General features: G+C 35.2%; 1 protein-coding gene and 1 long non-coding RNA gene across 2 annotated transcripts; one reads left to right on the forward strand and one right to left on the reverse strand.

Annotated features, from left to right (window-relative positions):
* Positions 1–8,434: 8,434 nt before the first annotated feature.
* LOC105750377 (cytochrome c oxidase assembly protein COX16 homolog, mitochondrial) lies at positions 8,435–119,262 on the reverse strand. Its single transcript, XM_012548265.3, has 4 exons — positions 118,920–119,262; positions 85,453–85,524; positions 55,161–55,223; positions 8,435–8,802 (listed from the first exon to the last, which is right to left on the reverse strand). The coding sequence occupies exons 1-4, from the start codon at positions 118,986–118,988 to the stop codon at positions 8,686–8,688; spliced, it is 321 nt and encodes a 106-aa protein (XP_012403719.1). The 5' UTR covers positions 118,989–119,262; the 3' UTR covers positions 8,435–8,685.
* LOC116421582 lies at positions 18,730–22,951 on the forward strand. The gene is made up of 3 exons (XR_004232011.1): positions 18,730–18,945; positions 22,022–22,235; positions 22,826–22,951. It is a non-coding gene; the product is annotated as an uncharacterized LOC116421582 (long non-coding RNA).
* Positions 119,263–139,286: the final 20,024 nt, after the last annotated feature.

Below are 139,286 nucleotides of genomic sequence, written 5' to 3' on the forward strand. Positions count from 1 at the left end.
TAAACATAAGTCTCATGATTTTAAATCTACCATTGTCTAGTCATACCAGGCTGCCTTTCCCAGATAGAAGGGAAGCAAAAAGCATTTGGAGTTGGGAAGAAAAGAAAGTTATAGATGAAATAATGGGAGAACTATATGAAAATGTAAACACTCAAGTGTCATATGGTATATGACTCAGATTATGAGAAAGTCTGATATAGAAAAGGGTGAGATTATTATGGGTTAGAATGTTTCAGGAACAGGCTTTAAATCAAGCCTTGAAGGACAAATAGAATTTTACAAATAGAGTAAAAAGATACTCAAACCAGAATCATTAGTTCCAAGCTTCAGCTCCACTAGTGACTATAATGCACAACATTGAGCAAGATATATAATCTCTCTAAGTCTCAGTTTCCTCATCTGTCAAATAAGAAATATTGGCACTACCTGGGCTCTAATGTCTCTTCTGATTATGTAATGCCATGCTACCTTCATCAATGTGAATAATTATTATTTGATTTGATCATCCCACTCAAATAGATAAAGTGGCTTTTCAAATTGTTAATAGAATTGGGGTTGCACTTAGTGCCACCGAATTGTCAGTTCTCTAAGCAACACTCCCTTCTATGAGTCATGTACAGGAAGAGAATACTTCAGTCTTATAGACAGGTGCAAAAAATCAATGGGCTGTTGACATTTCCTAACAGTCTGGTCATCACTCCTTTTCACACAGTTTATTATAGTACGGTGACATGTGAGTCCTTAATCTGACAGTTATGAAGTAAGCAATGTTACAGTATCAATGCTCCTATCAAGGACTTTTTTAATCTTATTTTTATTGATATCTTTTGTTTTACATAACCTTCATTTCTAACTATATCTTTATGTGACTTACCCAGGATTACCCAGCTAGGAAATGTTAAATGTCTGAGACTGACTTTGAACTCAGGTCCTCTTAAATTCAGGGCAGGTGCTCTGTCCATTGCACCATCTAGCTGCCTCAGATCATCAGTGTTTGATAGCATTTATGATATTCCACACCAATCAAACCCCATCCCGGGCAAAGAAGGGAGAGAAGCGCATTTTCTCAATTCTTTTCTAGGGTGACTTTAGGCTATAATTACCACAGTTTTGTTTTTATGTTCTTCACTACTGTAGTTATGTTGCCTCCTTTATTCTTCTTATTTCATTGTATATCAGTTCATAATCTTTCCACACTTCTTTGAATTCTTCATGTTTGCAGTTTCCCATGGCACCTCTTACTTCTGTCAACTTCTCTCCATACTTATAAACACCTAGATGCTAATTCAAGTGCTCATCAGCTCTTAATTTAAATTCTGAGTGCCTCTCTCTTAGTAACCAGCAGGGCATGCCTTTATTTGAGAAGGTTCTGTGTTTTATGAACAAAGCAGAACTGAATTAGCTCAGAGGAAACATGAGATGCACAAAGTTAAAGAATCCACCCCAAATATCCATAGGGACTATTTGTGTCCGACTTGTGGCAGAGAATTCTGAGCTCTTATTGGTCTGATTAGCCACATTTGGTCAATCTGTAACTCAACTCTAACGTAGGGATAGCATCTTGGTCCTTTTCCAGAACAAAGGACAACAATAACTCTCTAAGTCAGAGATTCTTAATTTTTTGTGCTTTGGTGACCCATTGGGCAGTCTGGTAAAGTCTATGGATTCCTTCTCAGAATGTCTCAAATGAATAAAATAAAATTCAGAAGATTACAAAGGAAAGAGAAATCTGTAAGATTGAAATACATTAAACACATTGAAATAACTGTAGTTAACCAAATTAAAACACAAAAAAAAAGTTTACAGACACAAGGTTTAAAAACTCCTGCATCTAAGATGAACTAGAGCAGAGTCATTGGTCTGTATTGATGACATAAGTCTCCAAATGAGCATTCCTACTGGTCCAGATCACAGGAAAAAAAAAATTAAACAGTATCCAACAATGGATTTGGAGTGAGAGGATATGGGTTTCAATACTGTTTCTACTACTTGCAACCAGTGTGATTTGGGTGCTCACTTTACTTCTCCCTTTAATTTCTTCTCATCTCATCAATTTTGTTGGGTTTAACTACCATTTCTATGCAGAAGGCATATGTGTATGTGTGCAATATCTACTAGTTAACTAGCTTTCTCAAGCTCAAATCTCTCCTGTGAGCTTTAGTCAGCCATCACCAATTGCCTTTTGAACATTTCAAATTGGATATTCTCAAACTCAATTCTATATTTTCCCATCCCAAACATTCTCCTCTTTCAAGCTTCTCTATTTCTGTGAAAGTCCATCAAAATCATCCTTTCAGTCTCCCAAGTCATACCCTAAGCATTATTCTTGACTCCTTACTCTCCTTCATCCCACATATTCAATCAGCTGCCAAATCTTGCTGTTTTTATCTTTATAAAATCTCTTGCATTTGACCCATTCTTTGAAGCCCACACTTAAATCCAGGCTCATTACCTATTACCTAGATTATTCCAGAAGCTTCCTTAATAGTCTCTAAAACTCTTACCACTGCAGTCCATCCTTCACATTGCTGCCAATATCTTTCTGTCTGTCTCTGTCTCTGCCTGTGTGTGTCTGTGTGTGTGTCTCTGTCTTTCTGTCTCTCTTTCTCTTTCTCTCCTCTCTCTCTCTTCTCTCTGTTTCTGTCTCTGTATGTCTCTGTGTGTGTGTGTGTCTTTCTGTCTCTGTCTCTCAGTGAATAAATTCATTTATTCAAGCAAAACAGTAAACAGAAATTGAAGAAATTCTACAGATTAGATATGTCAAAAATAATCGAGAGCAAACCAGGTCTTCAGTTGGGAGCAAGATAAAATCTAAGTTCAAATCAAGAGAAAACCATTTTACCAGTTCATTTTTAGCAGTTTTTAGAGTACAATGAACGAGGTCAGTTTCCTAAAAAATGTCTCATGCTATGAGAGATACAATCAACTAGTCAAGCTCTTATTTAGATTTTTTTAGACTAGGGGAAAGAGGAGATTCTTTGCCTCAATTACTACCTAGCTTTATTCACTGAATGGGGGCTGCCTCAGTCAAACTGAGACCTGTTGAAGGCCTTAGCTTAAAAAGACCGAGGTCTCCCACTGCATCCAGGGCCATCCTCAGTCATCCTGATCTACACCTGGCTACTGGTCCCAGATGGCTCTGGAGGGGAAAGTGAGGCAGGTGACCTTGCACAGCCCTCCCTCACTTCCACCAAATTCATTTGTATGTCACTCCCTAATGTCATGTTCCTCTTTGAGAAGGAAGAACAAACAACAATCTCTCTCTGACTCTGTTCTCTTAAATTCTTCTCTTGAAATATCTCTGCAGCTGGGAAGGACTCTCCCTCCCTATCTCCTCTAGGTAGGTGGGAGTGGGTGTTACACAGGCATTCTCTGCTTCTATATCTAGCTGATCTTAGACACATTATGCTTCACCATTCCCATTTTCTACCTTGTTAGGGTATCACTGATACTACTACTTCTCTTCCCTTTGTTTTGACAGATGACAGCTCATTTTACTTTGCTAATTCCAAACCTATCCAACCATACTTCTTCACCCTAGTCTTTTTCTGCTCTGTTACCACCTATGTACTGCCGTTTCCCATCAGCTTTCTAACTCTTGCTTTGAGAAACATAATCAAATCACCAAGTAATTTTCTCTTAAGCTCAGATCTGATCGTGACACCTAGTCAACTCTTTCTAATGGCTTCCTCATGCTCCTATGATCCATTATAAATTCTTCTGTTTAATGTTTAAAGCCCTATACAATCTGGCTCCAACCTATCTTTCCAGTTTCATAGAACATTACTTCCCCTCTGGTATTCTGCAATCCAGTCAAACTGACCTTTCTTAGTTTCTCACAAGGACATACCATTTCCCATCTGCCATCTTTGTAACTTTGCATTGACAAGTCACAGATGTGATTTCCAAGTGCCTGGAATATATTCCTTTCTCTCCCTCTTTCTTAGAGAGTCCCTCTCTTCCTTTTAAGAGGCAACTTAAATATTTCTTTTAGTGATCTTTCTCCATCTCCTCCCCCAACTGCTAGTGGCTTTCCTTCCAAATTCCCTTGTATTTAATTATTTTGTATGATTTGAATTTATTCATTTTAAATTTATGCAATATATATTTATATATATACTTGTCTCATTAGAATATAAGCTTCTTTGGAGTAGGGATTGTTTCATTCTTTGGACTTGTATTCCTAGCGCTTGTCACAGTGCCTAGCATAAAGTAGGCCTTTAATATACATGCACTGATTGATTGAAGTCATTTGGCCCCAAGATCAGATTCTTCATCTGTAATGTGAGAAGGCTGAATTTGTTGAGTCGTGTCAGACTCTTCATGACCCAATTTGGGGTTTTCTTAGCAAAGATACTGAAGTGGTTTGTCATTTCCTTCTCCAGCTCATTTCTATAGATGAGGAAACTGAGGCAGAGTAAAATGACTTGCCCAGGGTCACAAAAGCTAATATGTAATTGTAACTGAGGTAACTGATATGTAACTGAGGCAGTATTTTAACTCAGGTCCTCCTGAGTTTCAGGCCACTATGTCACCCCCTAGATGATCTCTAATGTTCTTTCCATTTTTAAATCTATGTCTCCTTTAAATCCTCAGTTATCTTTTCATTCTTTAGCCTTAAATGGCACTACCTAGATTCAGTCTATTTATAATTTTTAAAAAAGTGTCCGTGAATTGAGGGGGAGCAAATGGTGGGAGAAACATTATTTTATTATTTTGCTGTCAAAGCCTTGATTATTTCTTAGCTTTGGAAAGGAACTAAACGGGGCTTTAAAGGGGGCAGTGGGAACCAGGACTGTTTTGAAGGAAATTTCCTTGGAAGTTGTCTAAAATAAACATCTGCTCTAGGTCGGTGCTCAGCCAGCCAGCTGCCTAGAAGCTGGGAAGGAAGCTGTTTCTTTACTTTATAGACCTAGATTTGTCAGTCTTGGAACCAGTAGTTAAAAGGCTCCAAGATCTAGACATATCCTAGGGGTATAAACTTGGTTGCCTTGGCAGAGAATAACTCCCTTTCTAAAAGACAGAGCCTGGAGGCAGAAACAATCTCCTCCCTCAGGAGGAGGAGAAGAATCTAAAGAAGAGACCACCTTTCAGCAAAGTTGAAAGATGGAATGGATTTATGAATAATTCACAATAATTGGGGCTCTGTGCTATAACCCAATGATTAAATCTGTCTGCTGACACACCATCAGAGGGTAAACAGTACTAGTAGGTAACCCAGTCTCTTTTAATTAGGCAACTAGTAAGAAATTAGAAATCTAGTGAAATTTTGCCAGTTCCCAGGAAAGTGGAAAAAACTGTCTTGGAGGTCATTTTTTGCTGCAGGTCAGACTATAGTGGGGTACAGTTGTATCTTACAATGTGGATTTATGGCTATGATACATAGAATATGCCTAATCATGTAATAATATTTAAATGTAATCTCAGTGCTTGAAGCAGGAAAAAAAAAAAAAGATTGGTTTAGGTAACAAATGTCATGCCCCTTTTTAGTCAAATAAGTTCCTTGATAGTAATGATTAATTTTTCTTCTGTCTCTGAATTTACAATACCTAAACAGTGACTTCCACACAGTACTTTAACATATGTATGCCTTTAAGAGAGTATGTTGAATTTCATGTGATTTTAATATGCACATGTTGCACTAACCCACCATTGGCCCCTGTGAGGACACTATTCTCTTCAATCCCTCCCAGGGATCCTGATCACCACTACTAGCAATTCAAAGCTTATCAGGGTAGGCAGTCTTTAAGAAATCAATAGTGTTGTAATGATCTCAGTTCTTGGAAAGAACAGAGAGGGTGGTAGGAATGATCAGGAATACGGTGACAATTTTCTAACCCTTTTAAGTATGAAAATAACTAAGATTCTCCAATAATTGAGATACATCTGTATGGGCAAGTGCTTTTTAAAATGCAAAAAGCTTTGTGGAAGGTATAGCCCATTTCCTATTCATACAGAAGTATAAAAGACTTTAATATCCTAAAACATGAACTGGACTGCAAATAGAGTGATGTGTCATAAACCTGGAGGTTGGTTGTGAAGTCCCTCTCACTTATCTTCAGTAGGTCCCATTCTATTGGCTACTTTCCTACAACCTACAAAAAATGTCCATGTCTCCCTCATCCTCAAAACAAAAAAACACAAAACACACAACTCATATGAACCAACCACTCCTGCTATGTCTTGTCCAACATCTCTCTCTTTTTGTGACTGAATTCCTTCAGAAAGCCACTTAAAGTGAGTGTCCTACTTGCCTTCCTGTCATTTTCTCCTTCATTCTCTGCAGTCTGGCTTCTGATCTCATCATTTCCCCCAATTTTCTTCCTTCATGATCTTTCTATAGCTTTGGCAATGTTGATCAATCTTTCTTTGATGTTCTCTTCTCTGGGTTTTCAGGACACTGCTTTCTCTATCTAACTCTTTGTGTCTCTCTATCTCTATTTGTGTGTGTGTATCTCTCTCCCTCTTCCTTCCTCTTCTTTTCCCTTCCTCCCTCCCTCTCCTCTCCCTCCCTTCCTGTTTCTCCCTCTCTTCCTTCTCCTTCTCTCTCTATCCCTTTCCTCCTCCTTCAATCTTTCTCCCTCTCCCCCGTCTCTCCCCTCTTCTATCTCCCTTCCCTCTCTTCCTTCCTCTTCCACCTTCCCTCCCTCTCTCCCCTCTCTTTCCCTTTTCTCCTCTTCCACTCTCCCCCTCCTTCCTCTTCTCTCTTCTTCTCCCTTCTAGCCCCCTTTCCCCTCCCCATGTCTCTCTTCTTCTTTCTTCTTCTCTTCTCCTTCCTCTCCCTCTCCCTCTCCCTCCCCCACCCCCAGTTGTCCTGTTGTCTGACCAATCCTCATTTCCTTTGCCCTAAACTTTATATAATTTCCACTTTTAAGTGATTAGCTCTGAAAAGCCCTTCTCTCTCACACTATTGAAAGAACTGTGGGCTATGTCTGGGTTCTCTTCTCCCTCTATTATTTCACTTGGTGATTTCATCTGCTCTTCACAGATTCAATTATCTCTATGCAGATAATTCTTAGCTTTGTCTTAGTTTCTGTTTGTCTAATCTCTATTCTGACCTCCATTCTCTCATCTCCAACTGCCTGCTAAACATCTTGAACTGGATATATTATAGACAACTCAACTTGTCTAAAACTGAACTAATTGTCTTAAAAAAAAAAAAAAAAAAAAAAAAAAAAAAAAAAGACTTCCCTCCTTCAAACTTCCCCACAACTGTTGAAGACACTAACAATCCTCACAGTCACACAGGATATAAATCTTATTCACTCCTCACATTAGTGGCAACTCAGTTGCCAAATCTTGCATTATGCCCCCTTCTCTTCTCTGACACTGCCACTACCCAGGGGCAGGCCCTCATCACCTCATGTCAAAACTACCTCAATAGCCTGCTGGCTGTTTCCCTGCCTCAAGTCTCTTCCTTTCAATTGATCACCTGCTCAGCTGGCAAATTGAACTTTCCAAAGCCCAAGTCATCCAAAATACTCCTATGGCTCCCTATTACTTGTTTGGTTTTTAAAAGCCCTTCACAACCTGGCTCTTTTCTACCTTTCTGGCCTGCATCTGACTCCACGTATCCTATGATCCAGTGACATCAGCCTTCTTGTTGTTGCTCATACAAGACATCTCATGGCATGTTCACTGGCTGTTCCCCATGCCTTCCCCATCACCACTTTTTGCCTTCTTCCAAGTGTCAGCTAAAGCTTATCTTCTACAAGAAGCCTTTTCTGATTCTCCCTCTGAGATTATGGTCAATTTAACCCACATATATCTTGTTGGTACATAGTTGTTAGCATGTTGTCTTCTTCATTAGACTGTGTGAGATCCTTAAGAGGAGAGACTTTTTTGCCTTTCTTTGTAATCCCAAGTTTATTATAGAGTCTGGCACATAGCGGGTACTTAATAAATGCTTGTTGACTTGGTAATGAATACCAAAAAGAAGACTTTGTATTTGATTCTAGAGAACCACTACATCTTAATACCAAATATCCATTTTTAAATTTCTGCAGATGCTCATTTCAGCCCAATGAGCAAAAGGCTTAGAGGTTTGCTAATGAATGTTAAGCTTTCCCAAAGTTACTTCTTAGTTCCAAATATTAAACTATGATGCTCTACAGAGAAATGCATAGCCTGAAATAATCTGTAGATCAAGTACTCACAGAGACTGAAGGCATTTAAATGACTGCCTTTAAACAATCACTTACTGACATTGCTGCAAATGATAAATAAGCCAGATTCTAAAAATAAAGCAAAAACTTTAAAAAAAAAAAAAAAAAAAAAGGCTCTGTGATGCTTCACAGAATAGGCCTAGTCATGACTTCTTGGTTTCTGTTACTACCCAAAATATTCTCATTATGAAGTAGTCTGAAGTGTCAAAATATTATCCCAGCAAATCATAAGAGGAAAAATGGAAAAAGAGCCAAAAATATTCACATCATTCTCAATGAAGTAGACTTATTTTTATTGAAAAGTGTCCATTCGGTACAATTACTTCCATTTGCAAATAGGTCAGATGGAAAATACAAAGAGCTCTGCTATTTGATTTTTTTTTTAAAGACATGTTTGCCATTCAATTACTCATGTGTTGGCTTATTCCTGTACGTAATATTTGCCTTCTTAGACACAGGAGCAAACAGGGATAGCCAGATAATGACATTTTGATTTAAAAATCAACTTGAGTCAGCACATTCAGGTTCGCTTAATCTTAACAATTTGTGGGTCTCTTCCCTGGAGAAGATCAGGATCTTCCCATGGTCGAGGTCCTCGAATATTCTTCCAGTCATCAAAGGCCAAATCTTTTATTTTCTGTAAGAAAAAAAAAACCCATTAGACTTAAAACATATATCTTTGTTTTAGTTTACTATATGATGCTTGTTTTAAAATTTCTACAAATTTAAGTGAAAACTACTTGAGTCATGAAGAATTTCAATTACCTTGGGTCCTTTGGATCAGGAATGATTATTTAGCTAACACATAGCATATAGAGTTTTTCTTAACAATAGTTTTTGAAAGTAAGTCTCATATAAGTTAAAGGTCAATGTCATCTTGAGAAACAAGCAGTCACCACATAGCTTTCCATAAACTAGCAGTAAGTCAGCAAGTAGGTCAAATTGGGGAAGCTTGTTCTCCATGGAAAGATGTTCTAGCAGAATAACAAAAGTTTTTAGTAATTTTGACATCTGGACCTAATCCATACTAGTTTGAATTATCCTATCTTTTACTTTATTCTAAGTGGCTCATCAGCACAGGGCTTGAGGTGATAGGAAAAAAGAATAATAATGTTTCTTTTCTTCTCCTTTCTTTCTCCTTTATGAAGCATGATTGATCATGTACCTGTCCATATTTTGCCTCTTTAGTCTTTATGGCAGGATGAAGTAAGAGAAAGAAAAAATGGAGCAGAAAGAGGATAAAGTTTTAACAATATACCCTCTGAGAAACAGAAGAAAATTAATGCTACTTAGACATCTGGATTTTAGCTCCAGCTCTGCAACTCTAAGTTAGAAATTCCATAGTGAACACTATTGTCTTGGCTGTATGACTAGGCAAATCACTTAATCTCTGTCTTGATTTCCTCTTCTGTAGAATAGGGAATAATAAAAGCACCTACCTCTCAGATTGTTTTAAGGAGAAAAATGAGATATTTGTAATGTACTTTTCAAACCTTAAAGTTATTATGTTAACATATTACAGATATATTAAGCAAAATATGAACACTAACTATTATGAAATCAAACTCTTCAGTAATAAAAAAAAAGTCTTTGGAGGCCATCTTGTCCATTTCCTCACCCCTCTACAACATCCTTGAAAGTTAGTACCCAGCTTGAGTTAGAACATTTCTGATACTAGGGAACTCAATATCTATTCTATTCTGGGGCAATAAAAGATCTTCTTTACCTTGAAGGAAACCCTACTTCCCTATAACTTGTAAAGCTTTATTCCACCAAGCTATGTAGAATACACTACAAGATGACAGAATTTCAAATTTTAAGATAAGCATCATTTCTCCCTAAGTATTCTCCTCTCTACAGTAAATATCTTCAGTTCTTTCTGCATTCCTCTTAATTTCTTTGGGTTTCAATTTCACCACCTGGGTTGAAATTGGCCTCATTTTTTTTTATTATTTTTGTTCTTATAACACTTTCCAAATATATCTTTTCCCTTTCCCTACTCAAAGAACAAATGATGGGCAAATACTTTCTAAGGCCCTTCCCAGCCTGAAAATCTTGCATTTTCTTTCTCCAGTGCCTGACTCCTTGCCAGACAGTTGTCTTAGAACTGGTGTTGTAGCTGCCCATCGGCATGTAATAAAGTTCCCTACAAGAAGAGATGAAACAGCAAGTACCACTGTTCTCCAGGATTACAGAGCTTGTACAGGGTCATCCGTGAAGATCAAATGCGACAAGGTGTGCAAAGAGAAAGCCATAAAGCATTATTTCACTAATGATAATAATTCCATCACTGCTTTGTCTTGCCTGACTGGAAACCGGATCTGTTGTTACACATGGTGGATAACTACAATGCCAGTGATTCACACTGACAGTTCAAGGGGAAATTATTTCAGGCATAGTTATTGAATCCCCACATAGAGAAGAATTTCTTGTTCTTGTATCAGAGAAGAACAAGAGAAGATGGTTGCCTGGTGATCTGAGAAAATAGGAACCACCATGATTCTTTGGTGAGATGAACTCTAAGAATGACAGAGAGAAATCAGTAAGGGCTCCCCACCTCAACACACACACACACACAGAGCAAACAACTACCACATAGCAACATAATTACTATTATATACAAAACATCATAAATAAAAAGCCAGAAAATATTAAAAGATATTTATTCATGTACTATTCTGAATAGGTTATTTAACTGGGCAAAGAGGATGGACTGTTATCCAAATAAATTACTTAAGTAAGATCTTTCCCACATACATGACATTTTCTGATGGGTGTCTTTGTCCTGCTGCTCTGTTTAGGTCTGCCTCCTTCCCATTCCAAGCTGTCATTAGTATAGAAGTAAGTAAATCTTTGCTTCCACTAAATAGAACTCCATGTAGGTACTACATCTGAAAATTTTCAGTTTTTTCAATTATTTCAAAATTACTACTTCAGATATATGAGATGTGGGAAAAATGCAAATGACAACAGCAAAAGCTCAGAATTGTTGTACTGCCTTTATAAGACTTCCTGACATCATCAATAAAATTGGCCTCTAGAAACTAAGTAAATCTAGCTACCCTGGGAGGCATGGTAAGAAAAAAGCGCAGCATTAAGCATCAGGCTCTACTATTAATTAACTTAATGCTTTGGGCACAACTTCCCTGGGTTTCAGTTTCCTCAGGTGTAAAAGTAAGCAGTTTGGACTAGAAGAGCTCTAAGGTCCCTTTCAAAATGATGATTCTAAAGGTTACAATCCCTTAAGTTATCTTACTGAACAAAAAGGATGAAATGTAATTCATTCCAGTCTTTTGAAAAAAGAGTGGAAGTATTTTGAGAATCGCTGAGAAACAATCCATTAAAACAAGTAAGTTACCACATATTTGTGCAGTTATCATTTAGGAAAGGAAGGTTGCTGGAAATTAATAGTATGTAAAGCTTCCATGCTACTTACACACCTGGAAAACAGTTGTGTGATTACATAATTCTTTTTAAAATAAATTTTTGTTTATTTTCTGTCTTTAACCTCACCTAGATTTACTACTGAAGTGTTCCTTCCTCATGCTTTTCTAGAAAGCCACTACTAATAAGGAATTTTTTGAAAGGGCAGAAAGTTCAGCAACACAAATCATCAATGTTTCACAAAAGGAGAGAGAAATATTTTTTTCTTTCTTCTTTTCTTTGAGAACAAGCTTGGTCATTATGATTTGTTGCGCTCAGTTTCAACTGCTTTGCTGTTCTTTACATTTCCGTGCTGGTTCTGCTTCCTATACTTCTCATCGGTTCATATAGATCTTTTGATGTCTCAGCATTCATCACATCCATAATTTCTTAAATCACAATAATATTATGCTACATTCATGTATCATAACTTATTTATCCATTCCCTAACTAATGAGCATGTACTTTGTTTCTAGTTATTTGCTACCGCAAGAAGAGTTGCCAAATTATTTTAGTATATATAGGAACTTTCCTTTTTGTCAGTGATTTCCTTAAGGTTGTGAAAAATATTAAACGCCATAAAACTTTGGATTTTATCCTCAGAGTTGGGTGTTTGCCAGCAGTAGAATCTCTGGGTTCTTTCTTCACATAATTCCAAATTGCTTTCCAGACTGGTCAGACCAATTCATGGCTCCACCCATAATGCACCAGTGTGCCCGTCTTTCTACAACTCCTCTAATACTATTACCATCTTTTATCATCTTTGCCAATTTGAAAAGCATAATAGAAAAATATGGATTAGATGATAACGCAATTAGGTGGATTCAGAACTGGCTGGATGGCTAGACTCAAAGAATATAATTATTAATGGTCCAGTATGAATATGGCAAAGGGTGTCTAGTAGACATCCCAAGTTGCTGGACCCATACTAACATTTTTATCAATGATTTGTATAAAAACACTGCTAGGAGAGACAGCTAGTACAATTAAAGACAGTCATAATCCAAAAAGATTCTCAAAGCTTTTTAGAGCACTGAGCTGAATTCAATGAGATTACATTCTTAACATTTGGTTACCAAAAAACAAACAAACAAACAAACAAACAAACAAACAAAAAAACCCTAAACTCCACAAAGTACAATAGTGAAGGGATGGCTAGGTAAGGAGTTATTCTGAAAAGGACATGGACTGCAGGTGCAATAGGAGTCAGCAACATGATGTGACAGCAAAAAGAAAGAAAAAAAAGTGAAAGCAATCTTACTTTGAAATGCATTAGGAAAAGGTAGCTTCCAATAAGGAAGTGATAATTCCTCTGTACTCAGTCTTTGTCTGACCTCATACAGAATATTATGTTGGATTCTGGGCACCATGATTAAGAAGGACATTGATTAGCCAGAGACTGTCCAAAGAGAGACAACCAGAATGACAAATAGCTTTGAGTTCATGGCATATGAAGATTGGTTAATAGAACTGAGCATCTTTAACTTAAGAGAAAAAAAAGACTTCTGAGAAAATGAGAGCTGTATTCAAAGATTTTTAAAAATGTCATTTGGAGGAGAGATTAGGCTTGTTCTGTTTGTCCTTGTGGCAGAACCAGGAACAAGGAGTGGAAATAACAAAATGGCTAATTTAGGTTGGATGTCAAGGGAAAAAAAAGTCCTCACAATCAGATCTGTCCAAAAGTAGAATGTCTTGTCTTGAGAAATGGTAGAGCTCTCTTCTTTGAAGGTCTTTAAGTAAAGGTGGGATAAGCACTTAGTAGGTATGTTATGATGGGCTTGTATGACTTGGCTTAAACAGCTGCTGAAATCCCTCCCATCTCCCAAATTTTCTGATTCTGTGATTCTGATTAAGCTGAACTTTTCTTCCACCAGAAGGTAGATGAAATAACAAGAAAAGGAAAATAACAAAGAAAGTTTAGCCATCATCAATAGCCAGAGTCAGAATGGTACACCTAACTCAAAATGGGAGATAACCATGAAAAAAGCTTAGCACTTTACAGAATTAAACTATTAGATCTGTCCCCAATAAATATATCTTGTGCTGCTGCATGTTTTGTTCCTCTATCCTTAAAGAAGAAAGAAATGCACCTCTTTATAGTAATTGGTCAAAAAAATCATTAGCAACAGAGGACCATCACTAACCATTTGAATTATTTGAGTTTCTTTAGACTTTTTCAGTGTATCTTTCTCCCATGTTGGAGAAAAAAAAAAGTGTGGAGTCTGAAATAAGTTTTAGTTGAAAAGGCACTGAACAGTAAGCTGATACTGGTGTGGAAAGAACCATACAAAAGTCACCTTTGTGCTGAGAGGTTTAGAATCATTTTCCAAATTTCACCGCAAGAAATGAAAAACTCTCTTACAACTCATACAAATAAATGGACAGTGCAAATACAGTATTTATATTTCTGTCTTTTCCTTAACTAAATTAGTTAGAATAACAATGAACAGTTCTTGGTTGGAATCTTTGTTGAAAGCAAATACAGATGAACAACAGCTAGAACAAGCTGCTGATGTGCTTTCTGCTTTATCTTTTGCTAGAGCACCATTACTGATGGGCAGAGGTAGGAGAGAAGAAAATCAATAGTTGTCTTAAAAGAGGAGTTCTTTATCTAGATCCATAAATTGTTTTTAAATATATATATATATATATATATATATATAAGTGCCTTTATTATAATACCATTGGTTTCTTTTGTAATCCTATTTGTTTTTATCTTAATTATTTAAAAGCATTACTTTGAAAAGGGATCCATGGGCTTCACACACTGTTGCCAAAGGATTATATAATAACCAATGATTAAGAACTCAAGAGACTCTTCTTTTCTATACCTCACTGACAAAAGGGATCAGGAAATGGTACTGACAATAGCCAGGAAACAGGGAAATGACCAGAATGGATAAGTCCCTCACGAAAGAAATTGGGAGATGAGAAACGGAAGTGCCTAGATGAAACCCAAGGCCCTAAGCATCTCTTTGTTGCTATAGAAGAATCTTTGCTCTGCTTTTGTCTGCAAGTTGTCATAATTAGTTTAATGCTAAGCACAAATACTTAATTAGCTTTACTAAGTATTTCCTTTAAAGTCTTATTCTAAGATCATGGCATGGAGGAACCTTTGGTTCCTGAAGGCTATGTCAGTGCCTAAATAGACTCTATCAAGCTTGGAAGGCTTTCAGTTTAGGCCCAGTGACTAACTGTCCATCAATCTGTAGACTAACCAAGCTAACCAGGCAAGACTCCCCAGGTTGGCTTGGACCAGAACAACTCTTGAATTAATCAACAAGCATTCACTAAGGCACAATGCCAGGTGCTGGAGATATAAATTATAAGAATAAAACAATCCCCATTCTCCAATAAGGGTAGTACATTTCTAAGTTCATGATGATTAAATCACCCCATCTTTGTTGTCACCAGTAGTGCTCTCCTAGTGATGCTATATGGTTGTAAATCTTAGAATACCCCAACTTATGAAAAATCAAAGTTGTAGGTATTCCATAGAGAAAATCGAGATAGTTTGGTGAGTATAAGACTACAACAATCTCCAAAGAGAGCCCCCATGTAAGAAATGAATAAGGAATGGTATTAAGGAAATGTATGATTGGAAGAGAGAAGGACCACTAGTAGTCAGAGGAAAGAATAAAAAATGAACAATTGCTTGTTATTTAAAAAGATCTAGAAGTCCTCTGGCATGATGTACAGCTGTGGAAGCTGTACAGGAGAATTTGCACAAGAATCATATGGGATAAAATATAGGGTGGCTGTGATCTATATCTGGAAGGTATATCAACATTAATAAAATAACAAAACTACTGAAATAAATCAAAGACCTGAGTTCAAATTCTGGCTTTCCAATTTTACTTCCTATGTAACTTTAGACAAATGACTTATCATTTCTGGACCTCAGTTTTCTTCTACTATAAAATAAAAGGGTTTGACTCTTTTTTGTTTTTTTACCAGTATCTCACAGTTTTTATTAAGTATGGTACATATTGAAACACTCTAGAAAACTCTTAAGCCAAATGAAAAACAAAAAGTACAACATGTACTATAATGTTCAAAATTTAAAGCCAATATTTCAAATAATATTTATGATTTATGATTTTCTTGTCGGAGAAAAATCATTTTTCATTAAATTCTCTTTTTCACTTGTATCTATATTATCTTCATCCTCCCATGGCCTCCCACTTGTGTTGAAAATGATCTTTTCATGGGCCCCAGTAATTTCTTAATTGGTAAAACTAAAGATCTAGTCTTAGCCCTTGTATTGATTGGTCTTTCTGCAATATCTAATATTGCTAACTACCCCTTCATCAATGGCTTGCTTTCCCTTAGCTTACCTGATTTTGCCCTTTTATTTTTTTTTTTTGAAGGTTTGACTCTTAGATGACTTTCCAGTTCTAAATCCACAAGCCTAAGAATGGCCAGAGCGGCAAAAAGGATAATGAAGTGAGTTATTTTCCAACCAAAAGCATTTCTTTTTTTTGTCCTTTTGTGTTCTTCTTGTATATCTGAGTTGACAAGGACTTGAAATATTGATGGGAAGGAAAATTCAAAATATAGGACAGAAGATTTTCATTTCAAGATAGGAGCACATATCTGGAAATGCTCTGTCAGAGAGAATATGCTTCACACAGCTTTGCAGAGCCAGACTGAAGAGCAGCTTTCTCTTTTCTGGAGCTCAATTTACAGAAATAACTTTAAAAGCATATCATTCATTCATTCATTTAACAAATATTTATGAAGTAGTTACTATGTGTGAAGTACAAAAAGATGCCTTGAGCATCTCCACCTGAAGTACTTTTGCTGGTTGGTTTAGAGAAGGTCTATGAGTGCTAAGGTCTATACTACACGAGGACATTAGAACAACAAGTGGTAGTGGGAATTGGGCAAACCATACTAACTCCATCTTGTGACTCAACGCTGGAGCTAAGTCACTTTTTTTTTTTTATTCAGTTATGGGTCTGCTTTAATTTCTGTCTTATGAGAAAACTGTATTTAACTGTGGGAATTAGGAGAAAATTTTACTTCACTGTTTAAATTTAGCCCTATGTGGCTGGGAAGCTGGACCACCTCTACCTGATGCTTACAGGCCCTTAACGAAGGACCTAGGTTATGCTTACCAGAAACCCAATTAGATCCAAAGACTGATGCAAGGAGTTTTTTTTTTTTTCTTCTCACAATTACACATCTCAATCAACTCATGTGTTTTATGTAAAAACTGGTCCTGTACTGATTAATCAGTTATTGTTTCTATGTTCCTTTGATTGTTTACAGACACTTGGGGGAGTGGGACACCTCTTATCTGATTTCAGGGAACTGTACCTGTTTGCTTCCCTCCTCCCAACTTGGAAAGTCCCCAAACTTTCCTCCAATTAGAAATCATATTACCTAATTATACCTAATATATATATATATATATATACATACACACACACACGATATATATGTATATATATATATAATAATTAGGTATATAATAAATATATCTAATAATAATGATCTTCATTATTCTCTTTTAATTAATTGGTCTTATTTGATCAATTGCTTTTAATAAATGGAAATCTGTTTCTGCTTGTATTTAGGGTCTAGCACTGAATTTGAGGAGGCCTGATTCTTGTTTGTGAGCAACTGTCATAAACTGCTTAATAAATCAATATGTACTTTAGTTCAAATCTTTGTTTCTTCAGTTATTTCGTCTTTCACCTACAACATTTAATTCTTGTAGAACAAATGAATTAATGAGGAATAATATAAGCTCTATCTGGTAAAAAAAAAAAAAATAATGTGGTAGATCAAACCAAAAATTAGGATCCCCAAAGGTTAGGAATGCAAAGTCTATTTATATCTATGTCTAGAAACATGATAATTACTTAAAGAAGTGGAGCAATGATGTAAGAGTCAATAAAAGGAAATTAGTTAGTCTAGAATGGCCTCTCTACTTTCATTAGTCTCAGAGTTCTGTGTGCCTCAATTTCTTCCTCAAGGTCTATCTGGTCATTAGGATTTTGTATTTTGTAGTCTAAATGAATCAGCAACTGACTACTCAGCTTGAAGACTAGACTTCTTACTTCTTGAAAGGAAAAAACACTAGACACAGAATCCATCAATCCCTATGTATTATTAAGCACCTACTATTAGTAGGCACTGTGCTAAGTGCTGAGTGTATAAAGAAAGGCAAGAATGGACATGCTCTCAAGGAATTCACAGTCAGATGGGGGAGACAACAGGAAAACAATAGATAAACAAGGTTTATAAAGGATAAATAAGAAATAATCAACAAAGGGATACAAGTAAGCAGAATTAGTTAGGACTTGAAGGATTTTAGTTAGGACTTGAAGGAAGTCAGGGAAGCCAGAAGACAGAGATGAGGAAGGAGAGCATTTCAGCTATGAGGGACAGCTGTAAAAATGCTCAGAGTTGAGAGATGGAGAGTTTTATCCTAAGAAGAGAAAGAGACTGGAGTCACTATATCGATGAGTGTGGGGGTGGGGAGGTAGATTTCAGTGAAATAAAAAACCTACAAAAATGGGAAGGAGACTAGTGAGAGAAATTATATCTCATTCTTGTATTTAATAACTAATTACAATATTGGGACCAAGATTTTTTTTCCCTTTTCTACTTCCTCTTCTAGAGATCAGTGTGAGAATTCATCTTTTCAAAAGATTTACTCAGGCCTAGTGACCAAAAATTGAGTGATTCAAGTCTTCTGTCCCAGGCCCAATATTGTTTTACAGCCCAGCCCCTCACTGTAATATTCATTTTTGTCATTAATTGTTAAATAATCAGAGTTGATCATCACCCTCAGGAACATCTATTTACTCTTTAAAGAGCGCATAAACTGTAAGTATATTACCATGAGGGGTCTTTGAAATTCAAAAGAGCTATTGATTAACTTCGATTAATAAACATATTAACTTTACTAATAAAATAATAAAATTATGCAGAAACTATGCTTCAAACTTTTAAAATGCCACAATAGGTCATGAAGAGCTCTGAACACCAAAGAGGATTTTACATTTGATTCTGAAGGGAGAGCTACTGAGTTTATTGACTAGGAACGTGACAGCAGTCCTGTATTCTAGGTAGTATCCTACTACCCAGCTTAATTATATGTCTTTGAGAAAATCGTTTTATTACTTCATTCATTCAGTTTCTGGATCTTTAAAATAAGGAGGTTAGTTGATATGACCTCCAAGATTCTTTTTCCCCATTAAAATGATTTCTCCCATAATCCCACTCCCATAATGAATCATCTGACTCCTTTGAGATTCTTCAGTAGAGAAGGAGCAGGGTCAAGAAAAAAAAAGGTCAACCAGCCAAAACAGATCAAATCTGCTGCAACTCTTGAGCAACATTTGTGAGTATAGAAGACAGAAGGTGGGGGAGAAAGGAAAATGGGAGAAGATGGCTGAAGTTAATAGCTAAAATGAGGTTTAAGAACATTTTATTTATTCTCACTATTCTCCCCTCCTCCAATTAACAATTCCACAAACAAATGAGAATTGACATTATGTTTAAACTATATGTAATATCAATTCTTTATTTTATGTATCACGAAATAGGAAAAAATCATGATCTCTAGGCTTTAATTGTAAGTAACATGGAAGACAAGTTTGGGACCATGACAACCTAAAGCCCTTTATATTTATAAAAATATATTTTATATTTATATTTATATAATATAAAATATATTATAAAATATATATTTATAAAAATCAGATTCTATCTGATTATCAATTACCTGAGTTTAAAGATAAAAATCACTTCACTTCAGTTTTCCCAATACAAGAGTTTTGCTATTACAATTTTTACAAAAACTTTTCAAAAGCACAGGACTTCAACACTAGAAGAGGACATGGAGAATATCAGGGAGTGAATAAGAGTCTTCTGATCCACTTGGGTTCAAATCTCACCTCAGACACTTTACAATGTGTGACCCAGGGCAAACTATCTCTCTCAGTTATTTTATATGTAAAATGATTCATTAGTCTCAAAGATCTCCTCTAGGTATAAAGGTAGGATCTTATGATCCAGTTCAATACCTTCTGCATTTTAGAAATGGGGAAAGTGAAGATTAGAGAGATGTCATGGTGTTCTAGTTTTTTTAATATGAAATATCATTTTTCCCCATTAGAACTATGATTTATTTGGTACAGGGCACTCCCAGGGAGAAAGTAATATTACACATGCAGATTGGCACATTCTCTCCAATACCTGGGATATTAAGAAGTTAAGGGTTACAAAGGCAGGACCTGAACCCAGGTTTTTCTGTCACTAAGGCCAGTTATTTATGCACTATATCAACTTGCCTGTCATAAAATGTCTATTTTATGTATTTTATATTAAACCACCAAGAGCATTATGAAATTTTAACCAAATCCTTTACCTATTCATCCTGATTTCTATGTCCATAAAACAAGATGTATGTAGACAGTGTGGTAGAGATGGTCTGGAAAAGACCAAAGAAAAATAAAACTAAAAATAAATAACACTGGAAGCCAAGGGGACGAAGGAGGAAGAAAGATTTGATTTGAATGAAATTCTTACATTTTCTCACACAGCAAATATTCAAATATTTCCCCAATGAATTAATATATATGCAAAAATCATTTCTTTGAATCCAATGTCAATAGAAAGTTGGAGTCATAAAAATCATACGATTTAAATTTTCCAGTTTATCCTCCAGGTTTACTTTTCAGTTTCTCTGTATTTTTGATTCAAAGGTTTCCAACAATGAAGCTTCCTCGCCTTCTTTGTAGAGTTGAAAAATAAGGTTTCTTATTGCTAGGAAAATATTTACAGAATTTGGGCCCAAGATTTCCACTCTCTGAAGTATCATCAACACCATAAACCCAAAATAATCTTGGCTTGAAAGAGATGTCATAATTAACCAGCCCACAAAAGACAACTTTTCTTTTACCTCTAGCATCATTGTGTTTTTGGATATATAGCTTCTGTTTATATGTGTGCAATTTATGAGCCAGCCTTCCAAGTCTACTTAGGAGATGGCATTCCTTCACATATCTTTCCATTGGGAAATAGCTTAAACACACACACACACACACACACACACACACACACACACACACACACCCTCCAAAAGAGAGAATTTTAGTCCTTTTGGGGTCTTTTGGCTTTGAGAGGTATATAGCTCATTCTTAGATTCCAGCTTGATAAAATAAGGGGAAAATGCCTCCTAATAGCCATAATGTCATCTTTTTTGCTGCTAAAAACAGATGCCATTCTTAGTTTGTATGTGTCTTTGGGTATTTTCCTTTATTCCTCTGACTGTGGCTTTTCAGTCTGTCAACTAAAAATAAGATGTACAAGTGGCACCTATTGCCCAGGACTGTCCTATACTACTAACCTATATTAAGGACATAAATTAATCAGTGATTTCTAAAACCTCTAGAAGGCAAAAAACATTGATTTAATTCATTCCTGATGGCCCTCTTAAGTGCCCAATATTAGTTTGCTTAAAGTGATATAAGCCGATCCTTGATGGTAGCTCTCTTCCAGACAGCTTTCCTTATCCTTGCTTTAATAACATATTTTTCCACATCCAACTGGACATACAATTCAATCTTAAGTCCAAACCATACAGTTTTTACCCATCATAGTAACTGAGCTTGGCAGTACTCAACTCCACAGTGACTCCAATTCTTTCAGCAATGAAATGTATCAAGAACTAAGTTAATTTTCACTTTTTTGCTTGTGCTATGGAGAAAACTTAGAGCAAAGTAAAATACAGCATGCAGCATCTTTATAACAGAATGTTACCTTGCATTCTCCATGCTGGGTTGTTAGTAAAAAATGTTCTACTGAGATGGGAGAAGAGCAGCTAGAAGCAATGCTCTTGCTATTATTGTTACTTTTACCAACAAATGGGATTCTTCTAAGCATCAAGAAATAGAAACACCTAGGGTTATCGTCTAAGCCAAAAACCCAGGGTTATCTTCTTTATTTAGCCTTTAATTCTGCTTGATGTTCTGAAAGTAAAGCTTACATATGCTGATAAGTTAACCCATCTGCAGTGAGAATGATGCTTGCCAGAAAATTTGGATAAGCCTTTAGCTAAACAGGAAAATATCTTTGGCTATCTGTGATGTGCTAAACCACTGTGATTCATTTAGGGCTAAAAGCAAATCAAAGAGCTATAGAATCTTAGTATGGCAAAGAATCTGAGAGTTTTATCTACCTCATAGGGTCTCCTATGCTAGGATGAGGTTAATGTATATGGTTTTTTAAAATGTGAAGCACTATACAAATTTATACAAATATTATTACTATTCCCAGCTGATATCTGTATATAGCACTTACTATATATATATATATATATATATATATATATATATATATATATGTAACTAATTTAATCCTTATAACAACTCCAAGAATGATGTGCTATTATTATTATTATTCCCATTTTACAGATGAAGAAACTGAGGGTCAGCAGAGAACGACTTGGCTAGAAAATCCAGGAGTAGGAAACGGAACTATGATCATCCATTTTCCAAGTCTAGGATTCTCTCTGCTATAAAATCTTGCAAATGAAAATGCCCACTCCAAACCCCAATGCATGAAGATATAGCAACCTACTTCCTTTCCCAACTCAATATTGCTGGGACATCCTGGTGTGATAAAAAGGTAAAGAAGAAAAGCATTTATTTCATTAATAGTTAATGCCCTGGCCAATAGATTAAAAGGCAAAACAGCCCACTTGTATTTTGGTCCCGAGTTGAAGTTGTACTTAAAAGAGCTCTAGATCAATGAATCTTGTTTATGGCTGAAGTTCAAATAGTCTAAAACTCCCAAAAGGTTTTGCCCTGATTAGTTTTTAAAAGACAAACGCCAGGGGATCATTCCTCCCCTCCATACTGGCTCACCTTCCACTTCCTCTTTTGGTCCTGGACAGCAGTAGTAAGAATAGGTACTTTCACTTTTTTACTTTTGAGAGAGAAATTAAAAACCTAACACCATGTCTTACTTTTACAAAACAGTAGAGGAAAACATGAGATCCTTGTAATAAAACTAAAAAAGTGGGCAGCAAAAAAAAAAAAAAAAAAAAAAAAAAAAAAGTCTGGGAGAAAGTCTGTTAATATAGCATTGGAAGGAAGAGTTAAAAAAAAAAAAAGAGCATGGTATAATAAAAAGGGCAGTTAGGAGATCTATGTTCTAGTTTTAATTCTGGTTCTGTCACTAATTATTGTATGACTTCTGTCATTTCATCTCCATAGGCCTAGTTTCCACATCTGAAGAATGAAGGGATATCAAACTCAAGTAGAAAAGAGACCATTAAACTCTACAAAAGGTTGCCTCTGAGTCACAAAATGATTTAGAAAACTGCATATTAAGCCCTTTTTGTAGTAGGAAGGAACTGGAAACTGAGTGGATGCCCCTCAGTTGGGGAATGGCTGAATAAATTAGGTATAAGATTGTAATGGAATATTTTTGTTTTATACAAAATGATGAACAAGCTGATTTTAGAAAAAGCCTGAAGAGACTAATATAACTGAATGTTAAGTGAAGTGAGCAAAACCAAGAGAACATTATATATAGTAACAAGAAGATTATGTGATAATCAACAGTGATGGATGAACTTGGCTCTTTTCAACAAAGAGGTATTCAAGGAAATTCCAATAGACTTGTGATGGAAAGAGCCATCCACATTCAGAGAGATAACTATAGAGACTGATCAAAGCATAATATTTTCACCTTTTGTTGTTGTTGCTGTTGTTTGTTCATTTGTTTGCTTGTTTTTATTCTTTCTCATTTTTTCCCTTTTTGATCTGATTTTTCTTGAGCAGTATGATAAATGTAGAAATGTGTTTAGAATTGCCCACTATCACCATTATTATTCAATACTATATTAAAAACACTACCCTAGGCAATAACAGTTAAGAAAGAGATTAAAGAAATTAGAATAGGTAATGAGAAAAGAAAATTATCATTCTTTACAGATGATATGATGGTATACTTTGAGAACCCCAGAGATTCTACTAAAAAGCTATTAGAAATAATTCACAACTTTAGCAAAGTTGCAAGATACAAAATAAATCCACATAAATCCTCAGCATTTTTTATACATCACCAACAAAATCCAACAGCAAAAGATACAAAGAGAAATTCCATTTAAAATAACTGTCAATAGCATAAAATATTTGGGAATCTACCAAAGGAAAGTCAGGAATTATATGAGCAAAATTATAAAAAACTTTCCACACAAATAAAGTCAGACTTAAATAATTGGAAAAATATTAAGTGCTCTTGGATAGGCCGAAAGAATATAATAAAGATGATAATACTCCCTAAACTAATCTATTTATTTAATGCTATACTCCCAAGACTCCTAAGAAACTATTTTAATATCTATAAAAAATAATAACAACATTCATATGGAAGAACAAAAGGTCGAGAATCTCAAGGGAATTAATGAAAAAAAAATCAAATGAAGGTGGCCTAGCTGTACCTGATCTAAAATTATATTATAAAGCAGCCATCACCAAAACCATTTGGTATTGGCTAAGAAATAGATTAGTTGATCAGTGGAATACATTAGGTTCACAGGACAAAATAATCAATAACTATAGCAATCTAGTGTTTGACAAACCCAAAGATCTCAACTTTTGGGATAAGAATTCATTATTTGACAAAACTGCTGGGAAAAATGGAAATTAGTATGGCAGAAATTAGGCATGGACCCACACTTAACACAATATACCAAGATAAGATCAAAATGGTCCATGACTTAGGCATAAAGAACGAGATCATAAATAAATTAGAGAAACATAGCATAGTTTACCTCTCAGACTTGTGGAGGAGGAAGGAATTTGTGACCAAAGAAGAACTAGAGATCACTATTGATCACAAAATAGAAAATTTTGATTACATCAAATTTAAAAACCTTTGTACAAACAAAACTAATGCAAACAAAATTAGAAGGGAAGCAACAAACTGGCAAAAAAAATTTTACAGTTAAAAGTTCTAATAAAGGCCTCATTTCCAAAATATATAGAGAATTGACTCCAATTTATAAGGAATCAAACCATTCTCCAATTGATAAATGGTCAAAGGATATGAACAATTTTCAGATGATGAAATTGAAACTATTTCTACTCATTTGAAAGGGTGTTCCAAATCACCATTGATCAGAGAAATGCAAAATTAAGACAACTCTAACATACCACTACACAGTGGTCAGATTGGCTAAGATGACAGGAAAAAATAATAATGAATGTTGGAGGGGATGCAGGAAAACTGGGACACTGATACATTGTTGGTGGAGTTGTGAATGAATCCAACCATTCTGGAGAGCGATCTGGAATTATGCCCAAAAAGTTATCAAATTGTGCATATCCTTTGATCCAGCAGTACTATTCCTGGGCTTATACCATACCAAAGAGATCTTAAAGAAAGGAAAGGGCCCTATATGTGCCAAAATGTTTGTGACAGCCCTAATTGTGGTAACTAGAAACTGGAAAATGAATGGATGCCCATCAACTGGAGAATGGTTGGGTAAATTGTGGTATATGAATGTTATGGAATATTATTGTCCTATAAGAAATGACCAGCAGGATGAATACAGAGAGGCTTGGAAAGACTTACATGAACTGATGCTAAGTGAAATGAGCAAAACCAGGAGATCATTATACACTTCAAAAACGATACTGTATGAAGATGTATTCTGATGGAAGTGGATTTCTTCAACAAAGAAAAGATCCAATTCAGTTCCAACTGATCAGTGATGGACAGAATCAGCTACAACCAGAGAAGGAACACTGGGAAATGAGTGTGGACTACTTGCATTTTTGTTTTTCTTCCCGGGTTATTTTTACCTTCTGAATCCAATTCTTCTTATGCAACAAGAGAACTGTTCAGTTCTGCACACATATATTGTATCCTAGATACTAGGATATACTATAACATATTTAACATGTATAAGACTGCCTGCCATGGGCAGGAGGAAGGGGATGGAGGGAGGGAAGGGAAAAGTTCGGAACAGAAGTGAGTGCAAGGGATAAGTTGTAAAAAATTACCCATACATATGTTCTGTCAATAAAAAATTATAATTAAAAAAAAAGAAATGTATTTAGAAGAATTGTACATATTTAACCTATATTGGATTACTTGTATAGTGGAGGGAGAAAAATTTGGAACACGAGGTTTTGCAATGGTGAAAGCTGAAAACTATCTTTGTACTGTAGGTATTTTGAAAATTAAAAAGCTATCATAAAAAAATTTTAAAGAAGATAAAGAAAACTGCATATTAACATTATCTATGTTCTATTGCATTTTTCTTTATTTTGTTAAATACTTCTCAATTAAATTTTCATCTGGTTCAGGCCACACAGGGAAGTGTATTTGACATCTATAGACTAAATGGCCTCTGAGGATCTTTCCAGTGCTATCATCCTGTGAGAATCTTTCTTTTTCTTTCTTTTTTTCTTTCTTTCCTTCCTTTTCTTTTTTCTTTTTTTTTTTGCTAAGGCAATCGGGGTTAAATGACTTGCCCAGGATCACACAGCCAGGAAGTATTACGTGTCTGAGACCAGATTTGAACTCAGGTCCTTCTGTCTTCAGGGCTGGTGCTCTACCTTCTGCACCACTTAGCTGCCCCTGAGAACCTTTTTTTTTCATGTACTTACGGGAGGGAAAATACCAGGTCATAAAACAAATAACAGAGAAAAATACCAACTAAGGGAAGATTCTATTAGAAAATCTGAGGGCAATATATTTACTGTACTTTTAACAACCAGTTCATTTTCTTTTCTTCTAGATGCTAAATATAATTTGGTCCAACCACTTCCCCAGGAAATTAGGACAGGATGTATACAGACTCTTCTGGCAATCTGGTTAAAAATTATGAACCCCATTTCAAAATAAGGTTTTCAAACAATAGAATACACAAGATTACAAAAAAAATAATAATTACATTGACATATAGTTACCAAAATGTAAAAATAAAACAAAACAAAAGACAAGTTCATGGATCCTAGATTAAGAACCCTTGTTCAAGACAATTCTCAAATGAAGAAATTGAAACTATTTCTAACTATATGAAAAGATGATCCAAGTCATTATTAATCAGAGAAATGTAAATTAAGACAACTCTGAGACACCACTACACACCTGACAGATTGGCTAGAATGACAGGGAAAGACAATGCGGAATGTTGGAGGGGATGTGGGAAAACAGGGACACTAATACACTGTTGGTGGAATTGTGAATACACCCAGCCATTCTGGAGAGCAATTTGGAACTATGCTCAAAAAGTTATCCAACTGTGCATACCTTTGATCCAGCAGTGTTATTACGGGGCTTATATCCCAAAGAGATCTTAAAGAAGGGAAAGGGACCTATATGTGCAAGAATGTTTGTGGCAGCCTTGTTTGTAGTGGCTAGAAACTGGAAAGTGAATGGATGTCCATCAGTTGGAGAATGGCTGAACAAATTGTGGTATATGAATATTATGGAATATTATTATTTGGTAAGAAATGACCAACAGGATGATTTCAGAAAGGCCTGGAGAGACTTACACGAACTGATACTGAGTGAAATGAGCAGAACCAGGAGATCATTATATACTTCAACAACAATATATATGATGACCAATTCTGATGGACGTGGCCATCCTCAGCAATGAAATGAACTAAATCAGTTCCAATGGATTAGTAATGAACTGAACCAGCTAAACCCAGTGAAAGAACTCTGGGAGATGACTAAGAACCATTACATTGAATTCCCAATCCCTATATTTTTGCCTGCCTGCATTTTTTATTTCCTTCACAGGCTAATTGTACAATATTTCAGAGTCCGATTCTTTTTGGACAGCAAAATAACAATTTGGACATGTATACATATTTTGTATTTAATTTATACTTTAACATATTTAACATGTATTGGTCATCCTGCCATCTAAGGGAGGGGGTGGAAGGAAGGAGGGGAAAAATTGGAACAAAAGGTTTGGTAATTGTCAATGTTGTAAAATTACCCATGCATATAACTTGTAAATAAAAAGCTATTAAAAATTTAAAAAAAAAAACAATCCTTGTTCATGTGGTGGTATATTCTACAAGGGGGAAAAAAAACCCTCTAGCATCCCTTTCATCCCATTCTCATGTTACAAAGAAAAAAATGTCTTGCTGAAAGCCTCAGAATTGATGGAGATAAATTTAAAACTCAGGTTCTTAACTCGTACAGTATTGTACAACTCCTAACCACAACTCCATATGATTTATAAAATGGCCTAATTCTTAACTGTTTTGAAGAGTATTAAAGATTAGAAAATGGTGTTGGATCTTAATTTTAGACTCCCAAAATTTAGTATTTGATGATATTTGATTTAAGATCTCTTTAAAAGACAGGCTATAAAGAAATATTAGGCAGGCTTCCTTTCTGGAGACAGAGAAATCACCTATGAGATGCATTTGTGGTCATCAAATCTATCAAATAAGACAGAGAAGGAAGAAAAAGAAAGGATAATCAAAAGACACAACTAAAAAGTGAAAGCTGAATATAATTTCAAAGTTCGAATGTGTTTGTTGAATTGAATTTTTAGATCTCTATTACTAATAGGGCTAAGTATAGAAAAGGACCTTGAACTCAATTAGGAAATTGTCAAAGTGGCTAGTAAGTAGTAGAAGGGGAGATTAAAACTCAGATCTTCTTACCACAAATCTGGTCTTCTATCAATTAATCAATTATTGAATGCCAAATATGTAGATAGCACTGTATAAGATGCTATGAAGATACCAAATTAGTATGAAAGAAGGCCCTAGCTTATAAAAACCTCATAATTGAGACAAAACAAATGTCTGAGATAACACAAAAACAAGGCAATACATTAGGATGTTAAACAGTCTGATATTGAATGAAACAGGATAATTAAAGAAAAAAGGCAATTTGTTAATTATTGATAATTAAATTAATAGTAATATAATTGCCAAATCATACAAGAATAATTTTTAAAAGAACAGTTAACTGTGGTGAGGAGTTACCTAGCCAATATTTTATTCAGAAGCTGGGTTTGATCTAAGGCTTGAAAGATTTTAGAGAGGTGGAAAGAAGAGAACAAAACAATACTTCGGGTGGAGATAACCACAGGGGCAAAAATATAGGGATGGAACAGAGAAAGTTGTGTGCAGGCTACAGTTTAGTAGAATTAGGAGGTAGGAGATAAAACTGAAAAGGGAGATTGAGGTCAGACAGTTGACATCCTTAAATGGTTAGATAATTGTAGTTTGAACTTCTACTTCATGGGCATCAGAGAGCTATTGACAGTTTTGAGTAGGATGATAGCATAATAAAAGTAGTGTTTGGCCGGTGAGGAAGGAGAGGGGATGGAAGGGACTGGAGCCACAATAATCTAAGTATTAAGTGATTTAAGCCTAGATTAAAATAGTGCCAAAGGGGATAATAAAGATGTTCCAGATATCAAAAAATGAAGAATAGGACTTGGTGACTGAGTATCTCAATTCTCCCTTGTAGAATTATATTTCAATTCTCACTTTGATTTGAATGAGGTGTTTAAACCTTGCTGCTAAGACTTCTAATAAAATGAGTAACAAGTAAGTCAAACTGTACAAGTTCTGGACATGGTCTTCTCTCTATTTTCACAAATTCACTTGATCTTGACCCTCACAAAACAGTCTACTAACTCTTCTGTGGTAATAGCTATCAGTCATTTTCAGCCTAGATTTAAATTTCTAAACTTCTCTCCTCTGAATCTATTTCTAAGTTTTCAGACAAGTAAAACTTTAAAATATTTAAAGTGCTCTGTGAAATGTGCTTGTTTCAAATCTCAGTTTAATCTTATCAGGATATTAAACCCTTAGGGATATTTAATTCAGATGGAAATTAAAATCTTGTAAATTCAAACATGCTACAAAAGGATTTTTTTTTTAATTCTTCAGCATGATTTCCATCATTCTAGGTTGTTATTAACCTTATCTGAGAAAGAATTCACCACACTAACCAAAACAAAGATTGTGTGCTTCTGACAATTTCTCTTATATGGTTGATAATGCTTTTTTAGCTGAAAATCAGGGAATAGAAAAGGAATAGAAGAAAAGAGGCAGTTGTATGCTCGTCTCTGGTTTTTTTGTTTGGTTGGTTTTGTTTATTTTTTGATAGGTAATCCTATAAAATGAAGTGGCTAACCCATTTGGGACTTATGTTTCACCAGCTATCTTGGAGGCAAACTTATGACATGTGAAGGCTGATGAAAGACTACTACTCTTACAGTTTTCATCACTTAAAAAGGAAACTTACAGGGTAACATTAGAGACAGTTTGAACCTCCTTTCTTTGTCCAATAACCTCTGTATCATAAAGTTCTGTTTAATGAAGACATTGGCTCACAACCATCAGATACTTCCTTGAATTACTGTGTCTAGATTAATGCTGCCACCTTCAGGGAAAGCATCACTAAATAGTAGCAAAATAAGTTACTGGACTAATGGGATCTATTGTTGTCCCCAAAAGGGAATATTAATTTCTTTCCCACTTGAAAAGGGATACTTTCTTTTTCCATCAGATTCTAGCATTTCTCATTTATATATATATATATATATTTTTTTTTTTTTTGCCTTTACTTCTTACATCTTCAACAGGATTTACAGAAACTAGTGGGAAACTATCTCTTTGGAGTCACAGAAAACTTTCCTGATGGGTCACAGATCATTAAGTTTAAAGATTTTGTTTAAAGATTATAGGATTTAGTGCTAGAGGGGTCTTAGCAATCATCTAGTTCTAGGCTAACCCTCTCATCTTATTTATATATGAGGAATCTGAAAACCAAAGGTTAAGTAATTTGTCAAAAATTACACTGGCAGGTAGTAGAAGAGATAGGCTTAGAATATACGTTTTTAGAGTTTTAGTCTTTGGATAACACATAATGCTAATATGAATATGACCTAGACAATCACTGTATATTAGCCAGGTAACTAAAGGAAAGAGCCTTTTCACGTAAACAGGCTTATACTGTCTGTTTTAAGTTCAAAGACATAGATACATAATATTTTTGGTAATAAGCCCAACTACCAGGAGCTATAACTGTCATAGAAAAGGGAGAGAATTTTTTGGAACATCCATGGCTAAGGCATAAAGCAATGAGGTAAATTTAGCACACTTCCAGGACCCTTGCATGAAATACTAGGAAGGTGGGAGCAGCAAGTACTGTCACAGATGCAGAAATGAAACAATTTTATATCTAGATGATATGTTGGCCATCAAGTATCTCAAAGGCATCTGTCCCATCAAGGAATTCTTGAATATTAAAGATTTTTTACACATAAAAGGAAAAAAGAAATCATATCTATCATTTATTATTTGTTGCAGTTGCTATCACTAAGAAAAGTTCAAATCTTCTATAAGCTGGTAATGATTGTTCTGTCCTATCCCAAAGATAAAGGAATTTCATCAGTGTGAAATTATGTTTTATAAACATATTGCAAATCTTTAAATTGTTTTAGTATGACAAAATACATGTATTATTTATCATACTGAGTAAAAGAAAACAATCTTGAAATTAACCTTTAAAAAAAAAGAGAGAGAAGAATCAGCTAAAAATTTGGGAGTACTTTTAAGTTTTTAAAACAATGAAGATATATTTTATGTGCATAATCCTTGTACTTGAGGAAAGCCCAATTCCATTATCACTAGCAGTTTCAATTATGGAGAGGATCATGATTAAATATACAAGTAGAAATAACAGGAATTTTCTGAAATGTGTGGTTTGCTACATTTAGATGAGAAGTGCTTAAATAAGGCAGATGGACATGTGTGAGGTTGGTTCAATCCTTCAGGAAAACTCTGAAGGAGTTTAAGAGAACAGCTAGGTTCAACTTAAACAAATGGATTTGACAAATATTAATATGTCCTAGAATATTAAGAGTGCAGCTTCTACAAAGATTCTGACTAAGACTTTTCTCATTCTACGTGGGAATAATACCACAGCTGCCAGAGGCCTGGATCATCAACAGCTGCTTAAATACTTAAAAGGAACTAAGTCATGATATTATGAATGTGCGTGGTGATTCTATTTCAGTGATCTCTAAGTCCTTTCCAGAGATTTAACTTTATCACATTTCTGTAAGGAAAGTATCATTATCTACAGCTGATAAAATTAAGAAATAGAAGCATAGATGTTGAAAAAAGAAAGTGCAAATAGGGTATTATTAGGTTCTCAGAAATTTCGACAAAAGTGATTATAACGTATATTCTATTTTGAATTTCTGATATAAAATTTTATTTTTATGAGAAAAAAAGAAGTTCCTTTTGATCCAACCATTCTGGAGAAGCAATTTGGAACTATGCCCAAGGGACTATCAAACTGTGCATACCCTTTGGCTCCAGCAGTGTCTCTACTGGGGTCTATATCCCAAAGAGATCATAAAAAAGGATAAGGACCCACGTGTGAGAAAAAAATGTTTGTAGCAACTCTTTTTGTAGTGGCAAGGAAATGGAAACTAAGTGGATGCCAACAATTGAAGAATGATTGAATAAGTTATGATATATATATATATGCTATTGAATATAATTGTTCTGTAAGAAATAATCAACAGGATGATTTCAGAAAGGCCTGGAGAAACTTGCATGAACTGATGCTGTGTGAAATGAATAGAAGCAAGAGAACATGGAACACAGCAACAAGAAGATTATGTGAAGATCAACTCTGATGGACATGGCTCTTTTAAACAATGAGGTGATTCAGGCAAATTCTAATAGCCTTGTAATGAAGAGAGCCATCTGCCCCCAGAGAGGGGATTACAGGGACTGAATGTGGATCACAACATTTATTTGTACCTTTTTTGTTGTTGTTTGCTTGGTTTTTTCCCCTTTCTTTCCCTTTTTGATCTGATTTTTCTTGTGCAGCATGATAAATATAGAAATATGTACAGAAGAACTGCACATGTTTAACATATATTAGATTATTTGCTGTCTAAGGGAGGGAATGGGGGGAAGGGAGAAAAACTTAGAATACAAAGTTTTGCATAGGTGAATGTTGAAAATATCTTTGCATATATTTTGAAAACAAAAAGCTATTATTCCCCAATAGATTGACTCAAAAACTTATGGCAAGGAAAAAAGTAAGGCTAATGGCCAGTCTCCTGGCTATTGGGCAATACGTTATATTAGCAGTTACTCATTCTGTAAGTCTCCTTTCATCATCCCTATGTAAAATTATTTCTCTCTTTTCTGGAGTCATCCATTTATCCATCCATCCATCCATCCACCAGAAACATATTGTACAAGGCTCTGGATTAAACACTTTGGGACATACAAAAATGCAAGTGAGAAGATTTCTCATCTCAAGAAGCTTTATAGCCTAGTGTTATACCATTTATTATCTATACTGATTCTTATATATTAGTTTGTATGTATGTATGTTTAGAGACTTCAGAGAAAATCTAGGTAAAAGGATTCCATGACTTAAAAATTCTATATGGAAACATAGACCAAAAAATTGGAAATGCTTAAACATGCAATTCTGATGCACAGACAATTTTGATATGAAGAAAAAGTGAAATCATCTAAAGAGACAACTTGAGTGTTCTCCAACAAATTCCAAAACCATGTATAGAAAATGGAAGCACCAGTAAATAATGGAGGATGAATACAAAAGTGTGGCATGATCTTATATGAACAGTAGCAAAAATGCCAAAACTTAGAATGAGTTGAGGGTGAAGAGGAAAGCTAAAAGGGGGTGGAGGGGGAGTATTTTTCAAGCTTTATGGTTAAGAAAGGATAATCACCGAAAGAAAAAGATACCTGTTTGAGGTATGATGGAGATAATGAAGAGAAAAAAAGACTGAATTAACTCTTATTTTCCTTTTGTTTTCTCTATTCAGAAGAATGAAACTTAGAAAATAAAAGACAATATATAAAGCAAATAGGGAATTGATACTCCTGGATAAGGAAGATGGATGGTTAAAAAAAACTTCACTGCCCTTAATGACAAGGCTTGATTGAATTCAACTATATATTTTAGGGCACTGAAAGAATTGCTAAATGTAATTCTTGACTAAAATCTGAAAGATTGAAAAGGATGGGAGAGGTGTTTGAGGATTAGAGATGGAAGAATAAGGACTATGATTATGGGTGAAATATTATGGAATTATTATTCCTGCTTTGCCTATTGAGTAAATGCATTTGGTAGATGTTTCCTTCCAGCCCTCCCCTCTCCCCACCCCCAAAAAAAAAACACCAAAAAGGAGGATGGATGGCTTCACTGAAATTGTCCAATCCATTGGCAATTTAAAACTCTGCTCATTTAACTAACTTCTTTGATAACTATGAGTCTGGTTTTATATTTGATAAATACCTCATTTATCCTATTTCTACCTTTTTTTTGGAGGGGAAGAAGGAGGGTCTAAATCAGTATTTTTATCTAGCCTCAGCTTCTTGTGGTTATTCAAGTTGATAAGATACAGTATTTCTGATGAACTTTTCTTATCTCTATTTCTTGTTCTGATGTTGCCTCTCAGATGAAAGTCTCCAGATTCTAGTCAATTATTGGTTGACACCAAGTAGCTAAATGTGATAGAAAAAATATTTAAGGTAAATAAAAAGTAAAAAATCGCTTCTGTTACCTCTTCCCCTTCAAGGTGAACACTTTAATTAAGTCTATTTCATCAAAGGAAGGCAAGCAACCTTAAATTTATCTGAAAATTAAAGAAAAGGTTCTCTCTTTATCCAAAAAAAAAGGCCTTCTATTAAGGTCCATTTTAGGAGAGGAGGGCTTTCGGGTTTCTAGTGAAAGAAAAGGAATAAGTTGAAACTCTATCTTATGGAGGGGAAAGTCTTGTCAAAAGGAAGGCCCCCTCAAGCAAAAGGAAGTTCTCCAATTTGATTTGATCCCCAGGGAAGTGAGACTTAGAACTCAATTCTTGAGAGGATAACAAACTTACTTTTTTTTCCCCCCCACTACTCAAAAATTCAATGAATTTTTCCCCTCATAGGGGATATGAGATGCATGGATACACACATATCCATGGAATAGACATACATATATACATACACATAAGACAAATAATATTGGAGGCACAGCTATACTCCGGACACAGAGTCATCTTTTCAATTCAATCACTACTGGACATAGCATTTCTTAGGACTAAATGTACTTCCAGCCTTTCTTTTTCTTTAAAGCTTTTTATTTTTAAAACATATGCACGGATAATTTTTCAACACTGAGCCTTGCACAGCTTTGTATTTCAGATTTTCCCCTCCTTCTCCCCACCCCCTCCCCTAGATGGTAAGTAATCCAATATATGGAAATAACAGACTTTCATGAAGCACAACATGACCAAGTCACAAACCTAGCAAAGAATAAAAAATACCCACATTCAAATTATCAATGAAAAAAAAAAAACAGCTTGCCTATAAGAATTCTCTAAAGAAATGATAAGGGTTTTAAAAAGATATTATAAAATGAGAGCCACAGAAGAGAGAGTCTTGGGGAAAAGACCAAAGCTAATTAGCAGAGGTTCATAAGCTAGAAATAAACTTTCTATAAATCTGAATTGATCAAATAGAAATCAGAAAACAATAATTCTTAAAACAAAATCTAAAACATAAGAAAATAAAGGAAAATGCAAAACACCTCATTTCAAATAACTGACCTAGAATACTGATGTAGAAATAGCTCAAAAATCTCAGGATTAGCTGAAAACCATGACCAAAAGAAAGAATTTGGATATCTTATTTCAAGAAGTCATTAGAGCAAATCTCCCCAGACAAAACAGAACAAGAGGAGCAATAGGAAATAGAAAGAATCCACCAATTATTTACTTAAAGTACTACAAAATGAAAACTCTCAGGAACATCACTGCCAAAATTCAGACTTCATAAGCAAAGCAAACAAAGGTTTGCAGGCAATCAGAAAGAAAAAAATTCAAATATTAATGAACCATTTACCCTTTTTCTTTGGTGTGGTTTAGTTCCTCTCTGCTCTACTCTTGCTCATCTGAGCTCATCTCAGTCCAACTCGGCCCAATTCCTGGCTCAACCTCGGAATAGGGTAAATATAGAAGGTCACAGTCAATGGGGAAACTCTGGGTAAGGTATAAGACCCTTCAGCCCAGAGGGAACGTGCTAACAATGTCTGGTTTGGCTCCCCATCTCCCCTAAGGGCTCTCGGCTTTCCTGAGAAGTCAGGGGCCAGTGACAACCTGTATTGTGATTGAAGCAGAGTGATACTAGGTGGAGGAGTGATACCAGGTGGCAAACTACATACAATAGCAAGTTGTTTATGGGATCCCATGTGCACAGTATTGTTTTTGTTACATTACATCAGGGGTCCTCAAACTTTTTAAATAGGGGGCCAGTTCACTGTCACTCAGACTGTTGGAGGGCCAGACTATAGTAAAAACAAAAACTCTGTTTTGTGAGCCTTTAAATAAAGAAACTTCATAGCCATGGGTGAGGTGGATAAACATCCTCAGCGGCTGCATCTGGACCGCAAGCTGTATTTTGAGGACCCCTGCATTATATAAAGGAGAAGGTCCTTGAAATAAATGGACTCCATTTTTCCACCATCCTCAGAAGTCCCACCTCATTTACCTCTCAGACCTGTGGAAGAGGAAGGAATTTGTGACCAACGAAGAACTAGAGATCACTATTGACTACAAAATTGAAAATTATGATTATATCAAATTGAAAACTTTTTGTACAAAACAAAACTAATGCAGGCAAGATTAGAAGGGAAACAATAAACTGGGAAAAGATTTTTACAGTCAAAGGTTCTGATAAAGGACTCATTTCAAAAATATATAGAGAATTGACTCTAATTTATAAGAAATCAAGCCATTCTCCAATTGATAAATGGTCAAAGGATATGAACAGACAATTTTCAGATGATGAAATTAAAACTATTACTACTCATATGAAAGAGTGTTCCAAATCACTATTGATCAGAGAAATGCAAATTAAGACAACTCTGAGATACCACTATATGCCTGTCAGATTGGCCAGAATGACAGGGAAAGATAATGAAGAATGTTGGAGGGGATGTGGGAAAATAGGGACACTGATACATTGTTGGTGGAATTGTGAATACATCCAGCCATTCTGGAGAGCAATTTAGAACTATGCCCAAAAAGTTATCAAACTGTGCACACCCTTTGATCCAGCAGTGTTTCTACTGGGCTTATACTCCAAAGAGATACTAAAAAAGGGAAAGGGACCTGTATGTGCCAAAATGTTTGTGGCAGCCCTGTTTGTAGTGGCCAGAAGCTGGAAAATGAATGGATGCCCATCAATTGGAGAATGGTTGAGTAAATTGTGGTATATGAATGTTATGGAATATTATTGTTCTGTAAGAAATGACCAGCAGGACGAATACAGAGAGGATTGGCGAGACTTACATGAACTGATGCTGAGCGAAATGAGCAGAACCAGGAAATCATTATATACCTCAACAAAGATACTGTATGAGGATGTATTCTGAAGGAAGTGGATTTCTTCAACAAAGACAAGATCTAACTTAGTTTCAATTGATCAAGGATGGACAGAAGCAGCTACACCCAAAGAAAGAACACTAGGAAATGAATGTAAACTGCTTGCATTTTTGTTCTTCTTCCCAGGTTATTTATATCTTTTAAATCCAATTCTCCCTGAGCAACAAGAAAACTGTTCGGTTCTGCACACATATATTGTATCCAAGATCTACTGTAATCTATTTAACATGTATAGGACTGCTTGCCATCTTGGGGAGAGGGTGGAGGGAGGGAGGGGAAAAATCGGAACAGAAGTGAGTGCAAGGGATAATGTTGTAAAAAATTACCCTGGCATGGGTTCCCTCAATAAAAAGTTATTTAATTAAAAAAAAAAATAAGTCCCACCTCATAACTTCCCCATTAGGAAGGTATATTTTAATCACCCCGGTGTGGGGGCTCTAGAAAGCAGGACACAACATTTGGCGCCCAAAGTGGGGCTCTAGGTGAGGTCCTATACAAATCAGCTTGACTGACGCGATCAGCAGAGTTCAGTGGAGAAATCCCCATGACCCGGAAGGGTAAGTATAGAAATAAGCAAACGGGAAGAATCAGTAAGGGCTAATTTAGTCACTTTAGTTTTTCAACCAAAATGAGGCAAATACTAAGAAAAAGGCCTCCTTCCTGAGGAAAGTAAGAAGCAGGTTTAGTTAGGTTAGAAGCAAGATTTGTTAGTAACTCAGAAGCAGATCACTGAGTTCTCAGATGCTCTGGAGTGCACGTCTCTGTAGCTTTGTAAGAAGGAGAGTTTGGAGCCAGAAATGTGGAAATTAGTGGAAGAACAAATAACTGAATACAATGGAGTAAAATTGGTTTTAATGAATCCCACAAGTTTTAAAAAGAGGAAAGATTTTAACTTGGGTAGTCAAACCAGGAAGTATGAGGAGAAAAACAAGCAGAGGGTTGGTACCTATAGCCCAGGAGAGTACATACAGCATGTGGGACAGAACTAAGGAAGCTTTTTTTTTTTTTTTTTTTAGCATTTTACTGATTTCACTGACCAAAGATTACAGCAAACACCTATATGTCTGGAGTAGGAGGATCAATAGCAGCTGAACTTGGTGCTGCCCCTTTGGGGTGGAGGTTCGGGGATGGAGCAGGGGATTTTGCTCCTTTTTTAGTGTTAAAAAAAAAAAGGATCCCCATCAATCTATGGGGAAGAGACATATTACAACAGGTAGGAAACAATTAAGTACTTTTTTTAGGCAGGGTTGCTGTAGAAGGCCTACCAGCACTCTCACCTTTCCCATTCAATGGAAAATAAATACACTGGTATGAGTGGAACAGTATTCCTTAATCAGTGAAAAAATTCAGGCCTACTGATATACACTCCTGAAATGCAATTTGATGATATTTATCCAAATTTTAACTCCGAAGAACAGACTCCAGGATCAAGACATTCCTCCAAAAATAAAAGAGAGGGAGAGCCACAGACAACCCTAGAAAACTTCTAAATTTAACTTTATGTATTAATTTTGTTTTCTGATGGAAATGCACTGGCTCTGGCAAACAGGTTTCATAACATCCAGAAGGGCAGTGTTCAGTGCGAGCAGCTCCACTATCTTTAGATAATCGCCAGGTGATGGAGAGATCCAGAAAGTGGTGAATGGAGGGACCTGATAAGTTGATTGCTTGGGGGAGAGAGTTTGTTTGTATCTCAACAGATGGAGAAGGAATCTGAGAAGTACCAATGAGCTGTATCCGCCTCATCCATCAGAGAGAGACAAAAGGGAGAGGACCCTCGGGGTAAAGGAGAGGACCTGGGAGGCATCGGGTGGTTCCATTGCTGACTGTGCCCACCACTGAAAGAGCCTGGCAGTTAAACTTTTATGTACTCATGAAGACCAAAAATAATTCTCAATAAGACTGATGCAGGACTTCAAAACCTGCAGAAATCATTGGATTCCCTAACACATGAAGTGATGGACAATAGATTAGTTTTGGACTATCTCTTGGCTACTGAAGGAGATGTATGTGTGGTTGTGAATTGATAGTTATTTTTTACACCTTCCTTCTGGGACTCGTGGAAATCTTTATAGTATTTTGTTTATTCATATTGTTTGTTACATTACTACTTGCTTGTATGATATTACAACTTGCCTATGTAATTCCTCCCATGGTAACAGATTTAACCACTGGTATATACATGCTTCAATTAAAACAAAAGAAGATGCGAGATGTAGAGGGTTGCAGTCAGTGGGGAAACTCTGGGTGAGGTATAAGACCCTTCAGCCCAGAGGGAATCTGCTGACAATGTCTGGTTTGGCTCCCCATCTCCCCTAAGGGCTCTCGACTTTCCTGAGAAGTCAGGGGCCAGTGACAACCTGTATTGTGATTGAAGCAGAGTGATACTAGGTGGAGGAGTGATACCAGGTGGCAAACTACATACAATAGCAAGGTCTCACATGCACATGTTGTTTTTGTTACATTATATAAAGGGGAAGGTCCCTGAAATAAACAGACTCCATTTTTCCACCATCCTCAACAGTCCAACCTCATCACTTCTCCACTAGGAAGTTATATTTTAATCACCCCAGTGTGGGGGCTCTAGAAAGCGACGGTATGCTTTTTCACCCCAACTTGGGGGCTCTAGAAAGCAGGACATAACATTTAAAGAATTTAATTCCCTGTGAAAACCATGTATTGCTCTGGAACTGAGCAGGCTAAAACTCTTCCCATTCAGCCTCTATTTTTTCAATGATGTGGGCTAAAACTCGTAAATTGGGCCCATTTGGTTTTCCAACCTCTGAGACTGTCACAACAACCTCTGAGATCTTGATCAGCATATCTTTGGCCAATTCTGTGGCCTGGTCAATCACATGGATTTGGTCTGGCTCCTCCTTGATTCCTTCCTCTTACTCCATAGATCCTGCCCCCCAAATTCCTTCTCTCCCCTGAGACTTTAAAAGTTGTGAACCCCAAAATACAAATTGCTCATTCAGTATGACTGCCTTCTATGTTGTATCTGCTTGAACCTGTGAAACAATTCACATTAAATAAATAGCAACCCTTTGTAACCTGTGACGGATGTCTTGTCATGGTTGCTTCATGTAGTGAACCAAATCTCTATTATAAATTTCTAAACATTTTATTTATGAAAGAAAGATAGAGAAAGGCGGGGTAGGGAGAGAGGGAAAAGAAAAGGGACAGATAGAGGGACAAGGAGAAGGAGAGGGAGAAAGGGAGAGAAAATAAATCAATGAACTGAACAGGCAGCTAAAAATACTTAAAGTAGACAAGGAATAAAGTATAGAGAAAATAATGTATAAGAGAATGTGATGGTGGGAAATAAATAACGATAACTATGAATGGGATGGATTTATCCACAAAATAGAAGAGATTATCAGAACAAATTAAAAAACAAAATCCAAGAACATATTGTTAGATAAAAGAAAAAAAGAAAGCCACCAAATTAATTCCCCCAATCAAAATAAAAAATCCTGAAAATCAAAGTAGTTAATAAAATTGAATTTTTTACAAAATGAATTAATTAAATTAGAAACAGGTTTTATTCAGGAGGAATAATAAAATAAAAAACTAAAAGCTAATTTGATTAAAGATAAAGGGAAAAATCAAATCACCAGCATCAAAAATGAAAAAGAATACACAATAAATAAAAAAAGAAATAAAAGATATTATTAGGAACTATTTTGATCAACTATAGGCCAATAAAACTGATAAATGCTAACTGATAAATGAATGTCTACAAAAATATTAAGTATTCAAATTAATAGAACAAGATTTTTGGAAGAAATTGAATAAGCCATAAATGAACTTCCAAAGAAAAAATTCCATCACTACATGAATTTAAAGATGAATTCTATAAAATTTTCAAAGAACAATTAATTCCAACATTATATAAACTTTTGAAAAAACACCAAAATTAGGAATCCTACCAAATTCTTCTTTGACACAAACATGGTCTTGATATATAAGCCAGGGAGAATCAATACCTAAATATAAAATTGTAGACCACAGAGGCAAAACTATTAAACATAACATTAGCAAAGAAGCTCAAATAACATACCACAAAGATTATATAGTATGACCAAATTATATTTATACCAGAAATGCAGAATTGATTTAATATTAGAAACGCTATCAACAACTATATCAACAACAAAAAATGAATAGAAATCATATGATTATTTGAATAGACAGAAAAAAGCCTTTTTAACAAACTGCAATATTCATTTCTGTTAAAAAAATAAATAAACAAACAAACTCTAGAAAACGGAGAAATCAATGTCCACCCCACCCCTCCTTCCTTTTTTGCTGAGGCAATTGGGATTAAGTGACTTGCCCAGGGTCACACAGCTAGGAAGTGTTAAATATCTGAGGCCTGATTTGAACTCAGGTCCTCCTGACTTCAGGGCTGGTGCCTGACTTCAGGGATGGTGCTCTATTCACGAAAACAGAGAAATCAATGGACCTTTCCTTAAAATGATAAATAGTACTAAGATTACAATTATGTGTTGTGTGTAAACTAGAATCCCTCCCTTTGAAATCAGGGATAAAACAGGCTATCTATTGTTATCACTTCTATTTGCCTTAGTATTAGAAATGCTGCTATCTATAGTCATAAGACGAGAAAAAAAAAATTGAGTGAAAAAACAGATAAAGGAAGAAAAAAAATCATTCTTTTCAGATAATATGATGTACTTAAAAAAACCCTAACGAGTCAACTTAAATAATAATTGAAACAATAACTTCAGCAAACTTTCAGCATATAAAATAAATCCCCAGTTCATTATCATCTCTTTGTAATGCCAATAAAACCCAGCAGGAAGATACAGAAAGAGAAATTTCATTTAAAATAACCACATACTTAGAAGTCTACCTACCAAGATTGACACAAAAACTATACAAATGAACTACAAATCACCATTTATAGAAATCAAGATAAAACTAAATAATTGGAAAATATATCAATTGTTCATAACTAGGGCAAGACAATGTGATAAAAATAACAGTACCTAAGTTAATTTACTTATTCAATTGCCATGCCAATCAAACAATCAAATGATCATTTTATGGAACTAGAAAAAAATAAATTCATATGCAGGCAAAGAAGGATAGGAATCTTAAGGAAAATAATGAAAAGAAATAGGAACAAAGTGCCTCTAGCACTGCCAGGATCTCACACTATACTATAAAGCAGTAATTTTCAAAAAAAGTTTAATACTGGTCAAAAAATAGATTAGGTATATAACGTAAGTGCTAATGTAGTATTCAATAAATACAAGGACTCCTACTACTAGCCCATGAACTTAGCATTAGACAAAAATGGCTGAGAAAATTATGCCAGTATGAAAGAAATTAGATTTTGACTTATACCTTATGCCAAGATAAATTCCAAATAAATATATGATCATATAAAGTCAATATTATAAACAAATTCAGAAAACATAGGGAAAATATGATATGATTTCATATCATATACAGATATGAAATAAGTTCATAACCAAACAAGAAACAGAGAGAATCACAGGAGAAAAAAAGGTATAATTTTGGTTACATAAAATTTAAAAGTTTTTGCACAAATTCAGAAAGTTAGGAAGTTTAAGGTTAAAGAGAAAAAAATCTTTGCAACACATTTCTTTGGTAAAGGTTTCATTTTCAAGATATCTATGGTACTTATATACTCAAATTTAAGAGTTAAGAACTGTTCTACTATTGAGAAATCATCTAAGAATATATATTCTGACAGTTCTGAAAGTAAGAAATCCAGGTCTTCCGTAGTCATGTTAAAAAAAAAATGTTCCAACTGAGTAGATGCCCATCAATTTGAGAATGGCTGAATAAATTGTAGTATATGAATATTATGGAATATTATTGTTTGGTAAGAAATGACTAACAGGATGATTTCAGAAAGGCTGGGAGAGATTTACATGAAGTGATGCTGAGTTAAATGAGCAGGACCAGGAGATCATTATATACTTCAACAACAATACTATATAATAATCAGTTCTAATGGACCTGGCCATCTTCAGCAATGAGATGAACCAAATCAGTTCCAATGGAGCAGTAATGAACTAAACCAGCTACACCCAACAAAAGAACTCTGGGGGATGACTAAGAACCATTACATAGAATTCCCAATCCCTATATTTTTCCCCGCCTGCATTTTTTTTATTTCCTTCACAGGCTAATTGTACACTATTTCAGAGTCTGATCCTTTTTGTACAGCAAAATAACGGTTTGGACATGTATACTTATTTTGTATTTAATTTATACTTTAACATATTTAATCTATATTGGTCTACTTGCCATCTGGGGGGAGAAAGTGGGGGGGAAGAAGGGGAAAAACTGCAACAAAAGGTTTGGCAATTGTCAATGCTGTAAAATTACCCATGCATATAACTTGTAAATAAAAAGTTATTAATTTAAAAAAAAAGTTCCAAATCACTACTAATTAGAGAAAAGCAAATTAAAGGAATTATAAGATTCTGCTTCATATTGTAAAATCAGCAAAAATGACTGAAAATGATAAATGCTGAAGGAGCTTTGAGAAAACAGGCACAATGATGTATTTCTGATGGATTTGTAAATAGAACCAATTATTCTGGAAAGCAATTTTAAATTATACACAAAAAAATTACTAAAAAGTGCATGCCCTTTGGCCCAGCTTTACCACTATATGACCTATACTTAAAAGAGATCAAAGAAATAAAAAAGTCTTCTATGTACAAAAATATTTATAGCAGTTCTTTTTATGATTAAAAAAAACCACCCTGGAAACTAATGAATGGTTGAATAAGTTATGGTAAATCAATGTGATGGAATACTGTTATGTTGAAAGAAATGAGGGAAAAGAATGATTTGAAAAAGATATGGAATGATATATGCAGTGATGTAGAGTGAAGAAAGTAGAATAAGGCAAACAATTTATAGTAAAGTATCAATACTATGAAAACAAACAATAACAATTGATTAAGAATTAAATGAGTAGAACCAGAAGAATAATTTATATGAAGGAAAGCGTAGCAGGGTGGGGAGGAAGCAAGTATTTTATCAACTGCCTACTATGTGTACCAGGTATTATACTATGCTGCTTTACAATTATTATCTCATTTGATCTTCACAACAATCCTGAGAGGTAGATGCTATTTTTATCATCCCCATTTTACACTTAAGGAAACTGAAGCATAAAGAAGTGACTTGCCCAGCATCCCACAATTACCTATCAATACTGCAAAATCAAACAATTTTGAAAACTGAAAGAACTATGACCAATCTGACTACCATCTATGATGCCAGAGGATCCATGATAAACCACACTGCCCACCTCCGAGAGAAAGGTGAGAGATTTAGGGTTTGGAATGAGACAAAGATTTCAGAATACAGTTAATGAGTATTGTTTTGCATAACAATGCATATTTGTTATAAGAAATTTCCCTTTTTTGTTCAACGGATTGGGGTGGGAGACAAAATTGATTTCTGTTAAATTTTTTTTAGCATGCTCCAGAAGTGGAATTTTCTTTGAGATGAGGTCATGGCATTGTTTTATTTTGTTATAAGAGACCTTTTATGCCAAATTCCTTCCACAACAAAGATTCACACAGGATCATGCTACTGTTTTCTGAAGATTCTTTGAGCAGCCAGCTATACTAAAATCACTTCTACCTTCTAGAAGATCTGCCAAAAATCAATCAAAAAACTGCCAACATCAATCAATTATTGCCAATATCGATCTGTGGATGTTCTGTAGCTTAGATGGAAGGGTAGATCTTCTTTCATTATTTCTGTACTATACTATTTCCTTCATCGCAGAATTTTCCTGCAAAAATGCTATAGGTTTGGTATTTGTGTTTATCAGATAGAACTTTTTTCTAAAATGTGATGGCAATGATGCTAATAATGATTATCACTCATCTGTTAAGCATTAACATTATACTAACAAAAATTATTTGGAATATACAATATGTGGTAAATGGTCTAACAACAGATATAGTCACACAAGGAAAAATGGGGATAGATACATAGAGAAAATCAACAGTATTTTGGATGAGGTGGAAGCTTGGCAGGAAAACTTCATTCTAAATTGTATCAGTCCCTTTGTATTATATTTGGTGGTAAAGAATGTACATCATTGAAAGAAAGATGGAGATTCAAGGCAGGGAATCAGGGAGGCTTGAGGCAAGAGAGATGGGAGTGGATTCTTCTGGGAATCATGTACACAGTGCTGTGGAATTCCATTTCCTAGCAATTTTATTTTGGACATAGTATAGGACACACAGAAGGTAATTAACAAATGCTTGTTGAATTGACTTGACTTAAAGAAGGTTAGGAAACCCCCTGAAAATGTATGTTACCACCAAAAGAAAAAAAAAAAGAGCTGTATTTTTTAAAAAAAACATATGAGTAGATTTCCAACTTTTTAGGATACAGACCTAGTAGTGGTATTACTGGATCAAAGGGTATGCATAGTTTTATAGCTCAAATTAGGAATTTTCCTAAGAAAGGATTCTCTTGAGGAACAACTTGGAGAATCTTAGATTATACATCAGTAGCACTGACAAATTGGAAATCATCTGCTGTTTTTCTTATTCATTCTTCATTCTCAAAGAGAACTAACTAAAAAAAGAGGGTCAGGCTAATGAAAAACCTACCTAGGAAAGCTTATAGACTTATGTATGATGCCAGTTAACTCAGATATCACATGGTAAACTTGTTTAAAAAAAAAAAAAACTTGAGAAGCATTTTGCAGTGATAAAGTATCAGACCAAGCAAATGTTATCTTCACTGAATCAACATTTCAGTGCAGGTGCCAACTACCTTTTAAATTCATATAGACTCCAGATTTTAGAGAATGACAAAGATAATAACAGTAAGACCTGAAAATGAGAAGAAAGCCAGATGAAATAAGTGAGCATGAGCTTGAGACACAATGAATTTTTGAACTCTGGAGTTCTAAACTGAAGTAGGGCTAAAGCCAATAAGGTGTCCTCATCATTAAATCTGGAACCAGTTTGGTAAGCCATCTGGAACACAAGTTCACCAGCCTCCCTAAGGAGGGGCGAACAGGCCTAGGTCAAGCTTTCCTGCTGATTAGCAATGGGCTTAGGCTCAGGAATAGGCACTATACTTCCAGTCTGAGCTACATGGGGCAGGGTGGTGACAAAAGAGGGGTAGGAGATGGACAAAGGGAGAAAGAGAAAGAGACAGAGAGAGGGAGGGGGGAGACAGAGAGAGACAGACATAGACATAAAGACAGAGAGAGACACACAGACAAAAAGAGAGAAGGAGGGAGGGAGAAAAAAAGATGACTATAACTGGATAACCTAGAACTTCCATAGCGCTCACCAGGTTTGGAAGACTTACTGGACTCAATACATAAAATGAAAAGAAATCTCAAAGATGTTAGGAAGTATTCCCATTGAGGAAGTCCCATCTGCAAATATTTCAGGAACATCTGTCAATGTATGAGCTCAAGAAACAAGGCATGAGTGCTACTACTGGACTTATATCCCAAAGAGATATTAAAGCAGGGAAAGGGAGCTGTATGTGCAAGAATGTTTGTGGAAGCCCTCTTTGTAGTGGCCAGAAACTGGAAACTGAGTGGGTGCCCATCAAATGGAGAATGGCTAAATAAATTGTGGTATATGAATATTATGGAATATTATTGTTCAGTTAGAAATGACCAAAATAGGATGAATATAGAGAGGCTTGGAGAGACTTACATGAACTGATGCTAAGTGAAATGAGCAGAACCAGTAGATCACCATATACTTCAACAACAATACTATATGAGGATCAATTCTGATGGAAGTGGCTATCTTTGGCAATGAGAAAATCCAATTCAGTTCTAATTGATCAATGATAAACAGAACCAGCTACACCCAGAGAAAGAACACTGGGAAATGAATGTGGACTGCTTGCATTTTTGTTTTTCTTCCCAGGTTATTTTTACCTTTCTAAATCCAATTTTTCTTGTGTAACAAGAGAACTGTATAAATATGTATACATATATTGTATTTAAGATATACTTTAACATGTTTAACATGTATGAGACTGCCTGCCATCTAGGGGAGGGAGTAGAGGGAAGGAAGAGAAAAATTGGAATAGAAGTGATTGCAAGGGACAATGTTGAAAAATTATCCATGCATATGTTCTGTCAATAAAAAAAGCTATATAGAAAGAAAGAAAGAAAGAAAGAAAGAAAGAAAGAAAGAAAGAAAGAAAGAAAGAAAGAAAGAAAGAAAGAAAGAAAGAAAGAAAGAAAGAAAGAAAGAAAGAAAGAAGGAAGGAAGGAAGGAAGGCATGGAAGTCACACTAGAGACACAGATCTTAAGTCAGAAGAAGCCTTTTGAAGGAGAGTGCCATAGGCAAATCCATTCCCCTAGGAAAGGTACAAGAACATGGGAAAAGACAACATGACAGAATGATACATGAATTCTGCCATCTGGAGAAAATCAAACAGATGGAACTACCTTCTGTTGCAATTGAGGAAAAGATAAAAGGATGCAAGCACCTATGAGAATGTAATGCTGATGATGCAACTACAGAACCAACAACAGGAAAAAAAAGAGAAGAGAATGCTATTATTTTCACACCTCACTCTTCACCTTCAAGTTCTTTCTCACTTTTTTTTGTTTAGAAAAATATTTTATTTCCCCCCAATTACATTTAAAGATAACTTTAACCATCTGGGGGGAGGGGGGGGGGAAGGGAGGAAGGCAATCAGAGTTAAGTGACTTGTCCAGGGTCACACAGCTAATTAGTGTTAATTATTTGAAACCAGATTTGAAATCAGGTCCTCCTGACTCTAGGGCCAGTGCTCTATCCACTATACCACCTAAGCTGCTCCAAACATTAATTTTAAAAAGTTTCTGTGTTCCAAATTTTCTCCCTTCCTCCCTCTTCTCACTTCTACCCTCCCTGAGACAGTAAGTAATTTCATATAGGTTATAGATGTTCAATCATGCAAAACATATTACCATACTAATGCTGAAAAAGAAGATTTCCCCAAGGGGAAAAAACATGGAAAAAATAAAAGTAAAAAATAGTATGCTTTGATCTGCATTCAGATTCCAACAGTTCTATCTCTGAATAAGGATAGCATTTTTTATCATGAGTCCTTTAGAATTGTCTTAAATCACTGTATTGCTAAAAATACCCAAGTCATTCACAGTTGATCATCATACAATATTGTTATTACTGAATATAATGTTCTCCTAGTTCTGATCACTTCACTTTGCCTCAGTTTGTGTAAGTCTTTCCAGGTTTTCTGAAAGCATTCTGCTTGTCATTTCTTATAGTGGAATACTATTCCATTATAACCATGTACCACAACTTGTACAACCATTGCCCAATTGATGAGCATTCCCTCAATTTCCAATTCCAGTACAAAAATAGTTGCTATAAATATTTTTATGTAAATAGATCATTTTCCCATTTTGGGAATCTCTTTAGGACAAAACCCTAGTAATGGTATTGCTGGATCAAAGGGTATATATGTGGTTTTATAGTCCTTTTTATACTTTCAAATTACTCTCTAGAATGGATGGATCAGTTCATAACTCTACCAACAGTGTATTAGTGTCCCAATTTTCCTACATCCCCTCCAACATTTATCATTTTTCTTTTTTGTCATATTAGCCAATTCATAACAATTCTTTTTTTAATAGTATTTTATTTTTCCAAATTTACACAAAGATAATTTTCAGCATTCACCTTTGCAAAACTTTGTGTTCCAAATTTTTCTCCCTCTCTCCCTTTCTCCCCCTCCTCAAGAGAGCAAGCAATCCAAAATAGATTTAACATGTCCAATTCTTTTAAATATATTTCCATATTCATCAAGTTTATCAGAAATTCTTACTGTGTCTTCTCTACCTGGTCTCATGGAACTCTAAGCCTCTTTTCTCATCTGTTAAATGAATGGGCTGGATTCAAAGATCTCTAAAATCTTTTCAAATTCTGAATCTAAGATCCTCTGATTCTATTACCCTGTGCAGAGATTATAATAAAATATTAAGTATGTAGACTGCACTGGTATCCCAAACAGTGGAGCACAAGTGATCCTCATTTTTCAGTCATTTTATGAGACACACTTGAAGCAAATATCATTACAGTTTCTAGAAGGATTTGGCTTTAGAAGAACAAAAATTAGTCATACCTGGGAAACACTGAGATAACCTTGAAATTTCCCAAAGAAATATATTAATCTAGTGTTGTTATATTCAGATCCAATCTGAATATGTCAGAAGAGTGTCAGCTCTCACTGCAATCAATTCACATCTGTTCAGAATATTAACAACACTATCAACAAGAATCTGGGCCCCAATATCTGCACACCTAAACTACCCATGAAGCCTTTATGAAGGCATAAAGAGCATAGAGTCAGATGGTAGCAATAAACATCACAAGAGAACTAGCTCTGCAGCTTCCTAAGTATGGATCCAGAGAAATCTCCCAGGGGGTGGGAGAGGATTTATCCAATACCAGAGCAATGGAAGGAGTGGTTGAAGCAAAAGAAGTTTTAAGTAAAAGTTAAATGTGTTATCACTGCATGAAAGGGATATTCCAGCTAAAAGATCACATTCTACAAGAAGTCTTCTTCAAACTCTCTTAATTTAGGGCCTTTCTTCTATTAATTATTTCTTCTTTATCCCATAAATAGGTTGATTGTATATTATGCCTTCAAGGCCAAGACTACAATGCACTCCATGGATATGGATATGGATATAGAAATCCACATGAAATTTTTTGGCCTTCCCTTTTAAACCAAAGAAGTCTTCAGTATTATGGTATTAAAAAATAAAATATGTGCGCACTGTACAATATTCTGCATACATTTTATGCATTTCTGAATTTCTAAACTTTTCCTAAGTTTTCTAAACGTTTAAGGAGTGAATAAAATAAAATGCTAAAATACATAAAATGCTCAAGGAGATGAATTACTAGCAAATACTTGGCAAAATAAAACAAAACTGACTCAGCTACTCATGGCAAGATTTCCTCACTCAGACAACAGCTACTCATGCTGATCCCTTTCTCCCACTGAGAGTTCTTTCCAGGCCCTCCATTTTGAGAAGAGACTCAAGCCTCTTCATTCTCCTTCTAGCAATGCCTCTGACTCTGGATTTTGCAATTACCTTCTCTCACCCTTTTTTCCTCCCATCCTCACTTCTTCAGTTCCTTTTTCCCCCTAAATAAAATGTTATCTACAAAACTCCCTAGAAATTCCCATTTAATTTTTTATGCTGACATGCAATATATCAAAAGGAAGATAGGGGAAGTCACAATGTAGAAGGGATAACTGTATTAGTTTGTATGTGGTCTCTCCCATTAGATTATGAACTTTTTAAGGGCGGAGATTATTTTTTGACTCTTTTTGTATCTTCAGTGAATAGCAGAGTGTATGGAACATAACAGGTGCTTAATAAATGCTTACTGATTGATTTGCCCAACTAGATTTTACCAGTTTGAGCATTTGATCCAAGTACCTTTGGAGCACCTACTACTTTCCAAAGTTGAAAACATGAGCTACCTATAAATGCTGGTGTGACCTTGATAAGATTCATTATCTCTGGGAAGATCCTAAAAGAAAAGAGGAATCACTGATGATAGCATTAGCTAGAGGAAAATTCATATATGTGCATATATGAGTAAAGAGTTACAAACAGCAGGAGGACAAGAAATGCAAAAAAAATTTTTTAATCCATTAAGCCTTTCAGAAATTGTTGGACAGACTTACGACTCGGTCCACCGCACCTCATATGTACCAGCACTGGCTCATGCAGATTCAAGCAAGACATTTGTCCTATATACCAGTGCCAGCTTGGAAGGATTAGACACAATTCTCCACCAAGAAAAAGATGGTCACCAGAAACCAGCTGAATTTAAAAACAGAGGCTTTAATAACAAGAAAACTTGTTAGCCCAAACACAGGCGGGAAGGCTTGGCTTTGACATAGGTTTTCAATGACAAGACTTATATTTTGATCAATGCCAAGTTTGATGTGGCTTGCCAAAGCCAAATACAAATTCAGTACAACTGCCAGGGAAGATTAATAGGAATGAAGATGAGCTCAGGAGGACACAGAACAATGAAGCTATGATGATACAAAAAGGAGTGAATGTTAAATATAAAGATCCAAAAAATATGGATTACTAGTAAATAGCAATGCAGATGACAATTTGGGACTTCCATCAGACAGTAGCCAATATAATACATGAACTGCACTTCATTCAAAGGACTGTCAGATTTAGGGTTGGAAGGAATCTTACAGCCCACCTAGTCTAAGTCCCTCATTTTACAGATGAGGAAACTGAGGTCCAGAGAAGTTCAGTGATTTATCCAGGATCATACAAATAAGAATTAGAAGTAGTGAGATTTCAATCTGAACTTTCTATGGATAACTGGGGAAGAGAACAATCTGATTAATATCTATGGGAAGATACAAGCCAAGAAACAAGGTGGCAATGCCACAGGATCCCTTTGAAGGTACCTTACTGCTGAGACAATGGCAGAAATTATGAATGGACCATTCCTGATCCCAATCCCAGTATGCGGTACATAACACTCTAAGGCCATAAAAGGTTCATATAATAAAAAGGTGAAAGGAAAGAAAATAAGCATTGATATCTACCATATGTCAGGCACTGTGCTGAGCATTTTCCAAATAATACTTCATTTGATTCTTTTAACAATCCTGAGAGGTAGGATTTTACTATCTCTACAACTGAGGAAATTGAGGTAGACAGAACTTAAGTGACTTCCCCAGGATCACATAGCTTGTAAGTATCTGAGTTTTTTTAGCTCAATATGGCTACAAGTGTCACTAAAAAGTGTGAAACTTCTGCTTGTTGTATACAAAGAAAAGTCCTACCAACTAGCACTACATATTTCTCAAGCATAAGCATTTAGTAAACCTTTGAAAATTGTCCATACTGACTTCCTATCTCATCAAGGGGACAAGAAGACTATAATCAATATATTGGTGATAACCATGCACTTCACAAGGTCTGAAAAGACATTGTTGCTATTCAGTCATTCATTCACATTTGACTCTTCTGACTCCATGTCAATGTTATCTGTGGGGGTTTTTGGCAAAACAGTATGGAGTGGGGTTTGCCATTTCTTTCTCCAGTAGATTAAAGGAACCAGAAGTTATGTGACTCGTCCGGAGTCATACAACTAGTGAGTGGTTGAGGCCACATTTGAACTCATCTCTTCCTGACTCCAGGCTGAGCCTTTAATCCAGTGAACCTCCTTGCTGTCTCTTGTAAAGCACACCCAACCACAAAACAGAAAACTTCCGAAGAAGGTTAAAGGAGCATTTCTTAGTATGTAGGATTCCTGCTAGCATACAATCACACAATGGCCAAGACAATTAAAAGTATCCTACTTGAGGAGATATTAAATTTTCCTGGCATCAGTCTAGAACAACACTACACCACCCTTAAAAAGACATCCAACTTGAAAAGTTTGAATGAATATTGCTGAACATGTTAGAGACCCTGAGAGCAGAATGAAAAATTTCAGATGAGCCAATATGATGCTTTCTGGAACATGTGTACAATCCTACGAGGAAAAATCCCACTGGCAATTTCATTCTACCTGATAATGGTTGTGCCCTTGGATTCACATGCCAAACCTTCCTACTAACTTGTTTTTTGAAGTCTGAGTAAGGAGAGACTGAAGACATTCACAATCAAGCATATATTTCAAGTAAGAGAAAAGCTAAATGAAGCTTATCTCCTAGTTCAGTCAAAAGAATACTGACAGAAATAAATAGTAGTACGATGCCCAAGTTCATTTTCAAGACCTCCAATTAGGCAAAAGTTTTACTGAGCAATCTTGGTGTCCATAGAACATACAAATTATCTAACTAATGGAAAGCTACTACATACCTAGGTGTGGAGAACCTAGGCAACTTGCAAAATCTCTGCCGAGGCTGAAATGGGCCCCTCAAAGATAATCTATGACAGCCACTAATAGACACTTACCGTGGCAGTAAAAGAAAACTGACTCTGCTACTTATGGCAAGACTTCCTCACTCAGACACCAGCTACCCATGCTGGTTCCCTTCTTCCACTGAGATCTCTTTTTAACCTCCATTATGGGAACAGACTTAAGCCTCTTCATTCCCCCTTCCTCTGACTCTGGATTTTGCAATAACTTTCTCTTACCCCTATCTCCTCCCACTCTCACCTCTTCAGTTCCTTTTTATGTATTGTCTTCCCCTTAAGTAGAATGTAAGATCTTTGAGGGCAGAGATTTTTTGGGGGGATTTTATTTATATTCCCATCAATTAGCACATAATGAATACAATAAATTCTTGCTGCCTTGCTGGTTTCAGGCAATACTTTATACTTGTATCTTTTGTATGTATTATTAATGTCTATTTGCTGTGAATAGCACCTGGGACACATAAGTTAATCATATTTATTTTATTATATGCTGATGTTCATGGTGATGCTGTACTCCATAATTAAAAATGTCAAGTATACTACAACTGATTTGCAGGAACTGCAAAATTTCAAACCTCAGGGATGAATGTAGTGGGTTTGGGGGATGGAATCTAAATGCACAGATTTATGGGAACTGTATCTTGAAGAAAATAGCAGATTTCTTCTTACTTATGAAAAGACTCAGAATTTCTCACAAGAATGGTGTTCCAAGAGTAGGAATTTGGGAGTCTGCAGAAGAGGAAAGGAAGGAAACGCTAGTGGCATTAGGGGCTACAGTTATCAGCATGTACAATATACAGAAGAGCTGCAGTCTCTGTCTATCAATACTGGTGGGACAGCTATAACAAGAGTGTGGAGAGAATCTGATCTTTGGTGAACCTGGTCCTGGCTGAGATCTAGGTGGCCAAGGAAGTCATTTTGTTCCTACTCCTATTTCTATATAAGAGAACAGATACATAATGAAGAATTTTTTTTCTTTAAAGCAGTTTCATTTGTTGATAAAAGAATATTTTTAAAAGCTAGTTCATTATAGATAAAATCTGAGCTATGGTAACTGCTTTTAACCCATATATGTTTTTAACAGCCAATGAATACTTAAGGAACAAAGAACAGTGTTTGGTTTCAGTTTGCAGAGATTCAGAAAGGACTGTGGATTTAGACCTGGTCCAAAAGTGCCAGGCTTTCATCTGGTTGGGAAACAAATCAAGAAAGAATCATAAGAATTTTGATTTATTGATTTTGAATAAATTTCCCAAAATTAAGAACCAAACTGGATCTAGGGTTTTCCTTTGGCACCCCCCTCCAGCTAACCCAAGTTAGAATATATATATATATATATTTTTTTTTTTTTTTTTTTTTTTTTTTGCTGACTGGACTAAAAGTTGAACTATTGGGTCACCTGGGCTGATTCAGCCTTTCCTCCCAAGCCAAACACATGTACAGAGAAAAATTTCTGAAGAAATGGAATCAAAAGCAGTAACTAGGGAAAAAGAACTATTCTATGGGAAGGGAAAACATGTGGCTGTTTTTGGTTGGTTAACACCAAATTCCAAAGGTGGGAGGTAAGGGGAAAGGAGATTTTTTTTTCTTTTACCCTCAAATTCAAAACCAAATTCAAAAAAAAAAAAAAAGCAACAATGTCACATAAGTATGCTATGAATTTCAGGCTGAGGTTTTTTTCCATTCCTACTCAGAGATGATATCTATTTTCCTGAAGTAACTCAGGCCAAAACAATCCAAGAAGGGAAGTCACATGACAAAATTTACTATCAACTTATTTTGGCAGCAGTTGCTATCTTAATTTTTTTCTTTGCCAGACTGGAGATATCTAGTAGATATTTAGAACACAGCTAAATGTGCAAATACAAAATCCAATATTTTCATTAACTGGTAATCAATACACTTAAATATTTGTAAAGTGTATCTGTATCTTCAGTACTCAGACATGAAAAGAGCTCCACATTTAAAGAGGCACTACATGATCAAAAAACTTACCCGGGGAACAAAAAAAAGAAGTTTTGTTGGAAGGAAATAAACCCATGGGAGAAGACATAGTCTAAGTTTAGCCATAGGCAGCAGATTCTCCCTGATGTTGACTAGAAAAGACAGTCAAAAACAGGCCATTGACTCTTCTAAATAAACAAAATAAACAAAATACTCTACCTCGTATTCAGATTCCAATGACACCTTGTTCCTTCTCAGTTTTTCTTCAAATTCTGGATCAAGCTGTAGACAAACAGAAAATGAACCACATGAGTTATTTAAGTCTGAAAGGTCTGATTTTATTTTGTAAAAGTTGAGAGGGTGTGGTTGTTCCAGGGGTAAGAGTAGAGAGAGCTTTAGGTGGGATGCTGTGTGGTATTTAATTTTGTCCCTTTCCAGCCTGATCTATTATTACCTTCCAGGTAAACAAATAATGTACCCAGCAGGCTTTTTTTTTTTTAGTATGAAAATATAAAGCATATTTTTACGAGAAAATCACCTCTATCATAGCCACTGTGATGTGGTGGGGAAAGTTTATTTTTTTAAATTAAATTAATTTATTATTTTATTTTTCACCAGTTATAAGTAAAAATAATTTTTAATATTCATTTTTAAAACTTTAAGTTTTAAATTCTCTCCCTTCCTCCCTCCCCCTTTGAGAAGGCAGGGTATTTGGCTATATATATATAGTCATGAAAAACTTTTCCATAATAGTCATATTGTAAAAGAAAACATATTAAAAAAAAGCCCTCAAGAAAAATGTTTTAAAAGTATGCTTCAATCTGTATTCAGAGATGAACAGTTTTTTTTCTAAGTATGGATAGCATTTTACATCATAAGTCCTTCAAAATTGTCTTAGATCATTTTATTACTGAGAACATATAAGTCATTCACATTATCTTACAATACTGCTATTACTTTGTATACAGTAAGTACATTTCATTTTCTAGTAGTTCATGTCTTTCCAGATTTTTCCGAGAACATCCTGCTCATCATTTCTTATAGCACAATAGTATTCTATCATAATCACATATCACAATTTGTTCAATCATTCCCCAAATGATAAATAATCAAAATATATGAACAGTTTTTAGATGAAGAAATCAAAGCTATCTATAGGCATATGAAAAAAATGCTCTAGCTCACTACTGATTGGAGAATTGCAAATTAAAACAATTCTGAGATACTACCTCAAACCTATTAGATTAATTAATAGGATAGAAAAGGAAAATGAAAAATGTTGGAGGAAATGTGGGGAAAATGAGACATTGTTGGTGGAGTTGTGAACTGATTCAACCATTCTGTAGAACAATTTGGAACTATGCCCAAAGGGTTATTAAACCATGCGACCTAGAAATACCATTACTAAGTCTGTATCCCAAAAGAGATTAAAAAAAAAAAAAAAGGAAAAGGATCTATATAAATAAAAAATATTTATAGCAGCTCTTTTCTAGGGGCAAAGAATTAGAAATTGAGGGGATACCCATCAACTAGGGTACAGATAAGCTGGTTTGTATGCAGGGATTCCAAATGTGGAAGAAAAGGAAAACCTATTTTTAAAAATTTTATTTAAAAAATATAAACCAGATACCCATTAACATTTATCATTTCCATATATACCAAAGAAAAGAATAAGATTTTACATGAATCTAAATCTCTATTATTTAAGTTTTTTGTTAAAAAAGTAAATAATAAATATGACATGGTAGTTCCACAACTAGTTCTATTTGTATCTTTTTGAACTTCCTTCTGCTCTCTTCTGTATATGAAAAATATTTCATGATGGAATTTGCTTCTTTTAGCCTTTTTTGTTATCTTAGTATCACTACCTCCCACCCCAAATAATTAAAGCTCTTCCTTTTAATAAATATGCATAGTCAACCAAATAAATTCACACAGGCTATGTCTGAGAATGCATCTCTCATTCTTTATCTATGGATGATATATGAATGTTATAAGAAGTAGGTTTCACTACTGGACTTCTGAAGTTTTGGTTAATCATTGCTTTGATCAGTGTTCTTACATCTTTCAAAGTGGTTTTCCACCATAATGTTGGAATTACTATAGAATTGTTCAGAAGCTCACTTTGGTTTTTTTGTTTGTTTGTTTGTTTTTGCATCAATTATTACGAGTTTGCTCAGGTTTTTCTGAATTTTTCCTTTCATTATTTCTCTTAGCACAATATTATTCTACTGCATTCATATATAATAATTTATTAGCTATTCCATAACTGAAAAGTACTTCTTTAGTTTCTAGCATTTTGATACTACAAAAAAGTGCTGGGTGAAATCAGAGAGAATAAACCCTGAGTGGTTCTGGCTGCTTCCCCCCCAAAAAGAATATTCAGGTTCCATCACTGGTTATCCTCAGCAAGGCTTGTGGGGATCAGCAAAATGGAGAAGAGTTCAGACTCTAGTAGTGGCAGGAACTGCAGTGGTACTAAGACTGGAAACAAGGGTATAATGGCAGTGCCCAAAGCAGTACTCATGTCCCAACAATGACAAACCCCTACCTATGACAGTGTCATAGCCAAGTACAGGGAGCAGGGCTTAGGATTCAATCATTGCAGCATTTGCAAAATCAGAACTTGGCAAATGGGAACAGTAGCAGAACTGTCTTGGAACATGGAAATAGCACTCAGCCCTGGCACAAGTCAGAGTGTGTGTGTGTGTGTGTGTGTGTGTGCATTTGTGTGCGTGCATGCATGTGCACAAATCACTTAATCCTTGCACAAGTCATGGCTATACCACCAAAATGAAGGGGCCTATCAGACTTAATTGAATTCCAAACCTGAAGCACCAGAATGGCCTGAAATCAGCCCAATACACCAAAAAATCTAAGCATACAGAATGTAACCTATCCAAGTGATCAAATATATTTGGCTTTCTAGTTTTCTCTTTGAATACTATGTTTGCAAAACAAAATATTAATCAGCTGTGGTCTATTCATCTTTGACTCAGAAGTTCTGGATGTCAAACACTAACAGCTGGAAGATCTACCTTTTTGAGATCCAATTTGGGTCTCTTAGCTGTTTTGAAAGAAAACTATTCATTCTGCTCAGGCTCTCTAAATACCTATTCTCAATTATGGAGTGACTTGAAAAATCCCACTTTTATTTAAATGTTAACTCTCATGTTGAATTAGTATTCCTTTTCTCTTTAAAACTATTCACACATATATAGCCTTCTTCACAATGCAAACAAGTAATCTTAAACTTGATTCTAGTTTTAATAATGATGATAACAGCTTATGGTTGCATAGTACTTTTTACATTTTACAAAGCACTTCAATATATATTAAGAATACAAGTAAAAAATTCAGTCTGGTTCTCAATTTTTCTGGTATCCAACTTGTATTCATTTTGATACACTTCAAAAGCACAAAAGGAAAAAAATACATCTCATTTCCCAGAAGCCAAGAAAACTTTAATATTGCATCAAGATGCAAGAACATGATTAACTCTAGATTTAAATGTTTGTGAAATCAACTTTAAAAATTATTCCCCCTTGATGAAAAATGCCATCTACATCCAGATAGAGAACTGTGCAGACTGAATGTGGATCAAAGCGTAGTACTTTCACCTTTTTGTTGTTATTGTTGTTTGCTTGTTTTTTTTTCTCGTGATTTTTCCTTTTTGATCTCATTTTCCTTACACAGCATAACAAATATGGAAATGTATTTAAAAGAACTGCACATGTTTAATCTATGTCAGATTGCTTGAACAACATAACAAATACGGAAATAACGTTTAAAAGAATTATATATATTTAATCTCTATCAAATTGCTTACTGTCTTGGGAAGGGGAAAGGGAAGGAAAGGAGGGAGAAAAATTTGGAACACAAAATCTTACAAAAATGAATGTTAAAAACTATCTCTACATATATAGAAAAAATAAAAAACTATTTTTTTTAATGATTCCCCCTTTCTTATTCTTCTCTCCTCTCACTCATAAGATTACAGATTTAGAGGAGATGTCCTTATTGAAGTCCAGAATGACTTGCTCCAAGCAGGTAGTAAATATCACAGCTAGAAATTGACCCAGGCCTTTCTGCTTCCATATCTATTCCTTGTACTGACAAGAAAGAGCACTTCACAGACAACAACAACAAAGATCAGAAGTTGGACTGTCCTTAATTCTAATTTTTTAAAAAAACTTTATTCTCTTGTCTTTTGGGGAATTAAACTATTTTCAAAAGCCCTTCTGTGGCTTTTTTAATGACATTTTCATGACTTAAGATATACAGTGTAGTAGTAAAAAAAAAAAAAAAAAAAAAAAGTAGTAAATTATGTTTTTTTTTTTTTTTTTAAGATTGAATTTCCAGGTAGGAGGGCCTAGTCAAACACTATGAATTAAAGTATTTTGGTGTTATGCTCAGGGAAAAGAAGTCAAAATGTCTCACTGCATATTTTACTATGCTCCTTGTATCCTCAGTATTTCAAAGGAAAGGGAAATTGGAACCAATAAAAGGCACAATTATGACCTTTTGAGTGGTAGATACCCACAAAACTGGAATACATACAATTCTATTTGTGAACTGCTTGTTAGCCAAGATCAAAAGCCTATACGAAATGTGGTTATTTTACCATGTAAAAACAAAATCCTTATTGCATAGTGCTGATCCCTGAATGCCTTTGAGCTTTCCAAGGCTTATTTTTCTGACCCCAAGTTTTGGCACTGAATAATTTAAGCTAAAAAGAAGGTTTGTATTAACTACTACACTTTGCTTAACTATCATGTTCAATGTCATGAAACTTTATTAAGGTGAAAATTATATTTAATTTTTTTTAATCAGTTGGTTTTTTGAAGCAATTTATAGGATTGGTAGATAGAATTTATAAACACTGCTGGCTTAAATATTTAAAAAAAAAAAAAAAAGAGTACATCTGTTCTCAAGCATTTATTTGTTCCACTCTACCACAATCACAAATTCAATTCTGAATAAATGATGAAGGAAAAAACTGAGTGAATTTCTCTATGATTAATTGTATGCTTCAGTCATTCTCTACAGTAGGTTGTTCAGTCTTTCCCTACAGTAGATGACACAGAGGTGATTATATGAAATGAAGAGAAGGGGACACAATTGCTCTTGTTCTTGCTCTTCTGCCTTGTCCCAATCATTGCTATTCATATTCTACCTCTGTTCTGTGCTACATAGCACTTCATCTCTCTCACTCTAATTATTCTATTAATTACTACAGGCTCCTACTAAATACTATTATATCCTAATGTTATGTGTCCCACCACATCAAATCTACTAACTAGATAGGATTTCCAAAAAGGAATTGTCCAACACCCTCTCAAACTCCCACCAGATTGTATAGGAACCAAGACAGCACTCAAAATTGTCACTTAAGTGATTGTCACAATCCACAATTTTTTCTAAATCTTATGCTATTAGACTCTTTCATGGTTTCTCTGAGTAAAATTACTCTGGTCCTTTTTTTTTGCAGGAAGATGGTGCAAACAACTTATTAATGATTTCCTAAAAACATAATTTACTACTAGACTATATATCTTAAGTTCATGAAAATGTCATTAAAAAGCCACAAAAGGGTTTTTGAAAATAGTTTAATTCCCCAAAAGACAAGAGAATAAAGGAAACTTATAGCTAGATAAAGTGTTACCGATTTCTCTATTTTGTGACATAAGCATCCTAAATATGGAAGAGCAAGACCATTAAAGAATAACTAACCAGTGCTATAAATATATACATATATTTATAAATTTTTATATAACATATAAACATTTATATATATATATATATATATATCATATTTATAAATATTTATATAAATAATTATATAAAGTATGTGTTTGTCAAGAACAAGACAATATAAAGACTGGAGTACTAAAGCTTAGAAAAAGATAATTTTTACTAATGAAACTTACTTTATCATTCAAGACTACATCAAAAGCATTGTCAAAAGTAGTCCAGGTAAATCTTTAAGAGTTAGACATCTTCATGTGATTTTAAAATATCCACTCAAAAAATGTTTGGGGGATTTTTTTTTTTACTTCCAATGGGCTTTGAAGTCTTGTTCCCAGTGAGGAACTGATACTAAACAAAAATAATATACAGAAAACCACAATGATTCCAGAATTACAATAGAGATGAAATATAACATTAACTTGTTTGATGCCACATATCCTGAAAAGTTAAGAAATTCATCCAAGGGATGGAGATAAACTTGCATCAATGCTACCACAATTCTCCTGATTTAAATCCTACTGAAAACCCATGGACTATTATAATTAAAGTTAGATTTCAAAAATGAACCATTCATTAATGGTGCACTTAATAGCCAATCGTTATAAAAGAATGGCTTTGTGATGAAGAATTAAAGTATATAAAATTTATGAATTTAAGGCCAAATCATGTGGGCAAAAAAAGTGATTATGACAAAGGAGAACATATAGCATACTGAAAAAAATTGTTGAAAAAGTTATAAAGTTTATTATAAAAGCCAATAAATTTAATAATTTCTCTTCATCCCAGTTCATGTGCATATCACTGAGTTCTGACCTTCATCACTTCTTGCCTAGACTATTATAACAAAACTTAGTTTTCCTTTTTTCTGGTGTCTCCCTTTCTAACTCCCTTTCCATTTAATCACTCACAGAACTGACAGACACTCTTTTTCTAAAAAACCTTCATTATCTCCCAATCACTTAAAGGATAAAATACAAACTCCCCAGTCTTGCACAGAAGACTTTGTACAATTTAGTTTCCATTTTCCTTGCTGACTTAATTTCACAATACTCTTTTTCATGGATTCTCCATACAAAACAAACCTGACACTCAGGATAACAAACATTAAGAGAAGGACCTTAACAGTTAATGGTGTATAAACAGCATTCAAATCTAGAACTCTTCCCACTTAGTCTGGTTGAAAGACATGAAATTAGGAAGAGAAGAAGTCATTGAAATGGAAAGCTCATTGCATAATCATTTGACACCATCAGTGAAAGTACAAGAAATGTATAATAGGTGTCTATGGAAAGTGTCAATATGACAAGTGAGATTGAAAAAAAAAAAAAACATTACTAAACTTGAGGGGAAATTAAAGAAGCCTTTATGGTAAAGGTAGAATTATTTGACCTGGGCTTTAGAAAGAAAGGGGGCAAGATTTCAACAGGTAATTGTTGAAGGTTTATTCCTTAATATGAGTTAAGACAGAAAAGCGAAAATATGAAGGGTATGTACAAATAACAGCAAGTAGTTTGATTGGAGAACAGAATATGTAGAAAGAGAAATTTTTGGAAAAGTTAAGAAAGGATCAAATTATAGAGGGTCTTTAATGCTAGACTAAGAAGTCTGAATTTAACTCAAGTACCACTGGGAAATATGCCAGACAGGCAACAGAGTTTAGTAATAACTCTCACTTCTTTATTAATGATCAATACTTTTGGCTGGGTGAATTCTCCTGTGTTTAGTACTTCCAAATTCCTGACAGATATTAATCTTCAGGATTCAGAAAAAAAAGATATCAGAATTCCTCAAATACAAGTTATTCTGTATTTTCATCCCATTTTATTTTCATATTTTTAAATAATAAGAAATGACAATAAAAAACAATAAACCATTTTTATGATAGGGTTATACTAAATGTTTTCCCAGAAATGGCATAATAAATACATGTTTTATTATTATCATTAACCAATTTATTGTTACAATGATTTAAACATATTTGGCAACAAGCTGAATGACTTCCTTATATTTCCAACATTCTTCATATGTTATTATATTATATTATTATCAATATCTATAAAAAGGTTTTGATAAATAAGAAATATTAAATTTAGTAGTACTTACAAAGAACTGCAGCCTATAGCAAATATTCAAACACTGGAAGATGCTAGGAAATATGACTGGGTAGCATATGAATAACCTAATGTTCAGATCACCTAGCAAGGTTGACAGCATCTATACAGATCCACATGTCAAAATTGCCAATTTAAGTACTTATTTTACTTCCAAAATGTGTTATTTCTTGGAATCCCACTAAGCTTATAAGCTTATTAATATTAATTTTATTTGCAATTATGACTCATCACTGGCTGCAGACAAGGCCACAAACATACATAACATGGCAACAGTTACAAGACTGATTAGAATGTGATCGCTTGTCTCCTACATGTTCCTGGCCTAGTTCCCAGAAATGTCAACCTTAACCTTTTACTCCACATGTCAAGAGTTTCTTGCTTTTTCTTTTAATTTGACGGCAGTTGATTCTTTCAAACTAGTAACATCTCTATGTTAACTATTATCCTCCTTGCAGCAGAATCACAATATTTTTTCCTTGGTTTCTTGAATCTTCTTCTTGGGATTTGGCTCTGAGAAATGATGAAACATTATTTTAGCTATATAATTACTGTCAGTACAAGGTGTTGCTCTAATTGTGTTGCAAGGCAGTGTAGTGGACAGGAGGATGAGTTCAAATCCGGCCTCAGACTGTACTAGCTGTGTGACTCTGTGTGAGTCACTTTAAAAAGTTTGCCTTGGTTCCTTGGCTGTAAAATGGGTTTATTGTATTATTGTTCTGTAAGAAATGACCAGCAGGATGGTTTCAGAAAGGCCTGGAAAGACTTACATGAACTGAGGCTGAGTGAAATGAGCAGGATCAGGAGATCATTATACACTTCAACAACAATACTATATGATGATCAATTAATTATCTCAGGATCTGAATTCAAGTCTTTTTAACTTGACAAGAGTAGATACAATGTTCCTATTGATATAAGTAGTTTATTATTGTTGATGATGAATATAAGGATGATAATGATGACAATAAAAAGGATAAATGAAGGCACTTCAACTTAAAACAACAAAACAGTCTCCTTCAAGGTAATATGCTCTTCTGTCTAGTGTCAAGCAATTCAAAACATGGAAAAGGTTCAATTACACTAATGCCTTTAGGGTAGAGGTCAGAAAAGAAACCTTCATGTAAATCTGGGTTTTAAAACTTTCTTCTTTTCTTCCACCTTGAAATGGGGATTATATTAAGAGAAAGATAGTAATATTTTCTTTTACAAAATTTGAAGTCCTTAAAAGGTAGAAAATTTTATGTATGTCCTTATTAGTCTCCTGCAAATAGACTTTAGAGGTTGGTTTATTGGGAACATCAAAATTGTCTTTGAGCTTTTTCCTGTTAATTTTGATTCTACATTTACTTTTCCAAATTGCTTTCATTACAGCTCAGGGTGTTCTCAGGCACAGACATATAAGAATTGAGTTAATATTGTAGATGCATAATTTCTTGCTATAAAGAACTGCTTCTATAAAACTACTGCAAAATTCTGTCTCATTTATTGGATATAATACTGAGCAAAGGATCAAGAAATATGGATAAATTCCTATATTCTGCCATAAATTGAAATAGAAATGTTCAAGGTTATAAAATATGCTGTCCTTCATATATGAAGATAACACTAATAGGCATACCAACAGCAGGGTATTCATTCACTCAGGGATTCACAGAATCATAGGATTTAGAGCTGAAGGGTTCTTAGAGATTATCTACTTCAAACCTTTTGTTTTTTGAGATGAAGAAAATGAGATCTAGAGGGGTTTAAGTGACTTCCTTAATATCACTTAGCTTTCAAGTTGCAGAGCCAAGATTTAGTCATTCCACAAACATTCATTAAGAATTTTTATGAACATAATAATATTGAATTGTGATAATAAGGATATATAAATTAAATATGTAAGGATACACAAAGATAACAAGATGCCTTCAAGGAACTTGAATTCTAAAAAGGAATATAGGGCAAGTACACAAAATAACAAACAAAAAACAAGCATAGTATAATAAATATATGAGAAACAGGGTGCACCAAAAGCTTGAGTGGTTTTAAGCTACTAAAGTTTAAAATAAATATAATAAATAATAAATTCATTCTACTATATACAAGTAATGTTATATTGTAAATGATAAAAGTAATACTATTACAAAGATATATTTATATTATAAAAAATTAAAAATTTATAAATAAATAGCTATTTAAACTATTAAAACTTACTACTGCACTAAGACTTTTATGACATCCTGCCTAAGCAAAGTGCTACTACTGATCATTGTAAGGGATATAAAAGAAGTTTAAGGACATGTGTCCTATAGTCAGGAAGCATGATTATTTTATTACAAAGACTAGAGACACAAATGAAGTACTTAAATATTGGATGATGATGTGCCAAAATGAGTGGTATTCATAATAAGTAGAATGAGAAGTCTTTCTTTGTCTCTCTTTTGTGACTAATATTACCTATTTGTGAACAACTATTACAGCCAAGGGGCAGCGAGGTGGAACAGGGAATAGACATGTGGACTTGGAATCAGAAAGATTTATTTTCATGAGTTCCAATCAGGCCTCATACTCTTATTATTATTAGGGCAGTGTGATTCTGGGCAAGTCACTATTTGCCTCAGTTCTTCATCTAAAGAAGAATATGGCAAATGCTTCCAGGATATTTACCAAGAAAACACCAAATGAGGCTACACCAAATTGGATAGGCCTGAAAAACAACTTAACAACAATAACAATATGTAAGTCAGTCAATAAACATTAAGTCCCTATTATGTGCCAGGCACTGTGCTAGATGCAGGGATATTAAGAAAGGCAAAAGGCGGTTCCTGCTTTCAAGGAGTTAAGGGTCTAATGAAAGAAATACCAAGCAAACAATGATAAATAAGTAAGATGTGTAGGACAATAGCTCAGCAAGGAGGGTAGGCTGGAGAACTAGAGATGAGCATCATCAGCTTGGAGATGTTAACTAAATCCATGGCAGCTAATGAAATCACCAAACTAGATAACATAGAAGAGGGCTCAAGACAGAATTCAGTGGGACCCCTACCATTAGTGGGCATATCCGGGAGAAAGCATGATCTAGAGTGTAAAAGGTTGTAGGGAGATTAAGAAGGATGAGGTTAGAGAAAAGGTCATTAGGTTTGGCATCCAAGCTTATTAGTGACGTCAGGAAAAATAATGTCAGTTGAATGATAAAGTTAGAAGCCAGCCTGTTGAGTAAAAGGAAAAGAGATACATATACCAGTTATAGACGGCCTCCTCAGTTTAGCCACAAATGAGAAAAGAGATGTGGGATGATAGCTAGCAAAGCAGGATGGACGAAATGAATTTTTTAAGGATGGGAGAGGTAAAAGTATGGTTGTAGGTAGTGTTATGCCACAGTTCTCTTTTATTGTGCTGACTTAATTTCCCTGAGGACTTTGCCACTAAGGAATTCAGTCTTTCTATTCATGTATAGCAAAGGCTGACTTCCCAATGCCTATAATAAACTTCTTTTTATCAATCTAGCCTTTTCGGGTTTGCAAATTCTGAGCTGCCAGAAAGGGAGTGGGGGGGGGGGGGGCGAGGGGTTCCAAAACTGCCTACCTACCCAAGGGCTTTAGGGAAGCCAAACCTCTACATTTAGTTCCCTGAATCCCGAACCTGCTACTAACCTCATCATTTAACTCCCTGACCACCAGAAACCCTAATTTCATTTGGTTCCCTGAACCTAATATCATCATTTGGTTCCCTGACCACCCTAAATCTAGACCTCATCAATATCACATAACATACATTTGTATTTTGAGGATCAAAGGATGCACTAATACATAAAGAAACTTCAAAATATTTTGTGAATAAATGGTACCTTTGTAAGAAAAAAGTTACTATTTTACATATAGTTAATCTTCATAAATTCTAAAATTGTTTTAATGCTTATTTTATCTTTATATAGTTTTTAGTAAAAAATAGATATTTTGTCTCATTATCATTTTTATATTATCACAGAGAATAAGGTTTTCTGAATTGCAAGTATTTCAATTATGTACATTTCTGTATAATTAACTAGAAATCCAAAATATGCTGTACTTCTGCAATCAAATACTTGTTTTTGAGCTAACCTACAAAAATATTATCAGCTCCTAAAATAATATGTACTATTTTGTTCTATTCCTTTAAAAATTAAAGAGCATTTGAGATTTTAAAAAAAGAAACTTCTAAGGAGTTGTTAAATATAAGTTTATTTCAGAATATTGAAGGCAAAAATGGTACAATGAAGAGAATACTGGATTGGGAGCCAGGGGACCTGATTCAAAGCTTAGTTTTGTCACTAGTTGTGTGAGGACTGGGCAAACTTCTCTTTCTGAGCCTACAAAATAAAGGGAGTCAGACTAGAAAACATCTTAATTTCCATCGGGATCTCTATATTAAGATCATTGAATTATGTATCCCAGGCTTGCACTGTTAGTAATCAGGTCAGTTCTAAGACATATGGCATTTAAGTTTTCTCATGAATTTGGGAGAGAATTAAAGTTGTATTGGACAAAATTCAGAGGCACAGTCTCTTCCTCACATCCCAACTAAAAAGAGTTGATAAGGAGAGGGTTCCTTCATCAATCTGAAGATTCTCAATGGTGAGATTAAAGGGTATTGCCCTTAGTTTATAGATATCCAAGAGTCACTTCCCCAAGGAGGCAGACGTGATCACTGGGGATATAAATCACTTCTGTGACAGGAGCTACCTCTAAGATGATTGGCTCATTGGGATTCACAGGAATGAACTCTTTGTGGATTACATAAGCAAGCTAACAGATCAATTCTTTCTCTTGTTTCCTTTGAGAAGACAGTCCAGCACAAATACTTGTGTTCAAGGGTAATCTGGAAGGGAAGAAGGGTGTCTCTACTCATGTGATATTTTTCGCCTTAGCAACAGCTGGCTTGTGGCAGAAGCACATAGAATTAGACATGCCAGCACAGTGTCTGAAAACTTAGTTCATGGACAATGTTTGTGTATTCCAATTCCTGTGTGGAGGAAAAGGGATTTTAAATTTCCCAGACAACATGATCCTAGAATCTAGAGAAAGAAGCCCCCCCCCCAATGACATTTAAAATTTTATTTAGTTTTAAATAATCTTATTCTTCCCCCAATTACATGTAAAAACAATTCTTAACATTCTTTTTTTCCCCTAAAGTTTCAAGTTCCAAAATCTCTCTCTCTCTCTCTCTTTTAGCTCTCCCCCCACTTCCCAGAGATGGTAAGTAATCTAATATAGGTTATACTTGTAAAATATGTCAAATTTTCCATATTAATCATTTTGTGCAAGAAAATTCAAACAAAAACAATAACAACAAAAAGAAAGTGAAAAATAGTATGCTTCGATCTGTATTCAGATGACATCATTTCCCTGGAGGTAGATAGCATTTTTCATCATGAATCCTTTGGGATTATCTTGGATCACTATATTGCTGAGAATAGCTAAGTTATTCACAATTCTTCATCATACAACACAGTTATCTCTTCCACATCATGACTTTCCCCATTACTATTACAATATATTGTGGATCAGAGTAAGAAATTAAATGGTATTTGGAGGGAGCTGCAGATGACACATGAAGGCCACTTGATGACACAGAAAAAGTTAAGAAACTCAGGAATGCATCACACATATATGTATATGTAGAGAGATATAGACATATATAATATTGTATAATATCTTTTAATACCATAAATATATATAATTTCTTTTTTAAAGTTAAAATAAGTAAAAAGTTAAAGTTTGTAAAAAGAACACAAAAGCCAACATACAAAGACTAGAAATGTCTCTTGTTATACATGCTGTATGTTCAGTATTATTCTTTTTAAATGTTTCCATTTTTAGAATTTTCATATTTTTTAAAATTTATTTTTCATACAGTACTCTTACTAACATTGACCTATATAATGATCAAATACTTAACTTGAGTTTGACAATAAGGAACTATAAACCCTCCATTTAAAAAAAAAATCAATCTCCTTCTCTGGTACAAAGGGAGGGCTAAAAAGTTTTAAGCAGATTTTCCAAATCATGGGGGCACAGTGCTCTGGATCCCCACCATGTGAAAAAGATAACTATATTGCTGTTACTGTGTACAATGTCCTCCAGTTCTGCTCATTTCACTTTTTATCAGTTCATATAAGACTTCTTAGTTTTTTCTGAAATCATCTGGCTTGCCTTTTTTTTTTTTTTTTTTTTTTTTTTTTTTTTTTTTTTTTTTTTTTTTTTTTTTTTTTTTTTTTTTTTTTTTGCTGAGGCAATTGGGGGTTAAGTGAATCGCCCAGGATCACATAGCCAGGAAGTATTAAGTGCCTGAGACCAGATTTGAACTCAGGTCTTCCTGACTTCAGGGCTGGTGCTCTATCCACTGCACCACCTAGCTGCCCCAACTTTGTCATTTCTTTAAAGCACAATAATATTGCATTACTATTATATGTCACAATTCATTTAGCCATGCCCCAGTTGATGGGGATCCCCTCAAATTTCCAATTCTTTGTCACCGCAAAAAGAGCTGCTGTAAATATTTTTGTACAAATAGGTTCTTTTGAGAAGAAAGCTCTTCTATATAGCACCAGCTTTCAAAATGCTCTCAAAGATAATACAGGAGAGTTCCCAATACAAGAGTTTCTATGTTTAAACTCTGTACAAAGATAACGGGATTTCTTGATTCAGTACACTTCCTGGAGGAAGAAAAGGATCATTTACATAATTCTGTACAGCATCTTCCTTGGACAGTATTGGAGGAAGGGAATTTCTTGTTCTGCAGTTTACAGGATTGCATTATGAATTCAGAAAGAATTTGCAGGAGAGAATTTTCTGGAATGTCAGGGTGTTATTTCACTTCCCAGGTTGGGGTCAGTGCTTTATTTCAATGTTTTATGTACTTCCTGCAGCTATTCATGGGCTTTTAGGAGTCTTATGTATTTTACATATTTTCTTTGGCACAAATGGCTATCCTATATCTAATTTTCATCTACTACCTTGAATGCTTACAGAAAATTTGGAGATCCTCCTTTGCCCACATTTTTCCCACATTTGGGGAAAACTAGATTGAGGAATGCTATTAATAAATATACTAGTTAATTTTTAGCCAAAAAGAGAAAAATGATCCTTTTAGGGAAGCCCCTTAGGAATGGACTTTGTCCATGAGAGCTTAGAGTTTCACAAGTTATGAATGGAGAATGAGGTAGGGCAGTCTCAAATCCAAGGCAAATCATAACATGTAGGCCTCTCACCCCTTAACATTTTCATCTAGGTGAAATATAATTAAAATGAATGCCAAGGGCAGTCTTGAAGGGAAAAAGAGAAGACAATACAAAAAAAAATTATATATATATATATATATATATATATATATATATATATATACACACACACACACAGGCTGAAAAGAAGAGAAGAGTGTCTGTGTGTATGTGTGCATGTATATCATACCTTTTATAAATGGATTGTAAATAAAGGTATATACATATATAGATTCTAAGAAAATTGTCATTAATAAAATGACAATATAGAAGAAAGTTGTAAATGCTACAAATGGGTCAATGGCTAAATGATACAATCATAACACTTCCTGATTTCATTGTAGTGTTTGATTGTTTTGCAATTACATTGGTCAGGTCAACATTATTTGGAACAGATTATAGGTTGCTAATCTTTTTCTTCTTTTTTTTTAGTAGCACCAACTGCTAAGTACTTCCTTCTCTCCATCTCTCCACAGATTCTGTCACATCATTCCAATAGCAGTATATTCCTTTCTTAGGTAAAGCAATACAATGTTGCAATTGGTATTTGAGACCCAGAATTAGCATCTTACTTCCACCACTTCACTACCTGTGATATTTTGGACAAATCCACTCAGTCTCTTCTCTGATGCCTACCTGTAAACTGGAAGGAGTTGAATTAGATGGCGTCTAAAGTCACTTCTGCTACAATCTATATTATTCTTTTTCTTTCCCTCTACAAAACAAAGATCCCAGGATAATCACCCCAATTTACCATACCTAGGGAGAACTGACCAAAAGACATATGATATTTCTCGATGTCACTATGGCAATCAAGGAATTGAGAAAATAGATCTTCAAAGTTTCCTAAAAACAATCTTTCTCTTAATTGTATATGAATATTAAAAGCTCTAAGAGCTTTTAATTAGTCTAAAAGACTAATAGCTTTTTTTGTATAATCTCTCCTTCCTCACAAATATCAGAAAAAAGATAATTCCTGTAAACAATACATCTCATACCCACGATAGGGATGCAAAACCCTTTCAAAATGCAACCTCTCACAAAAAAAGCAATAGGGAGAAAACTATATTTGCTCCAAAATTCCTACAATCACAATAGGGGGACCTCCCTATCCCAGAAGACACTAAATTCTGACTGTGACAGACTTTGCCAATGTTCACATTGCACAGTTGTTAGAGCTGCTCCAATATAACCACATAATTGTGGAGTGGTCCAAGCTAGGACAGAAATAGATGTTAAATATTATTTATCATTATAGCCCACAATCACCCTTTTCTACCTAGAAAAAGCTAGGAAGCTCCCCATGTTGGGGAAATAGACCTAAGTTTTATCAACAAAATTCAAGTCTAAATTGTTGGGTGTAGAAAAACGGATACCCTCCCTGGATGATCCTATCTTTCATGCCCCTTTTCTACTGACAGAGATGCACCAAAATTAGTTTTGGTTTTTTTTTGTTTTGTTTTGTTTTATGGCACTAAGTCTGGAGATATAGACACTTTTCTACAGGAAACCTGTAGAATCTCTCTTAATTCCAGTGCCTTCTCTCTGGTGAACATTTCCTAGTTATCTAGTATATTGCTTATTTTGTATTTATTTTTTGCATGTTATAGCCCTCCCTGACCCCCCCCCCACCCTCCCAGACTGTTAGTTCCTTGAGAACAGGGACTGCTGTTTGATTTTTTTGTTTGTTTGCCTCTTACTACCTGGAACAAAGGAGGAGCTTCATAAATAGTTCTTAATTCTTATTATAGTCTTAACCATTCCAATGATTTGTTGGGCACATCCTATTAACTTAGTTTACTTTTCTATTTTTAATTGTCTTTAACAGCAAAATAAGAGAATTGGATTAGAATTCTACATATTCAATCTCCATAATATAAAGCTTAGGATCAGGGGCCTTATAGCTGGAAGACTCCTTAGAGAGCACTTCCATCACCTTCATTTTATTTTTTAAAGTACATTTTATTGACAACTTTTGTTTTTATATTGCTTACATTTCTGCCTGTGTTCCTTTATGAATTGTTAATTTATGGAAATTATGAAATGGGGATGGGTACTTGCCAGGAAAGACCACAACGATAGCAGGAAATGGGCCTGTAAACTAACTTTAATAAGGCACAGAGGGAGGTGGAGTAAACGATACAAAAAATATAGACAAACAGCAAAAAAGGATATAGAAGCAGTGGGGAGGTGGGGAGGTGGGGAGGTGGTGAAAGGAAGGCAGACAATGTAAGGAAGAGGAGAAGGAGAAGAAGGAAGAAAAGGAAGGAAAAATGAGGAAAAGGAAGAGGAAAAAGAAAAGGAAGAGGAAGAAGAGACGGAGGAGGAAGAAGAGGAAGAGAAGGAGGAAGAGAGAAAGAGACAAAGAGTATCACTCATATAACCATGGATTAGCACTAGGAGCATTCAGCAGCATTCTTGTTAGAGATGGGAGTTTGAGGTCTCATTTTTATAGAGTCTTTTTGGGAGAAAGGGAACAGATTCTTATCTTGCCATCTTGGGGTTAGCTCACTAACATGTCCATGGATAATATATCCATATTATCTCAAAATTATCAGCACCTTTTGGTGTTTTGCCAGTATCTGAAATTTGTCTGAGATTTGCACAGTATAGGAACAAAAGGACCTGACAGAAAGCCCAGATGGCATCTCCTGATTCAGCACATATTACCATTTTGTGATTTTTGGTGCAGATACAGACTGCTCTCACTTTACATAAATTAGTATTATGCAAATTAGACTATGTAAAGAAGTCTGAAAGATTCACATTCAAAAAAAAAAATAAAACCTTTGTTAATTTTAGTGTACAGTAGTGTGTTCTCTCTTTGCTCCTTCCCCTCAGCTCAGCACTGTGGGGCACCACACCCTCCACCCCATCCCAAGTAAAAGCAGAATGGAGAGGTGTAAAGGAGACCTTTGCCCAACTCTGCCACTTGCCCACATGTCCAGGCCCAGCATCTCTATCTAACCCTGGCTCAGGTATCTTGTGCCACCTCTATTCTCCCCATCCTCCATACTACATCCGATGTCTTCTATGTGTTGTATTCCCCCATCAGAATGTAATAAGCTTCTTGAGGGCAGGAACTGTCTTTCTTTCTTCTTGTATGTGTATCCCTTTGTATGTGTATGTGTACTTGTATGTGTATCCCTTTGTACATGTATGTGTACTGTATGGGTAGCACTTTGTACATGTATGTGTATTTGTATGTATAGCATTTGTACAATACCTGCTACACAGTTAGTCCCTAACAAAATGTTTGCTGACTTTTTTATCTCAGATACCTGTTAGTTATCTATACATCTTGGACACCAATTCTTTACCAGAGATACATGATAAAAAGATTTTCCCCAGTAAATCAATTCCTTTCTTATTTGATATGCATGATTGTTTTCTTCATATTTTTTAATCTCATGTGATCAAGTTAATTAAAAATTGTCAGGTCACATATCCATTTTGGAGTTTTCATAGATACATGGTATAAGATATGGATTTAAATATAATTTCTTTCTAATTGCTTTCTAGTTTTCCTAGAAATTCTTATCAGATAAAGAGTTCTTTCTAGGTAACTCATGCTTTTAGGTTTATCAAAAATTGAGTTATGAGTTCCATTATTTCTGAATCTTCCTTTTCTAGTTGGTTCCATTTTTAAGCAATACATATGATTTTGAAGAGCCCTGGTTTATAATATAGTTTGACATCTGGAAATGCTATAGTCTTAAGGATAAATTGAAATAGTTCTATAAAATCTAATACTGATTCAAAAATTTTAAATAAAATCCTGCCCCCTCAAAAAAAATCTCTATAGCAATTTATGCAAAAAACAACTAAGATCAAGTTCAATTTATATTAGGAATGAAAGGGCAATTTAAAATAAGGGGGAAATCAACATAATCATATTAAAAAAACAAAAAACCTTAATAGGTAGAGAAAAAAGCCATTGACAAAAGACAAAAATCACTGAAGCTAAAACTCTACAACATATGAAGGATCTTTTGTGTGTGTGTGTGTGTGTGTGTGTGTGTGTGTGTGTGTGTATGAATTATCCATCTAAAACCCAAAGTAATCATTATATGTTATGGGGAATCATTAGAAGCTTTTCCAATAAATAAAAAGAATAAATCAAGGTTTCCCTGATATTATTTTTAACAGTTCTAGAAATGCTAACAATAACAAAATGACAAGAAAAAGCAATTAAAGACAAAGAGAAACAAAAAAGGAGATAAAACTATCCTCATTTTCTGACATGATGGTTTACTTAGAAAATTTTTAAGAATCATCAAGGAAACTAAGAAAATTCATACTTTCAATAAAGTCACAGACAGCAAAGTTAATCTCCCCATAATCCCACCCCCAAATAAATTGCTTTTTTATATAATAACAAAATTCAGAAGACAATAATAGAAAGGAATGTCCCATTCAAAACTACAAAATATAGAAAACATTTGGCAGTACCAAAACACATTCAGTACTTGTATAAATCCAATTTTAAAATGTTTCTTAAAGAATTAAAGAATGACTTAAATACCTAAGGAATATTTAGCACTCAAAGATGAGCTGAGCCAGCAAAATAAAAATGACAATACTACCAAAGTTAATTTATCAACTTCATGTAATACCAAACTACCAAAGGGATATTTTAAAGTTAGATGAAATGACAATGAAATTAATTTAGAGGAATAAAACACATATCAAGAAAAAGTGACAAAAGGAAGAACTGAAGGACAAAATGAATAAATAGAAAAGATGCTAAATATAATGAAGAAACATCTTGAACTAACAGGAGTTCAAGAGATAAACCCAGAATTTAAAAAAAAAAAAAAAAAAAACCCTCCACAAATCCAAACAGAAATTAACAAGAAATAAAATAAAATAAAAAGAAATAATAACAGGGAGGGTAGAAATACAAAGAAGTGACTTAGAACAGATGATTTAATAATTTTTTGTTTTGTTTTGTTTTGTTTTGCTGAGGCAATTGGGGTTGAGTGACTTGCCCGGGGTCACATAGCTACAAATTTGAACTCAGGTCCTCCTGACTTCAGGGCTGGTGCTCTATCCTCTGATGCACCTAGCTGCCCCAAACAGAGGTAAAGTAAGCTTACTTTACCTTTACCTACCTAAGAATTTAATTCCTTGAAATTCAAAATGAACCAAATAGAAAACAATTCAAGACAACAATCAATATCAAAACAAGATAAATATTTTTAAAGAAAAAAATAAAAATATAAGGTATATGCTATCAAAAACAAGAAACTTGGAAAATAGGTCAAAGAGACAATCTAAGAATGACTGAACTATCTGAAAAATCAAGATCCTCCTCCACCTGCCCTCCCCTCAAAAAAACTCCAGTATATGATTTGTGAATAGAAGACAAAGTGAAAAAAAAAAATTAAGACTTTACCAGTCACCTCCTGAAAGAAATCCCAAAATAAAAACTCCCAGGAACTTTACATCCAAAATCCAGAGCTCTGATATATAGAAAAAAATAATGCAAGCATCCAAAAAGAAGCAGTTCAAATACCATGATGCTAGAGTCAGGATCACATAAAAATTGGCAGTCATTACTTATATGAGAATGTAACAATCTAAGATACTTTAAAAGGCAAAAGATAAAGGCTTACAATTGAGAATAACCTATATGACAAAATTGAATATAATACTACAGGATTAAAAATGGACCTTTAATGAAATATAGGATTTCCAAGGATTCCTAATGAAAAGATCAGAACGGAGAATCTCTGAAATGGTAAACACAACAATCAAGAGAATCACTGAAAATACATTTGATAAATTACAAGGGGCTACATGACAATAAAATGTTTACATTCTAATGAGGGAGGGAAAAAAATATCCTTTGGAACTCTTCAAGGGTCATCAAGTTAAATAAAGAAGGCAGAAAGTCAGGAGACTGTTCTGTTCTATTTTGATGGTTTTAAAAGAGGGAAATTACAGCAATAGGGAATACACTCTTGAGAAAAGGAGGAAAGGGAAGGAAGTTACTATCTTATTATATAATAGGGGTACACAGGTGGGCCAAAAAGAAGAGGGAAAAAAAAGAAACAGATTACTTCATTTACACATCACTAATGTTAAGCAAACTACTCTTTTTCCACCTTCTTTTTCTTTGTAAAGAGGGAAACAGAAAGGAAAAGAAGAAAAAAAAGCAATTCTGAAGTTCTACTTCACACCTGGAAGATTGGCAAAGATGATAAAAAGAGAAACTAGCAATTATTTAAATGGCTGTGGGAAAACAGAAAAACAAATGCACTACTGGTGGCACTATAAATTGGTCCAGCTATACTAGAAAGCAATTTGGAGTTATGACCCTCCAAAGTCACTAGATTGTACATATCCTTTAATCTAGGAATACATTACAAAACCAAAGGAATAAAAACATTTATTGGTTACCTACTATGAGCTAGGCATTGTGCTAAGCTCTATGAATATACAAAAAGAGGCAAAAGACAGTATCTGTTCTGAATGACTTTAAAATGTAATGGGGGAGACAATAAGCAAACAAGTATATACAAACAAGCTATATACAGGACAGAAATAACAGAGGGAAGGCACTGAAATTAAGAGGGGTTAGAAAATTCTTTCAGAAAAAAAAGAGGGGGGGATATTTGGGACTTAAAGGAAACCAGGGAAATCATTCTGAACTGAGAAGTGAAAATGTTCTAGATATCAGAGAAAATACCCAGAAACAAGAGGTGGAGTATCACCTTTGTAGAATAGCCAGGGGCCAGAGTCATTCGATGGAAGAGTATGTATTAGGAAATAAGATATAAAAAGACTGGAAAGAGAGGACAGGGCTAGTTTATGAAGAGTTTTGAATGTCAAATACAGAGGATTTGGGATTTGATACTCGAAGTGACAGGGAGTCAATGGGAGTTTATTGAGTAAGGAGGTGGTCAACATGGTCAGATTTTCACTTTAGAAAAATCAATTTGGTGGGTGAATAGAGAAGTGCTTTAGAGAAAGAAAAGATTTGAAAGAGGCAGAACCCACCCACTGTTGCAGAGATACAACCATTCTGACTGGATCCACCTCAAATTGGTGCTACATAATTCAACTGAGCCTTCACTGATGCTGGGCAAACCTACTGCATCTTCCTTATCAATTCAACATCACTCTCTCCAAAGTATTTCTTCCAAACCTTCTCATCATTCCTCAAACCTCTCATGTACTTCTTAATTCTTTTAATCAAAAAACTTGCCTCATGTTTTAAGAAAAAAATTAAGGCTATTTACCACAAACTCTCTCTCCTTTTCCTTTTTTCTTTTCTTTTCCTCATCTCCTATCTCTCAGATACTTTCTGCTATTTCCTCGGCTTCAATCCCATCTCACATAATAAAGTGGCCTTTCTTTCTCCTTAACTCTTCCATTTAAGTGATCTCGTTCCATCTTGTCTCCTCCAACAGATTGCATTCTCTGATTTTTTCCACTCTCTTTCAATTTCTACTTATCTGATGATCCTTTTCCTTCTGCCTACAAATATCCCCATGTTTCCCGTCTTTTAAAAAACCCTAAATTGGTTGTATCCCCACTAATTATCATCTTATTTCTCTTCTGTCCTTTCAAGATAAACTCCTCAAAAAGGCAACCTACAACAGATAACGTCACTTTTCTTCCTTCTACTCTCTTCTTAACTCCTTTTAATATGGCTTCCAACTTTATCATTCCACCAAAATTGCTCTCTCCTAAGTTACTAATGAACTCTTAGTTGCCAAATCCAGCAGCCTTTTCCCCACCCTTAATCTCCTTTATCTCTCTGCAGCCTTTTAACACTGTTGATCCCTAGCTCCTACCTTTATAAAACCCTGCTCTCCTGATGCTCCCCCTACCTATCTGACTGCTCTCTCTGTCTACTTTGCCAGATCTTCCCGACAACCCTTTCCAACTAAAGGTATTCCTCAGGGTTCCGTCCAGGGCCCCCTTGTTTTCTCTCTCTGCACTATTTCACTCGATGAAATATATAGATTCACTATATTCACCTCAGTTCTGGTGGAATACCATCTCTATACTCATGATTCTCAAATCTACCTATTCTGCCCCAAATTCTTTACTGACCTCTAACCTGGTCTCTCCAGCTACCACTCACACACATCAGACTGGATCTCCAATAGATATGACACATCCAAACTGGAATTCATTATTTTTGCCCCTAAGTTCTGCTCCCTCAACTAGAAATCATCCACCTTCCACATTTAATCTGTTACCAAGGCCTATCTCCCCACTGCACTCTCTTCTCCTCTGACACTGATACTTCTCTAGTACAGATCCTGACCTCACCCCCGATCACTCCATTGGTGCACTACCTTGAGGCCCAACAGATAGACTGGGGATGGAGTCAGGAAGATGTGAGCCCAAATCTGCCCTCAGACGCCTATCAGCTGTGTGACCCTGAGCTAGCCGCTTCGCTTCTGTTTGCCTCCATTTCCTCAATAAAATGGGGATATTAATAGCACTTACCTTTCAGGGTTGTTGTGAGATCCTATTTGTAAAAAGTGCTTAGCATAGTGCTGCCTGCCACATAGCTATATAAATGCTTATTCCTTTCTTTTTACCTCCCTATGGATTCAGGCCCATGACTGGTTGCTGTATTGCTTAAGAGAATAGGGAGACCCAGTTTCAAGAGAGAGAGAGACAGAGACAGAGAGACAAAAACAAAGACAGAGAGAAAGAGGATATTTAGTCCAGCCTCCTCATTTCATAGATTTAAAAAAATGTGTTTTAGTGAATTATACAGAGTTACACAAGTAATAAGCTTCATGGACAGAATTTGAACCCAGTTCTAGAAATAGTATTTTTCCTGCTATCCTACCCTAGTTCTATTGGGTTTCCCGACCTTGCATAATTAGAAGAAGGCCATATCTTGGACAATGGGGTACTTGGAGTCAGGAGGATACAGTGAAAAAAAAAAAACAGTAAGGGTCCATCACCAAGCATGTTTCACATAAACTTTCTAAATCAAGTAGTGCCTAGCAGAGCATTCTAAACATACTAGGTATATAACAAAGGTTTGGTGAAGTTATCTGAGATGTTGATGTGGATTCTGTGGTCTGGTTTTTCAGAAGGTATATGTCATTTCTATGTTGGCAAATATTTAACAACTGGCTCTCCAAAAAAAGAGTAACACACACACAAAAGTCACTTTTAAGTTTATACATATATACATATATATTTATATACATGCATGTGTATATATATATATGTGTGTGTGTATGTATATATAAAAATACATGCACATGTATATATGCACACACACATAAAACACACTTTAAAGTATACCACACTTTTAGGTTTATATACACACATAAATACACACCTTTGCTTTTATGTTTACTCTGTAGTAACATTTTCTCCATTACGTTCTTAAATTTAGACTAAACAAAACAAGTACATAAATAATTGAAGCTCTTAATTTGTAGAATTTGATGATTCTTGAGGTTTAAATGCTCATATTGAAAATTTAACAATCAGCTCTCCTGAGACACTACAAGCTATTTCCAGCACACCACCGGCATATTTCAAAGTAGCTGCTATATTTCTGTTGTAATAAAAAGTATAGAAACTGACTATTTGCTAGAATACCTAATAAGTCATTCCTGATCATAAACAGACCCTATGTGAGAAAGGCAATTATGCTGTCACTATCAGGTTGAAATAAGCCAACTTGTATACAAGAAATGTTAAAAGGCAGCTACCATTGCTTCTGAGCTTTGAAAGTGACTATGGCTCCAGCCAGCTAAGGGAGTTAGGGAGGAGTCGATATGACTGCCTTCACAATTTCTCTGGGGAGATAGATGGTAAAGGAGGCAAGACTGGGCATCTCCTCTATTGTTTCATCCTTATATTCTGGCACAGTAAGAGCTGGTAATAAAGGAGAAGATGAAAAAGTAGAGACGCTCTAATTATAACTGGAAAAAGGAATACATGCGATTCCTTAAGTCCTATTGATTCCTTTTGGTAGCTTTATAAGGCCTTTTACAGACTCTTAAGCAGCAAACATGTGGATCACCTAACATAACAGCGAAAGAGAATAACCCTTCCATCCTAAAAGAAACAACTTGCTTATCTCTTTCCCCTTCTGAATTTCTCTCCATTCTCTTTTGTATTTTTTTTTAGCATTTCAAGGTTGTTTTATTTATTTTCTTTTTTTAGCCTCACTATCACTATCAACTTTCTTCTAATTCCTCCTCTCCAATACAGAAGTTCTCTCTTCTAAAAAGTAAGACTTGTCAAGCAAAACAAATTGGCACCCTGACCATATGTCTCCTTCTGCATCTCTAATCTATCACTTCTCCCTCAAGAGTTGGGAAGCATGATTAACACCACTTTTTTGGCATCACAGTTGGTCACTATATTGATAGGAGTTCTTAAATCTTTCAAAATTGTTTTTCCTTACAATGTTTTAATAATTATATAAATTATTCTAACATTATCCATTTAATCTACCCAGTTCTATTAATTCATGCAAAAGTTCTCATTCTCTGACTTCTTTCTGCCTTTGTTTCTTAGAGGTTTAATGTGAAGGCTCCATTTCTCTGTGTCCTTTTACAAGCTTCCACCAATAGCTGACTCTGTCCCCTGGTACAGCCCCAAGAAGCCCCACTTTGATGTGATGAGCATGCAGTTTCATATCTCATGAAGTGCCCCTTTACCTTATCTCCTTTTCTAGGAAATGCTTATAACTAGTTTTGTTCTCTGATGTGTGGCTCAGACAGCCTGGGACAAAGATCCTGCTGGTTTTAGGCTCCATTTATCGAAAATCACTTTGGCTATAGCCCCCTTTCATGGTCCTTGACCAGAATCCCCTCAGGCTTCATGCTGTCTCATTGTACAGAACTGAACTGGATGGAGGAGATTACTGGTGTTGCTCTTGGGTTTTACTGACCAATTCATCTTTGCTAGATTACCTCTCAGGAAAGGTGAACATGACTGGAACATTTCACATGGCCATTTTCCCCCAAAATCCCCAAGCAACTTCCTAAGACTACAAGTTGCCAAAGAGTTGTCAATCAGGATTGGCAGAAGTTTATCTTAAACCAATGGAATCACAAGGATGGAGTAAAAGAAATCCTCCTACTGAACAATATGAATATGATTCATTTCCTTCAAAATAATTAAGTGCATAGAGTCCTCATACACAAAATGGCTTAATTATTCTCTGACATTCAGAGGGAATTATTTTTAAGGACAAAGTCTTTCCCTGATAATAAGATAGAGACCAACATAGTCACTATTCAAAGTCTTAAAAAATGTAAAGGTCATTAAGGTCATATGTGATAAAATGTTCATTTAGATTTAGGAATTCACTTGGATCCTATTTTAAAACCTTATGAGACATAAGTTTGGAATCACAGGAGTTATGTAATATTGGAGACACAGGGGGTATGTAATATTTTCCTTCTGGAATTAAATTTGACTTCTCAAAATAAGGTGAAAAGCATCTTTTTTTTTTATTTCTATTGTTCATTAGTAAGGGCCTCCAAAGTTACTATACTACTCAACTTAACTAAATGTATTCTAGAAAGCAACTTACCTTACCAATTAATTCCTACTTCTGGAAGGTAGGGTAGTTTCAAATCACATCTTATAAACAGAAACCTCAAAATTATTCTAAGAAGAAAACCCATTTGCCCCAATGATATTATCTTACATTTTCAACAAATCAATACATCTTTATTAAACATCTATTTGTGTGTAGCACATTAGTCTAGGCCACAGCTAAGATAAACTATTTAACTAAAACATGATCACTGCCCTCATATAGTATACAGCTTAATGGGATATTCGATTTGAGGAACTACACAGACACAAATGATGACAATAAAAATAATTCGAGATAAATGACATCAGAGTGGTTCAATCAACATGTTATGTGGAGTCTGACAGGGGAATGTTTATTACTGATTCAAGAAAAACTTCCTAAAAGTGGCTGCATTTGAATTTGACTTCAAAATACAGGCAGGAATTCAATAAGCAGATTATTTTCAGCTTACAGAAAAACAAAAGCAAAAGCATGTTGAAAAAATGGGAGGCATATGAAAGTTGATGAGTACCTCATAGGATTATTGGGAGAATGGTGTTTTGTAAACTTTAAATTACTATGTACATATATATATATATGTACATATATATATATATATATATATATATATAAATTATTACTATCATCACCACCATAGTCAACATTATTACTATTATTGGAGCTTTTCTGGAGCAGAGAATACTTAGAAAAGAATAGCATGAGATAAAATTACTAGAATAAGTAAAATAATTAGTATGAGCTATGGCAATAAATCTCACTTGAAATATTTATATAATGCCTTGCACTTTTTAAAATATTTTCATATATTAACTCACTTGAATCTCATTTAAAAAAAAAAACAGATAAAGAAACTGGCTCAGGGAAATCAGTTAAGTATCTTTTTGCCTTAAATAACACAGCTAATAAGTGGTAGGTCCTATGTGAGAATCTAGGTATACTGCCATTTAGTCCATGTTCTTTTCTTTCTTTTCTTTTTCTCTTGTTAAATGAAACTTTTCCCCCTTAATTTTTTTTCTACTGATTCATTTTGTTTTGATACATCAATTGCTTCCAAATTACCCTCACAAAACCTTTCATTAAGAAAAAAATTATCAAACTTTGATTTTGTGACCAATGCATTTTGAACTATACATGATATGCTAACAGAATCCCTCCCAATACTATTCCTAATTTCCACACTATAAATTCTACATTTTCTGCTCACAGAAAAGGCATCACTACTCCTCACCTCACCACTTTTCCTCCTACCTGTGCCTATGGCCCACACTCTACTACCTCTCCCAGTATCTTTCTTGTTCTAGCAATGATAGCCCTTTAATCTCTATCCACTGACTCCTTCTCCTCTATCTTGTCTCCATAACACTTTTTTTAAGTCTTTTTTTGACTCTTCTAGTCCATCTATCTTCCATCTCCTCCAACTTCTTGAGTTGTTTTTACCCAAGGCCTCCAATTCCTCAATATCCATTGGCTCTGCAGCCCAACCCCATTTAAACTTCTACTTTAAGCTGCTTTCTCAGTAATGAACAAATCCAACAACCTTTTCTTTGGGGATTTTCACTCTTTGTTACCTTCCTTCCTCCATCAGACCATTCCCTTTCTACTGGAATATTCCCTCTTCCCTTGGCTTTAGAGTCAGTGTACTATCCTGGCTCTTCACTTATCCCTCTAAACATCTCTGTCTCCTTCAATGGATTCTCCTCCTCTCCCAACCCTTTCATTTGGATGTTGCCCAAAAGTCTGTCTTTGGCTCTCTGCACTTCTCTCTCTGTCTCCCTTGGCAATCTCATTCACTCCCCCAGTTTGTACTACCACTTCTATGTAACTCAGGCCCAAATATGTGTTTGCAGTTCTGACTTCTATTCTGGGCTTCAGACGAGTATCTCAACCTAGACATTCCAGCAGAGACTCAAACTAGACACATCTAAAACACAATTTATTACTTTCCCCTTAAGCCTGTTCCTCTCTCCAACTTCACTATTTTAGTCAGTGGAAACACCATTTACTCTGCTTCCCACATTTCAGACCTTGAGGTTATACAGGGTTGTCTCAAAAGGCTTGGTGAGTTTTTAAGCTTAAAACTGCACTAAGATTTTGAATATAGGGGCAGCTAGATAGTGCAGTGGACAGAGTGCCGGCTCTGAAATCAGAAGGCCCTGAGTTCAAGAATCCAGCCTCAGACACTCAACAATTCCTAGCTGTGTAACCCTGGGCAAGTCACTTAACCCCAATTGCCTCAGCAAAAAAAAAAAAAAAAAGACTTCGAATATAGATAGATCAGCAACTCCTCAGTAACTTACAATCTAAGAGGAATGTATGGGTTACTGGTTTTATCTTTGACTGTTTCCCCTTCTTTATCTCTTATAGACAACCAGTTACCAAGTCTCTCCTCTTCTCTATTCTAATGTTATTAAGGACCATGCCTAGGTGAAGGGGTAGGTCAACTCTACGAGAGCCTCTGCAGCTATAGATTATAACACTTGAAAGAGTTGCAAAGCAGCCTTTGCTGATGCAGGTGTTCCTTGTGGATTGGGAATTAAATAAATTGGAGGCAGAAGGAAAAGGAGAGACAAAGAAACTGCCTCTCAGTCTCCTTACATCATCATTATTCTCTCACATGATGAGATCCATTCTACAGGTCTGAGTTAGACCTCCAGCAGGCACTGGCAGGTGGCTCCCATATCACAACATAATATCACCATCCCTGTACAGGTTTTCCATTACTACCTTACTTGCCTCCTACAAAATATCTTCCAATAGATATCTTTACCACCACTTTCTCTCCCAACCTTCCAAACTAGCCTTAATATAATGTGTTTTTTAAAGCCCGATCCAAATGCCATTTTCTCCAAGAAATTTTCCCTGATCCCCTGTGATAGTAACAAATTTCACCCACTGATCTCACATAGTACTCTGTTTTGAATTCTAATCTACTGATTAAAGAATATCATGTATTGTGTTTATCTTGGCTTGTGTCTTAAACTTCTAGACTGTCAGGTCTATGAGGTCAAGGAAAATCTCTTCTAACTTATTATCTCTCTTAGCATCTATCATAGTATTTTGTACATCACTGGAGTTTAATAAATATTGGTTTAATGCTGAATGAATGAGTCTATAGTTTTTTGGGGAGGGGGTTTTGTCTTTGAGAACAAAGATGATGCTATTCTCAAATACAAATTTCATTTTCCCACCCAACAGTAATGAAGTTTGCTAAGAAAGCTTCCTAGAAAACACAGAAATATTCTGCCTGTCTATATTACAGACATCAAATATCTATCTCTCTTGAAATATTCTTGTGTGAAATTTGGTCTGGATTTTATAACAATTGCACGAAATGTTAACATACAACAACTATAGAAGATGTACAAATCTACGATTACTTAAACAATCTATTAATATGGACTGTTTAACTATATTTTAGGAACTAAAATAACTGTTTCTATTCTCTGGTTTTCACTAAAACCTAACACCAACTCTGCTGAGGCTTATTTTGTACCAAAATACCTTCAGACATAGATTCTTTCAATAAATAGAGTGCAGAATTGCTGAATACCTTAAAACACATCATAAATCTTTACAATGACCTTGTATGCGATAACTATTGTCATTTTAAAGATTAGGAAATAGACTCAAGGCTACCCAGTGACTCAGAAGTGGCAGGAATAGAAACCATGGGCAATGAGACTGCTGCCTGGAAAGGAGCTAGCAAGGCCACTAAGTCCTTGATAAAAAGAAGCTGTCTGTTATAAAAGCAGAATTTCCAATAGTAAAGTTATTCTTCCTGTAGTATACACATTCTCACCACATACACATTTTGTCAACTCTGATTACAGCTCTTTTCCAACAGACCACTCTTACCTTAGCCTTCACTGCATCATAACGAATTTGAGAAAACTCCCGGAGACCAAAAGAACCTCCAACAATGAGTACCTAAAACATGAAAATAAAGGGAAAACATGGTCAGAAAAGCAGAATAACAAGTTTTCTTTGAATTTCTTATCCTAATGCCAGCAGAATCAGAGCTACTGTATAAGACAAGGAAAGATAACACGTCAGGTTTAAAAGATAATGAGATCAGAATGTTTTTTATCCATCTTTCCAGCTTGACGCTGTTACCTTCAGCTCATTATCATGTAAGATCTTTAGGAAGTACTCTGCAACTACTAGGTATATACCCCAAGGAGATCAAAGAAAGAAGAAAAAGAGTTCATGCATTTAAAATACTTTTATTATTGCAATAATATTTTATTTTTTCTAAATATATGCAATGATAGTTTTCAGCATTCACCTTTACAAAACCTTATGTTCCAAATTTTTCTCCCTCTCCTTTCCTTCTCCTCCTCCTCAAGACAGCAAGCAATCTGTTACAGGTTAAACATGTGCGATTCTTCTAAACATATTTTCATATTTGTCATGCTGAACAAAAAAAAAATCAGATCAAAAGGTAAAAAGAGAGAGAGAGAGAGAGAGAGAGAGAGAGAGAGAGAGAGAGAGAGAGAGAGAGGGGGGGGGGGGGGGGGGGGGGGGGGAGGGAGGGGGAAAGGAAAAACAGACTAACACACACGCAAAAAAAAGTGAAGACACTGTGCTTTGATTCACATTCAGTCTCCATAGTTCTCTCTCTGGATGTGGATGGCACTTTCCATCACAAGACCATTGGAATTGGCCTGAATCATCTCGCTATTGAAAAAAGCCATTATCTATCAGAACTGATCATCATATAATCTTGTTCTTGCTGTGTACAATGTTCTCTTGGTTCTGCTCACTTCACTCAACATCAATTCATATAGGCTTTTCTGAAATCAGCCTCCTCATCAGTGCAGAGAAACTTTTTTTTTATTATAGCTTTTTAATTACAAGATATATGGATGGGTAATTTTTCAGTAATAATTCAGAAGCAAAACCTTCTGTTCCAACTTTTCCCCTCCTTCCCCCACCCTCTCCCCTAGATGGCAGGTAGACCCATACATGTTAAATATGTTAAAGAATATGTTAAATACAATATATGTATACATATCCATACAGTAATTTTGCTGCACAAGAAAAATCAGAGTTAAATGTAAGGTAAAAATAACCTGAGAAGGAAATCAAAAATTCAAGTGGACAAAAACAGAGGGAGTGGAAATGCCATGTTGTGGTTCATATTCATTTTCCATAGTTCTTTCACTGGGTGTTGCTGGTTCTCTTCATTACTAAACAAATGGAATTGATTTGGTTCATCTCATTGTTGAAGAGAGCCACATCCATCAGAATTGATCATCATATAGTATTGTTGTTGAAGTACATAATGATCTCCTGGTCCTGCTCATTTCACTTAGTATCAGTTCATATAAGTTTCTCCAAGCCTCTCTGTATTCATCCTGCTGGTCATTTCTTACAGAAAAATAATATTCTATAATACCACAACAAATACCACAATTTACCCAACCATTCTCCAATTGATGGGCATCCATTCTAATTTCCAGTTTCTAGCCACTACAAAAAGGGCTGCCACAAACATTTTTCCACATACAGGTCCCTTTCCCTTCTTTAAGATCGCAGAGAAACTTTAGAAGACTTAAATGAACTAATGCTGAGTAAAGTGAGGAGAACCAGAGAGATAATTTACTCTATAACAACAGTTTTAAAACAAATAACTTTGAAATATTTAAGAATACTGGTCAATGCAATGAACAACTAAAATTCTGGAAGATCAATGATAAAGCCTGTTACCTACCTTCCAGGTAATGGATCAAGATTCATAAAAGATAGATAGATAGATGATAGATAGATAGATAGATATTTTAACATGGACACTGTGGGTTTTCTCTTTTTTTTTTCAATGAGGATAGGAGGGAAAGAAAATAAATGCTTTTTAAATGGAAAATAATTTTTTTTAATGTTTTAAGATGCTCTTAGAATGTGGTTATTTCACATACAAATCTTCTGGGAAGAAATAATCTTATTTACTTTTTCTTGAAGGCTTATGAAACTCTCATGGAGCAGGCCACAGTTCTCTTCAGCATTATGCCTTAAATATACCCTCTCTCCACATCACTGATGCTACTTGTGAAAATACTTGTGTTTTTGTGTCCTTCAGTAACTTAATTGGCAGTCTATGTTCTAGACTTTAGTTTTTATGTACCTATGATTGCTAGAGAAATAAATAAGCTCCTTTTACAGAATCTATCAAAGCATGAATATTCTTGTCTTTGAGCTCCTCAGAACAGGACCTCAGTAAAGAGTATTTCTCTTTACTATTTACGTAAATATTAATTAATAGTAAATTTCTGGTGAAGCTTTTATTGTCAATTCACTAAAAAAAAAAAAAGAGCATTTCAACCATCTGAGGTTTTTATATTTATTAAATACAAACAAAAAAATACTATAAAACTCCAACCAATATGCATATCCACATAATTAGCATAATTTCAAACCACTCTAGACAATTATCACTTTGTAGATGATGAATATGACAGAGAAATATGAAATGAAAGATCAGAAGCTTGAAATCTTTTCTAACTGACTAATTATGTAACAATGGATGTAGGTAATTCTCAAACTCTGCTTCTTCTTGAATCCTTCCCCAGTTAATCCCACCAGACTATAGTCACTCTTACTCTGTACCCTTTCCATACCTATGTGCAATCTATTTTGCTTAGTTCAGTTAATTTAAAATATATATATCATTAATGTAAGATATTTTAAAGTTTATATAAGATACAGCTCCTACTACCATGCAGCTTAGTTTGATAACAACATAGAAATATCTACAGTTAAATGCATTTATAATTGCCTGTTTCACATGGTGTCACATCTTAGAAGGCTTTGCTGTGAGGTACTGTGACCAAAGAATGATGCCATCTGGTGGTGAAAGTGGTGATAAGCCTCTGCACTTAGCGAGTCGGATGCTAGCTACAAGAACCATCTCTTGTTATAACTATCTCTAAAGTCATTTCATAAGGCTTTATGCTTTTTGGCAAAAACTATCAAGAATTCAATGACATGTGGCATAAAAGTAGAACTTCAGTGGTGAATAAACATCTAATGCAATTACTCCACGAGAAGTATTAAAAAAAAAAAAAGGCTGACATTACAAACACCAATTCCTGTACATATCTCATTTGATCAAACACAAAATGTTATATGAGTCTAAAGGGGGAAGGGAACAAAATTCTTTATAGACAAGTGGACTCATTGAAAAATTTCTGAAGGAGATAGCACCTGAGTTGGACATAAGCATGGGTAGGGATTCACTAGGGAAAATTCAAACACAGGGAACAGAGAGAGTAAAATGTGGGGTGTATAAGGAGGAAGTCAAAAACTTCATATTATTTGGAGCTTAGCTGGCAGGATGAGATAAAGTTAGAAAAGTAGGATAGCATCAAATCACATACAATCACAAAGGACATTCAAAGATATATGAGGTTACTTGGTAAGCAATAGGCAGGCATTAAGAGGTTCTGACAAAATCACAGGATCATATATCCCTAAGGAAGTCTGACAAGAGAGAGGAGAAAATAAAATTAGGAAGACCTATTAAGAGCCCAATAGTAGAAATGAATGGTATATAATGATAGCAAGCAGAGTTGGATAGTAGAGACATGGCAAAGACAGAATGCACAAATCTTGATAAATGAAGTAAGGCAGAAGGAAGTATAAAAGATAATCCCACTGGGCTCAACCATTGAGTTAAATGTTAAACTCAGAAGGGGAGTTTTGGAAAAAAAAAAAAAACATTCAGCATACTTTTATTGAGTCTAAGGTACTAGCAGACAATTTATGAATGGATCTTATGAGGAGTGAAAAAGGATCTCAGAAAGGTGAGCCACTTGCTATTTCCTGACTGAACCTCGATACTCAATATCTGCCCACTGCAAACCTTCTCTAAAGGTACTACCATCCTTCCAGTCACCTGGACCTACAACTCACTCTCTCATCACTCCCGTACCCAATCTGCTGCCAAGTTCTATGAATTTTGCCTTCTTAATATCATTCATATGTGTCCTTTTCTCTCTTCTGATGCTATCACCTTAGTGCAAGTCATCATTACCTTATACTGTAATAATCTGTTGATTGGTGTCCCTGACACAAAACTCCCCTCACTACGGTCCATTCCCCACTCGGCCATTAAAGCAATATTACTAAAGCAGAGGTCTGACCATGTCATTGTCCCTATTCAATAAAGTTTAGGGTCACCTTATCACCTCCAGGACCAAATGTAAAACTTTGTTTGGCATTCAAAGCCAATCACAAACTCATCCGCTGCTACTACTACTACCTTTTCAGTCATCTTATACCTCTCTCCCTTCCCGTGCCCTCTACCACAAAATCTGCAATTCAAGGATACAACCCTCTTTGCTGTGACTAAAACAAGATACTCCACCTCCTGACTTGAAGCACTTTCACTAACTGTCACATATGCTTGAAATTCACTCTACCTCTTAATTTTCCCGGCTTTCTTTAAGTCCCAGCTGAACTCCCGCCTTCTATGAGAAGTCTTTCCTGATTTCCCCTTCCTTTCTTCTAGTGAGTATCTCTAATTTATCTTGTCTATATCTTGTTTGTACAGAGTTGTCTACATGTCTCCTCCATTAGATTGAGTTCTCCAAGAGCAGGAACTTCTGTGGTGTTTTTGTTCTTTAAAATATAATAATAAAATGGTTCTCTCTCGGGGAGGTTTTCTGGAGGCAGCCTTAGTTTCAGTTACAAGTAAATAATCACCCAAATGCAGCCAGGTACTAAAAGTTCAGATCTTTTATTGTCTCCAATATAGCCCAGTTAGCTCTCTGCTTGGTTCCAACAGCTCTTGCAGATTGTCCCTTGCTTCTGCCTCTGCTTTCTTCAGCCTCCAGCCAGCACCTCCTTGCCTGGGTCTGGGCAGCTTTCTGGAGAGCATTTCAGAGCAGCGTTGGTCTCAGTGGGGGAAGTGCAGGAGCCCAGCCACCACAGCTGTGTGAGATGAAGTAAATGTGGCTGCACCTCCAAGAGTGGGCTTCTGCTAATTCAGCTGAACTCTTTGAGAGAGCCTCTGTCTGTTTCTTATATATGATCTCTTCTGAGAGAATGGGATTATGTGTTTCTCCCAGAGTGCTCTCTGGCCCTGAGAGCTTCAAGGGAGGTGTGAATTTAGATATCTCATACTAAACCCTGAAATCTCCCAAACGTGTGAACTAGAATGAGTACTTAAATACTTCTTGCTTATATGAGCTCTCTAAAGGTGTGAATACAAGCATTGTTTCTATCAGTTGTACTTAGTACCATGTTGATACTGAACTATGCTAAATTAGATAATTATTGTCTCTATCAACTCTAATGACTTTACACTTTGTAAAGATTCCAACAAACTTCCTTTTGCCTTTCTTTGTAACCCAGTGCTTAGACACAGTGTCTGGCACATAAGTGCTTAATAAATAATTACTGATTAACTGACTTCATTCCCATTTCTGATGAAAATGTGGCCCTTCCCCAGCCAAGGCAAATCCCACCCTACATGTACAAGTGAAGTTATTCTTTAAGATATTTCTCTTCTTTTTCATCTCATACCCCCACTTATGTTATCCTCATTATTTTCAATATTCAGTTTGTGATGAAGACGTAGTCTTCTTTTCAAAGACAACCTTTCTATATGAAATAGGAATTCTGTCCTTTTCCATATTCTCAATCTCCCTTCTCTCACCTCACCTTTCTCTCTAATCTTCCATCTCTTCCTATTTATTAACTCCTTTCCTTCTGCTTACAAACACACCCATATTTCCCCAATTATTAAAAATCCTTATAAAAAACCTATCATCCCATATTTTCCCTTCCTTTCTCTGCTAAACTCCTTGGAAAAAAACTATATTTTTTCAACATCCTCTTTTCACTGCCTTTTATATCCAACCTTTCTGACCTTATCTTTAAAATGAAACTTCTCTCTCCAAAGTTATCAAAGTAATCATTGTATATCTCCATACACAATGGCACTTTTCTCTATTCTCATCCTTCTTGATCTCCCTATAGCATCTGACACAGCTAACCATCTTCTCCATCTGAATCATCTTTCCTCTCTGACATTTTGTTATACTGCTCTCTTGCTTCTCTTCCTACCTTCCCAACTGTTCCAACTCAGCCTCCTTTGATAGTTCATATCTCCAAGTCTCATTCTCAAGTCCTTTTCTCTCATCACCTTCTATCAATTTAATTATCATGTCCATAGCACTGATTCCCAGACCTTTATTTCTATCCCTTAGTCTGTTCTGAGCTTCAGCCTGCATCAATAATAAGCAATCTATTCTCTATGTATCTTACTGTAGCTTACATATATATACATATATTATGAATATATGTATGTATGTATGTATGCATGCATTATATGTACATATACTCGCCCTTTGGAATGTAAAGCTCCTTTAAGACAAAGATTGCTTTTGCCTCTCTTTATATGCCCAGTGCTTAGTACAGTACCTAGTCAGCCATAAGAACTTAACAAATGCTTGGTGATTGATTGGGAATCACCTACATAGAAATGATTATTGAAGCTGTAAAAAAGAAGGTGATTTCTAAGGGAGAGTGCAGAGAGAAAAGAAAGTCAATATTTAGAAAATATCTTCCTTAATTGGCTAAGACAAAGAAGAGTAACAAGAGAAGGAGTGGTTAGAGTGGTTAGAATGTGGTACTTGAGGTCAAAAACTCAGAAGGCTAATAATAACAAAATAATTATTATTAATATTTCATATGGAACTTTAAGATTTACAAAGTATTTTCCTTGTAATTGATCAGCATTTTCTCTTATTTATAATTTCTTTTGTGGTCATATATTTCTTTTATATAATTATCTTATTTATAATTAATATCTTCAAGTTAATTTCCTGACTGAGCCCTCAACAAATTTAGCAGTGTAAGTATTATTCCCATTTTGCATCGATTACGGCTCACAATTAACAACTACCAAGAATAGTGGCATGAGAGATATTCCTACTCAAGACAAACTTAGTCAAGAAAGAAAATATGCATGAGCTACAATGATTACATAGTACCGTCAGGCTTTAAAAGATATACATAATACAAGTCACCCAAAAAATGACAGTGTAATTTTCTAAAAAAGATTGATAAATGATAAGCTTCATATTTACCCAGTATTTGATATCCTAAAAGGCAGATTCTTTCATTTGATTGGATGTCAAAGTCAAGGTATTCTTTAAAAAAAAAAAGTTTAAATTTAAAAATGCTTTTGTACGCCCTTTTTGTAGTGGCAAGGAACTGGAAATTAAGTGGATACCTATCAGTTGGGAAATGGCTGAATAAATTATGATATGTAAAAGTAATGGAATATAAGTGAAATGAGCAGGACCAGGAGATCATTATATACCTCAACAACGATACTGTATGAAGATGTATTCTGATGGAAGTGGATTTCTTCGACAAAGAGAAGATCTAACTCAGTTTCAATTGATCAAGGATGGACAGAAGCAGCTACACCCAAAGAAAGAACACTAGGAAATGAATATAAACTGCTTGCATTTTTGTTTTTCTTCCCGGGTTATTTTTACCTTTGAATCCAATTCTTTTTGTGCAACAAGAGAACTGTTCGGTTCTGCACACATAGATTGTATCTAGGATACACTGTGACATATTTAACTTGTATAGGACTGCTTGCCATCTGGGGAAAGGGTTCGTGAAGGGAGGGAGAGGAAAAGTCGGAACAGAAGTGAGTGCAAGGGATAATGTTGTAAAAAAAATTACCCACGCATGGATTCTATCAATAAAAAAAGTTATAATAAGTAATGGAATAGTATTCTTTTATTAAAATGATGAGCAGGTTGATTTCAGAAAAGCTTGGAAGGACTTACATGACCTGATGTTGACTAAAGTGAACAGAACCAAGAGAACACTGTACACCATAACAAGATTATGTGATGATCAATAATGAGGTGATTAAGGCAATTCCAATAGACTTGAGATGGAAAGTACCATTCATATTCAGAAAGAGAACTATGGAGACTGAAGGTAGATCAAAGCATAGTTATTTTTACCTTTTTGTTGTTGCTGTTGTCATTTGTTTGCTTGAAATTTTTTATCATGATTTTGCCCTTTTGATCTGATTTTTCTTGAACACCATGACTAATATGGAAATATTCCCACATTTAACCTGTATTGGATTGCTTCCTGTCTTGGGAAAGAAGGACAGGAAAGAGAGGGAGAAAAATCTAGAACACAAGGTTTTGCAAAGGTAAAAATACTATTGAAAAAAATGTTTTTACACAATGCTGCAAACAAGGAGCTGGAAAAACAAAGAAAGAAAACCTTGATTTTTACTTTTTTAAAAAGTTATTAAGACTCAAAGAAATTAAATGACTTCAGAGAGTCAATATATCTCTTCCTATTATGTGCCAAGCCTTATGCTAAGTGTTGGGGATATAAAATGAGCCCAGAGATCACCCAGTAAAATCCACACCTGGTATCTTTAAAGACTTTCAACAGTGTTAGAGGCAAAGAGGCACTGCTCTCTCTCTGAAATGTGTCATAGAGCCTGTATGCACTTCAGCTGGTAGGGCTGACCCAGGAGGTAAAAAAAGAGCTTGCCCTCTGAAGCAGGAGGTTGTGTCTGGCAGAAGAAACTGCTATAGGTTTTTTGAGATGGCGAGAGGCGTTTCCTCTTGCTAGATCTCCTCCTGGGATGCGGTACTAACTCCAGAAGCCGCCTTTTTGGGGCTCCACCTACACAGTTCTGAGTGGGCTGGGCATGGGCAATCCTGGAAGAGAAGCAGCATAAATAGACAGCGTTGGGCAGAACTCCGATCTCTTAAGCTCCTGCTCTCTTGCTTCCTTCTACCCCCGCTGAGAGGGAGACTGAATAAACAAAGAGTGTTTACACCTCCTGGTTGGTCTATCTCTCTGTGATCTGGGTTAGAGCCCAAAGGCAGGTGAGCTGGCCTAGTCATGGCTCCCGAGGGGTGAGCATATAGCTCAGACTGTGGGCTGGGACAAGTAAGGAACCTACAACCCACCACAGCAACCCATCCCAGTTTTGGATACTTTGAATTGCCAGGGGGCTTCTTCCTTATACTAAGTCCAAAACTACTCATCTGTAAATTCTACTAATTGATCCTATTTCTACATCTACAGATGAACAAAACAAAGGTCACTTCTTTCCCACGAAAGAGCCCTTCAAATACTTGAAAACATCTCCCACAAATCTTCTCTTCTTCAGCCTACATATCCCCAGTCCTTTCAACTAATCATCACATGGAACACTTTTCAAACCCTTTACCACCTTGGTTGTTCTTACCTGGAAAACAATCCCCTTTGTCAATATCCTTCCTAAAATGAAGTAACCAAAAGCAAAAACAATAAATAGACTAGAGCAGGTGGTATAAAGGAATTATTCCCTCCCTAATTCTAGATACTATGTCTGGCTCCCATTTCACAATGTCTAATCATATTGAGTATGCCTCCCACTAAAAATCTGAGATCATTTTTTCATCTGAACTTCTGTCTAGGCTTTCCCCTACTCTCAAGGACTTTCCTAGTTGCTGGGAGAGATACAAAGAGAAACAAGTAAAGAAGCTGCTCTTAGAAGCTTGCAATCTAGAAAAGATTAAATATATATACATATATATGTATATACGCATACACACATACATATATATTAATAACTGAAATACAAAGTAATAAGTATTATAAAATTAATTTATAGATATTAATTATAAATTATAAAGAATTATATAACTACAAAAGAAATTATAAATAAGGGAGAATACTGATCAAAAAATAATAAAGATTGCAGTTCACTTGAGAGAAAAATTGGCAAATGGGATGTTTCATGGAAAAGGTGGCATTTGATCTGGGCCTTCAAGGACAGTTACCCACAGGCACACCTTTAATAAGTGGCAGGATCCAGCTGTTCTGATTCCAAATTCAATACTGTTCATGCAAAACTATATTGTAGAGAGGTCAAGGATGCTAAGGGCTGAAAAAAAATGTTACTGAATTTGATATTAAGGAAATCAATGGACAATGGACAATTATCAAGTGTCTACTATGTGTCAAGAATTTTATTTTTATATATATACACACACACACACATACATGCATATATATAAAGTTCATACATATGTGTGTATATATATATATATATATATATGCATATATACATATGAAAACATATCTCAAGACACTAGCTACGTTACTCTGGGCAAATCACTCAACATCTGTTTGCCTCAGTTATAAATTATAAATAAATCTACCTCCCAAGGTTGTTGTGAAGATCAAATGAGATAACATTTGTAAAGTATCCTAGCACACAGTAAGTACTGTGTAAATGTTAACTATTATTATTATTATATTTGTAGACAGATAAGAAAAAGGTAGAGAAAGTAGAAGGGATTAGAATCTAGGTGGCATTGTGAATAAAGGACACAACTTGAAGTCATGAGGACCTACGTTTGAATTCTGCCTCAGACCTCTCAAGTATGTGACCCTAGAAAAATCTGTTCCTTGGTTTCCTTACCTGTAAAAGAAGGATAATAACAGGATCTATCTCACAAAATTATTATGAAAATCAAAGAAATTGACATATGTAAAGTGCTTTGTAACCGTAAGGTACTATAGAAATGCTACCTATTATTGTTACTATTAATCAAGAGTACAGCATTGAAGGATCAGCATTGAAAAGAAGGAAGTCATATCTTCTCTGATACAGGAGTGAGTGATGATGTTAAAGACTGACCCACACCGAAAGAGAACATCATGGGAGTTTCCACAGAATGGTTTCAATCAACTGGAAACTGAGTGGATGCCCATCAGTTGGAGAATGGCTGAATAAATTGTGGTATATGAATATTATTGTTCTGTAAGAAATGACCAATAGGATGATTTCAGAAAGGCCTAGAGAGACTTACAAGAAGGGATGCTGAGTGAAACGAGCAGGACCAGGAGATCATTATATACTTCAACAACAATACTATATGATGACCAGTTCTGATGGACCTGGCCATCCTCAGCAATGAGATGAATCAAATCAGTTCCAATGGAGCAGTACAGTAATGAACTGAACCAACTATGCCAAGCGAATGAATTCTGGGAGATGACTAAATACCATTACAGTGAATTCCCAATCCCTATATTTTTGCCCACCTGCATTTTGGATTTCCTTCACAGGCTAATTGTACAATATTTCAGAGTCCGATTCTTTTTGTACAGAAAAATAACGGGTTTGGTCATGTATACTTATTGTGTATCTAATTTATATTTTAATATATTTAACATCTACTGGTCATCCTGCCATCTGGGGGAGGAGGTGGGGGGAAAGAGGGGAAAAATTGGAACAAGAGGTTTGGCAATTGGCAATGCTGTAAGTGCTGTAAACATACATATAATCTGTAAATAAAAGGCTATTAAAAAAAAAAAATAAAGAATGGGTTCAATCTTTTCAACTAAGTAGATTAAGCCACCATGCTTATTTATTTAAACATTTCTCATCCCTCCCTCCATACACCTCTATTGCACATTGGAAGAAACTATGTTTTTATCATCCTTGTATCCCAGCACTACTATCATGCTTAGCTGGTTGTGTTAATCTACCCAACTAGACTTTAGATTCCATATAGGTAGGCCCACCTTTTTCTGCTTTTTTTCCAGGAGCTGAAAGCATCGAGTGTAGTGACCTCTATATAAAGAAGATGGCTAACAAGTGCTACAGATTAAATTCTTTAAAAAAACTGAAAGTACTCACAAAAAAAAAATTCCTTGAACAATTTCTCCATCTCCCTTCATTTTGTTATAGTTTACCTCTAAAGCAAGGATTGTTCTGTTCCATATTTCAGCTCTAGGGTCACAAAGATTTTAATCTCTTTGCCCAAGTGTCTACTCTAGTTTACAAGGGTAAAAAATGCCTTAAGAATGGAGAAATTTAAGACAGAAGCCTAAGATTTTTTTTTTAATTCTGAAACTTCCCTCCCCCCCCCCCAAAAAAAAGGAGGAATAATTTCCCTGGAAAAAGCTAAAAGTTACATTTTGCAATATTCAGGGAGTGATAGGGGTCTTTATTGGAAGCAAAGTTTCTAAGTATATTTATTTAAGTGCCTGACAAGTCAGTTTACTTGTCATTATTACCCATAATGATTTCACACAGATAATTATAAAGCCACTAGAAACCAAATAGAGATGCATTCATGTTGAGAGCTCCATTTCTTTCATTTAGGTAACAGAAGCCCCATATATACAATGGGCACAATTTTTATAAGTTAAGAAGGAAAAAATAAGTAGAGAAAGTAAACTAAAAAAAGCAAATATAAAGGAAGCATCCAATAAAGAGAACAGCTGAAGTTATAGGTATCCTATTCTGATAAAATACCCTCTAATATTGTGTGCTTCATCTCATTGTTCATCTGTATATTTTTCTGATTATCAAGTTTTTAAATTTTTTTTTATACTATTTGATCTGGTCACCACAATGAATTGGTCACAATAGTATCACAATCTATCAAAGATAGAAGGATGCCTGACATTCATATAATCCAACTCCTTCATTCTGTAGAAAAGAAAACCGAGGTTAAAAAAAGTGAAACGATTTCCCCAGTAACACAGAACTAGGCATTCAAAGTTGGAACTCAAACTGAAATCACCTCTTCTGATCCTTCAGAAAGCCAATGATGATTAGCTTGCCTATTATTCATTCGGTTAAAAAGCATCTATTAAAGATTTACTATGCATCAGACACACTGTGAATGGTGGGCATACAAATACATGCAAATATACACAATATGGAGCTTACATTCTAATGGGGGGAAGGGGGGAGGACGGACACGCATTAAAACAAGCTGAAAAGGGGGAGAGAGATGTGACAAAGTCTCCAGCCATAGTAGAGAAGGATAGAATGAAGCCTGATAAGAAAGAAAGACCTGGCTGGGTATCCTCATTAAATGAAGCTTTGGGGAGAATCACCCAATCAGAAAGAGGCGCCACAGCAGAAAGTATTTCTAAATGTGTGAATGTTAGGACTCGAGTGAGGTTTCCAGGATGAAGAGCTTTCTGGGGCATGGTAGAGAAGTAGGGAATACAGTGGGAAATGAATTATTTCTATATGAATTATACTATAATTACATCAAGTTGATTAAAAACTTCTTTATATCTCCTAATGGAATCTAAATACTTATTTACACTAGTCCATCAAAATCTGAAAGGGATACATTCTTCAAAAGATCTGAATGGGCTACTCCCAGTTTCCGAGACTTGATGGTTACTTTCATTAGGTCACTCAGTGTGTGAGTTGCTTGAGGCTTATAAGCTATGAATACAATCACTGAAAGAGTAAAAGGGTTAAAACCTTAACACCTCACAGTTATTGTCTGATCCACTCAGTAATTTCATCAAGTGGATGGGGAAAACTCAATTGATCCCCTGATAAAACCACCACTGGCCCCCAACCTACACTTGTAATATTTTTTATGTTACATGCTTTCTTCTTTGCTACTCAGGCATTCCTATATAGTGAGATCTTGGTCCTGTCAGTTATGAGGGATTATGGAAAATTACATCAGGGGCAGCTAGGTGATGCAGTAGATAGAGCACCATCCCTGAAGTCAGGAGGACCTGAGTTCAAATCTGTCCTCAGACACTTAATACGTTCTAGCTGTGTGACTCCAGGCAAGTCACTTAACCCCAATTGCCAAAGAAAGAAAGAAAGAAAGAAAGAAAGAAAGAAAGAAAGAAAGAAAGAAAGAAAAAAGAAAGACAATTACATCAAAATTTGATTATCCAGAGAACTTCAGTACATCAATTTCATGATGGTTTGCTTGTCCAAGTTCTGGACAATGAACAATGCTCTTAAGCTTTCCTAGACACCAATAGAATGAAAAGCTATATATTTGCTCCCATGCTTTTTAGCATGATGTTTACATTCTTCTTGTTAAACACCTTAAATGAGCACAAACAAGGGTATCATTACTTCACTGATGGTGGATTCTTCAATTTTTAAAAGGCTACAAGCCAAAACTAAAGAGGAGGGAGTGCTGATATATGATTTTTTGTTTGCAGATGATTGTGCACTCAATGCAGCCTCCATGCTGCAAAGAGATGCAAAGAAGCATGGATTGATTCTCTGCCTCTTGTGCTAATTCTGGCCTAACAATTAACATCAAAAAGGTTTTTCATCAACCAGCACCTCACCTTATATATGTGGAATCATCAGTTACAGCAAATGGAGAGTTTCTGAATGGTAGGAATAAGTCCTCTTACCTTGGCAGTATACTTTCCAGTGATATCCACATTGATAATGAGAGTAACACAGGCATTGTCAGAACTAGCTCAGAGTTTGGGAAGGCTCCAAAGGAAAATGTGGGAGAGGAGAGGTATTAGACAAACTACAAACTGAAGGTCTACAGAGCCACTGTGCTGAGCTCATTGTTGTACACCTGTGAAACCTGGTCAGTATACCAGCGTCATGGCAAGAAACTGAATCACTTCTATTTGAATTGTCTTAGGATGATTCTGAAGATCACCTAGCAAGATAAGACATTAGACATTAAGGTCCTTTCTTGAACTAAACTGCCAAACGTTTAAACTCTACTGCAAAGAGCACAACTCCATTGGGCTGGCCACATTGCTCAAATGCTAAACATATTCTTGTCAAAAAAGACTATATGAAGCTCTCACACAAGCCAAGCACTCACATGGTGATCAGAAAAAGTGATACAAGGACACTCTCAAGGTTTCTTAAGAACTTTAAAATTGGTTATATAACATGGAGACACTAGCACTGGAGTGCCCAACATGGCGTGCCCTCATTGGAGAAGGTACTGTATACCCTATGAGCAAAGCAGAACTGAATCAGCTTAGAAGATATGCAGAGCTCATATTCATCTGCTCAGTCACAGTCAGATACACTAACTTGACTCTAAAATAGTGATACCATTTTGGTTCTCTTCAAGAAGGAAAGACAACTAATCAACCAACAAATGTTTTAAGCACTGTAATAGAATAAATGAAGATCATTTGTGCACACTTGTAAAGATTCTTAGCTCTGAGAATACACAGATAAGAGTCTCAAAAACTCTAGGTCAAGGTCCTGAGAACAATTCTATATCTTTTCAGTGTACACAAAACATAAAAAGGGGTATCAGATACCATGCCCTTACCTTTCTTTCTTTCCTAGATACCCACACACCCAAGCAAATTTCAAAATACACAAAGGAAGCAAAAACCTTGTTTCTTCACTAATTAAAATACTAGAAAGTCCCAAGAGAAACTGGGATAAACTCCAAAAAGCAAGCCACTTAAGTTATAAAAGCCATGGAAGCTAGGCCATCATGTGAGCTACTAGCATTTCATAATCTGTGGACCCTGGCATTTTCATGGGCACCAATAATGGGCAAGGGACTGATTTCAGTCAGGTAGGAATGTTTTTAGCTCTTGCTTTTCAATGAAGACCTAGTTAGCTGCACCAGAGTGGTACAAAACAGGCTTTCTTTAGAATCAGCAAACCTGAATTCAGATCCTCATCTGCCACTTCTACCTGACCCAGGTAGACTCACTAAGGCTTTCTGGGTCACAGTTTTCTAATTTTATAAAAGAGGGTGTTGCCCTTGATAACTTGATAATATCTTGATAACAACTCCTCCTTCGCTCAAAATCTACCATCTTGCTAAAATATCTAAGCTTGTAGGGCAACTGTCTACAAATATCACATAACCATCCAATCAGATAGCCTTTGTTACTAAATTGTCGGAAATGGATGAGAGATTAATTACCTCTTCAACTTTCCAAAAAAAATAGCCCCTTGAACCCAAAAAAACTACCTCATAGATTCATTGTGAAGAAAATACTTTATTTAAAAAAATCATATAAAGTGCTATATAAAAAGATAAAATAAAAGGGCTATATGAATTGTTACTATTACTCAAAAACCATTTTTATTTAAATAGGCATTTGTTTAGTCTAGTCCCAATAGTAGTAGATTAAGTTTTGAAATCTCATTTGATGATTTGGGTATTATATATCATTTTCATGCAATGAGCCTTCCACAGAAACAGATAGCTAAAGAAATCAGATTCAAACTTCCATAATCGGATGCTAAAGACAATTCTTATACAATATTGTTTATTGTTGCCTGTAACAACCATATAACATGAAAATTTTACCAAAACACTAATTATTTTGTATCTTTATCAAACCAACTGATGAGGTACTGTTTACATATACCAATAAGATTTAGTATTTGATTTGTAGCCTTAAATTATGGCAAGACGAATGGAGCTACGAAGATTCAATGAGAATCTTATGCAATCACCTGGAATGCCAAAAACAACACAAGGGTACCAAATGACCATGATGTCTTGCAACTACCTGGTAAAATTTATATTCCGTAGTTATTTATCTATAAAGATCTCTCAATTTCTCATTAACATTGAGAGATCAAAAAAGATACAAGCTTTTACCTAGGCCTCCATTCTTGTTTCTATTTTTACTCAACATTTTTCTCCCTTTGCCTTTTTCAGATTTACTAGCATTGGGGGAGCTGTAATTTCCTAGATGTAGGATTTATTCTCCCCATTTTCAAAATTCTTATTGGGAAACTAACAACACCCTGTTGGCTAATTCCAACATCACTATATAAAGGACCTAATTAAAGTCTTAGAATAATTCAACAGAAAAAGGATTTGCCAGGTTTCAGAAATCAAACTTTTGGCACCTGGATTTTCATTAATGCACTATTAGTTGTACTGCAGGTCCAACTTTGTGAGTGAAGCTTGTGAAAATAATAAATGCACAATATGCAAGGCAAATACTGGCTAACGATTCAGATGTCAACAGGAAATTAGTTGAAATCATTCTTATCTCAGCAAACAATGTTATGAAACCCAAGTCTCTGATTGCTGCTACTCTCAGTTTTATCAAAGAAAGTTTTGGCATATAACACAGCTTCTAGATATCAGGAGAGTTTTAAAAACCTCTCTTCTTAAAAGCGGCACTGCTGCCTTTCATAATTATTCAAATGAAGAAGACAATCTCTATGACATAGCTCTGATCACATTTGGTGTCTGACAATTTATATTAGTCTGAGGAAACAGTTAGGAAAAATGGCCTTTTCTAATAATGTAGTGATGTTGCAAACCAACAATTACAAATCTAAACATAGGTATGTATATTTTATGCATCTAAAAGGAACTATCAAGCATTTCAAAAAATTATTATTAACTGATGAATTCTGGGGAGTCAAGTGAAATATAATGAGCTCATTTTAAAAATAAATGTTGATAGATTGATTGAAATAGCAAACATGAAATTATATTTTCAACTCAGAAATCTGAGCTTGCTAAGAATAAGATCCAATCCATTCTAAAACTATTATATGGCAACTCATTTATCAGAAGGATGAAGTTTTAAATTATTACCAAAGTGGTGATGATAATATCAAACAACAACTGACATTCAGATAAATACCTTAAAATTTAAAAAGTGTTCAACATACTTGATATTTTTGAACTTCACAACAACTTTATGAATATAAATACACACATATATACATACATACATTTATGTCTAATAAAATTAGGAGCACAATTCATGATCATGAAAGGAGTGGTTTCCCTGTGACGCTGGCTATGCCCTTTGGTTTCATAGACTAATTAGTTGAACTAATATCCCTAATGTTGTTTTATTATCAAGAATAACCATTTCTGAACGGCTTTTTTATTTCATTCATTCATTCATTTTAAGAAATAGAGACGACAAATAAATCAAAAAAGTATTTATTAAGTTTCTATTATATGCCCAACAATGTACTCTATGCTAAATTATACAAGTATAAAAAATGAAAAAATCCCAATTTAAAGAGAATTCACATATTCACACATAGAAGAAACAAAGACACCTATAAATTTAAAACATAAAAACAAAGTTTTAAAAAATCCAAGTATCTGGCACATAGATACATTTATACAAAGTAGATGGTGAAAGAGGACACTAGTATTTGGGGAAAATTGTAAATGCTTTGTGCCGAAAATAGTGCTGGAGTTACATCTCAAAGGAAGAGAGGGGTTCTACAAGAGGGAAATAAGGATCGCTATGAAAAGATCAGCACGAGTACCCAAAGACAAAAACTGGAATGTGGGATGTGAAGGATAAAGAGGCCAGTTTAGCTGAATTTTAAAGTTGAGGGGGGGAGAGAGTAAAGTGTGATGAATCTGATAAGGCAGGCTAGGATCTAGAACTTTAAAAGCTAAATAAAGGTTATATTTTTATCCTAGAGGCAATAGGAAGCCACTAGAGATGATTGAATAGAGGGGTCACATGATCAGTTTGGTGCTTAAGGAAAATTACTTTGGCAGCACTGTGTAGGACAGACCAGAATGGTAAGGGGACCAATTAGAGTCAGCAATAATCTAAGAGGGAAGATGAAGGTCTATACTAAAATAGGATCTATAGGAAAGGACAGAAGGGATCAGATGCAAGAGATGTTATGAATGATTGGATATATGTGGTGAAGAAGAATGAAGTGTCTAAGATAATTCTAAGATTAGAAACCTGGGAGAATGGAAGATGGCTGTGCCTTCAAAAGAAATAGGGAGGTTTGGAAGAGAGGATTTAGGGAGAAATAGAATGAGTTCAGTTTTTGGACATTTAAAATTTAAGATTTCTATATGACATCCAGTTTGAAATGTACAACAAACAAGTGGTTGTATGAGACTGAAGCTTAAGGGGCACACACACACACACTTATGTTTGTGTGTGTGTGTGTGTGTGTGTGTGTGTGTGTATATATAAAATTACCCATATTATATAATTATACATATGTATAAATAATGTGTGTGTGTACATACACACACATATTCAAGGCAGCTAGGTGGCACCATAGTGCAGAGTGTTAGGCCTGGAGTCAGGAAGATTCCTCTTCCTGAGCTCAAATGTGGTCTCAGACCCAAAACAGCCATGTGACTGGGCAGGTCACCTAACCTTGTTTGTCTTATTTTCCTCATCTGTAAAATGAGATGGAGAAAGAAATGGCAAATCGCTCCAGTATCTTTGCCAAGATAGTTGGACACAACTGAAAATAATTCAATATCAATAACAAACAATATGTATATGTGTGTGTGTATGTGTACACACATATGTTACATATGCAGGCATATCTTGGAGATATTGTGGGTTCACTTCCAGAGAAAAGTCAATTTTTTGGTTTCCCAATATATGTAAAAGTTATGATTATATTATGCAGAAGTTTATTAAGCATGCAATATTATATCTTTTAAAATGTATAACTTAATTAAAAAATACTTTATTGATACAATATGCCCACCATCTTCTGAATATTCGGTAAGTTATAATCTTTTTCCTTGTGAAGAATTTTGCCTCGATATTAATGGTCACTGACTGATCAGGATTAGTGATTGCTGATAGCTGGGATGGCTGTGGCAATTTCTTTTAAAAAGACAATAATGAAGTTTACCAAATTTACTCTTCCTTTCACTTTTAACACTTAAAGGCCATTGTAGAGTTATTCACTGATCTAATTTCAATATTGTTGTGTCTCAGAATAAGGAAGGCCAAGTAGAGGAAACAAAGAACACCTGGTCAACAGTCAGAACATTTACAGCTTTTGATTTATATTAACACAGTACATGGGCATGATTCATGGCATCCCAAAACAGTTACAATAGTAACATCAAAGACTACTGATCACAGATCATCATAATATAAGGAAAAAATTTGAAATACTGCAAGAATTACCAAAATGTGGCATAGAGACCACATGAATACTTCTATTAGAAAAATGGTATCAACAGACTTGCTTGATGGAAGGTTGCCATCAACTTTCAATTTGTTAAAATATATATATATATACTATCTGTAAAATGCAATAAAGTGAAGCACAATAAAATAAACTATGCCTATATACAGTTGTGCTGCACATATTGTTTGTTTGTGTGTGTGTGTGTGTGTGTGTGTGTGTGTATGTGTAATGTAAACCAGTACCCCTTTCTGACATAGGAAAAAATATGTAAGATATAAAGTTCTGATGATCAGAATAGAATTCTTTAGCTTGTCTAAATTAATTTAGATTGTCGGACTAAGTGGAACTAAGTGAATTCTGAAGGAACTAGTACTGCTTTCCCCAGCTCCACCTTAAAGAAGAAATACTGCAAGAACTGAGAACACAGACCCAAAAGTATGATTAGCATTTGAGTTCAAGATGGAAATTCAAAAAAGAGAGAGATCAGAGGCATCAGCCAATATGGCTAAAGTTAAGCTGCAGATAGGGCAATACTGCAGTAGCCCAATGGAACAGTCCAAGTATGTGTATTTATTGCAGAATATTTCCTCAGAAAGACATGATAAAATATAGTGACCTCCCTATCTCTCTCCTTGCCCCTCTTCTTCCTCAGGAATGTAGGGGAAGGCAGGAGGAATGAAAGGACAGACATGTTAAACCCAAAGTTCTTCTATTCTTTAAAGTTTGTATTTTCTATTGAAAAAGTTTTACCTCTAGCTTAGATAAAACTTTGAACTATCAACTCCCTGCTTCAATGTGAATAGGAAGTTGCCAGATAAAAGGGGAAGACTAAATAATTGGGAAAGAATGACACCTCTCATACTATGAATAGGTTATTTAACAGGGATCAGATAATTTTGCTGCTAACAAACACCTCCAACCCAGATTAAGTTTCTCTAGCAGTAATGAGATTAGAGAAAAAAAAGGAAGATATTTTCTTAATGATGACTATGTAATAACCTGAGCATTTGCCTCACTAGTTAAAGTGCTAATGAGCTGGAATTCAATTAAGTTAGTTTTCCCGTTTATAATTTCTATTATACATTATAGCCCACTGCCTAAAACCAGTCCTCAAACAAATGAAGTATGAGAGAGGTTGCAGGAGTCTCACTGGAAAAGTATTTTGTATCTAGTCAAGAAACATTCCAGAAAGATATATTTAATCCATATTAACACACAAAAAAGTCAAACAATTTCCTATAACTAAACCAAATAGAAAATAATCAAGGGGTACCATTAACAACATAATATCATTGCAACATAATGCAATATAATACATCCTTTCTTTTTTTTTTTTTTTTTAATAGAAACAGAGCCTGTTTTACTCATCTTTTTACTAACCAGGAAAGGGATAGAGAGTGGCACTGATAGGAGAAATTTAGAAGAGGAAACTCTCTTCTAAGATCTTTTAGATCTCTCTGATCTAAGCTAGGACCTTCAAAATAATTTATTAAAAGCTTACTACACGCAAGCACTGTGCTAAGTTCTGAGAATACAGAGAAAGGCAAAAACAAGAAACATGCATCCTAATGAACAAATGAATGTGTATGTACCAGAAATTCAAAGTAAAAAACCTATATCCAGAAAATGCAGTGCACTAGCATCTACAAATATTGTTACTGATAGAAAGTAAAGATCTTAGAATATGCTATATTTATGAATGCTTTAGATGAGTAAGATGAAACAATAAACTGAAGAAACATTATGAAAACAACCATTCCAAATCTTTAAAAAACAGTTTTTCCAGATAAAATTAAATGTTTTTTTATAAATGAAAAAAAATTCTTTTCTAAAAATAACATCCAAGAAAAAACACAAAAAAACAAAAGGACAGTTTTTATCCCTAAGACTGTTTACAGAATTGCTTAATATAAAAAGAAATGCTGTTATTACCTATGATTAGTGATGATGGTTAAAATAATGCTTAGTGAAGCATATGTAAAGCAACTTCAAATAGTTCCACTTTCAGAAAAACAATGGGAAAGAACATTGCCTGTTTGTATGAAGAATTTTGTGGTCAGTTGCACTGAGGAATTCCAGTTTTGTGCTAAAAAGTAAATGCAAATGGATATAGTTAAAGAAGATCATTTATACACACACACAAAAAAATGTTGAAATTGATATTAAGGAAGAGGCGCCATTTTGCAAACTTACTGATAACAATGTTACCTCATGATAAAATTTCAACATAATAGACAAGCTTTTAATTTTCATGAAATAATGGAGAAAAATAATTTAACAAACCTACCCAGCATGAATGGAATTCAATTTATGTCAAAATGAAATGCTGATCAACAGGTATAGAACTGACAATAACACTTCTATTCAAAAATGTTTCATACATATATAGAGATTTTTTTTTCTTCCATGTACATATATGTGTGTGTGAGTATATATAATTCTCTTTTGTTTTCTTATCTCCTAGATTTCTCTCAGTGTCTCTCCACTGCCTCCTCGTGGAAAGCTAATTATTATAACTTTTTTTTTTTTTTTTTTCAGGAAAAAGAGGAAGAAGCTACTCAAATTTTTTCAAAATATAGTATCCTCAGCTTGGCATTTAAAGCCTTCAACCTATTTTCCAGTCTCATTTCATGCTATTCCCCTTGTAGCGCTCTCTGTACTAAATAAACTTGTCTGCCAGATGTTCTCTATATATTATATTCCATATCTCCTGAATTTGTGCCTTTATCCAAGTAATACAGTATGACTAGAATACAACCCTTTCTCACCTTCACCACTTATAATGCATAGTTCCCTTCAATACACAGTTCAGATGCTACCTAAAAGAAGAGTTTCCATATCTCCTAGTTGTTATTTATCTTACCCTCTTTAAATACTTTGCAATACTTTATATTTTTATTTGCCTGTGTTTGAGTGAAAACACACACACACACACACAATCAATAAAATTCAAGCACATTTAAGGCAGGAGCTTTTCATTTTTGTCTTTAAATTCCTAGTACCTATCACAGTTGTCTTGTATATGATAGGTAGTTAATCAATGTTTCTTAAATCAAATATAAGAATATGGCGTCCAGGACATATAACTGAGAAAAAATGAAAACAAATTCAAGAAAAGCAATCTTATAATAATAGTTCAAAACATCCCAGCATGAAATAAGTCTTATAAGAAATGCTTAATATAGCTTTCACACCTGGGAAGCAATGGCAGGTGGAAAGTCAAAGTGTTTTATTAGTACACTCAAAATATCAGGAAAAAGCAAAGATGACTTCCTTCTGTTACAAACTTAGGGAAGAACATGGACATGAGTTGCAGAGACTGGGCAGACATAAATAGACTGTAATATGCATCAATGGATGAAACTCTTCAATTGAAGAGATAGACACATTTGAATTCAACTGAGGGTTGAAAGAAGAAAAGATCAGAGAAAGGACACATGGGAAGAATTGTTGAAAGATAAGCAAGTAAATGCACTGGTGGTGTATTGGTTCAACAATTTTGGAAAGTAATTTTATATAATACAAAGAAAATAATTAAAATACACATTCCCTTTGACTTCGTGATTCCATTGCCAGGCATACACCCCAAGGAGATCAATGACTAAAAAAAAAAAAAAAAAAAAAAACCCTTCCATAACAAAAAAAATATTTATAACAACATTTTCACAATAGTAAAAGGTACTTTACAAAGTAAATGTCCATTAGAGAACAGTTAAAAAGAAAAGTTGTAGCATATAAATGTAATAGGATATTAGTATGCTATAAGAAACAATGAGCTAGAGTTTAAAGTTGGCTTTAACAAATAGGAAATACACCAAAACCATTCTAAAATTATTTTAAGGTTCATTAATCCTCAAAAGGTTTGAATGTTTAAAAGCTCTACCCATGGTGTTATCATTTCTCTATGATATAGACTTAGATAATTCATTTGTGCCAATTTCATAATTCTACAAAACATCTTAATTGTAGGTTCATTTAAATGGTTACTAATAAAAGAGACTATGATGTGTTTAAAAAACATTAAGTGCTAATTAATCAAATGTATAATTAAACAAAAATAAAGTAAAACTATGATTTTTCTAAATAAATATATCTATTTTTTATTGACGCCTTGTTCAAAACCATGCCCATCACATCTTTTGAGAATTCATCTGAGGTATAATAAATCTTACTTTAGGCCATCATTTTAGTTCTATGTGAATCTTTATGTTTGAGCATTTTTTAAAATAAATAACATTGCTGGATTCCACCATCTAATTGGTTATCCTCCCCCTTAATGTTTATGTATACGTTCATTCTATTTACATTCACAATTATGACTGCTCTGCATTATCAAATAAGAGAACATATTAAAGCACTGTAGTGCTTTATACTCTAAAGTGTCATATAACTCTAAAGTGCCATATAAATGCTATCATTATTGCTTCCTCCATCAAATTCTCTCTTTTTTTTTTCTTTGCCCACTGCCCTCTCTTTACAAAGAATCCTAAAGTGAGAAAGAAAAAGGAACAGGATTATCATCAGTGATCTATAATTGGCCTGATCTGCTTCTGAGTATCTACTTTCCTCTTTTCATTCAGTCCCAACATCCAGATCCACTAGTCCTATATTTTATTTCCCTTCTTTTAATATTTTTATTGATCCTACTGTATGAGTTAAGGTTGGTTTCACTCAAGTGGTAATCTTTGAATTCTTTCTATTTTCACTTTTCCTTCAAGTTCTAACAGTTCTGGACAATATTCTTTAACAATTCATTGAAATAGTCTATTCAGGTTTTTTAATTTGGTAATGTTTTTCAGAGTTTGTTGATTGTTAAATCACCTCCTCATTCTATTTCCTAGGTTGGCTGTTTTTAATGGTAGAAACCTCTTTTTTTTTTTCTTTTTCTTTTTTGCTGAGGCAATTGGGGTTGTGACTTGCCCAGTATCATACAGTTAGGAAGTATTGGGTCTGAGGCTGGATTTGGACTCAGGCCCTCCTGACTTCAGGGCTGGCACTCTATCCACTAAGCCATTTAGCTGCCCCATATTTTTCTAATACTCCAGCTTTTTTACTTTATTCAAGAACTTCTTATTTATTGGATTAATGAGTTCTATTTGCTTTATTCAAGTTCACTATTTGAATCATTCTTTTCATCTTCTGTTCTTAATAGTATATTCCACTTTAGCTTTTTTCTCAAATGCTCTAATTCCATTTTTTAAAATCTCTTGTTCCATTCTTTCATCCTTGTGGCCAAATCTTTTTTTCTGAAGCTTTATTTATACTTATTTTGGAGTTATACTCTTTCTTCTGGATTTCCCTCTTAGGCTTCTCTTAACCCATGGTATTTCTTCAATGTGTTATGATCCTAATTTTCCTATATACTCATATCTCTGTCTTCCATTTCCAGATTAGGACTTTGTGCCAAGAATAGAATTTTCTCCTCGAATGGACTGAGTAGCCCCTAAACCTGTTCCCTCTGCAATTTGGTTATCACTTCCTGCCAAAATTTTCAACAAGTTAGCTGTGCCTTACCCTCCAACTCAGACCTCTCCCTCAGTCTTGGCCTGGGAGAAGCAACAAAATTTAGAACCTGCACCTGTCCCTTCTCTGCTTCAAATCTTGGTTTCTGTTGGACAACCTCAGTTCTGTCTCACTCACAATCAACCAGCAATTCACTTTGTCTGCTACTGTGGCACCAAGAAGTTAAAAATAAGAGTCCAATGGATTTACTCCCCCTTTCATCCCTTCCTCTCTGACCACCTCAGGCTTCCAGCCGTCTTCTATTGCAATGATGAGAGAATTTACTGATGTCTCTCTTTTGTTTTATTGGATCACCATTTCAACTGGCTCCCTTCTGAATCTTTGCTAGGGTATTTCGAACAGGAACTGGACTCAACTTGGTTGGTTGCTATCCTTCGTTCTCTAAGAGGACCAAAATGACATCATTATATTAGAGTTGAGTTACTGTAGCTGATCGGACCAATACAAGCTCACAATCCTCTGCCAAATAATCCCTATGAATATTTGGGGTGGACTCTCTAACTTCACACATCTCATGTTTTTTTCTGAGCTAATTCAATTCTGTTTTGCTCATAGAGCACAGCACCTTCTCCAATGAGGACACACTATGCCGGGCAGTCCTGTGCCAATGTCTCCCATGTCATATAATCAATTCTAAAGTTCTTAAGAGAAATCTTTAGAGTGTCTTTGTATCACCTTTTCTGACCACTTTATGAACACTTGCCCTCTGTGAGTTCTTCATAAAATAGTCTTTTTGGCAAGTGTGATGTTTGGCATTTGAAGCAATGTAGCCAGCCCAACAGAGTTGTGCTCTGTGCAGTAGAGTTGGAAGCTTTAGTTTAATTTTGTTCAAGAAAGGACCTCAGGATTTGATACCTTATCTTGCCAGGTGATCTTCAGAATCTTCCTGAGATAATTCAAATGGAAATGATTCAGTTTCCTGGCAAGATACTAATATACTCTCCAGGTTTCACAAGCATACAACAATGAGCTCAGTACAATGGCTCTGTAGACCTTCAGTTTGGTAGTCAGTCTCTCCTCTCCATACTTTCCTTCAGAGTCTCCTAAACATTGAACTAGCTCTGGCAATATGTGTCAATCTCATTATCAATGTGGACACCCCTGGAAAGAACATTGCCAAGATAAAGTGAACTTATTCATTGCATTCAAAACTTCACCATTTGCTGTAACTGATGGTTCCACATATGGATGATGTGATGCTGGCTGATGGAGGACTGTATTTTCTTGGTGTTAATTGGCAGGCTAAAATTAGCACAAACAGCAGAGAATTAATCCAAACTTTGTTGCATCTCAACTTCCAAGGCTTCATTGAGTACACAATCATCTGCAAACAAAAAAAAAAAATCATGCACCAACTCCCCTTCTTTAGTTTTGCCTTGTAGCCTTTTCTAAGTTGAAGAATTTATCATCAATGCAAGTAGCTGTCCTTGATTCCATGATCTGCCTTCATTTAAGGCATTTGACAACATGGTTGAAAACATCATGCTAAAAATTTAGCATGGGAGAAAGATTTCATTAAAAAAGGGAAAAGGATCTAAATGTGCAAAAATATTTGTAGCAGACCTTTTTTGTAGTGGCAAAGAAATTGAAACTGAGTAGATGCCCATCAGTTGGGGAATGGCTGAATAACTTATGGTATATGAATGCAATGGAATATTGTTGCTTTACAAGAAACAATCAACAAGATGATTTCAGAATGGCCTGGAGAGACTTACATGAACTGAAGCTGAGTGAAGTAAGTAGAACTAAGAAACATTGTACACAATAACAATAAGATTATGTGATGATCAATTGTGATGGATTTGTCTCTTTTCAACCATGAGGTGATTCAGGCCAATTCCAATTGATTTGTGATGGAGAGAGCCATCTGCATCCATAAAGAGGATTATGGGGACTGAATGTGGATTTAGAACATACTGTTTTTATTTTTTTGTTGTTGAAATTTGATTGCTTTTTTTTTCTTTCTCATTTTTTTCCTTTTTGATCTGATTTTCCTTACATAATAAATGTGGAAATATATTTAGAAGAATTATATATGTTTAACCTATATCGGGTTTCTTGCAGTCTAGGAGAAGGTGAATATTGAAAACTATCTTTGCATGCATTTTGAAAATAAAAAGCTATTATTAAAATTTTTTTAATAAAATAAAAAGCATGGGAGCAAGCACACAAGGTTGTTTCACTCCAATAGTGACTTGGAAAGCTCAAGAACATTGTTCATTGTCCAGAACCCAGGCAAACATGCTATCATGAAATTGACATATTATACTTCCTAGCTATGTGACCTTGGGAAAATCACATAACCGCAATTGCCACACACAAGCACACACACACACACAGAAAAGAATGAACTCAACTAGAACCTTTTTATACCACCTTCTTTGCTGAAAGCCTTTCTAACTTGGTTCTCATAATTTATGATACATGAAGATTTTGAGCACAAAAGCAGTCACATATTGAAACTTGTGATTTCGATTATAGAACTGAGTTCTTTCAAATTGTAGGCCTACAAAATGATAAAGTGATTACAACAAATACAAGTCTTCTGTTACTTAAGGAGTAAAATCTAATGACTATAGCATCTCATCATAAGAGTTGTGTACCCTGATGTTTCTTATGAATAGAATATCTGAAACTTGTTCTAAAAACTTTATTTACAAAACATCTTTCTTTTAAAAAAAAGAAAATTAATACTCCAGCACCAGCATTAAGTTCTTACAGCAAAACAGAAATCCTAAATCTGAATTCTATAAAGCTTTCCCATGTTAACTCTTTTTACTGGCCTCTGAAAAGGTTCTACTTTTCAAGCAGAAGTAAACAAAAGCTCTAAAAGCCTGTACTCAAGCCCAGTGGAAGTATTTTCTTTGTTCGGAGCAGCAATTATCAAACCTTCTTCTCCTTCTTACACTTAGCTCTAATAGGTGGCAGAATAAAGCCTTTGTTTCTCCAGGCAGCAAGACCATGCAGCAAATGGCAGTGCAGGCTCTTATGTCTTCCTGTGACCCAGCTTTGAGGTCCTGACCCACTCAGAGTACTATTCTTGGCCAAATTTCCTGCTCCTTTTTGGTCCTGACCCACTCAGAGTACTATTCTTGGCCAAATTCCTTCTCCAAATCAAGATCTTCTATGTGAAATGATACCTCTATGTCAATATGAGAACCAAAATTAACATTTCACTTAGTCATTAGGCATTTGTCTCAGTTGCCAAAAAGTTCAGGTATTAGGATTTATCAGTTATCAACCTCAAAGGTTTCACACTAATCATACGTAAATTAAATTCTGGGAAAAGGGGCACTTTAGCTATCTATTTCATCTGATGTCTTTTCTCTGTGGTTTGTTTTTTATGATTACCCTTTCTTCTTCTATTAATAAAGCATTCCAGAGGCACCAACTTTCACTTTTATTTTTTAAGACAGCAGTTTCAGCATTGCTTTTCTGAAGGGTCTGCTCTGTTTGAAAATTAAAGTAAACTGAGACAAAGTTCAGAGCACAATGGGCTTTATTGGTAAAGTTAGCAGTTACCAATAAAAAGAGTTTCTTGACTCCTCAGTCAGTCAAAACTCCATAAGGCAATTTTACAACATGTTAGAGGTAATATAAAATAGAATCAATTAAAAATGCAATCAGAGTAAAATTTATTTTCTCAATTCCTCTGAAATTGACTTATTTTAGATCATACAAGTTCTCAGTTTAAATTCAAATTCAAATTTAATTAATTCCAAAATTATATCAAATTCCAAATTAAACTTTCCCATATTCACTTAAAGTTGCATGTTCCCAGAACACAGAATAGTAACTACAAGACCCAGACAATGTTGAGATTGATTCATTTTTAGAGACTGCAGTACTTCATGGACTAGGTTTTTTTCTTTCTATTAAATTAGGAAGAACTTTTTTTTAACAATTATTCTCCTGGGGCAGCTAGGTGGCAAGGTGGATAGAGCATTAGCCCTAAAGTTAGGAGGAACAGAGTTGAAATCTGACCTCAGACACTTAATACTTCCTAGCTGTGTGACCCTGGGCAAGTCACTTAACCCCAATTGCCTCAGGGGGAAAAAACACAGTTATTCCTATGTAAAAGAAGGCAAACAAACTGGTTTAATGAGCCAGAATTTATTTCTGTTCCCAAACAACCTCAAATTCATCAACAATGACTAATTTTGTATCTTAATGACTCTCTTGCCTATATCATCAACCAAGACTTTGTTCTCTGGACATAGCACTTATACTTTCAAATTTTTGAAGAAACTGGAAAAGGGGGAAAACTCAATTGCATTTTGCACAATACAGAAACCATTCATTTGCCTTCCTAATTCATCATTTGCTCAAAAAAATTTAAGGCTATCATGCTTTTCCTTACTGTTTTTTATTCTTCAGCATCCCCAAGGTTCAGGTTAGTGTACACAAACACAATCATATGCAGCATGACCACTTTCAAGGAATCTAGAGAAATATATAGAAACTTGAAAACCACTGCAGTCCAATCCCCATCTGAGGTCACTGTAGAATTATATCTACCAGCTGTGTATATTTCCTTCAACAGATTTCTTTTTATCCATGGCACCATTACTTAAAAACAGTTGATGATATTTTGAGTTGAATCAATCTTTTTTTTTTTTTTTTTTTGGCGGGGGAGGAGGATTGATTTGATGGATAAGCAGATAAACAGAAGAGAGTTAATGTAATTAATTAGACATACAAAGAAGGCTAAAGTTTGCAAAGCAAAATGAAAAATCTAATGTGACATAAGGGCCCAATCTATCACATTTTCATTAGCTTCATTAAACAATTTTATATACAAAATGACATGAAATGCTTCCTAACAACCACTTTTTTTTTTCCTTGTTTGAAAATCTAGAGGGAGGGAAAGAAGAACAGGAAGAAGCATTTCTCTACTGAGCTATAACAACAGAAGAGACCAGTTTGATGGAGACCAGTTTGATGGATGGCAGGAGTAGGTAGAATAATTAGAATATGTTCCAGACACAAGAACAGAAACACTCACTAATTACATCTTTTCAGCAAGCACTTAAGAGTTTAGTTTGTTTAAAGAACAGTGCCAAGTCCAGAGAGAGATAACAAAGATAAAATAGGAAAGGTCCCTGTCCTCAAGGAGCACTGATTTATTTAACAGCCACAGAGTGGGAGGGGTGGAGGGAGAACAGTTCTCCTTGACCTACAAGTTTACCCAATGGGAGTAGACTGTGAAACATAAAATACTATAATTGTCCTTGGCTCTTAGGCTTAACAAGAAATTCAAAGTAATTTACCTTACTAGATTGAATTCAATCTTTTACTGCAAAAACCAAAGTGGTTTTCTTTTGTCATTATTATAACAGACCCTGGGCAGGTAGGTGGCTCCATAGTGTACAAAGTATCAGACAGACAGGAATCAGAAGTCTCATCTTGCAGAGTTCAAACCTGACCTCCGACTCTAGCTGTGTGACCCTAGGCATGTCACTTAACTCTTTGCTCAAATTTCGTCTTTTGTAAAATGACCTGGAGAAGGAAATGTATTTTTACCAAGAAAATTCCAAATGGGGTCACAGAGTCAGACACAATTGGAAAAGTATTAAACAACAAAAGTTCAGACAGTTATTCAATAATAATTTATTATGAAGCTACTACGTGTAAGTAACAACAAGGGCCATAGATATAAATAAAATAAATGTTCTTAATCTGGGGCCAACAGGTTTGTTTTTTAATTTTATATTCTGATAACATTTCCATATAATTCAATGTATTTTTTTATGTACTTAAAAGCATCCCTTTCAGAAAAGGCCATAACTTTCACCAGACTTCCAAAGGGATCCACAACACACCAAAAAGGTTAAGAACTCCTGAGATAAGATATGGGGCTTGTTCCCAAAATTTTCAATATCTCAGTAAGTGATGCAGGGTGTTGGCATTAGGAATCAAAAATACCAATTAGATAATAATTTGCTTTTCCTTCCCCAGCTTTTATCACAGTTATCAGGATGACTCATACTAGAAGATACTAAAAGAGGAGCTAGGGAATGAGGTACAAAAGTCATAGGGAAAGTCAAACCCCAACCACCTGGAAATTGGTTACCCTAAGTATGTATAACATATGGTCTACAGAAGCCTTCATACTGGGTATGTGGAAGTCTGTCTACAAGATACAGCTCTAATAAAGAATGAGTGCATAAGTAGATGTACAAAGTCTCATTCCCCACTTCTAAAACTGGGACAAGTTCATAAAGCTGGAAAGGACCTTAAAGGTCAATTGCAATCCTTTCATTTTATAATCACTAAGAAAGTTTAGATTCAGACTTAATTGATAATCGAGGTTAAGCAGAAAGTGACAAAACCAGAATTTGAAACCAGATATTTTGGAAAGATATATCTTTCCATTGCAACCACCAAAATGCCTCTATAGACTGCAGTAGTCCCTAAAAATTAAGTCTGCAACATTTCCCCCACAATAACTCCCAGATAAGTAGTACAAGTCCTGCTAATCGCATTTTGCTGATAAGAAAATTAAACCTCAGAAAAGTCAAGGTGTAATTCAGGTCTTCTAATTCCAAATCTGGGTATCTCATTGCGGGACATTTTTGATGTTTTTCCAACTAATTCCACGTTAGATTTCCAGCTGGAAAGAAAGAGTTGTTTTTGCCTTTGTATTTCCAGGGTTTGGCTGGCAATGTAGGTAATTAATAAATGTTGGACTAAATCTAGTCATTCCCAAAAAGCGGGAAGAAAGAAGCATTTAAAAATGCACCTTATGCCACATCATTTTATGCTTTACAAATTAAATTCAGTAAACATTCCTAGTTATGTGCCACTACAAATATCTCACGGCTACCCTAAGAAGTAGGTGATATTATGACGTCTATTTTGATAGTTGAGGAAAACCGAGACAGAAGCCGTTTCCACAGTCACGTGGCTGCGTCTAAGCCTGGATTTGAACTAGACTCTTCCTGACTCCACTGAACCACTAGCTCCTTCTAGGGTAGAAATAAACTAGGCAGCCAGGAAGGGACGCTTCAGGAGTCTCCGCCCCGCAGAGCCATTCGCTCGCTAGCTTCCCTTCCCACAGGTCTGATTCCCGTTTCGGAAATCTCCAACCACCAACTTCAATCCTCTTTCAGGAATTCCTCCTTCGGCCTCTCTGCCTCCCCAATCTCCGCCCCGCCCCGCCCCCGCTTCCCGGAACTTCCGGGTGCGGGACCAAATCCGTACCAGACCCTGCCCCGTCCCACCTTTTCCAAAAGTCACGCCCCCGTCCTCCCCTTCTCCGGAAGACCCGCCCCCATCCTCCACCGTTCCGGAAGCCCCGCCCCGTCTAACCTCCAAAAGTCACGCCCCCGTCCTCCCCCTCTCCGGAAGCCCCGCCCTCAACCTCCACCGTTCCCGGAAGGCCCGCTCTGTCTAACCTCCAAAAGTCATGCCCCCGTCCTCCCCCTTTTCGGAAGCCCCGCCCCCGTCATCCACCGTTCCGGAAGCCCCGCTCTGTCTAACCTCCAAAAGTCACGCCCCAGTCCTCCCCTTCTCCGGAAGCCCCGCCCCCACTCTCCACCGTTCCGGAAGCCCCGCTCTAACCTCCAAAAGTCACGCCTCAGGTCCTCCCCCTCTTCGGAAGACCCGCCCCCGTCCTCCACCGTTCCGGAAGCCCCGCTCTGTCTAACCTCCAAAAGTCACGCCCCCGTCCTCCCCCTCTCCGGAAGCCCCGCCCTCAATCTCCACCGTTCCGGAAGCCCCGCTCTGTCTAACCTCCAAAAGTCACGCCCCCGTCCTCCCCCTCTTCGGAAGACCCGCCCCCGTCCTCCACCGTTCCGGAAGCCCCGCTCTGTCTAACCTCCAAAAGTCACGCCCCCGTCCTCCCCCTCTCCGGAAGCCCCGCCCTCGACCTCCACCGTTCCGGAAGCCCCGCTCTAACCTCCAAAAGTCACGCCTCAGGTCCTCCCCCTCTTCGGAAGACCCGCCCCCGTCCTCCACCGTTCCGGAAGCCCCGCTCCGTCTAACCTTCTCCACAAGTCCCGCCCCGTCCTCTCCTCCGAAAGAGCTTCACTCTCTCTCTCTCTCTCTCTCTCTCACAATGTACAAGTTAGAGCTCTCCCGTCCTTAGTCACCTTCCGCCTGCACTCACCATCATGGGCACACCGTAACGCAGCGTCTTGCTTTTTTTCAGAGCGCGCTTCACCGTAGTAGCGAACATGACTTCCTTTTTTCTTCCAGCTAGGGAGCCTCCGCGCGACCAATCCGTACATAAACAAAGGAGTCCTTGCGCTCCGGCATTCGCTCGGAACTTCCGGAAGCGGGACCCAGTCCGTACCAGATCCTTTCCGCCCAGAAAAGTCAGCCAGCGACTTTTACGTTCCGGGGAGGGCCGTTACACTCTGATTATCCTAACTCCGGGGGGAAGGCTGTTCAGTCCGAAATCCGTGTTCGAAGACGCGCGGGAGCACAATACTTTAGTTCCTACCTAATTTTGTATAAAGACTGCGCAGGGTCGCAACTAAACCCAGGCTATTGCTCCTATTTCTTCCAAGAAACATTTATTAAGCGCCAAGTAATAGGAAGTGGGCAATAAAAATAGTCTATCTCTGCTTCCATGAAATTTCCGGACTATAATTGGGGTTATAGAGGCTGGATATGTGATTTCACTGGAAACGCTGAAGAGGAGCGTCACTCAGATGCAGGTTAGCTCTTTCTCTGTCAGTCAGAGTCTTCGGAATTGCTCAGAGCAAATACAAATAAAATTGGTTTGCAAAGAGAAATCACAGCCCATGGGTCAGAGGCTGAACTTGAACCCGGGATGACTTTTTATCCGCTTTCTCACGCTGCCTCTCTGTAGGATTATATATATATATATATATATATATATATATATATATATGTAGTAAATTGGAGTAGCGCGCATTTATATAGCACTATTACAGAGAAATCAAGCTGCTTGCCTTTACACAGATACTAAGTATAACGCAGGCTTTTAATTTAGTCCAGACATCTAAGCACATTGGTTTTTGGGGGGGAAAAACCCAAAATAAAACAAAACAAAAATTGGCTAGCTATATAAATGTGTGTGTATGCAAGTATACATGTAAATATATGTGTATATGTATTAGGTTTACTTTTTCCCACTTAATACTTTTATTCAGAACACAAATTAGTGTCTATATTACAATAATTCCTTTCACAATTACATTACCTCTCCAAATACCTCTCCTTAGTAATAGTGATAATGATATAAAAATTGTGATGATGATGGCAATAATAATGATGAACTTTGACTTATCATAGATCCACTGTGGGACCACAGACAGGTTTTCTTTGCCTAGTGTATGATTTCATCTTTCAAAACCTGGTGGAAGCAACATGGGAAAATTCTGCTTCTGCCTCTTGCTAACAGAGAGAAATTGAGCGAGGTGGGAATGACTATTTCTTCTTTGAGTTTGCCATCAGGAAACAAAACTCCAAATAGAGTGTGACATGCACTTTAGATTTGAGGAGAACAGATTTCAAACCGTTTGAGATGGTGGTGAGGTGGGTGGGAAGACATTTTCTAAAATTCTACAAGAGAAGTCGGGCTAGGAAGGATGAGTAACCTCTCAAGAATACAGTATTTCCTTCTCCAGACATCTGGAGCCCCACATAATGAATGAATCAAGCCAACAAGCATTTATTAACCACTTTTTAGGTGAAAGTACTGTGCCTACATAGGAGGGATACAAATTGAAAAGCAAGACCGCTCTGCTCTCAAAGAGCTTATATTCTAATTATGAACTGGGGCTGTCCGGGACATCACCACCACCATGTCCAAATGAGACTCATTTTGCAATGAAGCCTCATGTACTGGACCTTTCCCACCTCTTCTGCCTTCCTCCTCAATAAAAATTAACCTGGTCTGTCTCCAATTATCTAAAAGCCCTGCTCTCTGTTAATTCTTTTAACAAATCCAATCTATGATAGCTGAACAAATTCCTGTGATCATCATTCTTCTTGAGCAGTGTTATGTGTTAGGCTGATCCTGCAAGTGCAAAAAAACCTGAGAGTCAAGCCAGAAACCTGAAATAAAGTCAATCTCTTACTTTTAAACAAGGATCTTTTAGCTCTTAAGTATCCACTAGAGGGAGCTTTCTTTATGTTAAATGTACTCGTGTCACATTTGATGCAACTAGATTTTGTGATTCCTGTGGTCCAACACTGGAAATTTAGAATACAGAAATGAAGTTACTCCTGACAATACTTATTCCTTGCCAACATAGGAAAATATTTTTGAAATCCCAACAAAACTCTCCATAAATATATATCTATAAGATAAGAAAGCTATAAGATCCTATAACTCATACATCCTCCAAACTTCTCATTTTTACTGAAAGTACTATTATTTTTCATTCATCCAGGTATGCCACTCTATGTCTACACTTGACTCTTCCCTCATCCCAATATCCAATCCCATATCTAATCCTAGTTACCAAGTCTTGTTCGTTCTATTTCTGTGATATCTCTTGAATTGATCCTTTTCTCTCCATATGGCCCCAACTGTAGTTCAAACCCTCATTGCCTCTCACCCTATTATAATTGATCTGCCTGCTTAAAAATCTTTCCTTTTAAACTCATTCTCTACACAGTGATCAAACTAATGTTCCAAAAACACATATTTAACCAATCCCCCATTTTTAAAATCTTTAATAGTTCCCCATTGTCTTGAAGATAAAATAAATCCTCAGGTTGGCATTTAAGCTACCACATCTGCCTCCCACATAACTTTCCAAAGTTTTGGAACTTGCCTACTACTAAATAGTAGGCTCTTTTCATTCCATTCAAATTAGCCTTCAATTTGGTCAAATTGGCCAAATTACAGCTAGTAAGTGTCTGAAGCTGATTTGAACTTAGATCTTTCCATTTTCATGCCCAGCATTCTATCTACCTAGCTGCCCACATTTATATTTACATAGTGTATGTGTTGTGTCCCCCTAGCAAAATGTAAGGTCCTCAAGGGTAGAAATTTGTGAAAAAGAGTTAGGGTTCTAGTGAACTACAAGTCAACAGTGTAGTATGATAGCCAAAAAAATCTATCCTAGGGTTAGGTTACATGAAAAAAGAGGTACAGTTTCCAGAACATTTAAAGCACTTGACAACCTTGCTTTAACCTGCCTTTTTATTCTCTGTATATGTTACTCCTTTTAACACATTTTTTGATCCAGCCAAAGTGAATTTCTTGGTGTTTCCCTCCCATCATTCTCCATCTTTTGTTTCTAGGCCTTCACCTAGGCAGCTAGGAATGAAGTAGACAGAGCACTGGAATTCAAATCAGGAAGACTGTCAAATTCAGCTTCAGACACAGTAGCTGTATGTCCTGTTTGCCTCAGTTTCCTAAATTATAAGACAGAATAATAAGAGCAGCTATTTCTCAGGATTGTTGTGAAGATCGAATAATATTTGTGAAATACTTCGTGCAGTATCTGGCACATAGTAGGTGCTATGTAAATGCTTGTTTCTTTCTTTTACACTGGCTGTCTTCTAAGCCTGAAATGCTCACCTTTTTCTCTTGGAATCCCTAGAATTCTCAGCTCATACACTACCTTTTACATGAAGCTTGAGGTAAACAGGGTTAAATGTCTTGACCAGGATCACACTAATAAATGTCTGAGGCCAGGAAGATGAGATTTACTAACTCCAAGCCCAGTACTCTATCCATTGTAGTACCTAGCTTCCCCATCCCACTGTACTATTTTGTATTAATTTGTATTTATTTTCATATATTTATATATTAATGTTGATTCATCAAGTTCTTGTAGAAAAGAACAGTCTCATTTTTGCCTTGATCCCTAGCACCTAGCATAATGTCTGACTCAAAATAAGCACTTTATAAATGTTTATTGATTGATTGATATTCCCATCATATGATCAACCCTAGTCAAACCACATCTTGAATTTTGTATCTAGTTTTAGATGCCACATTTTTAGAATAATAATAATAAACTAGATCCAGATAAAACTGACCTTGATGGTAAAGGAATTGGAAGTCATGTTATGTAAGATTCAGAAGGATAAACACAGAATGCATGGCATGGAAAAGATAAAACACAGGGACACAGACATAATAGCTGTGTTCAAATATCTGAAAGGTTGACATCTAAATGGTAGATTAGGGATCTTCTGCATAGTGCCAAAAAGGCAGATTTATTGATGTGAGGAAAGAAATTCTAACATTAGCCAAAAGTAAATGGTCTATATCAGATTGTATATGTCAGATACTATATCAGAATATAATCAGATATTGTATATATTATATATCAATAACTCCTTCAATGGGAGTTATTGAAATAGAGTCTGAGGGGAGGGGTGGAACCAAGATGGTAGAATAGAGGTAGGGACTTGCCTGAGGTTTCCCAAACACCCCTCTAAATAACTATAAGTAATGTTTCAAAACAAATTCTAGAGTAAAAGAATCCACCAAAGGACAAGATGAAACAATGTTCTAGCCCAAGCCCACTTAGAAGGTGGGCAGGTTTACTGCAGTAAAATAAGAGTAGAATACAGGCTTGCACCAGCACAGACTATACCATAGGAAACTAGCAGCAGGCCTTGGTAGTTACTAAATCAGTGGTGGCAGCAGCTGCTTCTGAAGATCTCACCCCACAGAAAATAAGGGGTTCTGACATATGGTCAAAAGAAAATTACAGGAGTCCCGTTGTTGCCACTTGGTGAAAGATTCTGTTGTGTTACTCATACTTAGGGCATGGTCCTGAGTGGCAATCCTAGGATAAGAAGAAGTATTAGCACAACAGAACTTGTGACTGCAGAAGATCAGGCACCCTGGTCACAGTTCCAAGACAGAAAAGAGTGTTTGAAGTCACTCATGGGCCAAAAGAGTACTAAAGACATCTCTCCTTAAGTCATACCATCTTATTAGAATTGAAAGATTGCAGACTCTCAAAACTACTTTTGAAAACAATTGATCAAAAAGCTTGAAGCTTTGGATAGTGCCTCCCACCCCAGATGCAGAGTCTAAATTTGATATAAAGTTAAAAGTTTTAAAAAATAGCTGGGAAAATGAAGAAACAACAAAAAATTCCTGACCATAGTGACAGAAAATCAGGACATAAACTTGGAAGGCAGTAAAGTCAAAACTACTATATTTCAAATCCTCAAAGAAAAATGTGAATTGGCCTGAGGTATAAAAAGAATTCCAGGAAAAATTCAAAAAGGATTTTAAAAATCAAATAAAAGAGATAGAGAAAAATAGGAAAAGAAATGACAGTGATGGAAAACATTTTGAAATAAGTGTCAATATCTTAGTAAAGGGGATACCAAAAAAAAAAAAAAATACTGAAGCAAAAATACCTTAAAAAGCAGAATAGGATAAATGACAAGAAAAATGCCTTAGAAAGATTTGGCCAAACAGAAAAGTGTACAAAAATTCACTAAGAAAAGAAATTCTTTAAAAACATAATTGAGAGAAAGGATTCTGGGAAGATGACCAAGTAAGTCAGTAAATTTCAAGTTCTTCAGATTTTCTCCATAATCAACAAATTTGCATCTCAGGGCAAACATAGATGAAAACTTGAGAAGATGTGAGGCAGAACAGTAATCCTCCTGGTATACCCCAAGAAGATCCAAAGAAAGACCCCAGGCTGGGCATTAACCAGTATGATGTGCAAACATCTCCAGGATAGCTCCATAAAAACACCAAATAGAGACCCCTGGGGCTAGCTGGGTTTAGCTGGAGCCTCAGCAGGAGCCACAGAAACTTTCACCTCCCAGACTATATATGGAGTTAGTATCTGAGTCTAGAAACATAGAGGGAACCTCAGCTGATTAGGAACACAAGCCCAACTGTGCTGCACAGACAAAACTTTGGGCTAGAAGGAACCAGCACACCAGCTGAGTGCGGAAGCAGTGGGGCAGAGATGGTGCTGACTATGGGCACTTGTGGGAGGGTGGAGCTTTTGGTTTGGGGTTCTAAGTCAGAGATGAAAGCTGAAGTGAAGCTAGAAACATCATTTCTCCCCCAGCCACAATGATGAGAGGTGCTTACACTAATACTTCTCATTTTTAAAAAATGAACCAGCAAAAAATATCAATCATAAAAATTTACCATGGGAATAGGGAAGACTTAGGTTCATCTTCAGAGAACAATGAAGTTTAAAAAAAAAAAAAAGCTTCTTCTATCCTAAAAATAATGTTAAATAGCTCCTTGCCCAGAGAGAATTTATAGAAGAACTTTAAAAATCAAATGAGAGACATTGAGGAAAAACTAAAAACTAAAATAAAAACTATCCAAGAAAAACAAGATTATGAGGGGAAAAAAGGTTAGCCAATTAGAAAAGGAGATACAGAGTTTCAGAGATAAAAATAGTTCTTTGAAAATTAGAATCAGACAAGGGGAAGCCAGTGAAGCTATGAGAGACCAAAAAATAACAAAACAGAATATGAAGAATGAAAAAATAGAATGGAATATGAAACATTTTATAAGAAAAATAACATATCTAGAGAACAGATCAGAAGAGAAAATATAAAAATAATTCGACTACCAGAAACCTGTGACCAAAAAAAAGAACCTTGACACAATAATGCAAGAATAATCCAAGAAAATTTTCCTGGAGTGATAGAACATGAAAGGAAAATAGAAACAGAAAAAAATCCACTGATCACTACCTCAAAGAGATCCTTTGTGGAAAACAAGAATATTATTGCCAAATTTTGGAAAAAAAAAAAAAAACCCAGATCAAAGAGAAATTGTGCAGAAAACAAGGGAAAAAAATTCAAATATGCTGGAGCTCTAAGTAGAATTATACAGGATTTATCAGCCACAGTAAAAGGTCACAAGTGCTAGAATCTTATATACTGGTAATCAAAAGAACTAGGCCTGTGGCCAAAAATATCATATCTAGCAAAATTGCCCATAATATTGAATGAAAAAATGGACATTCAATGAACTTGCAGATTTTCAGGGGCAGAGTTGAGTAGATTCTAAAAAAATAAATAAATAAATAAAGCAAAACTGGCTAGAAAAAGGTAAAAATAGTAATTATGTTGTACAAATGAGCTACAGAGGAGTAATGGACATAGAGGCATGGGAGTGGGGGAGAGAGCTTGTAGTTCTGAAAATCTACTCAGATTGAGAATGGGTTGAATGGGCAACACTACATATATAGCAGCAAGGGTATAACACTCTCCAAAATCTATGAAAAAAAAAGGCAGGGAGGGATGGGCAGAGAGAGAAACAAAAAGTGGAAGAAAATAAGGGAGGGATCCATGAGTGGGGAGAAGTTTAGTAATAGCAAGACAACTTAAAGAGCAGGTTTATAGCAGAAGAGTTAGTAGGAATAGGAAAGAAGAGATAAACTTAAAGATTCAATTAAGAAAGAAATCTATATTATATGTCAGTCACACTGATATGTTTTGGATGCATTGTTGCATATGGTTGGATGTGTCTGTGTCTGTGGGTATCTATATATTAAAAACAAAGAAAAGAAAAAGTAGAATCTGGACTTCCAGTGACAAGATGGTGGACTGAGGAAGGTACCCTCTGAATCCTTCCCAAATTCCCTCCAAACAACTTAAAAACTGCCTCAGAATTTACCTCAGGAACAAGGAGGCAGTTTACTAGCACTGTAGTAAAGGTCTATTCCACTGGGGTGAGAAGGGAGTGAATTCCAAGAGCAGCAACAACAGCACCAGTGGCAGCAGTAGCCAGTTGAACAAGTAAAAGCTTATGACTCTATAAAACATCAATATACAATGAAACAAAATCAAAAAAGTAAAAAAAAATAGAATGTGGAATTTCTCATTGGAAAAAACTGACCTAGAAAATATAAGCATTATACTATCTGAAAGCCATGATTTAAAAAAAAAAGCCTGAACAACATCTTTCAAGAAATTATCAAAGAAAACTGCTGGATATATTAGAATCATAAAGCAGAATAGAAATTCCACCTCTAGAGATTCCAAAATGAAAACTCCCAGGACATCATAACCAAATTCCAGAGCTCAAAGATAGAAGAAGAAGTATTAAAGGCAGTGAAAAATAAACTAAATATCATGAGATATAATAAAGATTACAAAGCATTTGACAGCTTCTGAAGAACTGGAAGGCTTGGAATATGATTTACTGGAAGGCAAAGGAGTTAGGATTATAACCAAGAATACACCTATACACCTATATACACCTATATATAAAATTAAATATAACCTTTCAAAGAGAAAAATGGAAATTTTAATGAAATAGAGTACTTCATGCATTTCTAATTAAAAGATCAGAGCTGAATAAAAACATATGACCTCCAAATACAAAACTTAAGGAAAACATAAAAAGACAAAAAAAAAAAAAAAAAAAAAAAAAAAAAAAAAAAAAAAGAAACAAGAATGAGAAAATATAAATTCAATAAGGTTACACTGTTTATATTTCTATATGGCAAGATATTATTTACAAATCAACAACTTTATTATTTTAAGAGTAATTAGAAGGAATATATGTAGACAGAGGATGTGGATATAAGGGGATGGGGGGATGGGGTGGGATGATAGAAAAAAACAAAAACAAAATAAAGGAATGAGAAAAAAATTGCACTGAAGGAAGAAGAATGGAGAGTTTGAATGGGATAAATTATCCAACATGAAAGAGGTATGAAAGAACTATTATAATTGAGGGGAAGAAATGATAAGCTTACATGCACATTGGCTGGATATAAAAATCTATTTTACCCTATAAGGAAGTAAAAAGAGATACGGATAATAAAAGGGAGAATCTAGCTCTAATTAAAAGGGAAGGTATATTGAGGAAAGTGGTGATCAGAAGTAACACTTGTGAAAAAGGAAAGAATAAGAAGGGTTAAAAGAAAAAGCAAAGGGGCAGCCAGATGGCATAGAGCCCTGGAGTCAGGAAGACCTGGTCAGTTCAAATCCAGCCTCAGACACTTAATACTTCCTAGCTAGCTATCTGACCCTGGGCAAAGCACTTAACCCCAATTGTCTCATAAAAGATAAAAAGAAATGATTTTTTTAAAAAAAGAAAGGGGAGAATAAATAACGGAAAAATAGAATGGAGGGAAATACATAGTTATAACTTTCAATGTGAATGGGATGAATTCATCCATTAAAAAAAAGTAGATAACAGAATGGGTTAAAAAAAAAAAAAACAGACTCCTACAATAACTTGTTTACAAGAAATGCATTTGAAGCAGAGAGATACACATGGTGTAAAAATAAGGGTCTGGAGCAGAGTCTATATGCTTCAATTGAAGCAAAGAAAGCAGGATTAGCAATTATGATCTCAGACAAAGCAAAAGCAAAAATAGATCTAATTAAAAGAGATAAAGAAGGAAAGTCATACCTTGCTGAAAAGTATCATTAACAATGAAGTAATATGAACACTAAACATATATGCACCAAATGGTATAGCATTTTAATTTTTGAAGAAGTTGAGTTAATTATAGGAGGAAATAGTAAAACTATTAAAATGTAGGTAACCTCAACTTTCCTCTCTCTGAACTAGATAAATCTTTTTTCCTTCAATAGTATTTTATTTTTTCAATTACATATAAAGATAATTTTCAATATTCATTTTTGTAAGATTTTAAATTCCAAATTTTTTTCTTCCTCCCTCTCTTACTCCCCCCCAAGATAGCAAGCAATCTGATATACGTTATACATGTACAATCATTTTAAATATATTTCCATATTAGTTAGGTTGTGAAAGAAAAATCAGAGGAAAAGGAGAAAGGCCACAAGGAAAAAGAGCAAATAAACAAAATGGTAAAATAGTATGTTTCAATCTTCATTCAATCTCCATAATTCTCCTTCTGGATGTGAAAGGCATTTTCTATCCCAAGTTTATTGGAATTACCTTGCAATCATTGCTGAGAAGAGCTGTCTATGGTGATCATCACATAATCTTGTTTCTGTGTTCAATGTTCTTCTCCTGGTTCCACTCACTTTACTCAGCAACAATTCATGTAAGTCTTTCTAGGATTTTCTGAAATCAGCCTGCTCATCATTTCTTATAGAACAATAATATCCCATTACATTCATATACTGTAATTTATTAAGTCATTCCCCAATTGATGAGCATCCTCTCAATTTCCAATTCCTTGCTACCACAAAAAGAGCTGCTATACACATTTTTGCATATGTGGGTCCTTTTCCCTCTTTTATGATCTCTTTGGGATCAATGACATTGCTGGATCAAAGGGAGTGCATAGTTTATTAGCTCTTTAGGCATAAGAAACACATACATCTAACCAAAAAATAAACAATAAAGAAATTAAAGAGGTGAATGAAATTCTAAAAGGTTACATATAATAGATCTCTGGAGAAAATTGAATGGGAATAGAAAGGAATGTACTTTATCTTGTACATGGCACCCACCCAAAAAAATTGACCATGTATTAGAACATTAAAAATCTCACAACCAAATGCAGAAAAGCAGAAATAGCAAACACATCCTTTTCAGATCATAACACCAAAAAAATGATATTCAATAATGGACAATGGAAAAATTAAAAATTAATTGGATCAAATAATCAAATTCTAAAAACCAAGTGAATCAAAGAACAAATCATAAAAACAACTGATAATTTCATTAAAGAAAATGACAACAATGAGAAAACATATGAATGGAGCTAAAATGGTACTTAGGAGGAAAAAAAAATATATATATATATAAAACTTCTTACATCAACAAAATAGAGAAAAAGCAGATCAATTAATTGAGCATGCAGTCAAAAAAACTAGAAAAATAACAAATTAAAAATCCCATTTTAATGAAATAGAGTACTTTACACATTTCTAATTAAAAGATCAGAGCTGAATAAAAACATTCAATAATAAATATCAAATTGGAAATCTTGAAAATCAAAGGAGAGATTAATAAAATGGAAAGTAATAAAATTACTAAATAAGTTGTTTTTTGGTTTTGTTTTTTTGCTGAAGCAATTACGGTTAAGTGACTTGCCCAGGGTTACAGAGCTAGGAAGTTTTAAGTGTCTGAGGCGAGATTTGAATTCACATCCTCCCAACTTCAGAGCTGGTGCTCTATCCACTGTACCACCTAGCTGCCAAGGAAGTAAGTTAATAAATTAAGGTAGAAGCTGGTTTATGGAGAAAAATCAATAAAATAGAGAAACCATTGGTTAATTTGATTTTTAAAAGGAAAAAAGAAAATAAAGTTACTAGTATCAAGAAATGAAAGAATTGAAGTTACCACTAATGGAAGAGGAAATTAAGATAACTGTTGTAAGCTATTTTCCAAATTTTATGCCAATAAATTTGACAATTTCATTGAAAATATTAACAAAAAAGAGAAATAAAATACTCAAATAACTCAATCTTAGAAAAAAAATGAAATTAAGTAAACCATCAGTGAACTTCCTAATAAAAAAAAATTCCCAGGACCAGATGGATTGACAAGAAAATTTTACCAAGCATTTAAAGAAAGATTAATCTCAATACTATATAAACTATTTGAAAAAAAAATAGTTGGAAATCTACCAAATTCCTTTTATGACACAAATACGATGCTGATAACTAAGCCAGGAAGAGCCAAACCAGAAAAAGAAAATTATTGATCAATTTCCCTAATGAATATTGAAGCAAAAAATTTAGAGAAAATACTAGCAAAAACATTACAGCAATTTATTACAAGAATCATACACTGGGATTCATCCATAATTCAGGACTGGTTTGATATTAGGAAAACTGCATAAGCAGTTACAAAAACCAACATCAGTAACAAAACCAATAGAAATCATATGATTATCTCAATAGATTCAGAAAAGGCCTTTGACAAAATATAGCACCCATTCCTATTAAAAATGCTAGAAAGCATAGAAATAATTGAAGCTTTCTTTAAAATGATAAGTATTATTTATCTAAAAGCATCAGTAAGCATTGTCTGTAATGGAGATAAACTAGAAGCCTTTCCAGTATAATCCAGGGGTGAAGCAAGGATGCCCATTTTCACTTTCCTTATTTAATATTATGCTAGAAACTTAGCTATAGCAATTAAAGAAGAAAAAGAAATTAAATCAATTAGAACAGGCAATGAAGAAACAAAATTATCACTCTTTACAGATGATATGTTATACTTAGAAAATCCTAGAGAATCAAATACAAAACTACTTGAAATTATTAGCAATTTTAGCAAAATTGCAGGATGCAAAATAAATCCACATACATCACCAGCATTTCTATATATTAACCATAAAATCCAACAGCAAGACATATAAAGAGAAATCCCATTTAAAATAACTGTAGTCAATATAAATACTAGGAGTTTACCTGTCAAGACAAACCCAGGAATTGTATGAACACTACTATAAAATACTTTTCATACAAATAAAGTCAAAGGCAAACAATTGAGAGGCTGTGGGGAGGCTGAACTAGTATGATAAAAATGATAACTCTACCTAAATTAATCTACTTATTCAGTGCCATACCAATCAAACTAGGGAAAAAACTATTTTGTAGAACTAAAAACACATAACAAAATTCTCTGGAAAAACAAAAGCTCAAGAATATCAAGGAAATAAAAAACAAAAGAGATGCAAAAGAAGGTAATCTTGCCCTATGTTATGATTATGATTATGAAGAGGTAATCATCAAAATAATTTGGTACTCGTTAAGAAATAGAATGGTGGATCAGTGCAATAGATTAGACACAAATTACATTAAATGACCATAGTAACCTAATAAAAATTTTCTTAAAGTGTGCATTGTGAGGGTTGTGAAATTATGATTTATTATCAATAAATGTTTGATTTGTACATCTGTTTTTATACACCAGGGAAAAAGTTTAAAAAGCCCTAATGATCAATCCAAAGACCTAAGTTTTTGGTATAAAATTTATTATTTGATAAAAACTTCTGGGAAAACTGAAAAGACAGAGTATGGCAGAAACTAGGTACAGACCAGCATCTCACACTGACCAAAATAAGGTCAAAAATGGGTATTTATACCTAAAAGTTAATACCATCAGCAAATCAAGAGAGCATGTAATAATTTATCTGTCAGATTTATAAATAAGGGAAGAATTTAAGACCTAAAAAGATATATAAAGCTCTATATATAATTTGCTGATGGTAGATAAACAAACTGTGGTATATGATTTTAATGGAACATTATTATGATATAAGAAATGACAAATAGTATGATTTCAGAAAAACTTGGAAAGACTTACACAGACTGACACAGAGTAACATGAACAGAATAAAGAGGATGTTGTGCACAGTGTCAGCAATATTATTCAATGAAGAACTGTGAATGAGGGGCAAGATTCTGGGATGATGGAGTAAGTTAGTAAATTTCAAGCTCTCTAGATATCCCCCACATAGAACAAATTTGCACCTCAGGAAAAATCAAGAAGTCTTGGGGCAGAACAGGGGTTCTCTAGGTACAACCTGAGAAGATATGAAGAAAGACCGTGGGTTAGGATTAATCTGTAACAAGTGCAAACATTTCCATGTTAGCTCCATAGAAACATCAAGTGGGGAACCCTGGGGCTTTGAGTGTGGCCAGAACCTCAACAAGAACCACAGAAACTTTCACCTCCCAGATTGCATGTAGAGTCAGTTGGGGAACACTGAGTGAACTTCAGCTGATTAGGAATGTCACGCCCAGATGTACTGTAGAAACAAAGCCCTGGACAAGAAGGAACTAGCACCCCAGAGGAGTGCAGAGACAATGGAGCAAAGACTCTGCTGGCTGCAGACACTTGATGGAAGGTGAAGTTCTTGGTTTGGGGTTCTAGGTCAGAGGGGAAAGCTGAAGTGAAGCTTGAAGCACCATCCCCCCCTCTCCAAGATTAGAGGTATTTATACTAATAATTCTTATTTTTTAAAAATGAGCTGGCAAAGAAGAAAGAACCCCACCATAGAAACTTACTATGGGAACAGGGAAGACTGGGTTCATCTTTAGAAAAAGACACTGAATTTTTAAAAATTCTTCTACACCAAAGAGTAACATGAAATGGCTCCCTGTTGAGAGAATTTATAGAAGAATTCAAAAAGAATTTTAAAATCAAATGAAAGACAGAAAAAACTAAAAAATAAAATAAAAACCATCCAAGAAAAATAAAAAGATTATGGAAGAAAAAGTTAACCAACTAAAAAAGGAGCTACAGAGTCTCAAAGATGAAAATAAGTCTTTGAAAATTAAAATTAGGCAAGGGGAAGTCAGTGAAGCTATGAGAGATGAAGAAATAATAAAACAGGTTATAAAGAATGAAAAAATAGAAGAGAATATGAAACATTTTGTAAGAAAAACAATAGATCTGGAGAACAACTCAAGAAGAGAAAATATAAGAATAGGTGGACTGCCTGAAAATTGTGACCAAAAAAAGAACATTGACACAATAATGCCAAGAAATAATCTAAGAAGAGTGTCCTGGAATGATAAAATGTGAGAAAAAAGTAGAAACAGAAAAAAATCCACCAATCACCATGAGATCATTTGTGGAAAATACATAGGAATAATATTACCAAATTTCAAAATCCCCAGATCAAAGAGAAAATTGTGCAAGAAACAAGAAAAAAATAATTTAAATATTCTGGAGCTACAATTAAGATTGTACAGAACTTAGCAGCAGCAACAATAAAAGACCACAATAAAAATTCATACAGAATTATGTATACTGTCAATCAAAAGAACTAGACCTGTGGCCAAAAATATCATGTCCAGCAAAATTATCTCTAATATTAAATGAAAAAAAAATGGAAACTCAACAAACTTCGGGATTTTCAGTATTTTCTATCAACCAAATCTGAACTTAATAGAAAATTTAATGTATAAGAGTCAATATCAAAGATCAATTTCAAGGAACTCAACATGGACAAATTGTTTATGTTTTGTTTATTTTGTTTTTATATGGGAAGTGGGTACCATATGTTTAAGATTGACATCAACAATAAGGTAGCTCAGAAGAAAGATTGGAGGCAGAGTTCAGGTAAAAATAGTAATCATGTTATACAAAGAGATGAAGAGGAAAATGGACACAAAGGTATTAGAGGGGGGGAGGAGGGCTCATAGCTCTGAAAAACCTATTCATATCAGGGAATGTGTTAAATAGACAACTCTACATATTACCATAAAGGGTATAGTATTCTCCAAAATCTATAAAGAAATAAGGTGAAGGGGTGGGTGGACAGGGAAGCAAAGAAGAAGAGAAGAAGACAAGGGAGAGAACTGGAGGAGGGGGAGAACCTTAAGTAATTGTAAGGCAAATTAAGGAGTAGAATTAAATCAAAGAGAGGGCAGCTAGGTGACAGCTAGGGATAGGTGCAGTGGATAGAGCATCAGCCCTGAAGTCAGGAGGACCTGAATTCAAATCTGGTTTTAGACACTCAACACTTCCTAGCTGTGTGACCCTGGGCAAGTCACTTATCCCCAATTGCCTCAGCAAAAAAAAAAAAAAAAAAAAAAAAGAAAGAAAGAAAGAAAAAGAATTAAATCAAAAAGTCAGCAGGGATAGGAAAGATATGTGGGGCGGGACTGTGTGTGTATGTTTATATCTACATATATATGCATAAATATGTCCTTTTTTAACTATAGCCTGCTTGGGGATTGGGGTAGGAGTGGGGATTGAAAGGGGAAAAAAGAATAAAGTTTAAAAAAAGAAGAATTGTGAATGACTTAACTATTCTCAGTAATATAGTGATTCAAGACAATCACAAAGGATTAATGATGAGACATACTATCCGTCTCCAGAGCAAGAGCTGATATTTTTTGAATACAGATTAAAGCATACTATTTTTTACTTTTTTTCATTTTTTTTCTTTTATTTGAGTTTTCTCATACAAAATGACTAATATGGAAATGTTTCACATAATTGCTTATGTATAATTTATATCTGATTTCTTACCATCTCTGAGAGGGGGAGGAGGGATAAGGAAGAGAAAGAGAAAAGGAGAAAGTGAAAGGAGGAAGGAAATGATTGAATTTAGAACTCAAAAATTTCAATAAATATATTTTTAAAAGCTTTTAAGAATAAAAATAAAAGTAGAATTGGCCAAATAGAAAATTCTTTTAAAATTTGAATTGATCAAATGGAAGCTAAAGACTCCAAGAAATCAAAAGAATGAAAATATAGAAGATAATGTGAAATATCTCATTGGATAGACTACTGATCTAGAAAACATATTGAAGATAGATAAATTAAGAAGTATTAGATTACCTGAAAGCCATGATCAAAAAAAAAAGAGCTTAGATATCATCTTTCAAGAAATTATCACAAAAATAGTCCTGATGTGCTAGAATGAGAGGGTAAAATAGATATTGAAAGAATCTACTAATCACCTCCTGAAAGAGATCCCAAAATGAAAAATCCCCAAAATATTATGGCCAAATTGTAGAGCTCCCAGGTCAAGGAGAAAATATTGCAAGTAACCAGAAATAAACAATTCAAAGAGCAAGATGTCACAGTCAGGATAACATAAGATTTAGCAGTTTCTATATTAAAGGATCAGAAGGGCAAAGGAGCTAAAATAAGAAGCAAGAATCACCTACCCAACAAATCTGAGTTTAATTATTCAGGGGAAAATGGATATTTAAAGAAGTAGAAGACTTTCAAGCATTCCTAATGAAAAGACCAGAACTAAATACATCCACATACATATACAAGACTCAAGAAAAGCATAGAAAGGTTAATAGGAAAGAGAAATCCTAAAGGATTCAATAAGGTTAAACTTTATATTCCTGCTAGGAAGATGACATGTATAACTCCTCAGAATTTTCTCATTATTAAGGCATGGTGTGGTATGATTGTTGTCCTTCATTCTCAAAAAAGGTCCAAAATAGCATCACTACATTAGTCAAATTAGTGTGAATGACTGTGGGTGATTAGACCAATATGAGCTCAGAATGCTCTGCCACAGGTCAGACACAAATAGTTCCTATGAACATTTGGGTTGGATTCTCTAACTTTGTGCATCTTGCATTTCTTCTGAGCTAAGTCGATTCTGCTTTGCTCATAGAACATAGCTCCTTCTCTGATGAGGGCACACCATGCTGAGTGGTCCTGTGCCAGTGTCTCCCAAGTCACACAATCAATTCTAAAGTTCTCAAGAGAGAACTTGAGAGTGTCCTTGTATCATTTTTCCAGGCCATCTTGTGAGTGCTTGCCGTGTGTGAGTTCTCCATAAAACAGTATTTTGGGCAAGCATGTTTGGCATTCAAACAATGTGTCCAACCCAATAGAATTGCACTCTTTGCAATAGATATCCACTTTGATATCCACCTGATCTACCTAACTTTCACCTGTGGCTCCGAAAAGCTATAGCATGCACAGTGCCCACACCACAGTAGACTCTATTGGCAGATGAGATAAACCAGGTTGAGGGTAAACAAGGGATCTCAAACACTATGGTGAGTTAGGGGGGTATGTACCCCAAACATGTGAAGACTTTCCCTGGTGGAATGGGAGGATGAAAGCAATTTGGCCCAATAGCCATGAAGATAGATGAAGCAAGTGCCATAGAATACTTAAAGCTTGGTTATTAGGGCATTTAGAAGAGATGTACATAGCGAGCATGGTTGTGATTTGAATAGGATAAAATGATATCTAAGAAAATAAAATTAAAAGATGAGAAAGATGAATGCACTATGAAAAGGGGAAAGAGAGAGGTAAAATTAAGTAAATTATCTTTCATAAAAGAGGTACAAAAAAGTTTTTACATTGGCGAGGAAGATGAAAGAAGTGGAGGTGGGGGGAGAGAGGGGTTAATGGTTAAACTTCGCTTTCACCAGAATTGGCTTAGAGAAGGATTAGCATGTATACTCAGTTGGTTTAGAGAACTATCTTATTCTACAGCAAAGTAAAAGGAGAGAGTGATAAGGGAGGGCAGACTGGGAGAGGCAGTAGTCAGAAGCAAAACAGTTTTGAGAATAGAGTGAAAGGAGAGAGTAAGATAAGCAGGGCAAATACAATAGAGGGAAATACACTTAATCATAATTATGAAAGATTTACAACAGATTTCTTTGAGAAAGGCCTCATTTCTCACAGATGTGGAGAAAAGTCAAATTTGTATTTGTCTATATATTGGATATATATATATATATATATATATATATATATATATATATATATATTTGACAGCCATTCCCCAATTGATAAATGGTCAAAGGATATGAACAGAGTTTTCAAACAACATAATCAAAGTTATCTATAGTCATGTAAAAAATACAAATTAAAATAACTCTGAGATAACATCTTATACCCAACAAGTTGACTAATTACAGAAAAGGAAAATGACAAGTGAAAGGGACGTGAGAAAATTGAGATACCAATGTATTTTTGATAGAGTTATAAACTAATTCAACTATTCTGCAGAGCAACTTGGAAATGCCCAAGGGGCTATAAATGTGCATATCTTATAACCCAACAATAATACTACTTGATCTATATTCCAAAGAGATCATAAACAAGAAAAAAAGGACCTATATATACAAAAATATTTATAGCAGTTGGTTTAATGGTAATAAAGAATTAGAAATTGAGGGGATACCCATCAATTGCGAAATGGCCTAAGAACTTGTGGTATATGATTGAAGTGGAATACTATTGTGCTATAAAAAATGGCAAGCAGGATGCTCTCAAGAAAACCTTGAAAGACTCACATGAATCAATGCAAAATAAAGTAAGCAAAACCAGAAGAACATTATACACAATAACAGTAATATTGTATTATGATCAGCTGTGAATGACTTATTATTATTCTCAGTGATAAAATAATCCAAGATAATTTCAAAGAACTCATGATGAAAATGTTCTTCCCCTCCAAGGAAAGAACTGGTGGAGTCCAAATGCAGATCGAAACGTAATTTTTTAAAACTTTCTTTATTTTTCTAATTTTTTATAAAGTTTTTTTCAAAATAACTAATATGGAAATGTTTTACATGACTATACAAATATACTTACATCAAATTACTTGCTTTTTCAATGAAAATGAAAATAAGGGGGAAAGTGGGAGAAATTTTGGAACTCAAAATTTTTTTAAAGCCTAAAAATTGTTTTTATATGTAATTGGGAAAAATAAATACTAAATAAAAATGACATTTAAGAAAAAAAGAAACAGTAGATGACTACTTGTTAGGGATGTTGCAGAAAGATATTTAGATTCTTTGTTGTTCAGTCATTTTCACTCTTATTTAATACTTTGTGACCCTATTTAGAATTTTCTTGGCAAAGACACTGGAGTGGTTTGCCATCTCCTTTTCTAGTTCATTTTACAGATGGAGAAACTGGGGTAGAGTTAAATGACTTGCCCAGGGTCACATAGCTAATGTCTGGAGCCAGATTTCAACTTAAAAAAATGAATCTTCTTGACTTAAAGAAGCATGGCACCCTAGCCACTGTGCCACCCAGCTACCTCTTAAGTCATCTCTTAACTCAGTGATTCAATTCTGTGACAAATGATCTGCAATGTTCCTTCAACCTGTAATTGACTGTGATTCTGTCATTTCTTTAGGATCAAAACTTTTTTTGGTCTTAATTCAGGCCCATTTCCTATTATTTGGTTATCCACAGACACAGAAAACTAATTAGTATCTTCCTCATAAACCTTTCATAAGCTTGACTACAGTGACTGACACCTCAGATTGACATCTTCTCCAGGTTACATAATCCTAATTCCTTCAGCCCTTCTTCATTGAATAATGTGTTCTAGGCACCTTAATAGGGAGAAACAATGTGACCAAACTAGCAAAGTAAACTTTAATAGGAACAGATTAAAAAGCCCTGCATTTAGTTTAGAAAAACTATAAAAATAGGACGAGAATAGAAAATCGGAGTTTAGCTAGAACTTCATGTGGGGAACTGGCCGAAATGAACAAATATTTTGATTTGATTCTGTGCATGGATCTGATTCATATCAACAAAATGTGCCATCAGTTCTGTTAGAGCAAGGAGGCCTAGTATGTGAAAACTATCACTGATTATCAGAAGAATTGGTTAGGATATCAAGAAGAGCATAAAAGTGATGTTGTGTGATGTATGCAGTCCCACTACAAATGATGGTAAGCCACAGAAACTTCCTTTCCAATTCATTTTTGTTTTATTTTTAATTTATTTTATGAATGTCTGAATTAGGTTTGGGTTTATTCCCATTTCAAGAGAAAATGATAAAAAGCCTGACTCAGTCAAAGCATTTCTCCTCATTGTGGCAATTTTACTTTTCTTGGAACAGAAACCCATGACTTCTATTAGGAAAGCTAGTCGATCTGGTAGAGTTTCAGAAAGAGCTATATGGATACCATACCAGCTTGTTTGTTTTGTTAAGAGTCAGAAAAGTGGATCCAGTGTTTCTTCTTAAATTTTTTTCTATTATCTACCAGATGAACCAATACTAGAAAGAAAATGTGTCTTCATATTGGTGAAAAATTGTGGAGTAGGAGAAATGAATGACAAAAGCAAGAAATTGATTTTAAACATACATACATACACACACACACAATCACACATACAATCACACACGCCTTAAACTAATAGGATTCCTAGAATCTAGCTCTCCTAAGG

This window comes from Sarcophilus harrisii, chromosome 2 (assembly GCF_902635505.1).
Source record: "Sarcophilus harrisii chromosome 2, mSarHar1.11, whole genome shotgun sequence".
Lineage (NCBI taxonomy): Eukaryota > Metazoa > Chordata > Mammalia > Dasyuromorphia > Dasyuridae > Sarcophilus > Sarcophilus harrisii.

Bases quoted from the DNA above. Each gene is read 5' to 3' on its own strand.
- LOC105750377 (XM_012548265.3), bottom strand. From the start codon at position 118,988: ATGTTCGCTACTACGGTGAAGCGCGCTCTGAAAAAAAGCAAGACGCTG. The intron at 55,224-85,452 runs GTAAGAGTGGTC...GTTTGTCTACAG, and splicing joins ATGATGCAGTGAAGGCTAAG to CTTGATCCAGAATTTGAAGA. The intron at 8,803-55,160 runs GTAGAGTATTTT...TTTTTCTTACAG, and splicing joins CATTGGAATCTGAATACGAG to AAAATAAAAGATTTGGCCTT.